General features: G+C 40.0%; 1 protein-coding gene and 1 long non-coding RNA gene across 4 annotated transcripts; one reads left to right on the top strand and one right to left on the bottom strand.

Annotated features, from left to right (window-relative positions):
* Positions 1-31898: 31898 nt before the first annotated feature.
* SLC39A8 (solute carrier family 39 member 8) lies at positions 31899-111934 on the bottom strand. Of its 3 annotated transcripts, none has more exons than XM_006930941.5 (9): positions 111687-111934; positions 110461-110939; positions 84406-84568; positions 76220-76389; positions 75006-75128; positions 74358-74525; positions 36453-36660; positions 35848-36032; positions 31899-33408 (listed from the first exon to the last, which is right to left on the bottom strand). In XM_006930941.5, exons 2-9 carry the CDS (start codon positions 110677-110679, stop codon positions 33259-33261), a joined length of 1386 nt encoding a protein of 461 aa, XP_006931003.3. In that variant the 5' UTR covers positions 110680-110939; positions 111687-111934; the 3' UTR covers positions 31899-33258. The 3 variants fall into 3 exon arrangements, with proteins under 3 accessions (XP_006931003.3, XP_023108676.2, XP_019684723.2); XM_023252908.2 differs by lacking the exon at positions 111687-111934 and adding an exon at positions 111367-111520; XM_019829164.3 differs by lacking the exon at positions 111687-111934 and adding an exon at positions 111186-111337.
* On the top strand, positions 101542-106865 carry LOC109499048. The gene is made up of 3 exons (XR_002156167.3): positions 101542-101800; positions 101901-102003; positions 106733-106865. It is a non-coding gene; the product is annotated as an uncharacterized LOC109499048 (long non-coding RNA).
* Positions 111935-131529: the final 19595 nt, after the last annotated feature.

Raw genomic sequence — 131529 nt, 5'->3', positions numbered from 1 at the left:
CAGTGGCAGAGGAAATGACACCCAAGTCTTCTATTCTCTTCCAATATATCTCTGGGCTATGTCTTAGCAGAAAAAAAAAAAAAACAAGTTGCACAAACAAGAGTTCAGGAATCTAGTTCCATTTTAATTACTTACTATTTGTATGACCTTAAACAAATTTGTCTGTGCCTCTGTGCTCTTTGTGATACTGGTGTCGTATGGCCAAGACCGCCTGTCTTATAGAATCAAATGGGTCAGTGAACACAAAACCCCTTGGAAATACGGAAAGAGCAATTCACATGTAAGTCATTATTATTGCCTTCCTCACTACGTCTCCTGTTATTTGCAAAGGCAGAAGAGGGAATCGACGCATAGATGACTTCTATTATCTTCAGAGTCATATAGCTGTCTGTGAAAGATAAGCTTTCTCTTACCCTTACCTAGATTTAGGGCTGCACAGTGGGCACAGGGCATCAGCTCTGGTTATGCAGCTCACTTATAGTCAGATGGCCTTTGGGGGCAATTTGAAGACTTCCTGGATGAACACATATCTCTTCACTGATTGGTTTTACCACCTGTTTCCATGGCAACTTTAGATCCATTTCACACTCACCCACTTTTGTTCCCATTCACTGTAACATCTCTTTAACAGCAAGAGACAGAAAGTTTAATAAAGTAGAAGCATTTTAATAAATGGAGGTGTAATTTACATAGAAGCTCTTGGCATTTTGGGAGTCTCTAGAGTTCTCTGTATGTTACAGTAGACTCAGAGTTCTTTTGTCTAAGAAGAATGGAAGAAAGCAGATACTTTTTATAAAATTCCTTATAAGAATGTTGAGACAACATAGACTCACAAATCCTCTGCCATATTTTATAAACAGAGATCATTAGCCAGCATTTAGTTCTCCTTATTCTCCCAAAAAAACAAAATGCATGTTCTGAGTGCTTTTTTGTCACACGCACATCTTCATGACTATCTCACGCTCTCCCTCCTTCCCAGCTTAGCATCACCTAATACTGGTCATGAGGGGTGGGAGTCCACAGGTGGGACAGGGTAACAGCCACACCAAGACTGGTCTGTCAGGGTTCTGAGCAAGCTCACAACAATTCTACAAGGTAGTAGTTTTTTTCCCAGTTTTTCATTTGAGGTTACTGAGGCTCAAAATATCTGATTGACAGTGTTATGAAGTATATGGTGACAGAGCCAGAATCGAAACACACACACAAGTGTGACTTGAGCACATGGACTTGATCATACTTTGGTTCTATACTCTCCCTATAGCATAATCATCACAATTTTGAACACTGATAAATGACTCTGTTTCTTTGTTTGGGTTCCTTCCAGAAGTCAGAACCTGAGACAAAGACTTGGCTGTACATAGTTGATTTAGGAATTGATCCCAGGAAACAGGAGCAAATAAGTGGAGAGAGTGAGACAGGAGATAGAAAAATTATTGTAAGTTGTCTTTTCGAGGTCACAGATGAATTCCTCAAGGATGGATTCTTGTCTCTACCAGGACCTTGGAGAAGCATATAAAATGCCTTGTGGAATTACCCAGCTGTCAATAGGAGGCTGGAGCATTTATGCACTAATCTCCCACCTCCACCCCCATTGTCTAAGAGTTGTCCCTTAGCACACGAACTCTCCTGCAATGTCTGGATGCTCTTGTGCACAACATAAGAACCCCCTAGAGTCAGAGAAGACCCTAGGATAAAGCACAGAAAGACCCATAACTGGGTTCCAGGTGGTGGTTGGCTGGGTTGAGGTGAGACTAAGCTACAGCAGACCTGCCCACCACAACTACCACTGAAATGAGAGCTGGGCCCAGAGGCTGTGGTCCAGGCACCAGGGTGTCAGCTATACCAGAAGTCCAGGATATTTCACAACTTGCTGGAATAACTATTGATTTAGCCTTGTGACTTACACACTCATATCTAACACGAACATGACCTTGGTTACAGTTATAGAGCAGCGCTATCACAATACACACAATGGATTCAGCAGTAGCTTCTCCGGAGCAGTGATCCTAGTCCACGTGTGGATCCTCTGTGTCCCTTACTCTTCTCCTGGTTTCCTCACTAGAAAGTCTGCATGCACAAGTCCCTTACACTCCGTGTGTTTCAGCTTCCTCACCTATAAAATGGACGTAATAAAATTCACCTCATAGTCTGAGGTAGGGTTAAATGAAATAATACACGTTAAGTACTTAGAAGGGTGCCTGGATATAGTAAGTCCTCAAAGGGGTGGATAGAATTTTATCAAATAATTTGCAATTATGAACATAGCCATTTCCTTCTCTCATAGCAGGAGGTGAGTGCTTAAAAGCACTCCACGTCTTCCCACTCATGATTGTAATATGCTAACCAAAAGCTTAAAACAAAATAACTACAAGTCCAGAAACCAAACACCATGATGACAGGAAATTTCACCACCCCAAACCCAACATTTTCTTGGCACTTTGTCTCAAAATAATGAAAAGTGATCTGTGGCGTTCCTCTCTCGCTCAAGCTACAGCTAAAGGAAAAGGTTTCAAAGGCTCGTATATCCCCTTGGTAAAAACCTTTTACTCTGGTGAAATAACAGCTGGTTGGAAAGGGGGGGTGGGTGGTGAAACAACCCACACAGGAGCTGAGTAGCTTCTGGTCTCCATGGTAACGGTGTGTCATACTCTGACCCCTTTCATCACCTGATTCCCTTAGGACAAAGAAAGAGCAAGGAGACAAAACCCTAGGACCAAAAAAATGCAGTCATTTGTGGAGTAGATCATGATAAGTCAGCAAACACGGCCAGGAGGTGATTCTAACCACCTACAGTTATGTGACATGTCCTCAGAATTATTTTTTCAGTAAAGGTGATAGGTTACTATTGATCAAGCAGAGCTTAGTTGAAATTACTGCTTTCCCCTTGTACACCACAGCACATATGTAAGATGGCACCCTGGGGATTGGGGACAGTTTGCAGACAAGCCACCATTCATAGCAAGATAATTGGTCTCCACAGGTATGAAATTTATGATACTTTTCTTCTTACCATGAACCTTTGCTTGATTTCTAGGAAAGACACTAGACATCTTTTGAATGATCAAAGCTGCGTATCTCAAAGCCAAGTCCAGGAGCTCCTACATCAGAATCCCTGGGGGCATTGTGCAGATTCCCAGGGCCGGTTGTCAGAAATTCTAGAAGAGCAAGTCTGGAGTGGAGCCAGGGAAGTTGTATTGAACGACCAGCCCCAGGGGGTTCCTATGCACCCTACAGTTTGAAACCACTCAGACCTGGAGAATTACTCAAAAACCTAACTTTAGCTAACTTTCCTCTACTCTGCTATCTGTGTTGGCATTCAAAAGATCATTTATAAATGTGACAAATTCCACTTTTCTACAGATGACCTACAGAGATAATCCATTTTTGAGCCAAAAAATATAGGGAAGCATTCAAAACCACTGAAGTGACAGGGAACAAAAATCTATTTTGGAAAAAGAGTTATAAATGAACAATGAAAAGTGTAACCTTTGGTTTGACTAATTTTATTTAATTCCCTATATTGGCTCACCAGTTATAATAATGTCTATCTAACCAATGTGAAGAATACCTTTTACTTTTATAAGATAGAATTCCTATGTTAAAAAACAGAAACCTAATGCTCTACAACACTAACTTAGTTCATATCTCCTGGAAAATTGTACAGGTCACATTTAGATGACCATCCAATTTTATTCATACATTCATATATTCAAATATTTATTAAGCACCTATTAAGTTCCAGGCACTGCTCTATGTGCTGGGTTCAAAGAAGTCAAAACCCCTAGCATGACAGAGTTTACATTTTAGAAGAGAGACAGGCAACAAACAATTAAGTAAAATAGCTACCAGGTCAGGTGGTTAAAAGTGCCATGGAAAAATATAAAGCAAGGCATAAGATGGTTGCAGTTTTTTCGTTTTTGTATTGTTTTGTTTTGTTTTGTTTTTAGAGACAGAAAGAGCACGAGCATGGGAGAAGGGCAGAAGGAGAGAGAGAGAATCTTAAACAGGCTCCACCTTCAGTGCTGAGCTCAACGCTAGGCTCGATCCCATGACCCTGGGATCATGACCTGAGCCGAAATCAAGAGTTGGGCACTTAACCAATTGAGCCACCCAGGTGCCCCGAGGTGGCAGAATTTTAATAACTGATATGAGAAGGCCTTTAAAAATGACATTTAAATAAAAATCTGAACATGATGAGGGAGCAAGCCTTACAAATATTGGGGAAAAGAATGTTCAAAGCAGGGGAAACACCAACTGCAAAAGCCAGAGGCAGAAACATACTTGGCCTGTCAGAGGAACATCTGAGTCTACTGTGCTAGAAGGAAGTGAATGAGGGAGAAAATAGATGAGGTGACACATAATAATTCCAGCATGGGAGGCACATAACATGACCTTTGACTTTTATTCCAAATGAGATGGGAAGAAACTATAAGAAAATTTTGCACAGAGAATTACATGAACTGACTTACATCTAAAAGGACCATTCTGGGTGTGCCTGGATGGCTCAGTCAGTTGAGCCTGCGACTTCAGCTTAGGTCATGATCTTGCAGTTCATGAGTTCGAGCCCCGCATCACACTCTCAGCTGTCAGCACGGAGCCCACTTCAGATCCTCTGTCCCCCTGTTTCTCTCTGCCTCTACCCTGCTTGCACACGCTCTCATTTTCTCTCTCAAAAATGAATGGACATTTAATAAAAAATTTTTTGAATAAAAAAAAAGGTCATTCCGGCATCTGAATTGAGACTACCAGAGACACAGGAACAGAAAAAGGGATACCAGGTAGAAGGTATTCCAGTACTTCATTGTGAAACAATGTTGGATAAGACTAGACTGGCAGTTGTGATGGTCGTGAGAAATGGTAAGATTCTAGAAAAAAATTTAAAGGCCGAGCCAAAAGAATTTATGGAAGAATCAGATGTGGGATCAAGAAAGAGAAGAGTCATGACTTTTTATCCAAGAAATTGGAAAGATGGATGTGGAAGAGTAGGAGAAGCAAGTTTGGGGACATTAATATTAAATCATCCGTTAGATACCCAGGTAGCATTGTCCAGTAGAGGCAGTTGGGTCTATGAGTCTGAAATTCAGGAGAGATATCTGGTCTGGAGACAAAAAGCTGTGAATCAGCAGTCTGGGTGCTGTTTCCTAAGAAGTGAGTGTAAATAGAAAAGAGAAGCTGGGGGGCACCTATGTGGCTCAGTGTGTTGAGCACCCAACTTCAGTTCAGGTCATCATCTTGTGGTCCATGGGTTTGGGCCCTGCAGTGGGTTCTGTGCTGACAGCTCAGAGCCTGGAGCCTGCTTCAGATTCTGTGTCTCCCTCTTTCTCTGCCCCTCCTCCTCTCACACACTATTTCCCTCTGTCTCTCAAAAATGAATAAATGTTAAAAAAAATTTTTTTAAAGAAAAGAGAAGCTCAATGTCTAAATACTGGAGTACCTCACTATTTAAAGATCAGGGTCTGAGTAGGAATCTTCAAAGAGACTGAGGAGTGGCCAGGGAGGTAATCGGAAAAGACAGAACAGTGGAGTGTCCTTAAAGCCAAGTGATGAGCACATTTCAAAGAGTGGGAATGCACAAGATGACAAATGCTTCGAAGTCAGCAGCATGAGAGTTGGAAATTGACAATTTTATTTAGCAACGTGGAGGTGAATGATGGTCTTCACAAGGGCAGCTACATGTACTGGTGGGATCAAAATCCCGATTTTATTGAATTCCAGACAGAATAGAAGAAGAATTGGAGAGAAACAATATCAAAATTTCATTTCAAAACCTTAGCTCTAAATAGGAGGTGAGAAATGGTATGAAAATGGAAGGAAATGAGAGGTCATCAGAAGTGACTTTATTTTCCTTCCTTTCTTTTCTGTTTTCCTTTTTTTTTTAATATATATGACACTTTAAAGCAAATTTACAGTCGGGGCACCTGGGTGGCTCAGTTGGTTCAATGGCCCACTCTTGGTTTCGGCTCAGGTCATGATCTTGAGGTTTGTGTGTTCAAACCCCACATTGGACTCTGCACTGACAGACTGGGGCCTGTTTGAGATTCTCTCTCTCGCTATCTGTTTCTCTCTCTCTCTCTCTCTCTCTCTGCCCCTCCCCTGCTTATGGCCTCTCTCTCTCTCTCAAAATAAATAAACTTTTTTTAAAAGTATATTTACAGTCTTAGAATATTCAGGTAGAATATTCAGGTAGAATAACCAATTTGATTACAAAGAACAGGAGGGAAGAATTGTTGAGCAGTCTGAATAGACAAGGGGAGGCATTAGAATTTTTTTTCTTTGGTAACATCCATAACATCAGAAGAGAAAGAAGATGCGTAGAGCTGTGCAGAAGTGGTCGTGGCACCTTATGGAAGTTCTCTGTTGTTTTTCTCAGGAAAACAGGAAACACGCTCATCTAGAAGAAGATAAAGGGTTTTGGAGGTTTCCGAAGAGGCACAGGCTGAGAACTGTGTGTGGTCTAGGAGCCAGGGAGGGAATGGAGTTGAGCATGGTGATGTGGCTGCCAGCAGCCCCAGGGGGCATCTTGATGTTGTAAGGTGAGACTAGTCAGCCATTGTGGCCTAAATACCCAGGGGAAGCAGGAGTTTAAGAGTCAAATCAAGAAGTCTGAATTAGCCATCATGAAAAGCTTTCCAACTCAGTTAAGAAATTTCTCCAGTTAATCTTGACAAAAGTCAGTTTGAGTATTTCTCATTCTTTCTTAGAAGTGCTGAGTCATGATTATTACCCCTGCCTGCTAGATGTGAATTTTGGAGAGTTAATTGCTGAATATACTGGTGTTTCCCTTTATAAGATAGTGAGGTATATATATTTTTTTAAATACCTCACTGTTTCCAACCCCCTCCTTTATTCTATGGTATAAAAGTCTCTATGGTATGATTTAAGCTGACATACTTTCTAAGTTTATTCCTACCATTACTATGCTAAATGCAACTCAAAGGAAAACATTCTCAATCTCGAACTTTTGAGATTGTACGGGCCAAGGGCAGGATGCTCCAAGATGGTCCACGTTGCCATGCTGATTTATTTTATTTTGTTTTATTTTATTTTTGAGACAGAGAGAGAAAATGAGACAGTGGGGACAGAGGAAGAGGGAACAGGAGAATGTTAAGCAGGCTCCGTGCCCAGGGCAGAACCCAACACAGGGTTCAGTCTCACAACCTTGAGATCATGACCTGAGCCAAAATCAAGAGTCAGACGCTTAACTGACTGAGCCCCCCAGGAACCCCCATATTGATTATTTTAAATAAAAGTTACTTAAAAGACAGCCTGTGCAGAAGGACACTCAGATCCTCCTCTGTCCTCTGGAAAGCAGGAAATAAATCCATGTGATAGGTACACTCCCTGTACCAGGAGGAAAAGAGATGTCCCAGTCACCAGAGATGGAAAATTTAGAGCCAAGAAGGATATAAGGATATATAAGGATATATAACAAACAACTCTTGTTACTTTTTACTAGTGTAATACCCCAGCCCAAATTTTGTTTACAATTCCTTACTAACTGAAGCTTCCAACGTTAAGTTTCTTTTGTGCTGTCAATTCCTCACAGATTTATTATCTTTGTCTTTGTCTCCTTTGTCTAAAAAGTATTAAAAACTGCCTGCCTTGATCAATTTATTATTCAATTTCATTATTGGGCCTCTGTATGCACTTAATAAAACTCTGAGTTTTTCCTGTTAATCTTTCTTATGTCAATTTAATTCTTAGTCCAGCTGGAAGACCTTGAAGGATAGAGGAAGAATTTTTCCTTCCACTCAAGGTCTCAGATATTTATACCAAAGAATGATACAAAATTCTTGAAGCTGAATTAATTTTAGTTCCAGACCATATGGCATATTATATATAATTTACTAATGGCAAGAGAAATAAAACTCAAATTAACCAAGAAAGGATTTTATAGCTCAGAAAGTCAGGATGTTTTATATGAATCACAGGAATTCCTACAGTCAGTTCTGCTTCTGATTTCTTCACAAATCATGAGTTTTCATTCATTGCTACTAATTAACACTCTGCTTCACATCTTGCTGCATTTCCCATTCATCCATTGGTTCTGGGCAGTGACTCAAGTAAGCTGTGAGAGAGAGGTATAGCTGGCATTCAGGGAAAAAACCTAGACTTATAGCTGCATTGTAATTTCATAGACACTACGTGTTTTCACCAGGAACGACTGATTCTTCTGCATCTTTTCCATAGTATCCATTATATGCCTGGTACCATCTTTTTGAAATTTAGGGGTGCCTGGGAGGCTCAGTCAGTTAAGCATCCAACTTCAGCTCATGTCATGATCTCACAGTTCATGAGTTTGAGCCCCACAGTGGGCTCTGTAAACATTAAAAGAAATGTAAAAAAAAGAAAGAAAGAAATTTAAAATTAGTAAGAAGGGGAGGAATGATATATCAAAGCCCACTTCATGAGACTTAGACATATATTATTTTTATTTTAAGATATCTTATAAGCATCTGAGCCCCTTGTCCCTAGTTCTTTGGCTCTACACCTAAAAGTTGAATGCTGGATCTTATGGTGAATCTATATGTAACTTGTTGAAGAACAGCAAACTGTTTTCCACAAAGGCTGCAGCATTTTACAATCCCACCAGCAATGTGTGAGTTCCAATTTCTCCACAAGATCACCAAACTTATTTTCCATTTTTAGAGATTATATTCATTCTTGTGAGTGTGAAATGGTACTTCATGGTGGTTTTGATTTGCATTGCCTTGATGACTAATGATGTTGACTACCTCTTCATGTCCTATAGTCCATTTGTATGTCTTCATTGGGTTGAATAACATTCAAGTCCTTTGTCCATTTTTTAATTGTTTTTTTAATTTTCTTAACATTTATTTATTTTCAAGAGACAGAGAGAAACAGGGTGCAAGTGGGGGAGGGGCAGATAGAGAGGGAGACACAGAATCCAAAGCAAACTCCAGGCTCTGAGCTGTCAGCACAGAGCCCCACGCGGGGCTCAAACCCACTAACTGTGAGATCATGACCTGAGCCAAAGTCAGACGCTTAACCAACTGAGCCACCCAGGCCCCCCTAATTGATTTTTTTGTTGTTGTTGAGTTGTAGGTGTTCTTTATATAGTTGCAATATTAATCCATTATCAAATATTTTGTGAATATTTTCTCCCATTCTGTGGGCTCTCTTTTCACTTTTTTTTTCAATTTTTATTTATTTATTTTGAGAGAGAGAAAGAAAGAGTGGGGGAGGGGCAGAGAGAGAGGGAGAGAGAGAATCCCAAGCAGGTTCCATGCTGTCAGCACAGAGCCTGACACAGAGCTTAATCTCATGACCATGAGATCATCCTGAACCGAAATCAAGAGTAGGATGCTTAACTGACTGACCCATCCAGGCACCCCTTTTCACTTTCTTGATAGTGTAGTTTGCATAAAAGTTTTTAATTCTGATGATGTCCAATTTATGCATTTTTTCTTTTAATGTCTATGTCTTGGGTATTATAATCAATAAACCACAGACAAATCCAAAAGAAAAGAGGGGGGAGTTAGTTTCAAAATATAAAATTGGGGTGAATATAGTTCAGCCCATAACATTATCCTTCATCTCAGATAATCCAACTACCAAACAAACAAACAATGCAAAGTTGCAGGGGTTTAAATGCTCCCATTAGCACAGCCCAAAGAAATAGATAAGTTTGTGTGTGTACAATAACTTTCTATTCCTGCAATAAACTATAATTTTTTCCCTTCCCCTACTTCATTTCTTAGATCTTGAAATTTTAGGTAGTGATTCTAAAAAGACACCTTAATAAAATCCATGTTAAAAAATATCATTACAGGGGGGCCTGGGTGGCGCAGTCGGTTAAGCGTCCGACTTCAGCCAGGTCACGATCTCGCGGTCCGTGAGTTCGAGCCCCGCGTCGGGCTCTGGGCTGATGGCTCAGAGCCTGGAGCCTGTTTCCGATTCTGTGTCTCCCTCTCTCTCTGCCCCTCCCCCGTTCATGCTCTGTCTCTCTCTGTCCTAAAAATAAAAAATAAAAAAAATTAAAAAATATATCATTACAATAAAACATAATATATTGAGTCATATGTTTTTAAAATATTTGACTTGTTGTCTATAATGAGCTTGATAAGAAAATTAATAATGTGAAAAACAATTAGAATACTGCGAGTTGAGAAGAATTTTTAGAAGATATAACAGTCAAAAAAAATTTTTTTACCAGAATTGGTAATATTAACTGGCCAAAAACAACTTTGACAAAAACCATAGCTTGCCTACCCAGCAACCATTCACTCTCCTTTGTGCCAATAGGAGCCAAACTGTGTCCATCCTTCTTCAAGAAGCCTTTGGTCACAAGGGAAGTTGAACTCTCTAGACCTTGGGGGTGAATCACGATTGGCCTAAAAGCCAAACACAGTAATTCCACTCCCCTTTATAGTGATTGGCCTCAGTGTAGGTCAATGAACCTGAAGGGAAGTGTCAAAGAGCTCTGGAGAAAGGACTACAAGAAAGGGCCACATTCCTTCAAATACTGTGATACGAGGTCATGATTCTTAGAGCTTCTGCAGCCATCTTGTCCTCCAGAACTGATTTCCTTTTCCCCCTCTGAGACTGTGCACAACATAAGAGAGCAAAGTCCCCAAAATCAGACTAATTGTTCCCCAAACAGAAATTATTTTTTAAAGAAATTTATTTTAAAGAACTATTAATTGTTAAATGAATGGGAAGTAAAAAGACATCAGAGCTATATTTATATACTAGCTCCCTGTATCCTCCACCCCACCTTCAATTACTATACTTACTATTTATTATCCTTTACTGTACAACTTGATTTTTGCCTACTCTAAAATGATTCAGAGTGAATAATGACTACTATAAGTTCAATTCAATATCTAGACTTATAATCACTTTTAATTTACCGGTGTTTCAAAATTCTTCATGTATCTCCTGCAATAGCTTTACATGGCCCTACCTGTCTATCTGTGATCTGGCATCATTTCACAATAGGCCATTTCCCCTGCATCTTGCATTCAGTAAATAAAGCTATGGTTCTTCATAACTCCTAAGAAGGATAAATTTACCCATCATCCTATTTTCAAGGAGCTGGGAACAAAAGATGTGACAAAACAGGTCAGAAAAAAAAAAATTGATCATGTTGACTGTGCTCTGTAACCCAGTAATCACACAAACCAAAGTGGCAAGATGATCACAGACCTTTGGTGACAGGACTCATTATCTTAAAGAGCAATTTAGCAGGAAAGAACAGTTCATCTTGTTCAGTGAATGGAAAATGTCGGAGTTTAATAGTTATCATTTTTATAACACCTGTGGCCTAGCATACAGAAAAAAAAAATCATGAAGTTTGAATCCAGGTGATAATTTATGCCTGATAGACACATTATTAAGTAAGCACTTAAGATGTTAATTTGAATAAGTTAACAGTCCCCTCCTGGACTAATGCTGTTCCTATTTGCTTTTGAGGGAATGTGGTGAGGAGGCGGGGAATAGTGAGGAAGTGAGAGGAAGTTTCTTGGTCACCAGGTGACAACTACTCCCACTTCTTGCACTGATTCTAAAAAGCTCTTAGAGTCAGATGGTCTCTTGGACCAAAGGAATTTACCTTTAGAGTATGGAAGATTATTCTTCATCTTGGAAAAAACAAATTTTTCTTGGCTTGGTTACAGACTTAGAAGCAGCTGGAGCACCCATTGTTTACGGTAGCTAGAGTAATGACTTCTGTCCTCCAAATCTTCATGGAAGCCCTGAGCCAATGGAACAGACAGGTAGATGGAAATGCCCAGAATCAGCAGTAAAGGAACAAGAAACAGTAAAATGTTCCACATGGCAGTTCGGTGGTTTTAGTGTAATTGCACCCAATGTTCTCATCTTCAACTTTTGTAAAAACAGCACTGATACTTTGGAGCAAGATTAGAAATAGAAATTAGCATGAAGAAAATAAGAGAGTCAGTATAGCATGTGAGACAGTAGTACAAATTCCAGGATCAGACGCCTCTGAGAACAAAACCCAGACCCGTCATTTCCAACTGTGTCAATTGGGGAAGCTACTTTACTTCTCCAAGCCTCGCATCCCCATGATATTAGAGGATATAAGCATTCCTGTTTCATACCATTGATTTAAAGATTACAAGAGATGATGCATGTGAGGCATTTCCCAGAGTGGCTGCGGTTGCTAAGCACCCAAGAAATAGTACTGATTATTGTGCTACTACTAATAATGATCTATATTCTTATCTCACAAATAAGTGCTATTAATGTTTTGGCATGGAGTCTTTCCTTTTGTTTTGCATGTATGCTTCACATATTTTCCATTCAATAATGGGATCATACTATGCATAATGTCCATAGCTTACTTTTTGAAAACAATCTTTCCATGTCAATAAAGTTCCACAATGTAATTTCTAGTGGTTGTCTAATAATCTCTTTTATAGCTCTACAATAATTTATTTCACTGATCCTCTTATTGCTGAGCATTTAAGACGCACCCAAATTTTCGCTATGATAAGCAGTACCATGATGAATAACCTTGCCCATAAATTCTTCAATATAATCCTCATTGGATTAAATCCCTAGAAGTTAAATCACCAGATCAAACAAAGTGAATGTGCACTTTTTTAGGTTTTTTGACACATTTTGACAAATTTTATCCTAGATCAGACTCCCACTGAGGAAATGTGAAATTCTCTTTTTCTGACGATCCACAACACTGGATATTGTCATTTCACCTTCAAAGAGAAAAAGCATTGCCAATATGATAGCGGTGAGAAAGTGTTTCATTGCTGTCACTGTAAAATAAAAGCACTTTAATGGCTAAATGAAATCTCCTAATTGCTATTTTCCAGTCGAAGTTTATTCTCAAGAAGGAATCGACAACCTATGGCCCACAGACTAAATCTCACTCGTTGCCTCTTTTTGTACATCCACAAGCTAAGAAATGTTTTTACAGGGGAGCCTGGGTGGCTCAGTCGGTTAAGCGTCCGACTTCGGCTCAGGTCATTATCTCACGGTCCGTGGGTTTGAGCCCCGCGTCGGGCTCTGTGCTGACAGCTCAGAGCCTGGAGCCTGTTTCAGATTCTGTGTCTCCCTCTCTCTGTGACCCTCCCCCGTTCATGCTCTGTCTCTCTCTGTCTCAAAAATAAATAAAAACGTTAAAAAAAAAAAGAAATGTTTTTACAGATGAACACTTGCAATTGATTTGCTAACTTGAACTCCAATTAAGCAAAATGTTTCAAAAATTCAATTCTTCCCATTAGCCAACCTATATTATAAAAACTTGTGCCCAATAACCATTATTATTATATTTTAAATTTTCCCAAATATTTTGTGGAAACCCATTTGCTTTCATGTTATATAATTATCTACACAATATTTTTAATGTTACACCCTGGCCCACTAAGCATAAAATCCTTACTATCTGGCTGTTTATCGAAAAAAAAAAAAAAATTGCCAACTCCCATTCTAGAGTCCCAATTACAATTATGAAAGTTCAAACGTATTTTTAAGTCTCCCACTTAATATATTAAACTGACAAATTTATCAAGGATATGATGTCAAACCTGGAGCTGTCAGCTTTCCCAGAGATAATCTTGGGAGAAAAAAATGAGGGCAAAAGAAGAAGGCAACAAGTCCCCACACTTCAATCAGTCTTATTGTCTCTTCTTTCATATCTCGCTTCCAAATAAGATTTCATGTAAATAATTAGTCCTACTGTAAAAAAAAAAAAAAAAAAAGCTTCCTAACATGGAATGGGGCTTCCCTTATGCCAGAGGCTTCTTTGTGTATCTTCTTCCAGTGACTACTCACAGTAGGCACTTCCCAAGAGACCCCAGCCAATCTGCTTTCAAATCTAACCACTCCACTTTTTAAAAGCTTGTATTTCTGGTTGATGAAAATGGCTAATGACCATTACAAATAAATCCAAACTGGTACTGGTAATTTTTTTCTCCTTTCAGGAGGAAACAAACTTGACTCACAAAAGTATTTCACACTGAAAACTCTTCAGCAACTGTTCCCACAGTAAGAGAAGCAAAATAAAATTCAAAAGGAAAAATAAGCAATGAACAGAAGATGTAGGCCTAAATTCCTTCCATTTTTCTGGACCATTTTTTTAGGTTGTGAGAGTAGACACATTGGAGAGTAAAAACACATTTACTCTCCACATTGGTTGGAGAGTAAAGCTATTCCTTCACTCTGTGGCGAATGTCATGAAATGGTTAAGAAGGAAAAAATAAACACAGGAATAGGGACCAGGTTGGTTTTCCATTAAGTGTGACTTTCTTGATGATTGTGCATTTCCAGAAGGTTTAACATAATTGCCTCTTCTCCCTTCCTGAAGCTGGTTTAGATGCATCCTGACATATTCACACACACATAGTTTTCCTATCCCTGGGTCCAGTTTGGCAGGAAAATTCTTTCAAATAAGCAAGAAGAAAAATTGTTCTTTACTGGGTATAAGAGCTCTCCCAAAAGGGTGGGGGGAGGTGAGAAGGGGGGAAGGCTATGAAGATTGATAACATGGGGAGAAGCAGGGTCAAAGAGTTACACTGGTTTCTTTACTGAAAGACTGCCAGGGCCTTTGATAAACTCAAGTGAATCTCCATGAGACGACTGTAATAGGCAGCATTTCCTAAGCCTTTCTGAGTGAAACATTCCTTTTTCTTAGGAAAAGATGTTAACATTTTGTAGATTACCCATTTTCCGTAGAACACAGGATGAATGAATTAACCAACCTTTATCCTTCCTCTGTGGTGAAAGCTAACAGAGCGCATTATTGGGGGAAGGTTTTGTGCTGTGGGTCTCAGGTACTCACATCCCCGCACACTTACATGTAATGCAGTATCATAAATCAGCAAAACCAGGCTGCCTTAGCAGGTTCCATGCAATGTGAGCCATAAGTGGACTATTAACACCAGAGGTTTATGAACTACCTGAATCAGGGAGGGGAGATGAAGTACAGACAATCTGTGCGCGTATGTTTATTTCCACTGTCATGTGGAGAGAGACACCTCATGTTCATCAGAAACTCAAATAACTCCAGGATCCAAAAAAGCTTAAGAACCAACTCTACTTGGGGTGCCTGGGTGGCTCAGTCGGTTAAGCGTCCGACTTCAGCTCAGGTCACGATCTCGCGGTCCGTGAGTTCGAGCCCCGCGTCAGGCTGTGGGCTGATGGCTCAGAGCCTGGAGCCTGCTTCTGATTCTGTGTCTCCCTCTCTCTCTGCCCCTCCCCCATTCATGCTCTGTCTCTCTCTGTCTCAAAAATAAATAAAGGTTAAAAAAATTTAAAAAAAAAGAACCAACTCTACCTTATGCAGGAAAAATAATCTTAAAAAGGTGATATTAACACTGGATTCTAGATTCTGCTTATAATTTCAGACAAATCACTATTTCTTTGGGGTTTAGTTTCCTCATCTGAATGTTCTTGGTCTTGTGTACTGTATAGAGTTAATATGATAATGAAATAATATAATAAAGAAAAACTTTGAAGAGCATCAGGTGCTATATTATTATTATTGTAACATAGAATCATATTTCCTCCCTTCAGAGGCTATATAGGAAAGGAAAAAATCTATAACATTTTGAGTGATGTGTGTCTGAAAACCACCACAAACTACAAAGTAATGGAAATCATCAAAGAACCAAAGCAAAGTTCTCTGTCAGGTAAGGTCAAGATGCCAATTAAGTCATTTGCTGAATCCATCTGAATCAACGCAGGAATTCTATTGATCTTAAGAACCTATTGCAAAACTCCAACATTTTAAGTGAAAATGGCATTTAAGGATTGCTCTTTTAAAGTTCCTGCTACCCATATAATACTTTCAAAGAAAGCAAATCTAACATGATGGTAGAACCCTAAAAATACCTTCAATTACAATTTTTTTAATAAATGATAACAGCTCTGTGGCCTTGTTACTGTGAAATAGAAACAATTCACTATACCTAAGTGTTAGAGAATAAAGCAGCCTACAAAATAATGAGTCAAGTGTCCACCACTCACCAGATATATTTCACGGATGGTCCATTTCACCCTGTGAAATAGAAATTATTATCCCTGTTTTACAGATAAGGAAACTGAGGTTCAGAGACGTATGACCAAGTTCACATAACAAATCCATAACAGAGTTAGGACTAAAAGTCTGGCTTCTTTGGTTCCAAAATCCTTTCCCCTTCAGTAAGTCTGCTATTTCTATGTTATTTTTTAAAGAAAGAAAATAATTTTAAAAATTAATAAACCAAAAACAGATGTTTTTGGTGATAGAAGGAAAAAAATCTAGTGTACAAAAGCAGCTGAAAATAAGTTCATAGTAAATTTTTAATACAAAAAATATGTCTATAGTTATCCCCAAGCCTCATTTTTATAATTATATACATAAGAGAAATTTCAAAGGGAAAATTACTTTTAACAGAAGTACTACTTAGTAAGTGGTGTGTGTAAATGATATATGGAAGAAATAGTGTAGCTTGTAATTTAAAATAGCAGAAGCAGTTAATGGCTAATATTTATTGATTGATTGACAATAGATCAGCGCTAAAAAAAATACAAGTGTTGTATTTAATAAAATGTTCTCTGCTCAATATTATCTATTTTTATACTGATCTTGAAATAGCAATAGCAAGTTCTGTATTTTAAAACCAGGTTGAAGGATGATCTAGTTTCTTTGCACCCTCTGAGTCCTTTTTAAGAAAGTTTTTATCTTCACAAGTCCCGTGTGGATCCCTCACAAATCACTCATTTCAGCTCCGATAAACAAAGTATTCAAGGAAGACACTTCCCACTGTTTACTCTTCTGCAGGAAAATACCACCTTCAAAAATACCTTTCTCTGCATATCAATCTACCACCATGTTTTCAATGAACCAGTAAATAAGATGAAAGTCCATACCAACATCCCAGGGTAAAAAATCCAAAGTTTTGTCAGGCTTGCAGGTTAAGATATCACAGTGGGATGTAGGGGGCCACGTCAACTGGTCAGTGCTGGCACTGAGATGCCCCTGGCTCTGCCTGCCTTGACTATGTTTGCATGTTACCTGCACAGGGTGTGGGCATACGTGGGCCACTGTGTTACAGGCCTGACAAAAAAAGAAATGGAGTGGGAGAGAGGACCCGGGTGGGGCAGGGTGTCCGCCATCTGATCCCTGGGGCCTGTGAAGATGTCACTTGCATGGGACTTGCCGTTGTGATTGAGTTAAGGATCTGGAGATGGGGAGAATACCTTTGATACAACCACAAAAGTCCTTATGAGGGGGGCAGGGACGAAAGAAGACTTGACAATGGACACGGATGCCCGGGAAGGTGCCAGGGTCCTGGCCTTTGACGGAGGAAGGGGCCTCCAGGCATGGACTGAGGCAGCCTTTAGAAGCTGGAAAGGAAACAGGATCTCCCTTTGAGCCTCCAGAAGGAACCCAGCCCAGGTGACACCTGGCTTCAGGCCGCCAACACCGACTGGTCTTCCCACTTCCAGGACTGTGTGATAATTTGTTTTTTTTAAGCCAAGTGGGTGGTGGTCTGTTACAGTGGCAAGGAAACGAGGACCCAAAGGAGAAGCTGAGGGGACGGAGGCGGCTAGGCACTGTGGGCAGCAGCCCTGCCCGGGTGGGGCCAGCCCACTCACCGTTGATCATCTCAGGTACCATCCAGGAGGGGTGGCCCAACACCATGTATTGCTTTTTGCGGTCTGGCTTCTTGAGGCTTCGCAGGTCTCTGGGCTATGTCTTCTCTTCGACCATGAGCCATGCCAGCCCAAAGTCAGCCACCACCACCTTCTTGTTCTGGGGTAACGATGAAGCAGGGCTACACTAAGAGAGGCTCCTGGTACCACCCGCCCACCCCACTCCTACTCTGCACCAAATGGAAGCTGGACAGCTAACAAGGAGTTCCACGTGGAAACCAGGGGCTGGATAGTTTATGTGAGTATCTTCTTCCTCAAAACCCATGTCCCATTTCCCTGTGGAGGTGTGAGTCAGCTGAGCAAGTTAAGGACCTGGGGAAGCCATGTGAAGATGAAGAAGTCATAGGAATCCATCCTGTCAGCAAAAGGCAGAGGCGCTGCTGCACGGTCGTGGTCCTGTGGCCCTTGTACCTGTGCAGAGACCGCTAACGTTGGCAGCTAACTGGGCTCTACAGGGAGGGGAGTTCCAACTGGCCGGCATTCAGAAGCAACAGCCCGTCTCAAAGACTTCTTTGATTTTCTAGGCACTTTCTTCTCTCTTTTCCTTTTGGAGGTTATGTCCAACCACGCAGCTTTCCAAAGCTTCTCTCCACCAGAGCAGTGTATGAAAATAGCTGCTTTTCTTCAGTCCTAGAGAGTCTGGCCCAAAAGCCAACTCTAAAAACTGAGGAGCTAGAGCATAGGCTTGAAATTGCTTTTTTTTCTACCTTGCAACAATTGGGCACTCCCTAAAGCATTAAGCAAAGAATGTATAACAATGAAAAACTCCAGAGGCAGGTCTGTTTGGGCTCTCCTCATTAAATGCTGCTGTCTAAATGGAGGAGCAGTGGTCATGGCTACACTTGACTCCTACTGGTGGGAAAAGAAAGATACCACCCTTCCTTCTGGGTTTTTCAGAAGCAGGGCAATCTCAGGGGGGAAAAAATGATTTATCCCTCTTTCCTCCTGGATTTTTATTTTATTTTATGGTAAGAACACTAACCATGAGTTCTACCCTCTTAACAAGATTTTAAGTGTGCAATGTAATATTGTTAACTATTGGCACAATGTTTTATCACAGATCTCTAGAACTTACTCCTCTCACTTAACTGAAACTTTGTGCCCATTGATTACCCACTGCCTAGTACCTCCTTCCCCTTGTACCTGACAACCATGGCTCTACTCTTCAATTCTATGATTCCGACTGTTTTAGATAACTCTAGATAAGATACCTTTAGATACGTGGAGACAAAATACAAGTGTTGGCAGGGATGTAGAGAAATTGGGGCCTATGTACATTGTTGGTGGGAATGCAAAATGGCGTAGCCACTATGGAAAACAGTATGGAGGTTCCTAAAAAAAAATTAAAAATGGGGCTAGTATATGATCCAGTGAGGCCATTTCTGGGTATTTATTCCAAATACTTGAAATAAGGATCTTGAAAAGATATTAGCATTCTCATGTACATAGCAGCATGATTTACAGTACCCAAATATGGAAACAACCCAAATGTCCATTGGTGAGTGAATACACAAAGAAAATGTGGTACATAGATACAGTGGAATATTATTCAGCCCTAAAAAATGAAGGAAATTCTGCAATATGTGACAACATGAATGAACCTGAAGGACAGTATATTAAGTGAAATAATCAAAAGCCACAGAAGGGCAAATATGGCATGATTCCTCCTGAGTCAGGCATATGGAGAGACATCTCGGGGAGCTTGTGGAGAAGGTGGACAGGAGGCAGTGTTGGACATCAAAATTTGGGTTGCAAAAGAGAACACCAGAGAGGGATGAATCAGTTAACTTCCTTTAATTGCTAGTAATTGAAAGCAACTCAAAAGGATTTGCACAACTAGGAAAAGTGGTATTGCACACATCAAGAAGTCCCAAGGAAGTGGAACTGCAAGGTGTAGGTTTGTTAATTCAGCTGCCAAGGATAGCACATTGGACGACATTGCACTTTCTACTTCACCTCTACAGCACTCACCTTCACTTTCATGTTATTTCCTCTCAGGGCACCTGCATTAGTTTGCCGAGGCCGCCATAACAGAGTACCACAGACAGAATAGCTTAAACAGCAGAAATGTACTTTCTGACAGTTCTTGAGCTAGAAGTCCAAGATCAAGGTGTTCATAGGTTAGCTCCTTCTCAGGGCTGTAAGGGCAAAATCTGTTCCATGCCCCTCCCCTAGATTCTGGTGGTTTGCTGATGATCTCTGGCATTCCTTGGCTCATAGAAGCGTCACCCCAATCTCTCTGCCTTCATTTTTTCATGGCATTCTTCCTGTGTGTATATCTGTATCCACACTTCCCCTTTTGGTAAGAACATCAGGCATACTAGATTAGGAGCCTACGCTACTCCAATATGTCCTCGCTGTAACTAATTATATCTGCAATTATATATATCTGCAATTTTACCCTATTTCCAAATAGGGTCACATTCTAAAGTGCTGGGGGTTAGGACTCCAACATATCTCTTTGGGGGGAAGTGGAGGCGACAGAGACACAATTCTCTCTGAGACAGTAGAAAAACAGCTGCTCCAGATATCACATCTAGATACAATGTCCCAAAGAAATAGAGCATATCTCTTCCTCACGCCTTTTAAGAAAGTTCTCAGTACACGTCCTGTCTTATCTCAGTGGTCAGAGCTGTTTCATATGCCTACCCTTACCAATCTCTGGTGAAGGGGTTGGAATTGCAGAGATGTGAAGGCAAAATGCTCCAGAGAATGCAATTACTGCCTCAGCTGATAGACAGGGAGAAAGAGCATAGCAAGATGTTACACATGTAATATGTATGGACCCGTAAATTTTCCCATCATCTAAGTTGGGAGCATTTCTCTTTTTTTGCTAATTGCATTTATTAGCTTTTTTAGACTAAATGCTCACTGGGGAAATTTAAGAAAGTATTAATAAGGACAAATTTTGAATGATTCAAATTTACAACAACTGAGATTTCTTCTTCTAAAACACTGTTATATACATGTTTATTGAAGGAAACTGAAAAAATTTAATATTTTACAAAGGACCCATTTAAAACGATTCATAATCCCACAGAGATACGCCCTGCTGATGCATTAGAAAATATATTTCTTATCTGTGTATATTATACATATATGTGTACATAAACAAAAATTGGGATTATAGAGTGTATACTGCTAAGTAGCCTGCTGTTTTCAGTTAATATTAATTTAATGTTTACATTTACTTTTTCATTAAAGTGTTAGTAGTATTCATCTTATCTGGAGCACTTCACCTCAACTGCATTTACAGTCTACAGGGTAAATGATACTAAAAAATATACATTCAGTATCAATGGATACCATCATCTTATCTGGAACACCTTACCTCCAACATATGTACACTCTGCACTGCAAATATACCAAAACATATGGGCACCTGGGTGGCTCCCTCAGTTAAGTGTTCGACTTCGGCTCAGGTCACGATCTTATGGTTGGTGAGTTCGAGCCCCACATTGGGCTCTGTGCTGACAGCTCGGAGCCTGGAGCCTGCTTTGGATTCTGTGTCTCCCTGTCTCTCAGCCCCTCCTCTGCTCATGCTCTATCTCTCTCTGTCCCTCAAAAATAAATAAACGTTAAGAAAAAAAATTTTTTAAGTATCAAAATATATACATTTGGTTCCAATGGATATCCATCAGGTAGACACAGGATAAATGATACCAGTGTCATGATACCAAAAAGTATTACTCTGGTGAAACCAAATGTATCATTTGATATCATTGATTGCAAAAGCCTTCCATCTCGGGGCGCCTGGGTGGCGCAGTCGGTTAAGCGTCCGACTTCAGCCAGGTCACGATCTCGCGGTCTGTGAGTTCGAGCCCCGCGTCAGGCTCTGGGCTGATGGCTCAGAGCCTGGAGCCTGTTTCCGATTCTGTGTCTCCCTCTCTCTCTGCCCCTCTCCCGTTCATGCTCTGTCTCTCTCTGTCCCAAAAATAAATAAACATTGAAAAAAAATTAAAAAAAAAAAAAGCCTTCCACCTCAAGTTAAGTGACAGAGTGAAATTCTGGGTTCCAGCCATGGATTGGGAGAGAAAGTCTGTTCAGAAAGGAATTAAGCATTACTCACGAAAGCTGGTCAAATAGTCAAATATTACCTCCTCTGTGAATTATTGCTTATCTGACTCTAAGTCCAGCCTAAGAATTCCCCACTGTGCTCAATTATTATTTGTCTATGTGTCTGCTTATCTGACTGCCCGTGTCTACTATCATAATACCTTGAAAAGTGTTATCATTGTGTGTGTGTGTGTGTGTGTGTGTGTGTTGTTGTTGTTGTTGTTGTTTTATGTGACTGCATCCCCATGATCCTCCTGAGAGCAGACATGAGCTCTCATCCTTGTATCCTCTGGACCAGCATCAGTAGATATCAGATATATGTTTTATTAAACAAATGAATGAGTTCATTCATTAACAGGAGAACAAACTCAGATTTTTTTTTCTTATTCCCTGCAATGATTCCCTGAGGTAGTTTACCTTTAAAAAAAAGAGGTAAAGTTTGAAGGGTTAGTTTTTAAAGTATCTTTTGGAAGAAAGTGAAATGTAATTATTCCAATATTAACCTGGATATTATGTTTAAGTATTAGAGAGGCATGTGCCTAAAAAAGCCAAGTGTCTATAAAAATCAAGCAAGAACTTGACAACCAGGTGATGGTTGCTAAGAAACTACATTTTTCTGTGAACACATGGTGTATGAAGTATGGCCTAGATTCATATCCTACATAAAACATCTTCCTTGGAGTTACCTAAAAAGTCTGATTTTGCATGGCTTGTCAAGGCATATGAGTTATTCCCTCTGTTATCCTGCTCCTGGTATTAAAAATCATAGTTCTATACATAGAATATGATTTCAACACCATTATCTGTTCTGAACCTCAGCCTGTTTAGATTACAGACTGAGGGCCCCTTAGTTCCAGAGTTTCGGTGTCATTGAGTGCTACCTTCTCCTTGAGTCACTACTGAGGAAAAGTCATCACTTTTGATGCACTAACAGAGCTAACCACAAAAATTAAAATACCCACAATGTTTCTGTGTTCCAAAGTGAAGTAAAAAATAAAGTGGATATTATCTGCACGTTTTGAAAGACCTCAGTTTACCGCTGGCGGAACATAATGGAGATTTGCTATACTCTGCCCCAAATAGGAAGTCAACCGCAAGCCTTGACAATGGAAGGTCCCAAAAGTACTTAGGGTACGCTAAATGCAAGAGCTAGAAAAGCTAGAAATTGTGCTTGATGTATAAATATTAACTGCTATATTCTTTTAAAAGTTTTTAAGAAGGTGAGAGAAACTCAAATTACCTAAAGCAAAAGAAAAAAAAAAGACATATGGAGATATTAGAATAGAGAACATTAGACTCGATAGACATTAGACTTGGATAACTCACAGAATTGAAGGAATTGCAGAAGAATGAGGATGTCAGAGGCTAGAACCACTGAGGAGGGAAAAACTCTCCTTCCACCCTAGTCCCCAGCTCTCCTTCTCTCTGGGCATCAGCCTCAGTCTGCCAAGTTTCTCTGCATGCTGGGGATGTAACCACCAGTGGCTCTGGAGTCATGTCAAGGTGAGAGCTCCGAATCTTCACCCCAGCTGTGGGAAGTCGTGTGGAAAGATTACGATTGACCCAGCCGGGGCCACTTGTCTAGCTCCTGGCACAGAGGTGGGGTAAGTGCTGTGGGTGAAAGACCCTTCAGAGCCCCTGGGGAGGGAGCAACAATAATTTCTAAGACGAAGAGTGAAGCCGTGACCAGAAGAGCTGACGGCAACGTCAATAGAAGTCTATTGCTCTAACTGTGTTGGCAGTGATTTTAATACCACTTTCGCTGGTTTTGCCACTACAAGACTTTAGGGCAACTCTACCCCTATCGTATACAATCTTATCCCTAGTATTCACTATTCTAAAATGTTGTTGGGGTGCCTGGGTGGCTCAGTCGGTTTGTTCATGCTCTGTCTCTCTCTCTGTCTCAAAAATAAATGTAAACATTAAAATTAAAATAAATAAAATAAAATAAAATAAAATAAAATAAAAATATTGTCAACTTCTTCCACCTTAAAACAGCAAGGGATCACTATGACAATGCAGCTGATTGCTCTCACGTGCATCTATAAAATGTTCACATAGTTTTCTGAGTTTCTCTTTTTGTACATTAAGACTTTTTTATTGAAAGACAAAAAACAAAGGTGAAGAAAGATGCATTGGAAGTACTTTCCAGTTTCTAAGATTTCTAAAATCAATGTTTCCCAGTTCATTGACAATCCCTTTTTAAATGACAAGAATCGCAACATTAGGGGTGTCTGGATGCCTCAGTCCGTTAAGCGTCCCGACTTTGGCTCAGGTCATGATCTCACGGTTTGTGAGTTCAAGCCCCAAGGCGGGCTCTGTGCTGACAGCTCAGAGCCTGGAGCCTACTTCGGATTTTGTGTCTCTCTCTCACTCTCTGCCCCTCCTTCACTTGCACTCTGTCTCTCTCTCCTTCAAAAATAAACATTAAAAAAAAAAAGGATTGCAACGTTAAAGCTAACAAATATAATGAATCCCATTACAGGTTTCTGCAGCGAATAGGAGGAGCCCCCCATCTGTGGTCATAGGCTGGATTCTCTGGTTTCCTCACTCAGATATGCTTCATAATAATTCACAGTACATTTTTGATGAAGGAATATAATACATCCACATGGGAAAGATTCTCATAAGGCACAAACTGCTTGTTCAGTAAGTATTTATAGAAATGTATTCATTCACTCTTCCCCACCTAGAAATCTATCTTTATTTAAAAAGAAGTGACGCTTACAGTTAAGAAACACTGTCACACAGGTAGTTGGGATTTTTTCATCTATTCAAAAGATATTCATCTGCCAGAAGTGTGGTACGTCCACTTCATACCGAATCTCTCAAAACATCCTGGATATTCTTCTCTGTTTGCATAGTCCGTCATACAAATTAGTCTCACCCAATTCCACCCTGTTAACCTAAGAACATTAATGCATGTCTTCTAATCATCTTTAGCCTGACACTGAATTTTCAGTTTGCTTCCAAATTGCACTAATTCTACTCCTATTTTACCTACTTCAGTGTCTTACTCTCTCCCCCTAATTCACAGAGTGGCCTCCTCTTGCAGGCTAAGACATTTACTACTGATCATTCATAATCACAAAGGAAACAAATGGCCCACTGAACCCAGGGTAAGGTGAAGTGGGTTCATTTATTTACAAAGAGTCCAGTTGCAAATATGCAAGTGGGACTGAGGGGAAGGGCAGCCTGCGGTGTGGATCTGGGGCTTACAGCAGCTGAGCTATTACTATCCCCAGACCAAGGGTACAGGGAGAGTGCTTGCCAGAAGCAAAGGAGAAAGATCCACAGGTTGTTCTGGCCCAGTAGCTGCTAGATGAAGCAGAAATTGAGGGTAAGCATTTACAAATTCCAATGGCAATTTGATAGAATACTTGTATGTCATCAGTATTTAAGAATAAAAATGGTTTGGATTATCTATGTCTGTATTTTAAATTTGATTTCATTTTTTTGGTAATTCTTCTGCATCCGATTTACAGAAGTACCAACTTGTGGCAAAATGGAAATAAGAAAAGCAAATTGGCCCTTCACTGTGGATAATGTAAAAAGCCCTGCTGTGGAGAAGACTATCTAGAGAGGATCTGCCCCCTCGGTTACGCACCACGGACAACTCAAGGGAACCCAGTGGGAAGAGAGTCAAGGAAACTGACAGCCTATCCTCATGCTCCTCTCTCCCTCCAATCTCCTGTTGAAGTTCCCCATGGATGAAGCCCTTTGACGGCCACACAAGTCAGTCCCCTGGGACAAAGAGCAGGATACAGAGTGTGGAGTGTGGATCTCCTTTCTGTACAGTTTCCATCCCCAACAACAAATGCACAAAGGGCCACCATACAGAGTAATGTCATTTTGGTGATACTCCCTCTGCCACTTACCAATTTATTACCCCTCAGCTCCAGATTCACCCTTCAATACAGGCGCCGCCCTAGTGGACAGAGTTCCTTACACGCCTCTCTGTACACTAAGCACCATGCTGAGCTCTCTCAGTAGAAAGCCCCGGGGGGCTACTGCAGGGGGAGGGGCCTCTTCTGCTCTTTGCAGCTGCTGCGTGGGGTCCGCATTGAATGTGGGAGGACTTCGTTCAGGCTCTGCCCCAACCATGCACCCAGATCATGTGGTCCCTCTGCAAGCTCTCAGCTCCAGCCTGACCTGGTATTAAAAACAGAAATCAATTCAGGGGCACCTGGGTGGCTCAGTCAGTTAAGCATCCAACTCTCAATTTCAGCTCGGGTCATGATCTCGAGGTTTGTGAGTTCAAGCCCTGCATTAGGGGCTGTACTGACAGTGAGGAGCCAACCATGCACCCAGATCATGTGGTCCCTCTGCAAGCTCTCAGCTCCAGCCTGACCTGGTATTAAAAACAGAAATCAATTCAGGGGCACCTGGGTGGCTCAGTCAGTTAAGCATCCAACTCTCAATTTCAGCTCGGGTCATGATCTCGAGGTTTGTGAGTTCAAGCCCTGCATTAGGGGCTGTACTGACAGTGAGGAGCCTGCTTGGGATTCTCTCTCTCTCTCTCCTCTCTCTTTTTTTTTCTGTCTCTAAGTTAATTAATTAATTAACTAAAAATAAATTAAACAGATAAATAAATAAACTAAAAAAAATAGAATCCATTTCCCAGGGTTGTTGTGAGGACTAATTTTTCCAGTGCTTATGTAATCATTATATTGACATGCTATTCTCACAGGGCGAATCAAAAACAACTTTGATTTTATTCCCCACCTGCTGGAACCTGGGGCTTGGGGTCTGGGCAGCCCTTCTACCCCTGAGTGAAACCGGGGCTGGCAAAATGACTGTTATGACACAGGACTTGGGGAGGGGGGACATCAAGTCCTACAATCATGCAGTCTCAGGTCAATTATGGAAAGAATCTAGTACAATATACGAGTCAGTACTTCTATCTTTATTCAGAGATAAGACACGTAGGAAGAAACCATTGTCTTTTACCTCTCTTACTCCCCCTGTCCGCTCACTGTGGCTTCTGGCCCCTACCAAGTTAAGTGTTTGGATGGAGAAGAGAAAAAGAGGCATAGAAAGTTCTTATTTGGTGGGTACAAAACGTGTGGCTTCGTGCCTTCGGGACTGACAGGTACTTAAGGTTAACCCTTTCTCTTGTTGGTGCTTTTAGGATTCTTCTTCAAAGACATGTTCTAGTTCTCCAGCTGTCCCACCAAAGTCTCGGTTTTCTGGAAGCCCACCCAGTACTAACCTTCTCTGTTCTCTGGATGGTACCCCTCTTACTCATGGCCTTAAATTGTTCCAGATCAAAAGGATCTCTTACCTACCACGTGGTTCACACTAGGTCAAGGGAATATTCATGTGTCTTTTGTCCAAAACCCTGTAGGACTGAAGGTCTAGCTGAATGCAGCAGCAACTCTCCTCACATGGCCTCCAAAGCCACTTGCCAGCAAACTCTCAGCCTCTCTGTTTCCTGGGGGGGTGTCACACGCCAGTCCCCCAGGTTCATCCTGACTGCAGCTAGCTCATGCCCAGCATTCTGCGGGGCCCACTGGTGCAGCTTGCCACAAAATACAGAAAGACACAGGTTTTCTACACGTCCTCAGCGTTTTGAGGGAAGGAGCCATTTCTGACTTGAATTCTTCCTACAGGAGACTTTCCCCTGTAATTCATAACTTTACATCTTTATTTTTCTTTTTCATGACCCTGCTCAACATCCCTTTGGTGACCACAAACATGGTCATAAATTACCTGCCTGTTGCCTTACTGGAGTTTTACCAGATTGTTCTTTACAGTTGGGGGATAATGTGCACAGTCACTGCAGTAGGAATTAAGCCATCATATGAAGTTTAACACTTGCAAGCCCTACCATTAACACTGTTCTTTGGTAATCTTGCTGTGCACATCCAAGCTAAATGACCTTGAGATTTGAGGTCTCCAGTGGCCCATCTAATTATCTACAAAATCAAGTAACAGATAACATTTTTGTTCCAAATTTGCTTATGTTAAATAGCTGTGAGGACCTGGGTGGAGGAGAGAATACATAAATGATTTTTTTTATTTTATTTTTGCCCAAATCTGCTAATAGTATTTAGTTTCATAGTTTCGATATAAGCCTGGTAATCAGGCTTAATCAGTCTGGTAATCAAGGGTTTTAAATATCAAGGTCCATATTAAAAGAGTTTTGTTTCAGTTTCCTTAGAATTTAGACCATCCTGTACAAGACCTAGGATGTCTTCAAGGTAAATAAATAGTACTCACAATAGGCTGAGACAGAGGAACTATAAAGGGAAGTACAAATGTGTATGAGCAATACTGTTTGTAAAGTAAGACCCATCAGGGGCACCTGGGTGGCTCAGCCAGTTGAGCGTCCAACTTTGGCTTAGGTCATGATCTCATGGTTCGTGAGTTCGAGCCCCACGTTGGGCTCTGTGCTGACAGCTCAGAGCCTGGAGCCTTCTTCGGATTCTGTCTCTCTCTCTCTCTGTCTGCCCCTCCCCTGCTCATCCTCTGTTTCTCTCTGTCTCAAAATAAATAAAAATATTTTTTAAAACTTTTTAATAAAAAAAAGGTAAGACGCATCAGGTGGGCCAGAAAATGGTCAGGGTGACAGGGAATTAATCTGAAAGGAGTCATGAGAATCCCTAAAAGAACGATTTCCCCAAACTGGTTGTGTCAGAACCATCTAGAATATTAAGTTCTCCAAGACACAAACCTGTCTATACCTGAGATGGTCTCTAGTCTACCCAACATCCCTCTTTGCTTCTTCTTGGTAACAGAACCCTGATCTTATTGGTTATAGTGTATCCAGCTAAAAGCAATGTTTCCCAGCTTCTCCTGTAAGCTAATGTGGCCAGTGACTAATTCTGACCAGTGAATGTGAGTAGAAATTGTTGTATGTTCTGCGAAAGCTCGTTTATGGGGAATGAAGAGCTAGGTGTGAATTTTTTGGTTTTCTACCTATTCTTCCTCCTGCTATGTGGACTTTAGAATTTAAGACTGGATTTCTCTAGCAAATATCTTAGAACATGAAGTCATCTTGAAGTCAGAAGCCACAGATGACAGACTGGATTCCCAATGACCAGGGAACTGCCACGTTAGCCCCACACTGCTTCTTCTGCATTCTATAGAAAGGAAAGTAAACCTGACATGTGTAAGACGCCTATTATTATTTACGGTTCTGGCATTTTTGTGGCCTTACCAGATCCCAACAGATGATTTTCATTTTCACTCAACTCTATCTCAACAATGCCACCTGGTTGCCAGCCACAGCGGCATGGCATTTGGAAACATTAAAATATAGAGGGAAATGCCCCTCTTAAGATTTAATGAATGGGGGGCGCCTGGGTGGCTCGGTCGGTTAAGCGTCCGACTTCGGCTCAGGTCATGATCTCACAGTTCGTGAGTTCGAGCCCCACATCGGGCTCTGGGTTGATGGCTCAGAGCCTGGAGCCTGCTTCCAATTCTGTGTCTCCCTCCTTTCTCTGCCCCTCCCCTGTTCATGCTCTGTCTCTCTCTGTCTCAAAAATAAACGTTAAAAAATTTTTTTAATAAAAAAAAAGAATTAATGGATGGTATTCGGGGTTTTTAGTTCATCCTGCTGCTGTAGCTCACCTGAAATTTTACTAGTAAAGTCGCCGATTATGAGATATACAGAAGTGGGGAGCCTCCCATATAGGAAGCGAAATGGCCATGAGAGAATGCCTTGTGTGTGTTCAGCACAGAGAGGCAGCTAAGGGAAATGCAATTTAGCACAGTTATTGCAACACACACACAGCTGGGGAAGGCAGAGCGTCAGTGAGAAAGCAGCTATAGCAACATCAGTGTTAGGGACCTGATTTATTGCAGGGTTAAGAACCTTTTGCCCTGTAATGAACCTTAAATAAACACGGAGTCTGGAAATCACGGTAGCCCACTGAAGAAGACCAAGGGGAGACCCAAAGGAAGGCGATGCCAACCAGAGCATGGAGAGCAGACTGGCGATTCTTCCCCTGGCACAGGCCATCAGTAATTAGCTCTGTTAATACACCTACGCTAATTGCCTGGTAAACCCATCGTGTTGTCTTGGTTCTTGTCAATTAATTCATTTTTTAAAAATTTGAGCTCCAGTCGCAGAAACTTTTAGGCGTGGCGGGGTTTACTAAGCATCTCCAGATCATTATAAAATGCCTGTCGGGGACTGTTACATAACTGGACTCTCGTGTTGGCTATGCTAAGCAGCTGCCCGTAGAAATGAGCGTGGCAGCATTCGACTCACAAACTGAAGAAAAACAAATTATCTTGACTTGGGGTAAAGCAGTGTTGCATCCACACATTTGCACATAATAACACTGAAGGGAAAGAAAATAATATTCTCCTAGAAGGAATAATATTCTCAAAAAAAGTAATTCTGGGAGCTTTGGGTGAATTAGTATTGATAGAAGCTGTTTTCTACCAGGTAAAGTAACAGTCTCTGGAGAGCACTTAAAGCAAATTGAAACCGTTTGTACTCCTCCAGTCTCCTGTACCAGAACGGCACGTCTGTGCCCTCTGCCACATGACTGCAGCACCTCCTGCCACGGGGGCCCAACCTAGATGACCCCCAGTCTGAAGTTGAGCCGTCCAGCAGAGCCCGGGCTGGACCAGCTGAACGTCACCGGCAGACCTGTGAGCATGAGAATAACCTGTGGTGAGACTCGGGTTCTTCGGGTGGGTTGTTTCTCCACATCGGCATGCTAATAGGGGTCTACCGTGTCCCCCAAATATTTATATGTTGAAATCCTAACCCCTAAAGATGAGGGCAGTAGGAGGCAGGGGCTCTGAGAGGTGCTTAGGTCATCAGGGTGGAGCACCTCATGAATGAGATTAGTACTCTAAACAAAAGGCTCCAGAGAGTTCCTTTACCCTTCCACCACGTGAGGACACCAAACCTGAGGGTGCCTTGGACCTGGACTTCCAGGGGCCAGGACGGTGAGAAATACATTTCTGCTGTTTATAACCGCCCCCCCCCCCCCAGTCTGGGAGCCTGGAAGTACTAAGACAGGGTCTGATTCGGTACTCAAAAAATGCCAGCTATTGGTAGGCATTTTTAAAAGTTCAGTTACGCAAAAGTCAAAGTACATAACCCCAGATATAATGCGTTGAAATCATCTTTGGTGTGCCACAGTAGCATCTTTAAGGTTTAAAAATTATAGAATATTCAAGGAGTATAATGAATGCCTCAGTATAAGATATGTTAACTGATTTTTTGAATTGTTACCTGGGATTTAAATTTACTCACGGCTTTCTATATATCCTACCTTCTACATGCAACCATAACCTCAAGTAAGCAGCAATTTTCTTTTTGCTTTTTGGGCCTTCCTGCCCTATTGCCTCTGTTCTCCTCACAGTTGAGGAAAACGGCCGAAAGATCAACACACAGAAAGTGTAATATAAAGCACCGCGATAACCCACATGCAACAAATGAGAGTTTGTTAAACTATCTTGTTTTAATATCATGTTGTCAATAGCTTCTTAAACCAGACATACAGTCTGTGCTTTAAAAAGGTAACGAGAAAAAAAAAAAAAAAGGGGGCGCCTGGGTGGCGCAGTCGGTTAAGCGTCCGACTTCAGCCAGGTCACGATCTCGCGGTCTGGGAGTTCGAGCCCCGCGTCGGGCTCTGGGCTGATGGCTCAGAGCCTGGAGCCTGCTTCCGATTCTGTGTCTCCCTCTCTCTCTGCCCCTCCCCCGTTCATGCTCTGTCTCTCTCTGTCTCAAAAGTAAATGTTAAAAAAAATTATTAAAAAAAAATAAAAAATAAAACAAAAAAATAAAAAGGTAACGATTGGGGCACCTGGGTGGCTCAGTCGGTTAAGCGGCCGACTTCAGCTCAGGTCACGATCTCGCGGTCTGTGAGTTCGAGCCCCACGTCGGGCTCTGGGTTGATGGCTCAGAGCCTGGAGCCTGCTTCCGATTCTGTGTCTCCCTCTCTCTCTGCCCCTCCCCCATTCATGCTCTGTCTCTCTCTGTCTCAAAAATAAATAAATGTTAAAAAAAAATTTAAAAAGGTAACGATTATTCTTAAGACTGAATGTAAACAGATTAAATGATAAAAACAGATTCTATGTTTACTGATTAATCTTTCCATATTTATTTGCTGAATATCTTTGCAATAAACACATCACCAATTTCCTATTTCTCTCTCTCCCCCGTAACACCAGGTACAGGGAAGTCACTCAAAAAAAAGATATATATTAAAATGAATAACAAACGACACAATGCATGGCTTCAAAGGTGTTTACTATTTGGTCAAACATGTTTTTAATTGTCAGTTATAAAGAGAAATCTACATTAACATACATGTTAAATATTCATCTACTCTGCATTATTGCTAGGTGACACCATCGCATGGTCTGTGGGAAAATGTTAATTCCTGAGATCATTGTTGGCTTTTATCAATCACTTTCCTCACTGTCAGTCATCTTTCCTGAAGTGACTTGGGAGTGTGAATTGGGGTTAGGATGTTCAACTGCAGACCAACTTTCTCCATCTGCTAAATGAGCAAGCAGGCCGTCTCACCTCCAAAAGGCACAAAAATAACCACGGTGTGGGGAATTTGTTTTCAAGGTATGCCATAGAGGAAAAATGTGGACTGAGCACAGAAGAGGAATGTTATGATTGCTCTCAATCGCCCAGAAGGAATGTGGTTTTCTAGTTAATCAGTCCTTGACATACAGCAGTCCAGCTATTATTTTGCACCTATTTAAAATACACTCTGCTAAGCAGTTATGTTGAATTTTAAAAGAAAACTGCTTAAACTTACATCCAGTTTCTTTCTATAAACCAACATAGTCTTTCCCTTCACGATGCAAATACATGATACGCTGTAGCTGAGTGGTCCCCGGCCCCACGCTTTCTGCCCTGGGTTGCGGTGCAATTACACCTGAGCCATAAAAAAAGCAATTCTGCATTTGTGTGGGAGCAGGGAGAGCTTCCACTTGGAGATGAGGTGTCCGATAAAGTCTGAACTTAGTAGGGCTAACAAAACTTTACTGATTGCATAACTCATATTATTTTAGGATAATTTTTGAAAACGAGCCTACAAGTCCCTAACTGAGATATAAAACAGAAAAAAAAAAGCTATGAGCAATCTTTCTTTCCTGGGTTCATTAAGGCCTTGGAATCATTTAGATCTGTGTTGCATGCATTTTGCTTCTCTTCCACATTTTAATGTACTTGCCTGTGAAAGCACTAGGACAAATTAACTGAAAGAAAACCACTCTGAAACCGCTTGAGCTTTTGAGCCTGCCACAGAGGTTTAAAGGCTTATACAACCTAGCCTGTGTTTCTCTCTCTGGATCTTCATGTCTAAATGATTGTCAAATGCATAAAACATGAAGAAGTGGGTACTGACCAAAGATCTCGTGTGCCTGCCTTTTCAGACTGGAACCGAAAACCCTTTGAAGCATCTTTAACAACAAATAATGGCCTATTTCACAGATCTGAAAACAATAATCAGTTTTCCTGACCTACAGTTGAAAACAAAATTATCTTTTAACTAAATAGGATCAGCTTCAAAATCCCTTTGGAGATGTTTTTATTTATTAAATGCCTTCCTTGACAACAGCATCTTTCATTTCCTATTACTCCAATTCAATTTCTCCTGCATACAAAGTAATGAGAAGAATGGCTGTGAATCCAGTTAACATTCCAGCATTCTGAATCATGAAGTAAGTAAAATCGGTTTTTCTTCCAGTTACCTTTTCTCTCAGCATGTCGTTCATCTCTGGAAACTAAGAGAAAGATACATTGTTAGATAACTGTCGCCATCTGGTGGTAAAACATAAAACAGCCGCCTAGAGGTTTCTGCGGGGTTGGGGCAGTGATGACTTAATTCAGATGTTTAAATGTTTTATTTAGCATAGCGTATAGATATAGCATAGCATTGATAGCATAAAAGGGATATCTAGCCTTACCAGACATCAACAAGAATAAAAGTATAGAAGTAGTGCTCCCCACCTGAGTTAATCAGTGGGACAGGATTTACCTCATTTTATGCCTTGTGTTTCTCTTTGTCTGTCCGCCTGTCTGTCTCTCTCCCGCCTTACTCTCTATGCTCCATTCACACCATTCTTTCAGGATCTCAAATGCATCCAAACTTTTTCTGTCCTCAAACTCATCACACCCACCCAAACCGCTATCTGACCTCTTCCCCCTCTAATTTCTCAATAAGCTCCATCCTTCAGGTTCCAGCTTCAAATCATACTTTCCAGCAAGGCTTCCCTTAGCCCCTCCTAACTTACACTAGAGTCCCCTAACTTCATCTCTCGCCACATGTACTGCTTTTCTCCTTAGCTCACGGATTTTTTTTATTTGTAATTATTTAGTCATGTGTATGATTTTATTCATTGAATTTCTGGTTTCCTCTCTTTAAAGACAGAATGCCCCGCAGATGCAGGGAGTGTGCCTCTTCTTGCTCACTCCAGTGTCCCCAGCACCTTGCAAATTCCAGGCCAGGCACAGAAATATCAATCAATAGTGCCCAATTAAATAAATCTTTAGGAATCGCTATACATTTAATTCTGTTCTCTTTAATTTGTGTCTTTCTGCTTGCTCTACCCCTCACAAAATCATAACGTTTTCAAATAAATTATGTACTCTTCTAGGATTGAAGGCTATAACAATCTCATTACAGTGAGTGCAATTAAAACTCCAGCTTCTGTTCTTAAAATCTACCTTTTCTCAGCAGATAAACTCTACTGAAAAGGCTCCAATAGATCTGTAAATGCCAGCTTTTCAAAATGTATTCCAAAATTATATATATATATATATATATACACACATACATACACACACGCACACACACACGCGCACACACGCGCGCGCACACACACACACCATGATGCATTGTACCAAAGCATCCAAGAGGCCTCCAGAACCCAATCAATCCATGTGCCTGATTTAAGAAGGTTGTTTTACCAGGATAAAATGAGTGAAAGCTGTGAAATTATTCTGAAAAAAGCAAACTGTTGTAGGACATACAATGTCACATATGAGTATCCTTTCCTTGAGTGGAACAATTCTGATATTCTGCTCTTCTAACAAAGAACAGAAAAGTGATGGCCTGGCACAAATACAGTATGAGACACGAATTGTGTGAAGAACAATATAATGCAGTGATGGTTCTGAGGGATGACGTTCTTGCTCTGATCAGGGCCTGCACAGAACAGTGAGCAGAGCGAGACGGTTATCATGTGGAGCTGAGAATGCAGATGAAGGAAACTAAATTATTAAATTATGTGTGTGATACATATTCAGTTCCAAACGCAAAGGAAATGCTCCTTGAATTGCATATATGTAGCACATTCTCATTTTCCAGAAAGCTGTCCATGATACATTTGAAAATGCACAGGGCACAGGATCATTGATATTCTCTTTTACACACACACACACACACACACACACACATAAATAAAGACACAGACACAGCATAAACACAGATACAAATATATACCAACCCATGTAAATATTGTCCAATTTCAATTTACCAGTTTTAGTTTAATCCAAAAGACTCTCACTGTTTAAAACTCTGAAATAACAAAATGCTATTTATTCTAACAAGTTATTCCCTTCCAAATGTGATATCCTGGGGTGCCTGTGTGGCTCAGTCGGTTAAGCATCTAACTTCAGCTCAAGTCATGATCTCACGGTTCATGGGTTTGAGCCTCTCATTGGGCCCTGTGCTGACAGCTCAGAGCCTGGAGCCTGCTTTGGACTCTGTGTCTCCCTCTCTTTCAGTGCCTCTCCCCTGCTTTCTCTCTCTCTCTCTCTCTCTCTCTCTCTCTCTCTCTCAAAAATAAACATTAAAAAAATTTTTTTAAACAAAAAATGTGACATCCTCACAAAAGAGGGGGAGAAGGTCCAATGGGGACATACTATAATAGAGTACAAGGCTTACCTACCACAAGGCAAAAAACCGGGGACAATACCTCTACTTCGGCAAAAGTAAATCATTTCATCTTTTATCAATTAGATCATAGATCAAACGATCAATGAGAATCACTTTCAAGTTACTATTAGTACAAGAAGAATGATCTGTTGAACCAGGAATGTTTTAAATGACAGAATTTCCACACTGTGGAAAGTAGAAGGTCACCCTTAGTCAACTCACAACCCAGATGCTTATTTCTAAATTTTAAATTAAAACAAGATAAAAAATTTTAATTTCTTACCATATCCGCCAGAGAAATATAGAGGAACATGCCTCCAGCAAGAGCAAATATAATATTTGGAGCAAAATTGTTGCCCACCAAAATGCCAAAAGCCAACCCAACATAGCAGGAGCATGCAGAAAGGAAATTGAATAACAAGGCTTGCCGAGTGCTCATTCCTGCACTGAGTAGGATCACAAAGTCCCCTAGAAAAAGAAGAAAATACCAAATAGTTTTTGCTATTTTTGGATGACAGAAGATAAGCATCAATATCCAACAAGGGCTCCTTCATTTAGATGCATCAGTGGGATTTTTAAGTGTGTCACCTAAAATGTCTCACTCCAGGGGCGCCTGGGTTGCTTAGTCGGTAAAACGTCCAACTTCAGCTCAGGTCATGATCATGGGTTCGAGCCCTGCCTCGGGCTCTGTGCTGACAGCTCAGAGCCTGGAGCCTGCTTCGGATTCTGTGTCTCCCTCTCTCTCTGCCCCTCCCCAACTCATGCGCGTGCACTCTCTCTCTCTCAAAAATAAATAAATGCTAAAAATTTTTTTAAATAAAATAAAATGTCTCACTCCACTGAAATCGAGAAGTAACCAACTTTTACAGTATGATCAGAGCCCCTTACCTAACTCATGAGGAAATTCTTCACACAGAATTGCTATAGAGGTACTGAGTCCCTGAAGAAGAGACAAGGTACAGGAAGCCCCAATCGCCAGGCCGTCGATGAAATTGTGGAGGGCGTCACTGAGGGTTACCATCCAGGCAATTGTCCCTATTTTTGACAGTTTGGGTCCCTTCAAACAGGTACATGAACTCGACTCTGTTTTTCCATCCTGTAAAATAACAGAAAATCAACCAACAAATTAAGCTACATTTCTTGAAAGTCTGAGAGTTACACAGAAAGGAGTAGGAGATGTGTTATGTATTGAGAAAGACAAATGGTTCCAACAGAAAGTCTTTCATGGTGGCTAAGAACTCCTAATCATTTATAACAACAAAAACTTACCGTAGGGAGAAAGGAAATGAAGACACTGACAGGCCTTGAATGAGCTACCCAAAAGACATTTTACTTTGGTTTCCCCTTAAAAAATCCTTTTGATTTGTACAAACAGTTCTTACTATTGCCTTCCTAAAATGCAACAGATACTAACTGAAGAATTTGATTCATTTGCATACTTTAAAATAAAGGAAGTTTTTCACAGACCAAATGCAAAGTCTTTTTCCATGCTACAATGTAAATGTGAAACCCACATTTAAAGCACAATGACATCAAAGAACATTTATGGTAATCCGTCCTACATTATCTGAGCAGGTTATCTGGGCCTCAGTTTCTTCAACTGTGAAATGAAGATAACATACTACATGATTCATTTACTTTTCAATGACTTAGTAAGTTTCTGCTGTGTTCCAGGTAGTGTATGTTGGGTGATTAAACTGTAATAATGCATTCCCTACTATCTCTAAATTTCAACGATTCTTTTAGCATCTCAGGAAATGTGATTGGAACAGTGCCTTTGCACTAACACCTCTGTCCGTTTTGAAACAAGAATAAAAACAGAAAAGCCTACAACAAAACCTTTGAAGGAATTTAGATTTCCATAAAATTTACAAAGTTGCATAAAACCAGATGCCAAACACCAACTCGAGCCACTTTCCAGAAACGGTAGAAAAAGAAACTAAAATGCAAATTTACTTTTAAGTAGGGATGCAATTTGCAATTAACTGGAGAGCGTTTTATTCCTAATTCTCCTCCCCTCAACTCTACCTCAACAGCTAATCAACACATTTATTGAGCGGTGTCCTGGATGCTATGGGAAGGGCACACAAGTGGAAAATGCAACTTCTATCTTCAAGAAGCGCATTTGTATTAGAGAAACGTGATGTAAAGTATATGATTGACTTTGTAAAAAACATTCATTATACGGCCGGCTGAGAGGAGCTGCCTTCAGAGCCATCATCTGCAAGGTTTTAGATTTGTTTCGATGCCACTTCATTGCTCAAAACACTTTGGGGACTGGCTCTTTCAGAGCTGACTTTAGATCTTGCAATTTACATCCTTTCACCGTGTCGTTAGTGGCAAATTTTCATCTTTGGGGAATGTTTTTGTTTGTACACACAGCCAAAAGTCATTTGGAGCCACTATGTTCTTAAATGAACACGCAAAGGGCAAGGGCGGGGGGGGGGGGGGGGGGGGGCGGGGGTTGTTACTGGTAGCAGCAGTGGTTGTAGAAGTAGCCTGAGCCGTGATCGTAGTAGGAATAGACACAGTAAAGGCATAAAGTATTTATCATGTGCCAGGCCCTGCTCTAAGCACTTGAGATATTTAATTCCTTTGGAACAGCTCTGTGAATTAAGGACTACTATTATCATCATTTTAGAGTTGAAGAAACTAAAAATACAGAAATGTTGCTGAACTTATCCAAGGATGCAAGGGAAATACGTGGACTATTTTAGTAACTGTTTTACTACTTCAAATTTGTGGGAGGGTGGGGAGGGGACCACTTCTTGTCCAAAATAGGTTCTGAAGGCAATTCACAAGAAGAATACCCCCTTCTCTCAAAAAACTCATTTTTCTATTATTTTTTAATGTTTATTTATTTTTGAGAGAGGCAGGCAGAGCGCAAGCACGGGAGGGGCAGAGAGAGAAGGAGACACAGCCTGAAGCAGGGTCCAGGCTCTGAGCAGTCAGCACAGAGCCCAATGCAGGGCTCGAACCCATGGACCTGAGATCATGACCTGAGCCGAAGTCGGACACTTAACCGACGGAGCCACCTCCCAAAAAACTCTTCTAAACACTTGAAGCAATGTTGGAATAAGTGTTCAGTCTCCCTTTGTTTTAAAGGTAAATCTCAGCGGCATAAAAAGAATTCCATCTGGTCTTCAAATGTGGTCTTTTTACTTTACAATGTTAAAAGATAAACTGAGCTCATTTAAAACTCAAAGAATTTGAGCAAAAATTGATTCAAATTGGGCATTGTCAAACCAGGTGTGGTTAGGAGTGCTCCATGGACAAGAGCGCAAGGCAGAGACTGTTACAGAGACAAGGCAGAAGCAATGTAAGAAAAGTACTGATTGGCTATAACTTAAAGACCCATTGGCTTTTTGTGACCAATTGTCTTTAGGTTTTGATTTCATAAACTTGAGACATCTACAGGCTTAGATTTTGGTTTGATTACATAGGCTGCCAAGGCATTAGAGCCACCTCAGTCTAATGGCCTCCTTGTTTACTTACTTTAATAGTCAATATATCTTAAATGGACAACATACTAAACAATCTCAATTTAGTATAGGTCATATGGGTGACTTGGGTAAGAAATGCCCCAGAACAGGAAGCAATAATTGCCAAAGAAACAGAAGCGGTCATGAGAAAAGCCATTGAGGAAGAGACCTTGGTTTTACAAAAACTTAGTGCCAAGAGACACTTAATAAGACCACTTGTTTTCATCTTCCAACTTGGTTTACCTAATCAAATATTTATATTTCTTTATTTACTTGTGAGGATTTAAGGAAAAGAATAAAAGACCAAATTTTGACTACCTGATATTATGTACAAAGTCTGTATACAAACTCCTTTAATTCTGAAAAAGAAATTAAATTAATATATCAGGCATGATTCTCTTACCTCTAAGTACAGATATTACTGTGTTTATTATGCTTCCTTCTAGCTCTATAAACTTAGGTTTCAAATGACACTGTTGGGTAGGCTAACAGTCATACATTTTTAATAATTTTGGAACAAACATAAGTAGGCATACATTCACAAAGAGCTTATTTTTAATTCACCAAGTACTAAGTTACTGAGCAGAGGAAACACTAAATTCAAGTTCTTCTGGTTAAGTTACTGAGTATTCTTCTCTCTCTTTTATTTTTGTTTACTGTTTTCATTGTTTGCTTGCTTGCTTGCTTGCTTCCTTGTGTGACTTAAACAATAAATCTGAGGCTATTTCTAAGTTCACCCATGATGAGGCAACTCAATCTAGTGGAAAGATCTTAGGTCTAAAGCCCAGGAGAACCAAGTCCTAGCTTGGCTTTGACAAGAATTACTGTGGAATCATCAGTAAGGTTCTTAACATCTCTCATCTTAGTTATTAATGGAAATAAAAGTCAAAGCAAAGTGCACACTAATCGGAACTGAGGGAGAAAGAATATCACGGACCAAAGTTATAAAAGCAGAGGAGAGACTACAATCCCAACATAAGTATATTGGGGAAGAAACAAAAAGGGAAAAAAAGTAATAAAAAATCAAAATGAAAAAATCAAGTAGACTTATTGCAGAACCCTTTACATTTAAGCAAAGAGAAGGGCCATCAAAAAGAGGAGGAGGGCACAAGGGGGAGAAAAAGAAGAAGACGCAGAGGTGTGGCATGAGGAGGGAAGAGGAGGAAGACAAATAGAAGGAAGAGGAAGATATGAAGGATGGAGAAAAAGAATAAAAAGGAGGAAGTAGAGAAGAACAAGGGGGAAGGAGGAGAAAAATGAGGAAAGAAAAAAGGACTTAGTTATCCTTCAGTAGGATATGAATCATATTAATACATCTTATGTGTGCAGTGAAGTATTATGCAGAGTAGTGGGGATGATGAATGTCTAGTCCACATGTAAAAATGTCCAAAACACAGTGTTGAGGTAAATATATATTTCTCAGCATGGCCAATCTTTTATTAAAATAAATAAAAATTTAAATAAATATAATATTTTTGTTAAATATTTTGTCAAAATTAATTAAATAAATAAGTAAAATACATCTTATTGTAATTCCATGATGGTCTAAGTGCAAACATATTTGGAAGGATATTTACAAAATTGGTAATCACAGTTATCCTTGGGAGACAGCACCATTATGGATAATCCTTGAGGGTTCTTTTTCTTGTTATTTCTTATGGGTGTCCTGGATCTTTTTTGCACTTATTGTATATCATTTTAATACTTGGAAAACAAAACATTCAAGCCACAGGATGAGAACTAGCAAGAGGGAAAAGTGAACTTGTCATTATTCAGGAATTATCATCAGCAAACAAGGTAAAGCTGGAAAAACAGGCTGCCTGCCAGATTTTATCTGCATTGAAAAAAAGCATGTGCTATCCCACTAAAATGAAACTTTTTTGTTGGATTAATGGCTGCAAAGTCCAGCATGAGCACAGTCAGACCTCATTCTTCATTGGGAGAGTCAAGATGAACCATGATTAATAAAAACGTTCTTACAGTTTATTGTCTATATGTTTCATTGATAAGAAGGTAAAAGTAAACAACTAACCGGTAAAAGTTAAATTCCAAATTCTAAATCCCATGCTGAAAGAATTTTTCAGAGGAAGCACTCTGATAAAAATAAAACCAAACCAAGAGAAAAGGAACAACCTACTAAAAAGCATAATGAAGATGGCAAAAGGAAGTATAAATGACAACAAACAACAGATGAAACTTATATGCAAAGAAATATATAAACTCTGTGCCCGTGAAACAAAAGTTAATGTAATATAAATAAAAATGATACAATATCATTTTAAGAAGCTGTAAAGAAGGGGGAGGTTTGATATTTAAGGAAAGGAGCACTGAATACAAGCTAGCTTAAAGATTAAAAGATCTGTGTCTTGGCATCAAATGGGTATGGCTACTTCATAGCTTTGTGTCCTGTAGAAAGTTACTTGGGTCTTAGTTAATGCAATAAGACAAGAAAAGGAAATAAAAGGCATACACATACTGGGAAGAAATAAATAAAACTCTCTTGTTGGCAAATGACATGACTGTTTACATGGAAAATCCAAAAGAATAGACGAAAAAGGTCCAAGAACTAATAAGCAATTATAGGAAGGTTGTACAACAAGACTAATGTACAAAAGCCACTTATTTCCTACATACCAGCAATGAGTAAGTGGAGTTTGAATTTAAAATCACAAAACCATTTACTGGCACCACCCCCAAAATGAAATAGGCATAAGTCTAACAAAATATGTACACAGTCTATATGAAGAAAAGCACAAAACTATGATAAAAGATATCAAAGAAAAACTAAATGGAGAGATATTCTATGTTTGTGGGTTGGAAGATTCATTATTGTCAAGATGTCAGTTCTTCCCAATGTGACCTAAAGATTCAATGCCACCCCAGTCAAAATCCAAGCAAGTTATTTTGTGGGTATTTTGTGATTCTAAAGTTATACGGAAAGGCCAAAGACCTAGAATAGCCAATACAACTTTGAAGGAATGGAACAAAGTTGGAGGAATCACATTACATGACTTCAAGACTTACTAATATAGCTACAGTAATCAAAACAGTGCGATAATGGTGAAAGAACAGACAAATAGATCAAGAAAATAGAAGTATTAAGCTGTGAAAAGACATGAGGAATCTTAAATGCATATTACTAAGTGACAGAAGCCAATCTGAAAAAGCTACTTGTTGTATGATTACAACAATATGACAGTGTGGAAAAGGCAAAACTATGTAGACAGTAAAAAGATCAGTGGTTGCCAGGGCAGTGAAAATACTCTACATGATACCACATTGATGGATACGTCATCACACATTTGTCCAAACTCACAGAATGTACAACACCAAGAGTGAACTGCATACTATGGACTTTGGATGATCATGATGTGTCAGTGTAGGTCCATAAGTTGTAATAAATGTACTGACCTGGTGGGGGATGTTGATAATATGGGAGGCTATGCATGTGTGGAGGCAGAGGGTACATGAAAAATCTCTATACTTTCTTCTCAATTTTGCTATGAACCTAAAACAGTTTACAAAGCACCCATATGTTAATGTCTTTGTTTTTTTGACCTTTACAACATCCTCATGAGGGAAACAGAACAGACACTGGTACTCTTAAAGATAATGAAAATGACAATCAAGAATACAAATGACTTAGTCAAAGCAACACAACACAGGAGCTGTTGGGATTAGGCTACTTAATTATTTACTGAGCACCTATTTTATAGCAGGCAAGAACTGTGCTGAGAACTGTGCTAAGAACTGTGGACAGAAATACAAATCAGAGAATCTCTGTCTTGTTGCAATTCATAATCCAGAAAGGAACAACCAAGATTCAAACTCCAGACCTGTAATAAACAGCTCTTATCTGCCCTTCCAGAATAACTCTCTACCCTCTCACTCTGCTCTGTCCTGAATGAGCCATCTCTACAGGCTCTTCGTCCTCTGGTTTTCATTTGGGATTGACCATTGGGTAGCTCTAGAGAGAGTTCAGTGGGAGAAAGGAGGGAGAACTTAGGGTATTTATTTTTCTGATGCCCATTTGTTTGGTCATCTAAGGCTGTCCATGATCCTCAAATGAAGGCCACAACTCTCTTTGCAGATTTTAGTAACCGCTCTCTGAACTGGGTGTTATCTGGGCCAGTAAGTCATAACATCAGCTGTTCACATCAGCATTCCATTATTAAATTGTATATATAAGAACAGCCCCACACCAGTTGTGAAGATACAAACAAATTGCAATGACAGGTGACTTAGAACTCCGTGGTATCTGAACCTTATGCTTCATTTCTTTTCCTTCAACAACAATAGGCTTCATGGGGAGTTCCCTAAAGCCAGTTAACTATGGAGAGATCTGTAAGTGCTGCAGCACTAGCCAGCTATACAATTTTACTCACAATAAACTTAAAATACAGTGATAAAGGAGAATTCTTCACATGGGCAGAACTTTTGAGTGTAGTGTTAAACTTCACATAGGAGAAATGACTGAGATATAGATCTACACTAACTAGTGAGTGGGGGCTAAAAAGTTGGCTAGGTGGCCAGAAACTTCCAAAAACCAAAATTGGAAATTGGTAGACAGGAGATCTGGACAGAAACATACAGATGGACCTCTTGTAAAAGGCGCAGAGTGTGAAGATAATTCTATTCCGTTAAATCTCATAAGGGGCTATCATAAGGGTAGTCTCGATAACAAAGTGAATAAGAAGATCTGACTGTAGGGGCTCCTGGGTGGCTCAGTCGTTTAAGCACCTGACTCTTGGTTTCGGTTTAGGTTACGATCTCATGGTTCATGAGGTTGAGCCCCACATTGGGCTTAGCCCTGACAGTGTGGAGCCTGCTTGGGATTCTTTCTCTCTCCCTCTCTCTCTACCCCTCTCCTCCCCACACTCTCTCTTTCTCTCTCAAAATAAATCAATAAACTCTAAAAAAAAAAAATAATCTAACTGTAAACTTCACTTGGTATCTTTCATCAGCCATCTCAATGTTTGTTTAATGGGCCCATAAACAAAAGGGTCAGAATAGTGGGGATGGAGACTATTCACAGCTCAGCATTCTCTTCCTCTAGCCAAAGTGATTTGGCTTGCCAACACTGAAGAATGTCCAACCTGTCAAAAACCAGGATTAATGCTGAACCCCTCAAAAAAGGCATCATTGTCCAATGGGGCAGGAAAGCCCAGCTGGCTATACACAGAGGCAGGATGATTGCATCGATGATTCCTCATCATACAGGGGTACTCTTTGGACTCACAAATATAGGCATATACAATATGCCTTCCTTGCTTTCAGTGTTTCTGCTAGCACCATCATTCATGGACTTATGGTACACCTGATAAATAGCCAAGATAACCTTCATAAATGGTCTCCAAACCATTTTGTAGCAAAAGAAATGAGACAATGGGCTCAATCCTTAGAATTCACAAGTCATATCACTTGTCTCTTCATCAAAAAAACCAACTGGATAGAAATATGGAATGACCTGCTGAGGGCTCAGCTAGAATGTAAGCTAAGAGAAAAACCCTGAGAGATTGGAGTTCTGCCTGTAGGCTGTAGATACGTGGCTGACACTAGCAGCCGAATATATGGGGCTATCACTGCTATAGAGGATGCACAGATCCAGAAACCTTAAGGTGGCCCACTGCATGTTTACACCTAATAACCCACCTGAAGAATTCTTGCTTCCTGTTCCCAACACCTTAGACTTGGTGAGTTTGAAGGTCCTCATGTCCAAGGGAATAATTCTTCCACCAGGTAACATGGTCATCATTTTCTGATTCATTGGAAGTAGAGATTAACTCCAGGAAATTTAAAGTTCTTTGTATCCCTAAACCAATAGGTAGATGAGGAAGTCACTATGTTGCCTAAGATGATGACACATCGTGATCAGGAAAACCTGAGTTTCTGCTACAAAATAAAGATAAGAATAATGTTTGGAACTCAGGAAATTCAGTGGGGCACTTCTTAATACTCCTTTTCCAGTGATCCTGGTCGAGGAAGAACAGCAACAACCCAGTAAGGACAAGACCACCCAGGACTCAGATCTTGCAGGAATGAAGATCTGGGTCACTTCAGTTGGAAAAGGACCTCATCAGTCAAGGTGATGCCAGACAGTGAGGTAAATACAGAAGGTTTAGTGGAAGGAGGCAGCTATAATTACCAACCTAGGCCTTATAACCATCTACAGAAGTCAGAATCAGCTGTAACTTAAATTCATATTCCTTAATTGCATCTCTCCCCCCATCTCCCTCCCCTGGTATTTTATATGAAGAATACTGGCGGTGGCCAACATTTTAGTTCTAGATTGCATATTGAATTGTTATCACAGAAGGATGATACAGCACACAGTAGTTGATGGGGATTTATGCAGTCTCTGTGCTGGGTACATGCATTTTTCACCCAGATGAAGGGCAAGAGTGGAGGCTGAGAGAAAAAAAAGGGGTGGAGTATACCAGATATCTTTCAATTCCCACTCCAGACCCACTTTCTACCCTTCTTTTTCCAGTTCTTTGTTCTATGAGACCAGTACCAACTGCATCAAAGGGCTCCCATGTGCCTGGCTTCTAGCTGGTTCCAAACAGAGAGCTCTAACATAAAATGGGAGGGAAAGAGGGGAGGGAGACCAAGGTACTTATTCCATGGGCTCCTTCCTTGAGGGGTAACTTAAGCTGGTTACGTACCTCAGTAAAGATCACTGTTCCACACACAGTGTTTTTCTGTACAAGACTACCTCTTAGGTTCTACCAACTTCTTCCTTCCCTTTTCCCTTTCATTATTCATAGTTGGTAAGATTACTCATAGCTCCATGATTCCAAGTCCCACTTTTACTGCACTGTCCTTTGTGGTTCACATATACCTTGCTCAGAGTTTTCTAAAGTGTCCCTTTCGTACTTATTATTTATCCTTATTTGAATGTGCCACCTCTTTCTGGAAAGAACATGACTGATATAAAAAGTCTAATGCTCTTTCTACACTGACTGCTCACAGACTCTACATAAACCATGAAATATATTTTAATGGGAAAATTTACAAAAAGGATTAAATAGATATAAATATATCATAAAGAGTTAGTGCCATACAAATATCACACTTTAGTGGGCTTTACTTTAAGACTGTATTTTCTAGTAGTCTTAATGTATTTTATAGTTGGTGGTTCCTTTGTCCTTCCTCCATCCCAGAAAAGTCAGTCTCAGATCACTATAACCAAAATGAAACTTCATATCGGAAAGAAGAAATCAATTTTATCTTTAATGTGTTTCACAAAATATAATTCAAATGTGCTCAGTCTTTAGTCATTTGGTTTTAGGAAAATCTCATAACTATTTCCAAAACTCTCCTTGCTAATGAAAATAGCCATTAACAGGAAAATAACAATTTCCAGAAACCTTGAAAATTGTTTCCCTTCCCTCCATCCCTTCAGGGGAATGTGAGTAAATTTGTTTTGGTCTTTAGGAGTTGAAATAATTGCCTTTCATGTTCAGTTTGGGACCATATCATTTTACTGTCTTAGACAAAAATAACTTAGGAGAAATCTGACAGGTTTTCAAGAAATATGCTACTATTTTGCCAATGGAATTGAAAGTATACACTAATTAAGTATTTGCAGTTATCCTAATGGACTATTTACACCACTCTAAAAGGCTGCCTACTGCTACTACAGATAGAGATAGCATTAATGCTCTGGTACGTTCGGGAAGCAGGATATCATTCTTATAAAAAGCCTGCATAATGTGTGCCTGGGCCAGCACAACCCTCACTGTTACTGAACTGTTACTGAGAAGTCTTAAAGGGAGTCAGGAGGCACCAGGAAACTGGTTAAGTTTTAATGTAAGCTGGAGAATGTTGCTAGGCTCTTGAAAAGTAGTGTTCCCAAAATACATGAATATCTACATTGCTCAACATCAAAACTTCCAGAATAGTTCAGACAAGGACAGAGGGTTAGGATGGGGTGTGGTAGAGGAACCGGCCCCATGTGGCAACTGCCTGTTGGGTAACTACCATTTGACATGAGTTATGTCAAAAGAACTGAAATGTTGGGGCGCCTGGGTGGCTCAGTCGGTTGAGCGACCGACTTCACCTCAGGTCATGATCTCACAGTTTGTGGGTTTGAGCCCTGCGTCAGGCTCTGTGCTGACAGCTCAGAGCCTGGAGCCTGTTTCGGATTCTGTGTCTCCCTCTCTCTCTGGCCCTCCCCCACTCATGCTCTGTCTCTCTCTGTCTCAGAAATAAATAAACATTAAAAAAAATAAAGAACTGAAATGTAGAAGATCCCACCCAATGTACTACAAATTACTGATTAACCAACCTTCGACAGCTGAAGGAGTGCTCTCTGATTGGCAGAGGAGATTTAGAAATGCAAGCCCCTTAGAGCAAGAAGCTTGGGAAACATGAGAAGAGGCAAGGAGAGATGACAGAAGGGACAAGAGCAAGGACTAACTGCAGTCACTGTGATCAAGCAGGTAACTAGGACACTAGGGGAGGTGTAAGAAATAAACAATCTGCTGGGATAGATCAAAATGAGCAACAGAGAGTTAGAAATAAAAACCCTGAGACACCAGGGTGGCTCAGTCAGTTGAGCGTCCAACTTCGGCTCAGGTCATCAGCTCGTGGGTTCGAGCCCCACGTCGGGCTCTGTGCTAACAGCTCAGAGCCTGGAGCCTGCTTCGGATTCTGTGTCTCCCTCTCTTTGCCCCTAACCCACTCTCATTCTGTCTCTGTCTCTCTCAAAAATAAACATTAAAAAAAAATTTAAGAAACAAAAAGCTGTTCTCCGTGAGGGGGCAGCCAGCAGGCTGGTCTATATTTCAGTATAGACATCAGAGCCCATTTCTACTTCATATTTGGAAAGTGAGGAGTAGAAATGTACAGGAGATAAGGACAGCAGGACCTCGTTCCTCTTAACGATGTCACTATGACCCTCTGAAGATTTGTTCCCCAGTTTAGGAAGTTTTATAGTGGAGAATTGAGCATGGAAGGCACAGGACATAATCATTAGCACAGAACAGTAAGAATGATAACATCAACAGTATAAGTTATTTAATCTTCCCCACAGCCCTATGTGGTTCCTATTCCCATTTTACAGGTGAGAAAACTAAGGTATAAAGAGGTTAAATAACTATGCTCAGTCCTACCTCTAGAGAGGAGCAGAGACAGGATTTAAATGCCTATGCCAAACAAGCACACCATGATCTCTAGGAGACGTGGAATTTTGTTCTCTTTCTTGTTCGCCCCTATTCATCCAACATTTAGTACTGCAGGCACTCTGAATGTTTGTCGTCTGAAGAAATGAAGGCATAATAATAGTAAAGTACATTTTCTCTCATGACAGGCTCACAAATCACTGTCACATGAAGCATCTATTCCAATCTCTCCAAAGAGCAAACATACGGGCACTTACGTACAACGTGAGAAGGGTGTGCCTAGAAGAATGTTCGTTAATCAATTCCAAATTGGTTCATCTATATTAAAAAACTCTAAAAGTGCAGAAGTGTTTTTGTTGTCCTTTGTTGTTTGTTTTTGTTTTTTTTTCCTTGCCATTTCTTTGTGAATGAAAGTTGTGGAGCCAGACCAAAAGCTCCTGGAAGACAAGGATTTGTTTTCATTTCAGCCCAGAGTTTAACATTAGTAGGTGCTTAATAAATGTTTTCTTTAAAAAAAAAAAAAAGATGGGGAAATGGGCCTTGTTTTTGCTAAAGCGAGTAGAGAAGTGGAATGTGGAAATTACATTGTAATGGACAGATCTCAGAGTGCTCCCACCCCCATCCCAGTGACCATTAAAGGGCAGAAGACTTATCAGCAGCCACCCTGCATCTAACTTTAGGAGACAACACACTTTCAGAAGATTGCTGGAGAAAGGGGCATAAGAATAAGAATAGTGGCAACAAATGCAACTAACACTTGTTGAGTGCTTACTGCTTTCAAGGCACTCTCCTGAATGCCATGGGATGAGTACTTCTAACACCCTAATCACAGGCGAAGTAACAAGGATACTAGAGATCAGGCCCTGACCAAAAAAACCACACAGCTAAAAATGGAAAAGCCAGGACTTGAACCCACAGGATTTGCCTCCTAGGCCCATGCAATAAAAGCCAGAGACTGCTCAAAAGAACTGAGTTTTTCAAACAAGAAACTCTGAGTTCAGTAGTTTCTTATTACAGGAATGGATTAGTTTATTGCTGCCACCAGCCTCTATCCTGTCAGGTACCGTGATTCAAGAATCTCTGGTTTTGGGGCGCCTGGGTGGCTCAGTCGGTTAAGCGGCCGACTTCGGCTCAGGTCATGATCTCGCAGCCCGTGAGTTCGAGCCCCGCGTCGGGCTCTGTGCTGACAGCTCGGAGCCTGGAGCCTGTTTCAGATTCTGTGTCTCCCTCTCTCTGACCCTCCCCTGTTCATGCTCTGTCTCTTCCTGTCTCAAAAATAAATAAAACGTTAAAAAAAAATTTAAAAAAAAAAAAAAAAAAAAGAATCTCTGGTTTTGAGTAAAATACACCAAGCTGATGTTCTGAGGTTTGCCAACACCTGACACACACCGAAAATACTTCCAGTCATAGAGGGGAAAAGACACCATCCTTGGACTTTCAAATCCATATAATCTGTTGTTTACAGACCACATTATGGATGGAAAAATACAGTTGCTTTCTTGACTGCCCCTTCCTGAGTTTGTTACATTTAACAAAATGTAATTTTAGGACCAGAAGCTCATTTGAGGTTATGGATGTATTTAAATATTAGAACACAGTAACACTTTGTAGAAAGATTTACATCTCGATTTTTCTCCAATATCATTTTATACCAGCATCTGCTGTGCCCCAGCTACTCTGACCTTCTTTCTATTCCTAAAACCCACCAAACTCTTTCCCACCCTGCAGACCTAGGACTGGCGGTTTCCTCAGCCATGACCTTCTTCTCCCTCATCTTTGCATGGATAGTTGCTTCTTATCATTCAAATTTTAGCTTAAATATGTCCCTCACTACACAAACTAAAGTAGCCACTCAGACATCATCACATCACCAACTTTTAATTTCCTCAATATCATATGCAACCCTAGGACACTGAGCTGTGAGTCCCATTGGAACAAAAAGAGTGCCAGAAAGCAGGAACATATTCTAATTTGCCACAACGTATTTCCAAAAACATAGAACAGAGCCTGGCACTGGGCAGGTGATCACAGGATACATGACAAGTGAGTGAATGACAGAATGAATAAATGAATGTCAGCCTTTTGTCTTTTAATGTAGCTTCACTGATTTGACTTATAGACTAGAACGTCAATCAGAACATGAAATGTTATCACAAAAGAAGTCCCAATTTAAGATTGCCATTATTGTTTTAATATACAAGTTACATGACTCTGAAATTTTTATCAAAGTCACCAAAACTACAAAGAATCCAAAGAAGATGTGGACTGTTTCTTCCCAGTAATGGATTTTTGCCATTTTACTTCCCCAAAGTAAAACAATCTCTGGGTCTCTGGGGCACCTGAATGGCTCAGTTGGTTAAGCATCTGACTCTTGGTTCTGGCTCAGGTCATGACCTCATGGTTCGGGAGATTGAGCCTGGCATTAGGCTCCACATGGACAACATGGAGCCTACTGGGGATTCTCTCTTTCTCTCTCTCTCTCTCTCTCTCTCTCTCTCTCTCTCTCTCTCTCTCTCAAAATAAATAAATAAACATTTTTAAAGAAAAAAAAAGGTAAAACAATCTCTAGATTTAGGTCTTTGTTTTGCAGCCTAGAAAACTATTAGTGAAAACTCACTTCAGTTTTTCTGATATGTACCTTATTGCCTACTAATTAAAGCAGATGAACTAGAAAGTATCAGACCAGAGACCTGCAAGGTTTACTGAACCTGCAAAGGTAATCTTTATTGGTGCTTTCTCAGTTATGCAACTTTTTTTGACTATAATCTACTTTCACTAAGTTGCTCTAAAGGTTAAAAAAAGTCATTTTCTTTTTTTTATAATTTATTTATTTTTTAATTGACATCCAAGTGGGTTAGCATACAGTGTAACAATGATTTCAGGGGTAGATTCGTTAATGCCCATAAATTACCCATTTAGCCCATCCTCCCTCCCACAACCCCTCCAGCAACCCTCTGTTTGTTCTCCATATTTAAGAGACTCATGTTTTGTCCCCCTCCCAATAAGGTTTTTTTCAGTAAGCAATTCAATATTCCTAAGTAGAAGATTCAATGAAATAAAGTTTGTTCTTTTTTTACTGTTAATACTCTGATGCCTGATAACAAAAATAAAAAGCAATAATTTCCCAACCATTTTAAAAATAACTGGGCTCACACATTGGGCTCTCTCTTTTCTACTGATAAGAACTCAAAATTTATAATACATCTGAATAGATTGGTCCACTGACTAATATGACAAGCAAAGGTAAAAACAGGAGAAAGTCACTACTTTACGAAAATAAATGAGTTATTAACTTAATTGGAATGAGAGCCTCAGAAAAGGTCTGAAATTCCCTACCTAAAAAGCAGGCATATTGTAAAATCAAATTTCACCACCCAATCAATGCTCTGACTCTAATTTGTTGGTACATTTCTTACAGAGGGCCTGGGTGGCTCAGTCGGTTAAGCATCCAACTCAGTTTTGGCTCAGGTCACGATCTCACGGCTTTTGTGGGCCAGCACATAAGGCTCCAGCATGGAGGCTGCTTGGGATCCTCTCTCTCCCTCTCTAGCTGCCCTTCTCCCACTCATGCTGTCTCTGTCTCTCTCAAAATAAATAAACTTAAAAAAAAATTTTTTTTAAAGTGAGCATCTAATTTGGTCTTCAGACACCCTCAATTATTTTTTTTTTTATTGACTAAGATTATCAGTGAAGTATTAATAGTTTTGAAAGTGGTATTTTTGATCTGGACACGTGCCTGAGACATAAAAATGAATATATATAAATAGACAGATAAATATCTACAGATGAGTGTGTGTGTGTGTGTGTGTGTGTGTGTGTGTGTGTGTGTATGACAATCTGCTAATACTCTACTATATAGTATAGTACTACCAAACTCAAAAAACATCTTGGCAAGTCCACACGTCATTTGCAAGATGCTTTCACTTTGTGATCTTTCTAATTTAGGATCTTTATTTTAAAATATATGGAGTAAATATAACCCGGAATAACCGAATATAGAATAAATTCTATCTCCCCAAGCACTTCTCCCTGGGACATAAATTCCATTTATTACAATAAAACAACTCAAGCTTTGACATATTTTCCATCATGCAATCTACTGAGTAAAAATTACTTACCAGGTCTTGATCCATTATTCCCAAACTGCAAGATGGAGCATGTAAAGAATACAGCACTTTATAAGTATTTTCAAATGATAGCAGAAGTCAAAGAAAAGACAGAGGCCTATTTTGGCCAGTCCAGTATTTATGACATTGAACATCCTTTATAATGCAATCTTTAAAAATTCTGAAAAAAACTGATGTTAAAGACACACCAGGAATAGAACGTGTATTTAAATTCTTCCATTGCTTATGCTGGTTTGCAACTGGGCTTTCTTTACAATAGAATTAAGCAACTTTCTGATGTCCAGAATAATTTACTTGAACCTCTTAAATTTCTTCCTCCTTCATCAAAAGAAAAATGTGTTGACATCCATTCTCCTTTTTTTTTTTACCAATCAGCATGCATGACAGAGCAACACAGAAATTTTTCATTATACTAATAGGGGGAAAATTAACTTGACATCAAGCTTAATTGAGTAAAACCTCACTAATTCTTCTAAATAGGGATAAGTCCTGCTTGATTAGTGAAAGCAATTTAGTACAGAACATGTTTAGATAAATACACTTTTATTGCTTTCTACAACTCACACCAGCAAATGGCTCCCACAGCAAGCGTGGTGGGGGGGTGGGTAGAGGTCCTGAAGAAAACCTGCCACATTGTAGGGATAAAACTAATGTAGCGTCTTAATTACCTAATCACAACTCAGTTATTATTTCTTTAGGTCACTTAAAAACCTTAGGAGCACCTTGCCTTATAAGAATTATTCAAAACAATTCTTACAGACACTACCAAGATACTCTACAGCCCAGCATGTAGCCCAGCATATAAACAAAATATAACAAGTCATAATTCATCAGCTACGACAGATTGGTAGAGTCAAAATTAAGGAGGTTTCACTGTGCAGGCAATCCTCAACTCACTACAAGTTGTATTTCAGAAATTCACTTGTAAATTCATTGTTAGAAATTGGAACTGATTATAGCAATGTTCCCCCAGCCCTTAGGAAGTTAGTGTCATGTGTACCGAAAGGAATATGCAATTGGGAATCAGGACCCCAGAAGGGGATTTCATCATAGCTTCGCCATTTATCATCTGGGTGAACTTGAGTGAGTGACTTAAGAGTCTTAAGTTACTCATCTGTAAATAAATTTAATACCTATTTCACAGGCCTGTTGTAAGAATCCAACATAATAAGAGCTGTAAAGTACCTACTATTCAGTGCTACCTACTTTTACCCCTAGGCATTTCTTTTCTTCTTTCAAGTATCCCTCTACATCAGAGGGATTATCTAGGAGGTTCTAGAAGCACTTCAATGGGTCATGAACCCCTTTATATTGTACATAATAATTGGTGGGCATGTATATTCTTCTGTTGCAAAAGTTAATGTGCTTCATCAAAAAGCTTCCTGAGGGGAATGATTAAGAATACTCTATAGGCACATTTCCCTAAATTTTTCAAAATTTTAAATGGCCAAATGTTTAAAAATAATAATTGGAAGTATCCTCTGCATCTCGGTTACCATTTCACCAAACCTTATTTACCTAGCAGCCTCCCACCCACCCTTTGAGTTGGGTACAAGCATCGGGGCGCCTGGGTGGCTCAGTCAATTAAGCATCTGACCCTTGATTTCAGCTCAGGTCATGATCCCATGGTTCATGAGATTGACCCCTGCGTCAGGCTCTACACTGACCAGCACGGAGCCTGCTTGTGATTCTCTCTCCCTCTCTCTCTCTGCCCCTCCCTCGTGCATGCTCTCTCTCTCATTTTGTCTCTCAAAATAAAATAAACTCTAAAAAAAAAGATGGGTACAAGCATCACCTTCTCAGGAGAGTACCCATGCCGACTTCACTTGGATTGCCACCCACCTTAATGTGTGCCACATCTTTCTTGGCAACTGTGCGTACCTCTACTACAGTACTCATCACACTACAGTACAATTTTTTTAATGTTTATTTATTTTTGAGAGACAGCATGAGCTGGGGAGGAACAGAGAGCGAGGGAGACATAGAACATGAAGCAGGCTCCAGGCTCTGAGCTGTCAGCACACAGCCCGATGCGGGGCTTGAACTCATGAGCCGTGAGATCATGACCTGAGCCGCTTAACCAACTGAGCCACCCAGGCGCCCCTACAATTTTTTTTTACATGTCTATAAGTACCTTTAAGGAGTACCAAGTACATGATAGATGCTTGCTTGTCAAGTAGGCAAGAATTTTTTTCTCACATTTTTGTGATTTCGATTTCTCACATTTTTGTGATGTTTGGATTTCATTAAAAGTATTCATTTTATGGGCAGAAAACATGAATAGACACTTCTCTAAAGAAGACATCCAGATGGCCAACAGGCACATGAAAAGATGCTCAACGTCGCTCCTCATCAGGGAAATACAAATCAAAACCACACTCAGATATCCCCTCACACCAGTCAGAGTGGCCAAAATGAACAAATCAGGAGACTATAGGTGCTGGAGAGGATGTGGAGAAACGGAACCCTCTTGCACTGTTGGTGGGAATGCAAATTGGTGCAGCCACTCTGGAAAGCAGTGTGGAGGTTCCTCAGAAAATTAAAAATAGACCTACCCTATGACCCAGCAATAGCACTGCTAGGAATTTACCCAAGGGATACAGGAGTACTGATGCATAAGGGCACTTGTACCCCAATGTTTATAGCAGCACTTTCAACAATAGCCAAATTTTGGAAAGAGCCTAAATGTCCATCAACTGACGAATGGATAAAGAAATTGTGGTTTATATACACAATGGAGTACTACGTGGCAATGAGAAAGAACGAAATATGGCCCCTTGTAGCAACGTGGATAGAACTGGAGAGTGTGATGCTAAGTGAAATAAGCCGTACACAGAAAGACAGATACCATATGTGTTCACTCTTATGTGGATCCTTAGAAACTTAACAGAAACCCATGGGGGAGGGGAAGGAAAAAAAAAAAAAAGAGGTTAGAGTGGGAGAGAGCCAAAGCATAAGAGACTGTTAAAAACTGAGAACAAACTGAGGGTTGATGGGGGGTGGGAGGGAGGGAAGGGTAGGTGATGGGCATTGAAGAGGGCATCTTTTGGGATGAGCACTGGGTGTTGTATGGAAACCAATTCGACAATAAATTTCATATATTGAAAAAAAAAGTATTCATTTTAGCTGATGAGAAGCATGCAAATCGGGAAGTAACTTAGCTGTGTTAAAAGCACTCTGCATATGACTGCTCTAAGTTCAAATTAATCCTGACCTCTCTGAAACTCAGTTTCCTCATCTGTGAAATGGACATAATCCCGCCTACCAATCAAGGTTGTGCATGAATAGTGTTTGTTAAGTACTGATTATATTCCCTGCACGTGCTGGGTACCACCGTCGTCACACGCCAACTACCACCATCACCATCACTGCTGTCAATTATTCAGGAGTGACAAGTAATAGAAATCTGACATGTACTTGACACTATGTTTTAGAGACTAGAGAAAAGAAACTGTGCAGAAACAGCTTTCCAGGAAGGAGAATGCAAAATCATGTTTCTGGAACTTCAGCATAGGAGCAAGCTACTTTCATATGTGATGGCCTGGTTCCTTGCACTTTCCATCCTCTAAAGATAGCAGGCATGCCATTCTCTCTGTCTGCAATAGTCTGGAACTCTACCCAGATGGACTATTGCTCTCTCTGTCTCACATCTGTGCAGAGTGGTGCCCACGTCTGTGGGCCCTGGGCTATAAAGTTCAACATGTTCAACCCTGAAAGTAAAGACACAAGCTCAGGGCTGAGAATTCTGCCTTTCTGCCCAGCAATCTGTTATGATCTCTAGTCACCTCCCCCATATCAACAGAGTCCAATCCAAACCCTTTCCATTGTTCCCCAACCCCACGCTCGTTCACTGCTACTTCCCCTTTGCCTGAGATGGAAGCCATCTGACACATACTCCTTCTCCTCTAACCACAGACACGTTCTCCACCTTCCACTCCATCTTGGAATAGAATTCTAACAGAATATAAATCGCTCCAACATTGAATTCCATCTTAGAACTCTCCTTTCATAATTAACAGCTCCATCTGTTTACGAAGTCCCTCTTTGTTTCTTTTCTAGGAATTTGCTCCAACAGACATTCTTACCGTGACTTCCATTCTATTCTGCATCTTCAAGCTTTACCTGTCCACTCTAATTTCCTCCTTGTATGAAATCTCCCTTGGATTTCCCAAATCTTGTTTTTCGCTTCACTGAAATAGCTCATTCTCCTAGCCTTTTTCTCTACTTATCAAGTCTAGCTTTTCCTCTTCTTACAGCCCATTGCAGGATAATACCTCCAAGAGTAGCTATATCTGGCTTCAGAAGCATTGAAAATGTATGTATTATTTACCAAAGCCTTTTCCAAAACACTGAGGAAAGAGTTATCTAGCACACACTTTTAATATCTCTCTGTCTTTTCTCCTCACAGTTTCAGTCATCAGGCCAGATCCTCCCAATCTCCTCTTTCTTAAAAACTCTTCCAAAATTTTCTCTCCCACCCCACACCAGTTTTCCATCTTCAAATAAACTCATTATTGTGCAAGCTGATCTATTATTTTCATTCATTACCCTGTGCTTGGGCAATGTAAACAAAGACACATCATATCAAGTAGAATCTACTATATACCGGGGACCCACAGGGTTTCCTCTATTCACAGTTGGAAACATAGCACCACCCCATCCACCCCCCCCACCAGACCCTGGCCATTTTCTTCCACTTTTTCTCTTTAATGTTCCTGTAGATAGCATTGCCTCATGTACAGGACTCTGTCCACCAAAGTGCACCTAACAGACCACCAAAGTGGTCCACCTAATGAACCTTGACATTAGGATATTTTTTTTGAAAAGTAAGCAAATCAACATTACAATTCAATTCAACTGCCATCAGATCCTTTATTCAAACTTGCTATGTGGTTTTGTTCTCTGCAAACTGCCATGAAAGCTCTGTTCTCCTCCATTATTCTAGAAACCTTCATTAACACAACTCTTAGCTATAAATTGGTCCCCGCGTTGAAATATGTCATCCACTTTTAAACCTTTAAAATGTTTTCCACCATATCTTCACAAGAGATAATATGCATAAAATGCTCTCCTCTTTTCAGTTGACATGTGCTTATAAACCTGACATGTGATGCCACAACTGTCTACCAAATCCCCTGTCAAGAGAGGCTCGATTCTGCCATTGAAAGAGTGGACTTTGTGGCTTTGAGTCCATACACAATCCTGTCCACTGTTATCCTCACTTAACCCACCATTGCTTCTCAGGAATATGGTGATGTTTGGTAGCATGGTAGTAGTAGTAATACGATTTAATATTTACTGCATACCTATGCTTATTTATTACTTCTAAAATATTTCATTTAATCCTAGTAATAATCATGACTGGTAGACATTTTTTCAATTTACAGAGGAAGTAAGTTTTAGAAAAGTAAAGGAACCTGATTAGTTGTCAGAATCCAAATTTAAACTCAAATCCATCTGACTCAAGTTCTTTGATGAAGCAGTTTTTAAAGTTACTAATCAATTACCTCTAATGAACAACACTGTAGTCTAGAAATGACACAATCTTTGTGAGAAAAAATAACTTATTTATTCATTTAGTCTTTCACCCTGATTGAACAGTCCTCAATTCTAAAAGCAAAAAAAAAATTCACTATTATAGATAATCCATATTTGGTTATAGTATAGAAAAAGAAAAAAAATCCAATAAAATCTAACACTGAGAACAACATTTAGTAAATTATGAATATGAAGGAACTTTCTTAATCTAATTGAAAATATCTATTAAAAAAATAAACTAAAGCAAGCAACCTACTGAATTTAAAAGTATTCCCATCAAACTCAAAAACAAGACATAAGGGGCGCCTGGGTGGCTCAGTTGGTTAAGCATCCAACTTCGGCTCAGGTCATGATCTCGCGGTCCATGAGTTCAAGCCCTGCGTCGGGCTCTGTGCTGACCGCTCAGAGCCTGGAGCCTGTTTCAGATTCTGTGTCTCCCTCTCTCTCTGACCCTCCCCCGTTCATGTCTGTCTCTCTCTGTCTCAAAAGTAAATAAACGTTAAAAAGAAAAAAAAATTATTAAAAAAAAGACATCATTGTCAAAAAATTAAAAAGAAAAAAGACATAATACTAACCATCACAATTTCTACTCAACATTATCTCATGAATCCTTACCAATGTAATGAGGCAAGAAAAATAAGAGTTCTTTGGACAAATAGAAAAGAAGGAAAAAATGTGCTTATTTGCTCTTCAATGTTTACATACAAAATCAAAAAAAAGTAAGCAAATAAAACTCAAAAAATAGTAAGAGAATTCAGCAATGCTACAGGATACAGTTACTTTTCAAAATCTATCACTTCTGCATACAAGCAATAGCCAATTAGAAAGTATAGTAGAGGAACACCTGGCTGGATCAGTCGGTAGAACATGAGACTCTTGATTTTGGAGTTGTTAAGTTTGAGCCCCACGTTGGGTGTGGAAATTACTTAAAAATAAAAATATCTAGGGGCTGCTGGGTGGCTCAGTCAGTTAATTGTCCAACTCCTGATTTCAGGTCATGATCTCATGGTTCATGGAATTGAGCCCCACTTCAGGCTCTGCACGGGCAGCACAGAGCCTGCTTGGGATTCTCTCTCTCCTTCTCTTTCTGACCCTCCCCCACTTGTGCTCTCTGTCTCGCTCTCTCAAAATAAATAAACATTAAAAAATAACAATAAAATAAAAATCTTTAAAAAATAAAAAGAAAATATAGTAGGAAAAAGATACCACTTAGAATACCTGCAAAGCTACAAAATAATTAGGAATAAATATATCTGAAAATCACAAAACAAGAAAAATCTGAAATATTATAAAGATGTCAGCTGTCCCTCAATTGATCTCTCAGTTCAATGCAATGTCAATAAAAATCCAAAAAAACCATATTGATATGGAAGAACAAAGATAATTTTCAACGAAAAAAAACAGGGTGCAGAGTCTTATTTTAGAAAATTCAATGCTTACTAAAAACTATAACAATTAAGGTAATGTGGTATTAGGCCAGGAACTTTTTTAATATACAGATAAACAAAAAAGAATAGAAAACCCACATACAGACATGTTGATAAATAGAAACATCATATATAGCAGAGACAAAAATGATCTATTCAATAAAAGAAGCTAAGATAAATGCCTATCTATACAGAAAAAAAAGTAAATTTTTTTCTTATATCATATACAAAAATAAATTCCACATGACAAATTAAACTTAAAACTTTTAGTAAATAGTATGGAAAGGGACACCTGGGTGGCTCAGTTGGTTAAGCATCTATCTCTGGATTTCTGTTCAGATCATGATCTCACAGTTCCTGAGATCCAGCCCCATGTCAAATTCTGTGCAAACAGCATGGATCTTATTTAGGATTTTCTCTCTCTCTCTCTCTCTCTTTCTCTTTCTCTCTCTCTCTTTTCCTCTCTCTCTCTCTCTCTTTCTCCCTCTGCCTCTCCCTTGCATGCTCTCTCACAGTCTCTCTCTCAAAATAAATAAATAAACTTTTTTTAAAGTATGGAAACATATCTTCTTTACTTTGACAAAGGGAAAGTTTCTCAAACAAAACTCAATGTAGAAGCCTGAAGAAAGTATTAATGTATTGGCATTAAAATTAAAACTTTCTAAAAACAAAATATAAACTAAGTGAAAAAAGAAATCACAGACTTCAAGAATATATTTGTAGCCCATTTACTCAAAGAAGATTAGGATCTGGAATATATGTAAAACTCCTACAAATGACAAAGACTCTCTGATCAAGCTTTGGTCAGGCTCCTCTGAGCCCTCTTCTCAACGAGGCCTCAATCTTAGGCTTTTGTGTGTGTTCTTGCAGGGTCCAGTTGTAGCAGGAATCCTGTCAAATCAGTTTTATAAGGACTCCCCTACCCGTGATGTCTCTTCTTAACAATTTCCTATCCACTGACCCTTTCACTCTGCTTATTGGTTACAAATCCTCAGCTGCCTTTGCTGTATTCCAGGTTGGGTCCAATCCCTGTCCTCTGCAGAGTCGACCCTAGTCTGGACTAAAGTTCTCTTCACCATTTTAACAAGCATCAGAATAATTTTTTCTTTAATATAAATCAATAAAAAAACTCAACTAAAAGTACGGGAAATAGATGAACAGGAAACACAAAAGTAAGCTTATGATCAATAAACAGATAAAGAGACACTCGACTTCACCAGTAATCAGAAATATACAAAGGCAAATCATAAAATCACAAAAAGACATCGTTTTAAACTCATTAAAATTGGCAATAAATTTTTTTACTTAGTTAATTTTTAGAGGGGGGCTGCATGAGTAGGGAAGAAGAGCAGAGTGAGACAAAGAGAGAGGTAGAAAGGGAAAATCTCAAACAGGCTCCACAATCAGCACAGAGCCCATTGTGGGGCTCAATCCCAGGACCCTGGGATCATGACCTGAGCTGAAATCAAGAGTCAGATGCTCAACCTACTGAGCCACCCAGGTGCTCCAGCAATAAATTTTTTTAAGTATTGCTAAAGAAAATGTGAACTCTCTTCTGCTGTTGACAAGAATGTAAAAAGCATAATAGTTTGGCGAGCAATTTATTGCTATTCAGTAAAATTATCTGTGAGCATACCCTATGACCCATTTCTTCTGAGTTTAGCTATATACCCCAATCTTTCTCACAGAGGTTCTGCAAGACAATCAAGTCTTAATGCCTTAAGGTATCCATCATGTCTAATAAATTATTTTCTCTTCTGTGTATGTAGAATGATACTCTGTACCATCCTCAAAAGATGAGAGAAAACAGTCATTTTTAAATCATTTTCTTGTCTCACAAAGTTGCAGTTGAAGAAAGCTCTAGGTCAATGATTCTGAATCAGAATGTCATCCAAGGGCATTTAGAAGTGTGAAGGTAATGGGGACGATTTTTCCATTGTCATTAAGGACTGGAGTGCTATGTCTGACAAATAGCACCCCGAGAGCCTTAAATGTTTAATATCCTTCAATGCACAGGGTGCTTTAACACAAAGAATTGTTCTACACGAAATGCCACTAGCATGCACCTCAGCCCTAGACAAACTCTACACCCAGGCACAATGAGACATGGATAAGAATGCACATTGCAGCATTGTTGTTATAGCAAAAAGCTAAAAGAGAAAAACGCAACGTGAGAGGAAATGGATCAACAAGGAGCGGTAACATCACGCAGTTAAAATGAATGAAGTGGAAATAGAAGTACTAAAATCTGGGCAAAAAAAAGGAAGTTGCACAATGAAATGTCCAAAATACTCTTTTTCTCAGTTTTAAAAATGAGAAATACATTACTTGTGGATATATAGATACATAATAAAAATATAAGAGCATGAATAGATATGGTAAGGTTAAATTCATGATGATACTGATACAATTCATGTATGCATATGATAGAATTCTATAAAGCAGTGAAAATGAATGAACCACTATTCAAGCAACAATATAAATGAGCTTCACAAAAATGCTATTGAGCAAAAGAAGCCAGATACAAAAGATTACATACTCTATGAAAAACTCCTATATGACATTAGAGCTCATAGGAGCAGTTTCCTTCGGATGGAAAGGTATAACCACAAGAGAAAGAAAAAAAAGGGTTCTGAATTGCCAGTGATATCCTGTTTCATGGTATAGGTAGTGGTTCCAGGAACAAATTTACTTTGTAAAACTTCACAGAGGGGCGCCTGGGTGGCTCAGTCGGTTGAGCTTCCGACTTCGGCTCAGGTCATGATCTCACAGTTTGTGGGTTCGAGCCCTACGTCGGGCTCTGTGCTGACAGCTCAGAGCCTGGAGCCTGCTTCAGATTCTGTGTCTCCCTCTCTCTCTGCCCCTCCCCTGTTCATGTTCTGTCTCTCTCTGTCTCAAAAATAAATAAACATTAAAAACAATTTTTTTAACTTCATAGAACTGTACAATGATGACCTATCTACTTTTCTGTATGTTTTGTCTCAATAAAAATGTTTATTTAGAGAAAATTTAATCATCTTTCCTCCTTTCTGCTGTCCCACCCCCACCCAGCTCTCTTCCAAGCATCTCTTCCTAACTGCCTAATTTGGGTCAATCACACAATAATTTTTTCTATAACCCAGGCTCATATGCTCATTTTTGGTCTTTCAAGCCTAGAAGACCCAATTCTTGCCAAGACTGACCAATACTACTGGAACTTTTATCATATTTGTCTTTCCCTCTTTCCCACCAACATCAAACAGAATTGTTTTTTATCTTACTCTGCATTTTATAAATCAAGTTCAAAACCAAAACATTTTTGGCATCTTATCCTGATAACTCATAAAAAGCTTCTGTCTACTCTGAGTAGGATCCTTTGAGGATATTTTAAAAGATTCTTTGGATAGGAATAATAGGATAGGAATTAGTCAACATATCTATGTCAATTTCTAGGGAGACTGAAAAGATTTTTCGTGGGAAGTCTTGTCTTTGAATATCTTTTCTCTTTTCTTTTTTACTCTCAGATATTTATTCATTCAACAGAAATTAAATAGGATGTGTATGTACCTATATACAGAGGGGAAAGAATGCCCTAAAAGTCTACAAATTATACACAAGAGTCAAAGTTCATAACACTTTGTGTTTGCATGGACCTGATAGTATATATCAATTGATTAAAATTTTAAACTCCACAGAAATAGTAACCATATAATGTTTATCAGGAGATTAGCTAATATCTTCCCCTTTCATTTGGATATCGTAGCGGTCCCTGACTGAAACCCTTAAGCAACTGTGTGTCCTTAAGCAAATAGACAGAATAGTACAGATTTGACTACCTTGAAAAGCACTTTCATATACATTAACTATTGGATTCTCCCACCTGTCTAGTAGTTTGTAGTACCAAAGTTCTTTCATTAAGATATAATGCGTCAGTGGTAACACCAGCCTCCCTGCGTGAAGTCAGGGATGTCCTAGTTGCCCAAATGATTGGTTAATTTAAGGAGTCATAGCAGATAACCCTAAGTCCCTCCTTAGGGATTTCCCTTAGGGACATCTTTAGGAATGTCTTTTCAACTGAACTGAATGTGTCAGAGTGTGACAGAAATGCACTTAGAAGTGCATAGCTGAACAACTCTGATAGAGAATCTGGGCCACAAAAACTGATAATATCATTCAAATGGAAAATTAAATTAGACTTTAAAGTTTTGTTTCATTAAGTAAGAGTAAATGTTTCAAATTCTTTTAGTCTAACAGAAAGTCAATGTCAGACTCGCAAGCATTTACATTCGGAAGGTTGTCTTTATTACCAGATAGCCTTCAAGTTTTAAAAATCAAACTTTAGTTTTTAGGAAAAGTACTCAAATTGTAAAAAAGGTAAATAAAGGAGATAAGAAACCGTGAAATTTTGTATTTTATCCTCTCAATGTGTTACTCTCTGTTTCAGTGCATTTCCCAGTGGAAAAATACAAAGAGACTCAAAAGCCTTTGTGGCTTAGTACAAAAAGCCCTCTTGTAAAGGATGTTGTGTAAATAATGAAGCATATAGATTTAGAAGTTATTCCTGGAGGAATGAAGATTCAGTTGATAGGATTTGATGAGATCGCTATGATTAAAAACTAAAGAAAGATAAAAACTGGCAAATGGAAGAAGAGAAATATGTATTTATCATATGCATACAATGTATCAGACACACCATTACATAAGTAACCCGCAACAAATTATTTAATTTTCCAAAAAAAAAAAAAAATCATTAGCTTAAGGATTTTTGCTCATCATTTAACAGAAGAGCAAACAAAGGCTCTGAGACATTAATTGATTTTCCCCAAATCATACAACTAACATTTTACTGCTGAGACGTGAACATAGGCCCTGTGTAACGCCACAACCCTTGCTTCCTCCTCCACATCCAGTCGCCCTGCAAGGGAAAGGAGATTCAGAGACAACACCAGGGAAGTAGTAGCTAACGTGACAGGTGAAGGTTATTATTACAGCATCACAGAAGCCACCTAAGAAGCCATTCCAAGAGGGAAGGAATGGCTTTCGGTGAAGAACCTGCCTTTATATTCCTAGCATCCAGCCAATAAGAAGTACTCAAGTATGTGCTAAACTACAGGTATGTCTCAAAAAGAATGAGAATGCATGTTAAGAATGTGGTGTGTGGGGTCCCCCGAGTGGCTTAGTCGGTTAAGCATTTAACTCTGGATTTCGGCTCAGGTCATGATCTCACAGTTCATGAGTTCGAGCCCCGCATCAAGCTCTGCGCTGACAGAGTGGAGCCTGCTTGGAATTCTCTCTCTCTCTCTCCCTCTCTCTGCACCACCCCTCTCACTCTCTCTCTCCCTAAAAATAAACATTTATAAAAATAATTTAGTGTGACACTTAGAAAAATCACTTGTATCACCCAATAAGAAATTTCAGAGAACAGGTAGTAATTTTTTTTAAATCAGACATGATTAAATATTTGAGGAAATGATTAAAAAGAGGAAAGCACACATAAAGACTAGTTAGCAAGTGAAAATAATGGGCAGGGTAGCACAGGGTAAGGGTTAACAGATGGGCCTATGATCAGGGTCTCTGGGTTTAATCCTAACCTAATACCTGTGTGACTTAGGTTAAGTTACTTAACGTCTCTGTACATCAGTTCCCACATTGTTAACATGGAGATAATAACTGTATGGACCTCATAGGGTTGTTTCTATAAGGAATAAATGAATTAATATACATAAAGTACTTAAGAAAGTATCTGACACAGAGTCTTCGGTATTAGTTTTTCAAGAGGCTGGACAGTGTGGGAAGAGGGAGGGTTGAAAACTCTTAGGGAGTAGCAGAGTCAGGAAGAAAGAATAAGGTAAAAAGACCTGAACCCATGTTTGTAGACATGGGGAGAAGTAGAGATTCAGGAAAGATAAATGGAAACAGGAAAAAGCCATGGGAAAGATGATCACATTTGGAGGAACTTGCTTTAAAAAGAGAAAGGAGGGATGTCTGGGTGGGTGGCCTGGTCGGTTAAGCGTCCACATCGGACTCTTGATTTCGGCTCAGGTCATGATCTCATGGTTCGTGAGACTGAGCCCCATGTCAGGCTCTGCGCTGACAGCCCAGAGCCTGCTTGGAATTCTCTCTCTCCCTCCCTCTCTCTCTCAAAATAAACTTAAAAAAAAAAAAAAAAACTTAAAGAAAAAAAAAAAAAAGACAGAGAGAGAAAGGATACAAGTCCTGACACAAATATGAAGGTGGAAAGCAGATAAGGAGACAGATTAGTTTTCAGGACATAAGAGATGACATGAGACAGCCAAGTTCACAGATTCCAAATAACGATCTCCATCTCACTAAAGAAGCAAAGGTAGGAGGGGGTATTTTGCAGAGTAATGAGAAGATTTTAGAACAGATATTCTTAAAAATTTGAAAAGGTTCACTAGAAATGAATAAAAATGTAGTTAGTATTAGAAAAGTGGGCTAAATTCAGAGAGGAATCAGGTATCAAGTTTTGTGACTTTCTAGCACAAAGACTAGAGCCAAATAAAATGGCCTGCAGGGCAAGGAAGTGTTGAGATCCAGTGAGCGCAAATTTTCCTGATGTTGGATCCCTACCCAGAACTCCTCTTCACTACTGTCCAGGGACATCATCTGCTTTTCCATAAATACCAGTCAATCAAGAAATATGAATATAACTTCTTACATAATCTTATTACTTACACAGTTTTCAGTTTTAACTAGTGCCTGATATAACCACATATAGGGAAGAAACTATTTTCTGTTTTCCAAATATTGTGATTTTATTTTTTTTAATATGAAATTTATTGTCAAATTGGTTTCCATACAACACCCAGTGCTCATCCCAACAGGTGCCCTCCTCAATACCCATCACCCACCCTCCCCTCCCTCCCACCCCCATCAACCTTCAGTTTGTTCTCAGTTTTTAAGAGCCTCTTATGGTTTGGCTCCCTCTCTCTCTAACTTTTTTTTTTAATTCCTTCCCCTCCCTCGTGGTCTTCTGTTAAGTTTCTGAGGATCCACATAAGAGTGAAAACATATGGTACCTATATTTCTCTGTATGACTTCAAATATTGTGATTTTAAACAATCAGTAGGCTTTGAGTGAAATACAGCAGAATGGATATATATATATATATATATATGTGTATATATATATATATATATATATATATATATATATATATATATCTGTAGTCCCTCCTGAAACTCCTTAAAATAAAGAAATAAAAGGGTCATAATGTCACAGGACAGAAAGCATGGCAGATGATATGACAACATTGAGATATTTATTTTGGAAGATGAAAAGTGGAGGATCATTCTAACTGACTTCATACAAGAAAAAAGTCAACAAGAAACAAGGTGATGTGGGGCCAAGAATCTCAGAGAACTTTAGGGAATGGAGGCACCAAGTACTTCTCAAGGTGATGGAAGAAGAGTGGAACTAAAAATAAGAGAATTCAGGGGCACCTGGGTGGCTCAGTTGGTTAAGCGCCCAGCTCTGAATTTCAGCTCAGGTCATGATCTCACGGTTCATGGGATAGAGCCCTGAGCCACGCTCTGTGCTGACAGCATAGAACCTGCTTGGGATTCTCTCTCTCTCTTTCTGTCTCTCAAATAAATAAACATTAAAAGGGAAAAGAAGAGAATTCACTGTAAGTTTATTAAGGGAGCAATCAGAACGCCAGATCTTTGCTCCCAAGACCATGCATCAAGGCAACCACCCCAAATGATGACTAGAGACTCAGACTTTGAGAAAATTGAACCAGAGAGACCTTTCCTTTAAGGACCCAAAGAAAACTGAAAGCTGAAATGAAGTGTGGTGCTGAAGACAGGGGTATGAAGTCAGATAGGCCCAGTGCCCAGTCCCCTTCTGTTCCCACACAACTCCCAACATGGACAGCCAGGAATGCACACCTGCCTTCCCACCTCTGGGCAGGAATGGGGAAAAACCAAGAACCCAAGAGAAAAGACCTATATAAGCCCCACACATATAGACAGGGCTTCTCATCAGTTTTTTTTTTTTTTCTATCTCATACTTTAAAAAAAAGAACATAGGGGTGCTGGCTGGCTCAGTCAGTAGAGCACACAACTCTTGATCTTGGGGTTGTGAGTTCGAGCCCCACGTGTAGTGTGGAGTTTACTTTTTTTTTTAATGTTTATTTATTTTTGAGACAGAGAGAGACAGAGCATGAATGGGGGAGTGGCAGAGAGAGAGAGGGGGTCACAGAATCAGAAGCAGGCTCCAGGCTCTGAGCTGTCAGCCCAGAGCCTGACGCAGGGCTCGAACTCACGAACCGTGAGATCATGACCTGAGCTGAAGTCGGACGCTCAACCGACTGAGCCACCCAGGCACCCCTGGAGTTTACTTTTAAAAAGAAGAATGCTTTCCACATTCTGGTATATTTCAGTTAGGTTATGAAAGGGCAGAAAGTTTATTCTATCCTATTGATGTATACTCAGTACTTAGAATAGTGCCAAGCACATATTAGGCACTCAGTAAATACTTGATGAATGAATTAGGTGTATTTAACATCTACTGGACTCACATGAAGACCCAAGCACCTCAAAAATGTAATCTCTCAATTTGGAGATTATCGCTTCATGTCAGTTATTGACAAAGTAAGTGCCTCTATCATCACCACACTTTGCAGCTAAATTCTACTTCATTGCACCTCAGTTTTTTAAAGTATTTATTTATTTATTTATTTACTTATTTACAGAAAGAGAATGACAGAGACAGCGCAAGTGGGGAGGAACAGAGAGAGGGAGAGAGAATCCCAAGCAGGCTCTGCACTACCAGCACAGAGCCCAATGTGGGGCTCACACTCACGAATCATGACCTGAGCTGAAATCAAGAGTCAGATGCTTAACCGACTGAGCCACCCAGGCACCCCTTTTGCACCTCAATTTTAAACATAAAATTCACCATAGTTAACTTCTAAAAATGGCTGATAATAATTGTTCTTTTATTAGGGGAAAAAAAGGTGACTAATCCCTTTGTCTTTATTGGCATCAATTCCCCAATAAAAGCACAAAAGGTTTCCTTTAGAAAAAAGACTGATTACAGACTACAGGAGAAATAAGTCACATGGTCCCTCTAGCGGCCCAGAAAAAGCTAACACTCTCCAGAGTACCTGACATTACTAGGAAGTCAACACCTAGCAAATACAGTCCTTGTAAAGCTATAGATTCCCAGGGAAAAGACTCATCTGGCTGTACAGATACTTACATGATTTCACAGGGTTATATAATAGAAAGAGAAAAGAAAAAAGCAACAAGTGTCACTGGGAGAGCTGTGAAACATCACCTAGTGGCAATAACTGAATAAGGCACACACACATACACCTGTGCATTACATGGATTATGGTGCCTAACATTTACAGGATCTGAAGCAAGGGTACTAAGGAAGTCTTACTAATTTGTCTAAATATTTAAAAGTTACTGGGGAGCCGGGGTGGCTCAGTCGGCTAAGCGTCCAACTTCAGCCCAGGTCATGATCTCACGGTTCCTGGGGTCGAGCCCCGCGTCGGACTCTGTGCTGACAGCTCAGAGACTGGAGCCCATTTCAGATTCTGTGTCTCCCTCTCTCTCTCTCTGCCCCTCCCCCACTCACACTCTGCCTCTCTCTGCCTCTCAAAAATGAATAAATGTTAAAAAATTTTAAAGATAAAGTTATAATCAAGCTAATAAACTGTATCCTCTTACTGTAATAAATATACTTTCATGCCAATACATTTTTTTAAACGTGTAAAGCTCTAGTTTTATATGACTGAACACAGACAAAATACCAAAGGCAACTAAATTGCATAGCTGAGTATTCTATGATGGACCAGAATTGTTGGGATGGATATTTATAAAGACGTCCCTAAGACATGCATTTTAATTATTCTGTAACAATGCTTTTGTTCTTCCTATATTCTAGCAAAATCTAGAATCACACTATTATCTAGATTGTCATATAATTTACTTTCTATTGATAGAATGTCAAATTAGACTACCTTTCTTAACTCACTCTTAGTTTCTTATTATTTTCAATTTGGAAAAAAAAACTTCATTGAAGCAATAGCAACAAGAATCATCAACAAAATTCTTAAGGCAATGAATACTTGGACTCAGAAATGAACCATGAATTTTCCATGTCCTGTTATTCCAATGGGGTCGTATAGGTTAAATCCTTTTTATCATATAAAAATTAGAGGGGCAGCTGGGTGGCTCAGTTGGTTAAGCATCCAACTCTTGATATCAGCTTGGGTCCTGATCTCACCATCGTAGGATCCGGCCCCGCATCAGGCTCTGTGCTGAGAGCCTGCTTGGATTTTCTCTCTCATCTCTGCCCCTTCCCCACTTCCTCTCTCTCAAAAATAAATAAACATTTTAAAAAGTTAGAAAATGTTTTAAAAAATGTTTTTAACGTTTGTTTATTTTTAAGAGAGAGACAGAAACAAAGGGTGAGCGGGGGAAGGGCAGAGAGAGAGGGAGACACAGGATCCAAAGCAGGCTTCAGGCTCTGAGGTGTCAGCACAGAGCTTGACGTGGGGCTCAAACCCATAAACCGTGACATCGTGACCTGAGCTGAAGTCGACTGCTTAACTGATTGAGCCACCCAGGTGCCCCAAATTAGAAAATATTTTAATTTTATTATTAAAATCACTATCATATATATTACTCTTATCTCTTAAAGCAATATCTTAGCTCTTTGAGTATTTCTAAAATTCTACTGCTTTCAATTTTGTGTGTGTGTGTTTTATTTATTTTATTTTGTTAATGTTTTTATTTTAGAAGGAGAGAGAGAGAGAGCACAAGCCAGGGAGGGGCAGAGAGAGAAGGAGACACAGAATCCAAAGCAGGTTCCAGGCTCTGAACTGTCAGCACAGGGCTCGACACAGGGCTCAAATTCGTGAACCACGAGACCATGACTTGAGTCAAAGTCAGACACTTAACCGACTGAGCCACCCAGGCACCTGTTGTGTGTGTGTTTTAAAAGCAATTTTATTTTATTTTTATTTATTTAAATCCAAGTTACTTAACATATAGTGTAGTATTGGTTTCAAGAACAGAATTTAGTGATTCATCACTTACATATGGCACCCAGTGGTCATCACAAGTGCCCTCCTGAATGCCCATCACCCATCTAGCCCATCTCCCCACTCACCTCCCCTCCAGCAACCCTCAGTTTGTTCTCTATGTAAGAGTCTCTTATGATTCACCTACTTCTCTGTCTCTATCTTATTTTTCCTTCTCTTTCCCTATGTTCATCTGTTCTGTTTCTTAAATTCCACATATGAATGAAATCATAAGATATTTGTCTTTCTCTGACTGACCTATTTCACTAGCATAATACACTCTAGTTCTATCCATGTTGTTGCAAATGGCAAGATTGCATTCTTTTTGATCATCAAGTAATATTCCGTTTACATACACACATACACACACACACACACACACACACACACACACACACCACTTCTTCTTTATCCATTCATCAGTTGATGGGCATTTAGGGTCTTTCTATAATTTGGCTATTGTTGATAGTGCTGCCAAAGACTGGAGTGCATGTGCCCCTTCAAATCACCATTTTTGTATCCTTTGGATAAATACCGAGTAGTGCAATTGCTGGTTCTATTTTTAATTTTTTGAAGAACCTCCAGACTGTTTTCCAGAGTGGCTGCACCAGTTTGCATTCCCACCAACAATGTAAAAGTATTGCCCTTTCTCCACATCTTTGCCAGCATCTGTTGTTTCCTGACTTGTTAGTTTTAGCCATTCTGACAGGTGTGAGGTGGTATCTCACTGTGGTTTTGATTTATATTTCCCTGATGCTAAGTGATGCTGAATATCTTTTCATGTGTCTGTAAGCCATCTCTATGACTTCTTTGGAAAAGTGTCTGTTCATGTGTTCTGCCCATTTCTTCACTGGATTATTTGTTTTTTGAGTGTTGAGGTTGATAAGTTCTCCATAGATTTTGGATAGTAACACTTTATCCAACATGTCATTTGCAAATACCTTCTCCCATTCTGTCAGTTGCCTTTTACTCTTGTTGATTGTTTCCTTCCCTGTGCAGAAGATTTTAATCTTAATAAAGTCCCAATAGCTCATTTTTGCTTTTCTTCCCTTTCCTCTAGAGACATGTCTAGTAAGAAAGTGCTGTGGCTGAGGTCAAAGCGGTTGCTGCTGGTTTTCCCCTCTAGGATTTTTTTAATGCAATATAAAAAGAAAACTGAAAATAATGAGGCTCCTAGGTGGCTCAAGCGGTTAAGCGACTGACTCTTGATTTCGGCTCAGGTCAGGATCTCATGGTTCATGGAATTGAGCTGTCAGTGCAGAGTATGCCTGGGATTCTCTCTCTCCTCCCCCACCTCTCTCTGCCTCTACCCATGCTGGCACTCTCTCTCTCAAAATAAATAAATACATTTTTAAAAAAGAAAATTGAAAATAATAGACATTACTCAGTACTTAAGTCTATCTTCATTTAAGACTATACCTTCAACCAGATGGCCAGAAAATAGTCCCCATAAGAAATTAGTGTCAGGACTATTTGCATGGCTCATCTCAAAGCCTGGTGCATGGCTGTCATCCTGGAACACATCTTCTCTGACTGGAGTTGGACTTCTAATTCCTGGAAGTATATTTCCAGAATCCTAGCTTCATTACACCCTCTCACTAGATTGGTAGTTTACCTTGGTTTACAATTCCACAGTTGTTTCTATTCAGAATACCAAAGGAATAGTGCCACTGGTCTCCAGAATTGGTATCAGAAGTCCAATACCATTTCAATTCCAGTTCCCTTGTATATAACCCATTTGACCACTCTCAAAGATTTTAGAACAGTTTTTTCTCAGATATTTGCATAGCTGGTTCTTCTTTCTCATTATCCAATTCTCTGCTGATCTGTGGAGGGACCTCTGTTGATCAAAGAAGCCCCCACGTGTCACCCCACATCACCATACTATATTTTCACCAAAGTATTGCTACATGAAATTTTCTTGTTCTACTCTTTTCTATATTGTCTACTAAATAAACAATGGCTTCACAAGAATTCATTTGCTTCTGAAACCCCAGGGCCCAGGACAGTGAGCAGGTACTCAATAAATGTTTATTGAGTAAATGATTGAAATCCTGTGTACTAGCACTACCAGAAATAGAGTAAGAATAACTTTTCAACTGGTATTTCTAAATTATGTGAAACAGGATCATGTGTAGGATCCCATTTTTGTCAGGGTGCTAATATTTATACAAACATGTCTTCTGGCCATAGTAAATCATAAATCAGGATCCCAAAAACTTTAAAACTAAAATCAAACTTTCGAGCAGTTCAATTTATTTGCCCTCAGAAAGCAACAGCCTAGGGTCAAATTATCTTCTTCCTCTAAGAAAATTAATATTTATCAAGTCAAGAGTTAATGTCATCATCTTGATTCTAGTAGAGAATTTGCGACCTGAGGAAGGCAATCCAGCAAGAGTGCAGGCTTCCACATCAGATGGCCTCAATCCTGATCCAGGCTTTGCCACGCAGGAGCTGTGTGTCCTTGGGGTGGTTATTTAACCTTTCTAAGCTACAATCCCTGAATTATGACAGTTTCTATCTCCTAGACTATGATGAGGGTCCAAGGAGGCCATTCACTTAAAATTCTAGGCAGAGTCCCTGAGCATTAATAAATGTTAGCTATAATTATTGTGAGAAATTATCTACTTGAACATTTCATATTCTTTGCAAAATCTTGGCTGAAAACATCATTCATTACATTGCATGAAATAATTTCCTCTCTTAGTTTAGTGCTAACACAAAACTGCCTCTTCAAACACACTTGAGATTTTCCTTAATCAGGTGGGGCAAAGTATATGATGGATCATGTTTTCTTTCCAGAAGGAAACTCAGGTCCTTTGCCATAATAACCTCTTCCAGATATCTTTTTTCTACTTGTTTTTTTCCTAGCAGACTTTCCTTGATTCAATGTTTCTTTTCTACATTATGTTTAACTTTGTAGCTTCTGGATCTACTATTTACTAGCTGAGTGACCCTGCAGAAGTTATTCAACATCTAAAGTCCCATTTTCTTCATCTGTCAAATGAGAATGATTATGAACACAAATGACACTGTTACCCGAGCACCCCTTTTTCCTCAACACTCCTCTACTCCATCCATACGCCCTGGCAGTCATACAAGGGGCCCAACTCTATTAGTCTAGAAGTGGACATCTAATGCAAGCCGGACCAAGGAGACACTTGCCAGGAATTTTGTATTTAGAGCTGAAAGAGTCAGGTTAAATTTCCTTCTAGTGGCTGAAATTATAAGACATAAATCTCAGGAGTTGCTGGTGGCTGTGTTTCCCACCTATGGAAGGAGTCACCGCACAGTGAAAGAATGGCTCTAAGATACAGGAAGGAGGAGAGGGCAAAGGAGTTCTAACAGTCCTAATGGTTCCTAGGTTCTCACTCTTCTGATAGCCTGGCTGTTCCATTAGACAGCCCACTGTCTTTCCAATAAACTCTCCTTTCTGCACGCATAATTTGTGTTTGATTCCCATCATTTGAAACTGAAACAGTTCGAATACATAGAAAATAAACCCTACTTTGAATAATTGCCATAAAAAGTAAATGAGACAAAACAATTAAGTGCCTAGCATGTTACCTGGCACATAATACTCACTCAAGAAATGATTCCTATTAACGTTATTTAGAAGATGGAGATACAAATCCTAAATCAATTAATTAATGAACATGACTTTAATAGCTTACAAATTTTGTTTCTTGCAGTTTCAAAATTACTCAAAGGGATTCTTTGGTTTTGGATCTTGAAAGAATTGCAAAATAAGAGAAATGCTCTGATTAAGTTTGCTACATAGCACTAAATCCAAGTTACTCATACATACAGTTAAATGATCTTAGGGAATAGTGAAGTCTCAGATCCAGTAACCCACAATTTCTTGCTTAACTCACTTGTTTAGAGTACATATAGGGAGGAAAATTGGAAAAAGAATACAGACTCACATTCCACTTACTTCCACATATACAAGAATAAGTGAGACGCACTTCAGTGTCTAAATATTGACTTGGCTGCATTCACAGAAGTGTTCACATTGTATAAATGATGCAATATAGTAAAGTGAAAATGCCATACCTGGAGAGATACCACACTGACATTATCAAAATGGATGTGTCCGTTAGGTTCTGTGACAGCTGGATTTGCATAACATGTGACACCATTGATTGCAGGTAACGTTTTAGGTTGATGAGTTTTCTCACGAGAAGGACCAAAATCATCATTTGAAAAGTGGGTATGATCATTCTACATGAAACAATTTTTAAAGGAAGAAGAGGTTATAAGAAGGAAACATGGTACCTCACACATCCAAGAAAGCAGGGAGTCTAGTGCTTTTTACTTGTAAGAGAAAATCTGTATGACTATTCAATATGTAATCTTTTTAGATTTATAAATGTATCTTCATTTATTAGATTTTGTTTTTTCTGTTTGTTCATGTTAGGGTACATATGCCTCCTTATTTTGATGAACATGAACAAATACAAATTGTGCACATTTTTTGACATTTAATTGTTGGTACTCATTCCAAATTCCACCGTATGAATCAAGTGTTCCTCTTACCCTTATTAATATATGGACTCTTTTCTTTCTCCTCACATTCACCAGCTTAAAAACTGAGTAGTTCATAGAATTATAAGGATAAAATTCCTGCCTTTATATGCCTATACAGCTATTAAGTAGATGTAGGGGGTCAAACATCATATATTTTAAATAAAGTCCATTTACCTGACCATACGCCTTTAATAACATCTTAAGCACTCTTTCAAAAAAGAAAAGTACGTAAAAGCCACCAAACACAGCAACCGCCTTCTCAACATAGTTGTCACTTTTGGGATTGAATCCAAAAGCCTAAGAGAGAAAAAAGTTCAGGTAAAACTAAGTACTTTAACTTGATTTTTAGAAAATGATACCAAAATTTTTCAGTATACAATTTTTACCAAAGTTCTAAGTCCATCTTCAGATGAGGTAATATTGGGAAATACCCACAAAAATTACAAAACAAAAACTCTGAAATTTAAGTAACCAAACTGTAAGAAATCACACAGTGGTCTTATAACCAAAATTCTGTTAATTAAAGACCCAGAATATCTTCTAGTTTCTTGGCTATGTCCTTCAGAAACATTTGCCTTGAGAGAGGAATTTTTAGTAGTAAAGAAGAAGCACTGATTCTCATCTTTATAGATAATATTAGATCTGGGTAATAAAAAAAATGAGACATTGACAATCCATTTTCTCTTAAAAGTAATGTATTTGTCCATCATATCCAGACTCAAATTTTTAAAGCAAACATGGCAAAGCCACTTGGATTACTGTTTTCCCAAGAGAGACCTTTTTAAACCTAGAGGGTCCTGGTAGGTCCTAAAGAGATAAAAAACTCAAGGGCTGAGCCCAAGAAAGATTTTCACACACACACACACACACACACACACACACACACACACGAGAATGAAATAATCCACTGTCTAAAGGACACAGGGCAAGAGCTGGAGTTTCAAACTATAAAGAATCGAGGTGTTCCTAAGAGACGAGAAACACAAACTTAAGTAAAAGCTATAGTAAATATATAAGGACATTTTGTGGTATATCTTCAGTAAGTTTGACATTGCATGCTCTTTAGAAAAATCAATAAATAATAAAAGTATGTGGAAAAATTAAAGCTGCCAAATGCAAGACAAAAAAAGTTTTAAGGCCCTCAGAGGTGTCCCAATGCTGTCTGGGCACGTCCTGGTGGCTAGCCTCCTAGAATATTAATTTTATCTCCAACTCTGACATCTCCTGTAGCTTGAGACAAGCTTTTTCTTCTGCTGTGATTCAGCTTTGTCTCATCCAACACTATCAACCAGACCATAAAATGCTGTGAGAATTATGGAGCCTTAAAATGTACAAAGTGCTGAAACATTTAAAAGAAACAATTATTCACAAAGAGCCAACATCCTTACCTCTGGAATAAGCTGGAAAATGGCATTTGAAAATAGAGTCCCAATAGCCAGACCCACAAAAAATGTCAAAATCTTAGGGAAGTAAGATTTCTTTATCAATGGGGTCAAAACCAATCCGAGGAGAGATGCCAGATTAATGATGGTCACTGACAGGAATCCATATCCCCAAACTGTAGATGAGAGGAAAAGAGTAGCAATTAATCAAAGCAAAGGGGTCAAAAATGAGGTCTTACTGTACATTAAGTTTGAAACCACTTGTTTCTTCAAAAGCTCGAATCAGATATCTTCTGTAAAACAAGATCTTCTCAATGAAAATTATACAGAAAGCTGTCAACATTACTATAGAATAATAAATATTCATAGTTACAGTGCTTAAGCCTTCATCAGCCCTTAAGCACCCTTCTGGGCTCAAAGAACGTTATAGCTTGGGGGGGGGGGGATCTGGACAAGGACAACATCTAGAATAATGACAAACCGTGTGAGGCCCACAGGCTCCAAGTCACCTACTTTCATCTGTAGCTTGAAGCCTGGTTTAAAATTTACCCTTTCAGAGCACCTGGGTGGCTCAGTCAGTTAAGCATCTGACTTCAGCTCAGGTCATGATCTCACAGTTCCTGAGTTCAAGCCCTGCTTTAGATGAGCACGAGCCCCGCATTGGGTGAGCACCCCATAGGTGAGCCCTGCCTCTCTCTCTCTCTCTCTCTCTCCCTCCCCCTCTCCCTTTCCCTCTCCCTCTCCTTTTCTCTCTCTGCCCCTCATGGGATTCTCCCTCCCTCCCTCTCTCTCTCTCTGCCCCTCACTCACTTGCACCCTCTCTTTCTCAATAAATAAATAAATAAAACTATTGAATCTTTAAAATAAAATAAAAGAAAAGAAAAGAAAATGGAGTCTTTCAGAGGAATATAGAGGCAGTGTGACTTTCAGGGAAAAGGTTCAAGGTGATAGGTGGAGGGTAGGGGTGGAAATGGGTGGGTACATGTAGCTTCAAAGTGACCATAGTTGCTGACACTGAGCTTGTCATAATCACTTGTCTGCAGGTGCCTGTGGAGAGCACCTCCTTGGAAAGACAGCACCTGGGCCCTCCAGCTGGGGCCTCCGGGACCCGGACTCAGCCAAGTGCAGTGAGCACTCAGGAGGGCAGCACATGGGAGCCAGAGAGAAGCTGCATTGCACAACTGGCCCTGCCAACCTCAGAGTAAGGTGAAAATATCTTATAAAGTAAAGACTCTGGTGACAGAAGGAGATGACGCGTCTTTGACCTCTATCTCTAAGGCCTGGTACCCAATAGGTGCTTAATAAATGTTGCCTACGATGAAATGAACGAATGTGATCAGCTAATGGCATATGTGACCTCAATTTCCTCCAGATTATCCTAGAGGGGTTGGTTTCAGGACACACTCAGAGTGCAGGTGAAGAGTGCTGTGTGACCCCAGGACAGTCACAGATGGCAGTGCAGGCTGACATACAAATGGGCCCCTGGAACTGTGCGACACGTGGCTTTGCCTATGCCTCACACGCTGTGCACAAAGGACAACATGAAAGGTTAGAAAGCTGCCTCTGCATTGCCACTTCTATAAAATGCGGAGAAAGCATTTTTAAATGTTAGACCTCTTTTCTCACCGACACCCTCAGTAGAGTACCATAGTAACACCTAATGCTTATGAGTGTTCACCATTGCCAGGTACTAAGCCAAGAAACTGACATGTATTAATTAATTTAATCCTCACAAAACCCTGTGAGGTAAGTACTCCTATTACCTCCTTCAAACAGTTGAGGAAACCAAACCATATGGAGTTCAGATGAGCTGCCTGAGTCATGCAGATGGCAAGCCGAATTTTGAGCCCAGGGAGTCTGGCCCCAGGACCAACATGTTTTAGCAATATGCTTCCTTACTCCTGTGAAGGTATTCTAATTTTTAACAGACCAAGGAACTGAACAAAGCTGTAAAAATTTTACATTGTGCTTCCTAAATACAAGATTGCTCACCATTATTCTGGTTCAAGTGATTCTACCTACAAACAATCTTCGCAAATGTTTATGGAGCCTACGATATAGACCAAACCATGGTTCCTGCCAACGAGAAACATGGATCTTCTGCTTGTGGAACTGGGAAATGGTGTAGGCACAGACACACACAAAGCAATACAAGTTAGTTTGTACGGCATACCAAATGAAATGAACAGAAAATAAATGTTACTGTTACCACAAGACTCATCACAGCACTGACCATGACTTTATCTTCTCCAGATGCTTTCCTATCGGTTCCAGACCCCTGACCAGGCCCTGCAAAGTCATCTCATCGGAACTACAAAGGCCCACCTCATTCCCATTTACTACCTTATCACCTAACACAAGCTACCTACTCTCCTTAGACTTTCCACGTGGAGAAAGCTCTCCGTCCCATATCTCCCGCCGTGGTATATTGATGTGTGGTTCCCCTTAATACAAATAGCCTTCTACCCTTCACAAGCCTGTATGCATGCATTCATTCAACAAACATTTATAATCTCATTGGGTAAACAGGAAAGACACATGCTGAAACTAAAATAAAAATGCACAGTTTTTGAGTACCAAACTAAGGCAAAAACCACATACACATACTAAACACATCACCTTCCCCTGAGAAATCTGTGATTTCCATAGATAGCACAAATGTTAGGATCAATTTCAATTTCTCACCCCAAGCAGTCCATTTCATACATGATTGACGACCAAACTCTATCAATTTTTCTTGAGGCCTCTCTCACTCCAACTTCTCCATCCTCATTGCCAGTGCCTTGAGTTGAGGCCCTCAGCCTCTCTTACTTCCTCTTCTGATGCATTATGAGTCTTCTGTCTGGTCTTCCTCCCCTACTTGACATGGCCTCCAGACTTACATCGTAAAACACAACTGGTCATCTCGTGCCCCTATTCAAAACTGCTGTTCATAAACTGACTCCCCCACAACTTCTCCAGTGTTATTTACATGCTTCTCAACATGGCCTTTATGCTAACACAATGCTTTCCAAGTAAGGAATTACCTTTACTTGTGGTTGTTTACCTGAAAACATCCTTCTATCTTTCATTGCCTAAGAAACTCACACAAGTTTCTCTAAGCCAACTGCAAAACCTCTTCTATGAAACTTTCCTAGCTCCTCCAGGCAGCTATCCCGATGGCTCTTTGATTAAAGATAATTGGGCCATATACCATATCGTGTGTGCTAAAGTAGTTTTATCACTTTTATATTTGTCTACACGATACAAATTAAGACATTTTCAAGGAGATGAGCTATGTTTTTTCATCCTTAGTGCCTAAAGTATTGCCCAGAAAATAGCACACATTCTTTAATGAATGAACTAGTGAATGTCATGTTTCATGACATACAAATTTCATGACATTCATTCACATACAGCCCAGAACTTTTGCCAAAAAAAAAAAAAATGCCTATTTAATCTTTCCAACCTTAGTTACTATTGTATATATTTATCAGAATTACTTGGGGAAGTTGGGGGGTATGAATCATCATCTTCTAAGCATACTACATAACTTCCTCTTCTTGTATTGTCAGGACATTATTGAAGAAAAAAAATCCATTCATCCACTCAACTGGGGCACCAAAGAATAAATTACTATAAGAAAGTTACTTGGCCCTCTCCACATGTACAAAGGACTCCCTCTAATGATCTGATTCAAAGAGGATCCTTTCTCTCTCTTCTTAGTGAACCCTGAAAGATTTTGATAAATTTCCAAGGAAAATTAGTAACAATAGCTAACATTTATTGAAAGACCACTATTTGTTAAGATTCTTCTAAAAATTGCATCTACTCTAACTCATTTAATTCTCCTATTTCATAGAATTTTTACAAAAATAAAATAAGCCAGTTAATGTTGTCCCTAGTATATATAGTAAGCCTCCAGTACATGTCCTTATAATTTAAAAAATGATAAATTAGTTAGTAGACCACCATATAAATTTCAGTTCATTTAGCTCATTGTTATATAAAGAACTAGGAGTGAGGAGCCCTGTGCTCTCATCCTTCCTCAGATATCCTACCTGGAGGAAGCCATTCAACATCTCTGGAGCTTAACTTATGTTACCGATTCTACTACAGAATTGGACAATGTGATCTCCAGGGATGTGCGAGTAAAATTCTATTGTTCTTACTTATTATTTGCGTTAAATAGCATCTTGTGACCTTATCAAAAAAATGCACCAATTTTGGATCATTTTAAATTATTGTTAAAACAATTAATCTATCTCCTCAAGAATTTGATTTACTATCAGTTCATGGTATTCATCAATAAGAGCTTAGAAAAGCACCTGAAAGGCAATTTCAAAATCACAAAATATGAGGTCTCTGATAAATGAGAATATTTTATCTTCCCACTGAAACATCAGTGTAAACATATGTATAAAATTCTTATATCACGACTCCTTTGGATTAGTTTTATTTTGGGTTTTTCATTTTTTGAATGAGCTCAGAATTGACTCTACATTAGGTAAACAGTTACATCAAGAATCAAGTGCATTTCATTACTTAAAAGAATAGGCTTACACAAGAAGCACGGAATGGAGTGAACCTATGAACAAATTTATACGAGGAATGAATACAGACTTCCTTCTCTGTGCCAGGCACTGTTCTAGGCACTTGCATATATTAACTCATTTGATACCCCCAACAATTCTAGAAGGAAGGTAGTATAATTATTTCCATTTTATAGATGAGATGTCTGAGGCACAGAGATATTAAATAAATTGCTCAACACAGAAGCACACATAGTTGCACTAAAATAAAACAAGACAGTGCACCAAATAAAGGCAATATACTGTCAAATTAAACTCTACCAGTTACCCTAATTCTCCAGAAATTTTTCTCTATCTTCTCCCACCCCATCCCACCCACTCCAGCCCCATTTCAATTCCTAAGATTATGTACACCCTAAGAGCCAGTTTTGTCTTTCTTGGGCCTCTGTCCAAATATTTGGTGCCTGCCTAATCTTGTAACTTAGAACTATTGATTTTCCATTTTATGACTTTGTAGTGTTGACCCTGGAATCCCCTCACTTCCTGCTTCCCAATTCCCTGTTCCTACCTCCTGGTTCCTAAGATAGAGGAAACCTGGGAATTAGGGCTAAAAACACTTTTGAATGCAGTCACTAACATGCAGAGTAGAGGACTTGCTTTTTCTGAAGTTTCATCTCCTATACCCAGATTTATGTACATGGTGGATATATTTTATTTAACAGACATATATATAGTGCCTAAGCAAATGCTATATTATATTCTACGTGCTTTACAAATATTATTTAATCTTTATAGCAACACTATAAGAAAGGTACTGTTTTAGATAAGAAAACTGAGGCAGAAAGGCATAGTCATGTGCCCAAAACAGCTGGAAAGTTACAGAGCTGGGATTTGAGTCCAGGTGGACTGGCTTCAGAATCTATGTTTTTATGATGTTACGGTATTATTAAAAGTTAATATACAAAGCACTCCTGAATTTGCTTTTGAACACAAAATGCAAATTATATTAGACAAACTTGTAAAAATACAAACATATTCCTATTTAGTATATAATCTAGGAAAAATATTTGCTTAAACAATTCGCTGTGAAATTATTGTTATTCACAAAATTGCTAATTATATTCACAAAGTATATTTGGGGCCTTTACATGAATGTAAATACAGAATATAGAAGAGAACATGGATCATGAAGCTGAGACAGCTGGGTTTGAAAAAGGCTCTATCACGTGCAAGTTGTGTACTCTTGAGCAAATGACTTTATACTCTACACACATACGTTTCCTTGGCCGTAAAATGGGAGCAGTAGTTCCCACGTCGTATACTTGAATGAAGATTAAATGAGTTAACATAGGTCAAGTGTTTGGAACAGCACTCACCCACATAGTAAATACTGCGTAACAGTCGACTATTATCATTATTTTTGCCATTGTTACCACTCTTGTTACTAAGATAGAGAGAGATCAAAGTACATACATATTCACAAAGGAATAAATCAGTGGCATCAGCACTTCCTTTGTTGAGGTGTCCCTTTTCTTCTCTATCTTCTCTCTCTTTATATTCTTTTATACTCAAGTTAGATGTGCTCACTCAGACCAGTGGCTTCAAATGCCACCTCTAAGATGACAAATTTCTAGCCTTGACCTGGTGTCTGAACACCAAATGTGTGCATGTCACTGACTACTGTACAACTTTCCTTGATGGTCTACATCAGTGTCTCACACTGATCATGTGAAAAATTATACCCAATCCTCACCACTTGCTTCCTCCATAAGAAACTGCTGCTCCCAGTTTTCTCTATCCTAGGAAATGGCACAAACATCTCTCCAGCTTCTGTGGTTCAAATCTTGACTCATCTTTCCCAACCCCCACATCTAATCCAGAAGCAAATCCATTTTAGCACAGTTTCCAAAATCCATCGTGGATCTGATCACTGCTCCCTTCTTCCTCTCCCATCTCAGCCCAAGTCCCCATCATCCTTAGCACCAACCCTGGGAAACTGCCTCCTGACTAATTCCCTTGCATCCACTCATACCACATTACAATTTATTCTTCAAACCGCAGGTAGAATAATCTTGTACAAATCCAAACAAAATCATGTCACTCCCCCATTTATAACCCTACAGTGTCTTCATACCACATTCAGAGCAAAACCCAGTCAATTTACTGCATTCTACACGGCCCAAGGCATCATTTCCTTCCAGTCTCCCTCTTGCTTCCTATGCTCCAGACACACAGGCTTTCTTGCAGTTCCTTACACACGCCAAGCTCATTGTCAAGCTTATGGTGACTGTTCCCTTGACCAAGAATGTTCTTTTTCCAGAGAACATCTTGCTGTGGTCCTCTCCTTACCTTCAGTCAGGACCCTGCTCAAATGTAATCTCATCAGAAAGGCCTTCTCTGATGTATTGAAAATCACACTCACTCACTATCTCCTTCTATCCCTTACCTACTTAATTTCTTCATGGCATTTATCACTCTGAAATTACATTACTTATTTGCTTGTTTGTATAAATGTTTATTATTTCTCTTCTCCATTATACTGTAAGCCCTGAAAGGGCAGGAAATTTTTCTTCTTTGCTACTGAATCCTCAATGCCCAGAACAGCATTTGGCACGTCATTCAAAAAACATTTATTGGGGCACCTGGGTGGCTCAGTCAGTTAAGTGTCCGACTTCAGCTCAGGCCATGATCTCATGGTTTGTGGGTTTTGGCCCCATGTCGGGCTCTGTGCTGACAGCTCGGAGCCTGGAGCCTGCTTTGGATTCTGTGTCTCCCTCTCTCTCTCTGCCCCTACCCCACTCGCGCCCTCTGTCTCTCAAAAATAAATAAACATTAAAAAAAATTAAAATAAAAACATTTATTGAATGAACAATGTAAAAAAAAAGAGAATTAAAATATCCATGGGGGTCAGGCTAATGATTTGAGGGTACCAAGAAATTGCACATAGCTGGAAAACAGACCCATGGAAGAAATAATTTTATTTGGAAAAGAATTCTTCTACATGGTTAAGTAGGTGAACTATATGGTAAGCATGCACTTGTTTTCTCGGATTTTAGAATTTCTTTGCAGCAGGTTGTTCCTTTGAAATGCAGTACGTATGGCAATACTATTACAGGCACTTAAAGAAGAGTCACTGGCATTTTCTTTTGTTAATGAAAATTAAAACAGTCATAACTCGTAACCTTAGTATTTAATCTAAATGGGATATTCCTTTATCCCTTTACTGAAAATTACAGATAAATTGATAAGCTTTTAAATAATAAGATAAGCACAAGGTAAGGGAAATCACCTTATCAGTTATGAGCCAAATAGTTAACATACAATCCAACAAGTACAGTATAAGGCATCTATTGTTTAAAATCAAGAATTGAGTTTTACACAGTTTTTAAGTGGTACCAAGTATAACTCTGACTCCACAAATGTTTTATAAAGTTTTTAATTGGTACCAAATATAACTTTGACTCCACAAATAGAAGAGCACAACTTATGAAGCTTAAATGAGTTCTAATTATTCTTATTCTAAACACTTTCAGAATATAAGCATTTTACCAACAGCTTCTAGGTAGATTAAATAAAAGCAATAAAGCAGAGAAAGAAGCATGTTGATTTAATTTCAAACTAGCCTATAGGCTTCTCAAACAAACAGGAGAAGAAGAAAAAAAAAAAAAACTTCCAACATACCTTCCGAAATATTTGGTTTTGTTTTGTGTTTGGGCCGATCCTCACAAGGATGAAAGTTCAGTTGTTGTAAGACTGCTGGACAGATGACAGAGAAGTTGGAGCTGCTTATCTGGGTAGTATTTGAAAAGCCATGAAGGGAAAAGATCTCTTCAGCTGATAGACACTGAAACAGGAGAAACAGAGTAAACATATGTGTTAGCATAGTAAAAGCATGCAAGCAAAGATACTCTAAGGAGACCCAGGATATTTTATCTAGATACACAGCCCAAACTTTACACAGAAGCCCTATAATTTTAAAACAGCCCACAACTCTTTAAACCTAGAAACAAGAAAAAGATAGCAAAACAAGGGGGGAAAAAAACTCTTCTTGTCTACCTATAGCAGCCAAAAAGGTAAGAACTAGTTTGGGGATTTCCAAGGACTTTAAAAATATTAAAAGTGGACCAACAGGTTTCAAATGAAAAGCTTTAAAACTATTCTATATTCTCAATCTCCCCTCTCTGTTTTTCTTTAGATAGGATGGATATTTTGGGTAGGCGATTGGGGTAGCTCTCTGCAACGTTTCTTGTAGTCAAACACCTGCCTCCTTTACAGTTTCTTAGTTAAGAAACTCATCCATGCTCCTAGACAGCAATATAATCCCAATACACAAAAGTTGTTTTAAAGCATATCTTTAGTACATATGGTAGTTTGCTAAAATATGTATTGTTCTCACTGATAGCGGGTAGCTGTTCTATACTATATAAAGTTTTAAAAATAGTGCTAGGCTGCATAGAAATTCATTAACTATCAATGAGGAATAAAATCTGCATTAGGAAAAAAATTCTTTATGAAAATAACTTTTTAAAGGTATCATTTTACTTACTCTTTACTCTTAGGCATATTTTAACTGTAAACTATAGTCCACATACTTGCATTACCAGGAATATAAAAGAAAGTAAATGTGTTACTATTGTTAATAATTGTTGTAAGAATTATAGAGTGTGAAAAATATCCATTCACTCAAACAGAAGAGTCTATCTTTAATAAGTACAATTGAGAAAAGTTCTTTACATGCTTCAGCCAATATTCAAACTAAGACCTTAGCTTTGTACTATAGTCTAGACTCTGTTCTCCCAAAATTCACATATTGAAGCCCTAACTCTTAATATAATATTTAAAGTTGGGGCTTTTGAGCCCCACGTTGGGCTCTGTGCTGACAGCTCAAGGCCTGGAGCCTGCTTTGGATTCTCTCTCTCTCTCTCTCTCTCTCTCTCTCTCTCTGCCCCTTCCCTGCTCACAATGTGTCTCTCTCTGTCTCTCAAAAATAAATAAACTTGAAAGAAAGAAAGAAAGAAAGAAGAAAAGAAAAAAGAAAGAAAGAAAGAAAGAAAGAAAGAAAGAGAAAAGAAAAGAAAAAAGAAAGGAAAAAAGAAAGAAAGAAAGACAGAAAGAAAGAAAGACAGAAAGAAAGAAAGAAAGAAAGACAGACAGAAAGAAAGAAAGAAAGAAAGAAAGAAAGAAAGAAAAAAAAGAAAGAAAAAAGAAAGAAAGAGAAAGAAAGAAAAAGAAAGAAAGAAAGAAAGAAAGAAAGAAAGAAAGAAAGAAAGAAAGAAAGAAAGAAAGAAAGAAAGAAAGAAAGAAAAGAAAGAAAAAGAAAGAAAGAAAGAAAGAAAGAAAGAAAGAAAGAAAGAAAGAAAGAAAGTTGGGGCCTTTGGGAGATAATTAAGGTTAGATGAGGTCATGAGCCTGGTGTCTTAGTCCAGCTAGATTAGTGGTCTTAAAGAAACCAGAGACCTTGCTTGCCCTCTCTCCACCATGTGAGTAGACAGCCAGAAGGCAGCCATTTGCAATCCAAAGACAGAGCCCTTACCAGACAGAGGCCCTTCTGACACCTCAGTTTTGGACTTGCAGTCTCCAGAACTGTAAGAAAACTAACCTCTTTTTTTCTTTAATTTTTTTAATGTTTATTTGTTTTTGAGAGAAAGAAAGACACACAGAGTGCAAGTGGGGGAGGGTCAGAGAGAGAAAGAGACACAGAATCCGAAGCAGGCTCCAGGCTCTGAGCTGTCAGCACAGAACCCGATGTGGGGCTCGAACCCACGAACAGTGGGATCATGACCTGAGCCAAAGTCGGACACTTAACCAACTGAGCCACCCAGCGCCCCAGAAAACTAACTTCTATTGTTCAAGCTATCCAGTTTATGGTAGTCTGTTATGGCAGCCCAAACTGATCAACAATCTATGAATGGTATTTGACAACTCAAAAGTTGATGTGAATTGTTTGACCATGAAGCCCTTTCCTTCACAATAGAAATAATGCCACTAAAAATGTAAGATGTGAGTATGAGGATATTACTACTAAGTATTAAGAAATCATGAAAAAACATCAAATATACCAAGATGTATGCAGCTATCAAAACTAAAACTGCAATTGCCTTAAAGAAAATGCACATTTGGACTTCTGTTTTGTTTTTTTACTGCCTAAGTACGTGCCTAAGTCTGTTCCTTGTTCAACCCATGACAATGGGTTTGGCTTCATGACAATGATAGCTGTGTGCCATCCCTAGAACAGGGGGTACCAACGCAACGTTCTGTTAGCAGTCTTCCCTTAGGCAGAGATGAGGGGGGTAATAAACTAATGCAGGGAGAAAATAGCTCTATAGGAGGAAGGAAAGTGGGAATACTTTGTTCGTTACCATGAAACCACCCAGGAGCAAAATTCCTAGCCTCAAAAATTAGATTTCATGTGGTTAAACTGCATGATTCCAGGACTAAATGTGGGTAATAGCATAAACCGAAGACAGCACTGTTTCCCCACAAGAAGTCTTCACCTACTTGGACTTCAAGTTCCTCTAAGTATGAAATAGGATGAAAAGGGAAGCCGCCCATAGATAATTTCCAAAGTCTTCTCAGAATTAGCATCCTAGACTTCCTAAAACTTGATGACTGTTAGGCAGTTCTTTTCAGGCTCAAATTGTGACTCATTAGTGGGTCAGAAAATCCACTTACAAGGTCACAGTCAGCATTTTGTAAGCAGGCAAAAACTGTAATAGAAACCATGGAGTGTATCACTCATAACAAGATATTATTTAGTGACACTTTTGCTTCAGTTACACATTATACAAACCATGTATATGTACACTGGATCACAATGTCACATTCACTTTTTTACAGTAAATGACAGTTAACAGTTTGAAAATCACTACCCTCAAAAATGCGTTAATTGCCCACCGTGCATCATTAAAGACACTCTCCTACATACAGTTAGAAAAAAATAGCGCAGCCGAAGGACTACAATAGTGTAAGACAGCTTAAAGTCTTGCTGGTCTGTGCAGTGTCTGTGTAGAAATTTGGGGGGGCAGGTGGTCATGGATAATCACACTTTGACAGTAGCAACTACTCAATCCCCGAAAGAACGAGGAGGTGGAGAGATAACAAAACTCTAGGCCTTGCCTAACCAAGAAACACTCTTCACTATAGACAACACACTGATAGTTACCAGAGGGGTGAGGGTGGGGGGTGGTGGGTGAAATGGGTGATGGGGATTAAGGAGTGGACCTGTTGTGATGAGTACTGAGTGTTGCATGGAAGGGTTGAATCACTAAATTGTAAACCTGAAACTAACATCACACTGTATGTTAACTAACGGAAATTTAAAGAAAAACTTAAATAAAAAAAAAAAAAAAACACAACTCTAGGCCTTGCCTTATAATGAGAACGAGGACAGAGTACTAGCAGAACCCTAGCAGTGTGGCAAAACTGAATTAATGGCAGGCCTGATTTATTTAAAATAGCTATCTACCGGCAAGTAGGATGCAAATAACTTTACACAACCGCCTATTTGGCTTTACAATCTAGATTTCCATAATGCTTTGATTTAACAAAGTTGAACCTGAAACAAAGAAAGCAGTTGTCTAAGAAAGGGCGGTGTTTCCCAGAGCAGGGATAAACAGGATGAGAGCCCAATGCCAGAGCAGTGAGGTGACAACAGAACTGGTTGAACCGTTAAGGAAGGTCAAACATCCTCTCAAACACACCCCTTCACCTCCAAAACAAACAATGAATAAATTATGAAAGCAGCGGGAGGCACCAGGGCTCTTCATAGAACAATCCAGGATGATGAGCCTGAATCGTACGCATCTTGATAAAACTTCCTGAGCTTTTTTGCCATCTTGCTTTACATTTATGCACTGAGCTTTCCTCCTTGGCATCTATTTGTTTTTACAACACCGCTATTGTCAAGGGGAGCACCGGAAGCTCGCCGGCCCTTTGAGCTTTGTGCTATCAGAGGCAAACTCCAACCACCTGCCACCCTAACGTTCAGTGGGTTGACTTGTTTTCTCAAAGCATTTTCTCCAATTTTTTTTTTTAACTCCTTTGGTCTCTTGGCCACATGAAGGCGATCTCAAACGGGTCTTATTCAGATGAAGCACCCAAGTAAGGAAGATGTAGAGGTAAAGGGGTTTAGATGCATATCATAAACGAGATCTCAAATTATATCCAGAATCATTTAACCAAATAGTTCCATGCATTTCTTCTTCTATTTCCCCTACTCCTTCTTCCTCACCAATTCTGGCTAGACAGAAATTTTTGGGTTTGGTTTCTTTTTGTTGGTGTGTTTTTTTGTGGGTTTTTTTTTTTTTGGCGGGGGGGGGGTTGTTCGTTTCTTTGTTTTGTTTTGTTTTGTTTTTGCATCTTTTGCAGGACACATCTTTGTGGAAATGCTGATGCAGGGAGGGACAGGGACAGGGTTGAATGATTAGGGCACTTCCTCCCCAACATTTTGTACAGTTAAAACTTGCTAATAATAAATGCCAACGAGTTAGGCAAGATTTGAAATCACACAGCATAGATAATGACACAGGCCCTGTACTTGGCTAAACTTTGGTCAGGCTCCTCTAATCCTTTGAGGCCTCTGCCTTGCATCCATTCTCACAGGGTCTGCATTGTCCCATTTTAGCAAGAATCCTGCTAAAATCCTTGGGATCTGATCACTCCTGCCTGCCTTCAGTAAGGATCCTATTAAGTAGGATCCTCCTCCTCCCCAAATCCCTAGGATCCTCCTCCTCCCCAAATCCCTAATGTTTCCTCTTAGTAATTTTCCATTCCTTGACCCCACCTTGCTCCTTGGTTATAAATCACCACTTGTCCATGATGTATTTGGAAATGAGCCCAGTTCTACACTGAGGTCCCTTCTCCCTTATTGCAACAGTTCTTGAATACAATCTGTTTTTATAGCTTCAACTACTGTTGTACTATATTACAAGTATAACAACCATGTAATTGTACTACATGTTGCATAAATTATTTTCTTCATTTAACAAAATTTCTAGAATCATAGAAGTCTGGGTATAATACCGATGGGAGAAGAGGAAGGTGGGGGAAGTTGAAGTTTGACAACCAAGAAAGAAATAACACAAAGGTAAGTCCTAACACCCTCCATTAAGAAATCTAATAATTGTGGCAGAAATAAATCACACACCAATGTTTATAAAACCTGAGAAAAAGTGATAAATTCATGAGACACAGTGATAAAGAGCTAGGATGTTCCCGTAAGGGAGAAATGATAGGCAGAGGAAACAGTCAAAAACAACTCTGAGGTTAGGCCTTTGAGAAAGTAGACAGCGGCTGTTGCCACAGATGTGACTGGGGGACGTAGGAAAAGAAATACATTTGGGAGGGTGGTGGCCAGTTTGGTTTGAGACATTTTAAGTTATAAGGCCTGTGAAATACCAGATGGAAATGATGAGTGAGCTTTTTCCAAGAAAGGTAGAGGCCAGAGATAAGGACGTGACTGTCTTCCGTGAGGAGATAAGAGCATGGGGGGGGGGGGGGGGGGGGGGGGCGAGCGACAGAGTTCAGAAAGAAGAGAAAAGCTTTGGAGTTTAGGAACACATATATAATTTGTGCAAAAGCAGAAGGAGAAACCAGAGAACAAGAAAGAGCGAGAAAAGCCCAAAACATAAGAAGTCCTCTAGGCCAGTAAAATGTAGTGAATGCCTGTTGTTTTTGCCTGCTTGAGATCCCCATCATCCAGTAATAGACCATCTTCCTGCCACGGGAGCCTCCTTCTATGTGATGTAGTTGGGGCTGATCAGAGAACATGTGACCCAGACCAGTCCACTGTCTCCTAGAGCTATTGAAAAAAATCTTTTTTGACTAGGATTGCTATGAGCCTGGGGTTCCCTTAGGCCACGTTTCCAGCATGTGAAAGAAGGTGAACTAATGCGTAGAGATGACAGGTTTCCAACACAGTTGCTAATCCCCTGGTTAGAGCTGTGCCTAAAGCTGGTTCTGCCCCTTGACTCTTCAGTGACCTGAGACAATGAATTCCCTTTGTGACTTAAGCTAATTAAAATTAAGGTTTTTTTTCACTTACAAATGAAAAACTACTGATTGATCTATAAAGTAATCATCCTAAAAGACATTTTTAAAGCTAGGAAATGAAGGGGCGCCTGGGTGGCTCAATCGGTTAAGCGTCCGACTTCGGTTAAGCGTCCGACTTCGGCTCAGGTCATGATCTCGCGGTCCGTGAGTTCAAGCCCCGTGTCGGGCTCTGTGCTGACAGCTCGGAGCCTGGAGCCTGTTTCAGATTCTGTGTCTCCCTCTCTCTCTCTGACCCTCCCCCGTTCATGCTCTGTCTCTCTCTCTGTCTCAAAAATAAAATAAACGTTAAAAAAAAAGAAAAAAAAAGGAAAAAAATAAAAATTAAATTAAAAAAAGCTAGGAAATGAAGCTATGTCCAGAACCTATGGGAAAACAAAACGATAAGCTTTTCCACTCCTTAAACCTTCTCCATTCTTCCTTTTCTCAACACATAGGCAGCTCTCTCTACTTGGCTGTCTCGTCAAATGGCACAGATTAAACAATAAAGAACAATAGGAACATCTGATCCTGTGCCCACTATGCCAAGGCTTTCACACCACACTGAAAGTGAAATATCATTCTATTCAAAAGTCACCCCAAAGATTATTTCAGATTCTGCTTTTCCATGAACTGTGCTTCTGTGGAAGCTGAACGGTTCACGAACCCAATCAGGACACTGCGCTAGTTGTGCCATGTTTTCTCTTATGAAGGTAAACGTAGGAAGAGGCAGCACTTTGTGATTCATTTAGACTCAATGACAGTCAAAGTTAGAATGAAACATCTAGTCCAGTTAGTTTTTTAGGATGTCAAGTAACTGAGCCACACAAACTTTAAATTTCATTACCAAGCCCCAAGGGAGCCCGAGGTAGAACTGGGATTAGAATCCAAGTCTGAGGAGCCTGTGTGGCTCAGTCAGTTGAACGTCCAACTATTGATTTTGGCTCAGGTCTTGACCCAGAGTTGTGGGATCGAGCCCCTGCATCAGGCTCTGCATTGAACATAAAGCCTGCTTGGGATTCTCTCTCTCCCTCTCACCCTCTGCCCCTCTTCCCAACTCACATGCATGCACACTCACTCTCTCTCCCTCTCTAAAATAAAATTAAAAAAAAAAAAAAAAAAGAATCCAAGTCTGAAAAAGAACCCTGTCTACCTCTTTTTCTTTTAGTGACTTCTCTACCCTGCCCTGCACTGCCACACCTGTTGTTTTACAGCAGGAACTACGGCTACCTTCTGGAATTTGCCGTGTATGTAGCTGAGATGAAAACCAAACAACTCCTCCTTCCCTTTACCCCAAGTGAATGACTCATCTCCCATTCTTTGAAGAGATGTGACAGGTAAGAGTCTGAATAAGAATCCATCCAAAATCTTCATCACTTCTACTCTCATCAAAGCCAATCGTACTTTTCCCTCACTGCCACTGGTGAATATTCATTCACCAAATACAGGTCGGTAACATTTTCTCTGGGCCAGGTGTTCTGATGGATGCTGAGAAAAAGACATGGTTCCATCTTCAATAAGCTCATCATTCAGTAGATAAAACATATATATACAAATGATACAGCTATAGTACAACGTGGGAAGGGGAATAGTAAAGATATATGCAAGGTATTATGAGGAAAGAGGTCTGGGAAGGCTTCTTGGAAGACTAGATACATGTGCTGAGTCTGAAATGCTAAGTCAGTGCGTTTGTTGGCTGGAGAGATAAGGTATGAGCCACAAAAACTTCCGTCGGCAGAAATCAGTAACACAAGTAAGTATGTGATTAGTTGGCAAATGAATTTTATAAGCAATAGTTATTATAGGAGTACTGAGAAGCACATAAAAGATATATGCTCAATCTATACCATTTCCTTTAATTCCCAGATCAATTACTAAAGTAGGCTATAGGAGAAATCTGGGATAAAGAAATGATACCTTAGAAAAGTAAGCTGTCCAAGATGAAACAACTCATAAATGTTAAAGACAGAATTCAAACCAATGTCTTCTTGCATTTTCTGACTTCTAAGCCAATACTCTTGCTGCAATAACCCTATGTTTTTTTGGCTGAACACTGAGAATGAGAAGAACACAAATAATGAAAGAGAGAACCATTTAGACCCTGGCAAGGAGTATATTTGTTGCCCCTAAAGTGACATGAGTCATAGAGTTAAATTACTCTTAGATCATATTTAGCGTTCTACCCAAGGAGAAACCTCGCGAACAATCAAACATCAACCAGGTTTTCTCACCACGGTGAGAATTAAGGAGGAAATGCAAGATGGCTGTGATTCTTTGCCCCTCAAATAGCCCTTCTACCGGTCACCCAAACAAGAATGTTGGGCACACTCACACAGCAGACAGCCCAGAACCTGGTACAATACCCTCAGCCACACATCCATGGTTGCTATATTGCCATGAGCTACTCTTGTAACAGGATCATCAAATCTGGAATACCTGGATGTGTGCCATTTTGAATGCTTTGCATCCGTGTTACTATTTTCAATTCCATGTTTTTGCAGCTCAAGCAGAGGAGTCACCAGGTTGGTTCATCCACCTCAGCTACCATCACATAACCATACGACTGTGAGACCAGCACGACTGGCCATAGATTGTTAGGAATGTATTGAGAGGAGGAAAAGGTGAAGATCCAAAATAATTATTTAATGGGAACAAAACCTCTGGAATCCTTGAGATCACATTTACCACGGTATTTACGAATGCTAATACTAACAATTTTGCTATTATATATATATATATATATATATATATATATATATATATATATATAAACATTGTGCGCCTGGCACACAGTAGGGCTCAGTAAATAACTTGTGGAATGAATGGATGAGTAAATGGATACACGAACCCCTCACTTGTCTTCACAGTATTTTTAAAAAGACAACTGCAAAACATTTTAAGTTCACAGTAGTAACCTAAAGAAAATTATGAAAAAACAAACAAGCCCAGACAGTGCGGTATACATTAGAGTGGTTCCAAGTGGCGACTAGCCAAAGCTCCCAAAAGAACAACTTAAATACTGAAATGTTGAAAAGGTGGTTTGAGTTTAACAACTGGGAGGCCCTTTCTGACCATGAAACAAGTGGACAGTACCTGTTCATCCTTTCAGGGGTAACTGCACAATGTCATGGAACCAGGGATTTCGATGCTCCACCCTGGCAGCAGGCATGTTCAAAGTCAGAGTGACTGAAAACACCACTTCCAGAGTTGCTGCTGATGCAATAATGGAACTACCAAGCCTTAGTCACAAGGAGCGTTGAGTACCTCTTCCAAACCCCCTTGGTATTGCTCAATATACATATGGCACTGAGTCACACTAAGCAACATTCTCTTGAACTTTTTCCCTCTTCATTTCCTCTTCAACGTCTTCTCAATACAATTTTACCAAGATAAAAGGGATTTTTTTCTAAGGTGTGCGCAAAGAACATTCTAGACACGTGATCTCTAGGTTCAAGAGGTGGCTAATTGAGCGATCCCAGCTCTGTTTTCCCGATTCATTTTTCCATCGTTCCCTCAACTCTTCTCACACCTCTTACTGAAGCCACTGGAGTGCTGATGCATTTCCACGCAGAATACACACATACACACACACACAAACACATGTGCGCACACGCGTTCACATTCACTCTCAAAACTGCTCCTAAAGAAGAGACATAAAGGGCCTTAGGTATATTATTTAAAGAAAATAGCTTGCTTTGTGATACATTGTTCGGGGAAATAATATTATCGTGAAACAGTATGTATCAAATGACATCATTCTATAAATAAGGTTCAATCCAATCTGGAAATGTATGCTTCAAAATATTAACAGTGTTTCTCTCTCGGTGATGAACTTATGGGTGATTTTTATTTTTTCCTCTCTGCTTCTCTATATTTGCCAAGTGTTAGACAATGTATGTGTATTCCTGTTCCAATTAGAAAAATAAAGTTAAATCATGGGGAGTTTCTTCAATCTCTTTTTCTAGGTTCCTCCAAACACAATTAAGACAAGCTGGAATTTTTTTTATTTTACTAGAGAAAAAGAAACTTTAAAAGCTACGATACACTTTTTAAAAGAGGTTTAAAGACTTCTGATTTTACCATCGCTGTTGACACATGTCTCAGACCTGTCCCATCCACATTCAGTTTCTCAAGGCGTCCTTGCCCCTGAAAGCTGGCATGGTATCAGAGCACAGACACTCAGTGTGGATTCTTGACCTTCTGACCCTGACCTGCCTCCAGCTAGCAGGAACCCCCCTACTTTCCATCACCTGTGAGGACAGCCTTCTCCCATTTGCTGCCAGGATCAAAAGGTCTTTGGGTCTTGCTGCTCACCAAGGGCCTTCCACTCGGCCCCTTCAGAGATAAGGTGTAGAAGATATGACTGCTCTCCAGTCAGGACTGGGGCAAATGTCACAAGGGTGAGCTCATCCTTCAAAGTCATCTCACCTCTGCATACAAGGAATGACTTAATCCACCCAGCCCCAATATTATGAAAAATCCTTTAGGACAGTAAGTCTCAAGACGTCATCCAGGCACCCCTACAGATTACCAAAACCCTTTCAGAGAATGTGTAAGGTAAAGCTTATTTTTATAATAATATCAAGACTGCATTTGCATTTTTTTTATGAGTGAACAATGGCTATTCCAGAAGCTATGTGACATATGTCATAACAAATTGAATACAGGAGCATATATCAGAATATACCTGTCTTCTAAGCCACATGTTAAAGAGATTTACAAAAATGTATGGGGCGCCTGGGTGGCGCAGTTGGTTAAGCGTCCGACTTCAGCCAGGTCACGATCTCACGGTCCGTGAGTTCGAGCCCCGCGTCGGGCTCTGGGCTGATGGCTCAGAGCCTGGAGCCTGTTTCTGATTCTGTGTCTCCCTCTCTCTCTGCCCCTCCCCCGTTCATGCTCTGTCTCTCTCTGTCCCAAAAATAAATAAAAAACGTTGAAAAAAATTTTTAAAAAAATGTAAAACAATGCCATTCTTCTCACTAATTTTTTGTCATGAAAAATACAATTATGTTTTCATTAAAAACTGCTAATATAGTCTGGGCTTATTAATGTTATTTTTAATATATTAAATATTTAAAATTCTTCTCAACATTAATTTCTATAATGGTATATATCAATAGATATAAACCACATATACTGAAGGTCTTTGGTGTTCTCAATAATTTTTAAGAGTACAAACTTGAGTCTGGCACATAAGACTGACACATAGGCCTCCAGAGACCACTTAATTGACAAGCTGGGAGCTTCTAATTGATCTTACCTAATATACCTCTCACCCTATTTATCCTACATCCCCATAAGATTGCTTCTATTGAAACACTGCCACTGTCACTCTTCTACTCAAACAGCTCCCCACACAAAAATAAAAAACTTTCCTTCTGCCAAGCATCTAAAGTCCTAACACGGAAGAACTTCAATTACCTGTCTCCAATCTTCCTACTGCCTTTACCATCCTCCAAAAGCATACTGGAACTCTCTATTCTGATTTATTTTATTTTATTTTTATTATTTTTTAATGTTTTTATTTATTTCTTGAGAAAGAGAAAGAGAGAGAGAGAGAGAGAGCACATGAGCAGAGGAGGGGCAGACAGAGAGGGAGACAGAGGATCCCAAGGGGCTCCGAGCTGTCAGCAGAGAGTCTGATGCAGGGCTTGAACCCACAAACCGTGAGATCATGACCTGAGCCGGAGGCAGACACTTAACTGACTGAGCCACTCAGGTGCCCCAAACTCTTTATTCTAAATAAAAGGTTTTTGGGGCGCCTGGGTGGCTCAGTCGGTTGAGCGTCCGACTTTGGCTCAGGTCACGATCTCACGGTCCGTGAGTTCGAGCCCCACGTCGGGCTCTGGGCTGATTGATGGCTCAGAGCCTGGAGCCTGCTTCCGATTCTGTGTCTCCCTCTCTCTCTGACCCTCCCCCGTTCATGCTCTGTCTCTGTCTCAAAAATAAATAAACGTTAAAAAAAAAAAAAAAGTTTTAACAAGTCTTGTATTGGGACTTTGCATGCCCCATGATCCTTACCTAGAATTCTGATACATATCCCTTCAAAGTATCCACCTCCTATCTGTCCTGACCTTTGGCCCCCACCTCCGCTGATTAATACTGCATGCTCACCAGACTCTTAACGCCCGTGGTATTTTTTGGTTAGCACTTACAGTGTGCTTCTTTGTATTATCATCTGTTCATGAAAATGGATATCTCTTTAGTAAGATCACATGAAGATCTCGAAAGGATAGATGTAGTCCTTTTATATCTTCTTCAACACCTAATAAGGCTTTGGACCATCTAAGACACTCAATTCATAACAATCACATATTTGACAGATTAAAGAAAGGGAGGATGGATTTAAAAAATTGGAAACTACTCGCACATAGTATCTGAGTATAATTCTGAGAAATACAACTCAATAACCTGAAAGTCATTTACCAGTTATTCACCTCTGAAGAGCCAAATTTTCCAATCATAAGTTTCTCTTCTCTGCTATGCCATGAAACTTTTCCGGAATCAGTTCGGTGTGGCCCTGATACTACAAATAAGCTATACTAACACCAACTTTTCCAACTTGCCCTAAGAACTATAACTATAAGCCATGGAGAAAATCCAAGTCTAAATGAGAAAAAAAAAATTTTTTTTACAAAATTCAGAAATTAGAAGAAATAAAAGCTTTATTATTTCCTTCTCTGATGCTATACAGGTTACACTTTAACATGCTATTTCTTTTATACTATTTTAAAAATTTGTCTGCACCAAATAAAGGAATTGCTAGTTTGCCTCGAATCAAATGAGACATTTAGGTTGATTTAAGAAGTTATTTTAGGGGCACCTGGGTGGCTCAGTTGGTTGGGCATCAGACTTCAGCTCAGGTCATGATCTCACGGTCTGTGAGTTCGAGCCCCGCGTCGGGCTCTGTGCTGACAGCTCAAAGCCTGGAGCCTGCAGCATATTCTGTGTCCCTCTCTTGCTCTGCTCCTCCCCCACTCATAGACTCTCTCTCTCTCTCTCTCTCTCTCTCTCTCTCTCTCTCTCTTTGACTCAAGAATAAATAAAACATAAATTTTTTTTTAAAAAAGTTATTTTAGTATGTTAGTATAAAATTTGGTGTTAAAATGTTGGAGCTATTCATTCATCCAACAAATATTTTCTGAATACCTACTAAATGCCGGATACTATGCTAGTTATAGAAAGAGAGAAAGTGATTGAAATGAACCCGATTCCTAAACTCCGAGGTCTTACAGACTATTGCAGGGCTTAGATATAAATATAAATAACTATAGTATGGCCTGGTAAGTGTTAGGGTGTGGAGAAAGGATAATTAACCCACCCAAAAGTATTGGGATTGTCAGAGGCTTCCAAGAGAAAGCAATTATCTAAGTTGAGATGTGAAGGAAAAAGGAGAAATAAGGTTGGAGAAATACAGGGGTAGGAATATATACTGCAGGGTCTTGAATATCAGGCGAATTAGATTTTATTCTAACAGTAATGAGAAGCCATTTAAGGAGGGTGCAAAGATCAAATTTGCATATTAGAGATGAAATCTGGCGGGACTGTGGAGCATAGGAAGGGACACAGGACAGGACTGGATGCAGTGGCAGCAAGAGAAACAGGGCAGACATGTATTGAGCACTTGCAGCATGCCGGGCACATGACAGAATGGCAAGATACAATAACTCATTTAATCTCCACAACAATCCCATAAAATAGGTAAAATTATCCCTATCAGACTAAAGAGAACCCTGGAGTTTAGAAAGATTGAGTCAGAACCATGTTGACCTTACTGTGACAGGACTTATGTGCATTTGCAATAAGGGGGGAGGGGTTTCAGGAATAACATCCAGTTTTTCAACTTAGTCAACCAACCAAGCAGATCAGCAGATGCTGATCACTGAGACTGGCAGAATGGAATTACCAGGAGGCTGTGATGGAGAAAGGGTAGAGTTGATGAGCTCCATCTGGATTAGGTTTAGACCTGCTGAGCTGGGGACGGGAGAGGACTGCACATCAATCGGCAACAGGATGTGCCAGGCTAAACCTCAAGAGAGAAATCTGGACCCAGCCAACCCCCTTAGGGAGCATCTACGAACAGGTGAAAACTTCAGTCGGAGGACAGATGGACATTATGTGGAGGGAGTGTGTAAAATCAAAAGGAAGAGGACTTGAGGTAGAACCCTGAGGAACATCAATACTTAAAAGACGAGCAAAGAACACTGAAATTGAAAAGAAGCAGAAAGAGAGGTAAGAAAATCAAAGCACACATAGTCACAGGCAAGGAAAGGGTGTGTTTCACCTGGGAAGCGCCCATTGTATTTAGCAGTAAGAAGGTTCTGGGTGATGTCCTGCAGAGTAATTTCATGAAAGCATTAGGGACAGAGCCCACAGTGTGCTGTGGAGTGACTGGAAGGTGAGAAAACGGAATGGCAATTCAAATATTTCCACTGGCCCATTATATACAGAAAGCAGTGCATAAACACCGTGAGATATTCAGGGAATTCACAGCACAGGGGCCCCAGTAACATAGCATCTGCCCAAAACCGGCACAGTGGAGAAGAAACAGGCATTCAGACTTGGAATGTCTGTTCTCCAAGACAAATCTGGATAGTTGGTGACTTTTGCCAAATGACTTATTTGTGTCTCAGTTTCTGGGCAAACTGGTATGTCTTAATTCTCCCCCAATACTGTTTTGAGTGTCTAATGCCAATAATCAGAAAATAACATTGCAAGTTTGAAAAATAGCTGTGAAGGAATTAACATCAGGTTTTAGAGCTAGCCCTGACTGTTGCAGAGACAACTTCAGCGGGGAAAAATAATAATAATAAATTTTTTTTGTTTTCTGAACAAGAGTAATATCAGCAGAGAACACCTTCCTGCTTCAAACGATTGTACAGTTCCCAGTGACTTCAAGAAGCTCGCATCAATTCTACCTTGACATCCAGGCACAAAGATGAAAGTAGGGGACACTTGACATTTCGGAAAATCAAGCAGCTCGTCCGTGGGATGATATTCTTCAGCACGAGGAACAAAATGGAAAGAGCATAGGTTTTGAAGTCCAGTGCCTCTGGAAAAGAATCCTCACTCTGCCACTTCTGAGCTCTGACTCTGAGTGACGTATTTATCCTAGCTAAGACTGGCTTTCCTCATGGGAATACCTAGAACTCTTATCCTGTGAGATTAGGAGGGTTAATGGGATGACGTATAAGGAAGTACTGAGCACAGTGCCTGGCACATGATAAGTACTCCATAAATGTTAACCTCATTCCTATTAGAACACAACCTACTTCCTCTCCTAGAGTGAAGGTCCTACCCAGAATATTTCTTTAACTGGCATTCATCCCACGATTAAGAATAGAGCCGGGGCGCCTGGGTGGCTCAGTCGGTTGGGCGTCCTACTTCAGCTCAGGTCATGATATCGCAGTTTGTGACTTCAAGCCCCGCGTCGGGCTCTGTGCTGACAGCTCAGAGTCTGGAGCCTGTTTCAGATTCTGTGTCTCCTCCTCTCTCTGCCCCTCCCATGCTTGTGCTCTGTCTCTGTCTCTCAATAACAAAGAAACGTTAAAAAAAAAATTTTTTTTTAAATAGAGTCAATGTGTAGCTTTTCTTATTAAGGTGTGTAGGTGAAGTAAGCAAAGACTATCCCTAAATTCTGAGATCTCTGCTCCTAAAGAAAATGGTAGAGCATCATGATTTGATATATAAATTCAATTGCCTGGTATCATCAATAGCATGCATTCCTTAACAAAAGAGGCTGTGTGTTTTCTAGCACACGTGTTCAACATTCGCACGAAGCAGGATCTGTGACCCAACTCAGAATCAGCCTACTGATTTTATCATTCCCTTTCATACGAAGTTTGAGCTAACTCTCGTGCCAAACTTATCCCAGGGAGACCAAAGTAGCCCCTGTTCTCTTACCTGCTTTCCAACTAACAAGGCCAGCTAGACGTGAAGGACCCTGGATTCTGTCCGCTTATAAAACCCATACAGAGATCCTGAAGTAAATCTACACTTAAAACCGCAATTAGATCAATTTCTAGAAATACACCATGCACTCCCAACCATTCACATTTCAGTATGATGTAAATGCTGGATAAAAACAATACAACACAGCCTCAGCAGAACTCTGGAGGAGAAGAAATATTCATAACTTCAACGCACATTGAAACACTCAATATTATTTCTTTAGCCTATACACCAAAGGCTTACATTTTTTGGAATTTATCCCTAGTGTTTGATAAAAGGGAAGCAGAAGCAAACAGTCAAAGACTTTCTCAAGGTAAGAGCTGTCATGGAAAACTAACACTGAAACCAAAGTCAATGGACTGACATATTTCCTACTGAGCTTTTAGGACTGGCATATTTCTCATTGAACTTTTCATTTCATTAATCCTTACTGTCTTTTTATAGCAGTGCTTTCCTCTGTAAGTTGACCGACACTAGGGTGCTCAGGCCTCCAGCGAAAGACAATTTTGTTAAGAACAGTTATCACTATATCAAGTAACACAGTATTATAAAGTATGCATTGAGCATATGTTCGAGCCAGGCATGATGCTAAATGTTCTACATGTATTTCTTTATTGTTATTCATTATTTGGAGTAACATAGGTAATGGGAAAAAAATTTTACTTGAGTTACTACATATAATGCGCTGAAGATAGAAGTGCCTAAAATATAGTAATTGCTCAGTAAATGTTATTATTGTTTTTATATTTTAGTTCAAACAACCATCCTATGAGTACAGTTCTTTTTTTTTTTTTTTTTTCAGTTCACAGATGTAAAAACTAAGGATTAAGGAGGTTAAGGACTTTCCTGTGATTCCCCAGGTAATAAGTGACAAATTGGAATTTCAGCCCAGGTCTGTTTGATTCCAGAGGCCAAATTGTTAACCATTATGCTGTATTCTCTACTATAGTTAGAGATCTAAGAAGCTCACCAAATAAATCGATGACAACTCTGGATTATTTTTGAGCTAGGTTCGTAGAACTAAAGCCTTAGAGGCCTTATCAAGGCACACCTGTTTTTTGTTCTCTAGTCATTCAGTTAGTCATAAAAAAAAGTCAAGGTATTAAATACTTGGACTTGCAAGGCATAATACTACTTTTCAGGTTAACACCTTTGATCTAGATTCACAGATTTTTGTTTTTGTTCTCCTTAAACTCCAGGCCAAGAAAAACAACAGAGGATCTTTGGAAGGAGACAGAAACCAACTGAAACAAGGCTCCATTCTGGAGATTTTCTATGCTCCCAAATCCCTCCATCACAAAGGTAATTCAATGATAGTTTCATTTCTTTATAAATCTCAAGACTCGGCAAACTCATTTGCCCCTGAAATAGACAACGGGGAATAGTTTGAGAATAAATTAATTAGCTTCAATTACAAGCAGGAACCTACTGTTATCTAGAGTTGGGAAGGGGAAAACTTTCTGAAAACTATAGTTTCTTCAGTGGTCTACAGTTTAGTAACATTCTTTTTTTAAATAAATTGCACTGTATGTGACCCCAATATTAACTGTTTGCCCTTAGCAATATGGATAGTCCCTTGAGGAAATGCCACTCTGAATATAAGTGACTTGCAAACTCTTATTACCAACCTCAATAAGCTGCCTTTATATAGGGCTGCTTCTCTTTTCCCTGAGGAATATCAATCCCTCTCAACCTCAGGCCTTATTTTCCATTCCTATTTATATTCTTATTTTTCTCCCCTAATCTCTACTACTACAACCAAAAGAAACTGATCACATAGAGGACTCAAATGTACATGAAATTTAGTGTACATTAAATTTAAAACCCTTAAGTTTAGAAAACTTAAAACAGTCATAGTTGAAAAACAATGCTTTTTTTTTATGTTTATTTATTTTTGAGAGAGAGAGAGAGAGAGAGAGTACACGAGCGAGGGAGGGACAGAGACAGAGGGAGACACAGAATCTGAAGCAGGCTCCAGGCTCTGAGCTGTCAGCACAGAGCCAGATGGAGGGTTCGAACCCAGGAACCGTGAGATCATGACCTGAGCTGAAGTCAGATGCTTAACTGACTGAGCCACCCAGGCGCCCCAGCAATGGGTCTTTATGACAGGGAAATGAAGTCCCTGCACCTCAGCATATCCCAAGATAGGTATGATCAGGAAGCAGGATATGGCATGAATCCTGGGAAGCATAAAAACTGCAAATCTCCCCACCCAGCTACTCTACCGTGAGCAAGGAATAAAGATCTATCCCCAGTAAGGAAAAAAGTTTACCTCTGCCCTCTCCTGCTAACTGCAGCATTGACCTGCCTACAGCCAGAGTTAATCATTCTGCTCACCTACTCTTCCCTCATTGCTTCAACTCCTTCCTAGCACCTTGGCACAAACCACTTTCTGCAGCGCTGTGCAGCCAGCAAGGCAGTTGCTTCACAGGCACCTAAAGGAGGATCTACCCTCTCAACTGCCAGAAGAGAGAGTAAATTCATTGCCAGAATCCTTCTAGAGTAAAAGTGAAAACAGCACTGAAAGTTTTAACAGGAGGCATAGGTGTTTCTCTCCTACTCGGAGTCTATCCCTACAGGAAAACACAAGTTGATTAATATGCCTTTCAGAGGGAAGACTTAAAACTCAGAATTAGGAAAACTATTGCTGCCAAAATATTTTCTCTGAGAAAAGTTCATCATATAAGAAAGAATCAAGGACAATTTCATTCTATAAAAGAATTCATGTTGCCCACAGGAAAGTGCATTCTGTGGTTAATAGTATGAGACACATTTGATACAAGCAGATGTTCAATCAACAAATATTTTAGAAACTGAACCAGATATGCAAACTTATCCAAAAGGAGAATTTACTGATTTTTAACTCCTCCGTGAAACGTTTCCCAAAATGATCCTTCACCCTTTTTTTTTTAATTTTTGTTATTGTTTATTTATTATTTGAGAGACAGACAGTGCATGAGCAGGGGAGGGGCAGATAAGGAGGGAGACACAGAATCTGAAGCAGGCTCCAGGCTCTGAGCTGTCAGCACAGAGCCCGATGCAGGGCTTGAATTCACGAACGGTGAGATCATGACCTGAGCCGAAGTTGGTCACTCAACCAACTGAGCCACCCAGGCACCCCCTTCACCCTTTGAAACTAGTAGCACATGCTGGGGCGCCTGGGTGGCTCAGTCACCTAAGCACCCAGCTCTTGATTTCAGTTTAAGTCATGATCTCACATAGTGGGATTGAGCCCTGCATCAGGCTTCACACGGGGCATGGGGCCTGCTTAAGATTCCCTCTCACCTCTCTCTCTGCCCCTCCCCCACCCATTCTCACTCTCTCTCTCTCTCTCTCTCTCTCAAAAATTAAAAATAAGAAAAATAAACTAGTAGCACATGCTATCACCAGTCTTCATATGACAGTTAACCACAGACAGCCTAGTGATATCTCTCACCATATTTGCCTTAGCAATTACTTAACTACACAGTTTGCCTTGTATACCTTTCACATCTTATTTATTTAGTTTATAAGCTCTCTGAGGAAAAGGACTCATTATCACCACTGTAGTTTCTATACTCTTGGCACAGTTCCCTTCAAGTGACTAAGCAATGGATAAGCTGATAAGTGATCAATGATGAGTAACTTCTACTCACAATTCAAAATCTGAGGTAATAGTGGCCCAGGGTAGAGAGAGTATGATTTCCAAGACCATAATTCAAAAAATCCACTATCCCATAGTGTTGAGGATTGCCTGAGGTTCTACCACTTTCCATGTGACACCAGGTGAGTTACTTAATCTTTCTGTACCACGTTTTTCTCATGTGGAAAATGAAGATAATAATGGTGCCATTATCGTAGGGTTGGGAGTATGAAATGTGATAATACAAATAAACTGGCTAAGAGTTATGGCACATAGTACAAGACAAATAAATTCCTAGACACAATTATTTATGTTTTGTACAAAAGGGTTCGTGTGACTCTTAGAGTAGTTAAATATGGAAAGAATGAAGGGCATTTTCCTGGACAGATTCCAATCATACCTGGCAAAGAAGCAAACTAAATTCTTGACATCACAGTCAAATGAATTACGAGTGTCCTTCGTTTTCCCAAAACCTCTAGGAAACAATGATTTAACTGTACTCTGTCAACTTAAATGAGAGTGATGTAATAGATCAGAATAGGTACATTGTCTTAAAGGAAAAGCAACCAGAGACCTAAATGCAACCTCGCCCTCTGTCCCGCCCTTCATTTCTCACCTGAACGAGCAGGCTGGAAGGCATTCCTAGAAGACTTACCCCAGCCATTTCTCAGAACGCAAAAGCCAAAAGAACAGATGCTCTTTCTCTCCTCCATTCATGTCAGCGGTTCCCACAACCTCCCTCATCTAACCTACCATGACCCCCACCCCAGGAAAAAGTACAATAGAACAAACTATGCATACAATACATATGTCATGAACACACACACACACACACACACACACACACACACCACACACCACTAGCCAGGCCATCCACTGAAATAAAAGGCCTACAGTTACCTCACTGCTTCTCCCTCTGGCATCATCGGGCCAGAAACTAATGAAGGAAAAGATTTAACAATAGTTAAATGACACAACAGGCAAAAGACTGAAGTAGAAGATATTTATTTGGGGGCACTTTTATTGCCTGCTTTTCTGCAAGACGTAGGGTCTTTATGCTACCTCCCGACTGTCTCCAGGCCCACACAGTCATTACATCTCTTGCAAACCACCACAGACTCCTCCTTCATTCTGTCTTGGCCCGACCCAACACATTCCACACTCTCATGCGGAAGAATCTTCTGAAAACACAAGGCTGACCCTGTTACACTTTTGTTTGCAATTCTTTAATTACACATGTCATGCTGCGGTGCATTGTGGTTATGTATGCATATCTCATACCTCCCTCAATAAACTGTAACGTCATGGGAAAGCCCAAACTATTTTACCTATATTAAACAATCTTCACTCATTCACTCAAAAAATAAGTAATACGTATGTGTTACGTACGAAGCACTACACTAGCCCCTAGAGATGAGTCAGGTCCTTCCCTTCAATTTGTTTACAATCATGTGTGTATTGTAACTCATGATGTTATTTACATATTATAATATAATTGCAACATAGAATATATTATGATTGCATAGGCACCGATTAACATGGGATCATAGAAAGGTTCCTAGTAAATGCTTGAGCAGATCAAGAAAGGCTTCTCAGAAGCAGTAACGCCTACACCGATACCTGAAGCATCAGCAGATATATAGGGAGAGCGAGAAACTAAGGGAGATCCATTAAGATGAGAATAGCGGCAAAGGACAAGCCTTGAGAAATACACAGGAACCAGATCATAAAAGGGGTTAAGCCACATTAAAGTGTTTGAAGTTTATCTTGAAGGAATTTAATTGTTTTAGTAAGATGAGTGATATGATCAGATTTCTACTTTAAAAATGACCACCCTAATTATAGTAGTCATTCAAGACCTCTGTTAAACACATGAAGAGTTAAATGTAATTAGCATAAAAAAAACTATTTCAGGAATTCAAAAAAGAGAGAAATCAGTGAATCAGTGCTGGCTGTGATGCCCCAGAGAGGTTTTATGGAGGAGTTCAGCTAGGCTTTTAAGAACATATGATTTTGATAGGGTAATTCAAGGAAAAGAAGGACTTCCTAGTTGGAAACAGGAAGGGTACAGGGAAGATAATTAGCTAGGAAGTGGCTGTGCAAAAGTTTCAGGTGAATTCACAGAAGAGTGACTAGTTTAGTTAAGTGAGTGCCACGTCTGGAGAGGTAGGATGACATCTTAGGGTCAACCTAGGGGCACAGGGCCTTGAATGCCAGGCTCAGGATTTAAACTTCACCAGCAAAGAGAAGGCTCATGGCTGAGTTTTGAAAGGAGAGATGCATACTCCAAGTGTTGCATTAGGAACAGTGTCCAATTAGTGTTGAATTGGAAGAGGTTTAAAAACAAAGTTCAGGGGGGCATCTGGGTGGTTCAGTGGGTTAAGCATCTGACTCTTGATTTCATCTCAGGTCATGATCTCGAAGTTTGCAGAATCTAACCACTGCTAGGAATGAAGCCTGCTTGGGATTCTCTCCCCCTCACTCTCTGTCCCCCCCCCCCCCCGCTTGCATGCTGGAGCTCGCCCTCTCTCTCAAAATAAATAAATAAACATCTAAAATAAAAAACAAGGGGCTTCTGGATGGCTCAGTCTGTTAAGCGTCTGATTTCCACTCTGGTTATGATCTAGCAGTCCGTGAGTTCGAGCCCCGCATGGGGCTCTGTGCTAACAGCTCGGAGCCTGCAACCTGCTTCAGATTCTGTGTCTCCCTCTCTCTCTGCCCCCTCCCTGCTCGTACTCTGTCTCTCTCTCTTCCTCAAAAATAAATAAAACATTAAAAAATATTTTTTTTAAATACAAAAATAAACAAGGTTCAGGCAACTAGGTGTAGGAATGTGAAAGGAAAAATAAAAGTGGGAGTTTTCTGTGAGAAAAAAACAAAAAGTTAAGAGAGAGAAGTAAAACATAAGGTTGAGTGATGGACGAAACAAGTTCACCTCACATGCCAAAGTCCCACACCCACTCCCTCGTTTCCAACACTCCTACCATCCCTCCCTGGGTGACTGATTTATCTGAAAAGAGTCATTTCCTGAAGCTTAGTGTTATCATTTGGAGGATGAGAGTCTTCCTTTTTATCATGCTGTTTAGGTAGTATCTACAGCTAAGAACTGGGAGGTGAGGTTTTTTTGAAGAGAAAATTAAAAGAAAAGAACACCTGGAGAATGAGAGTGAACACTGGAACAAAGAAAAGGTCCCACTAAGGCCATTCTTAAATCCCCTAAATCAAATCACCCAGGATATTCATTCAGTTGGGGTGCCCCTGCTTTTTTGGGGGGGATAGTTTTGTGTATTTTTTTTTGAGAGAGAAAGTGAGAGAGAGTGGAGGAAGGGTAGAAGGGAGAGGAAGAGAGAGAGAAAGAGAAGAGAGAGAAAATCCCAAGCAGGCTCCACACCCCGCATGGGGCCAGATATGGGGCTGGATCTCACCAACTGTGAGATCATGACCTGAGCCGAAATCAAGAGTCGGACACTTAACCGACTAAGCCACCCAGGCGCCCCTTGGGGTGCCCTTGTTTATTGTAGGAACTCCCCGAGATAGATCAGATTTACACCCAGTCATGGCGCCCCAGAGACTCATTCATGTCCCAGGTCCCTCCCCTCGCTGTCTGGGTTGCCTATTCCACCTGCTCTTTATACCCCCAGTAACCATAAGCAACAGAAGGAGAAACTCAATTGTTCCATTGTCTCCAGTTTAAACTCAGATCACTTTGGTCTCCCGAAGCAACAACTTAATTTAATAGTACTTAAGGATGTGGGAAAAAATATTAGAAAACCTTCCAAAATTGTCTAACCAACCTCCAGCATACAGTAGTCTATGACTTGAGAAAAGCCTACCTAAGAAACATCACAGCCCCCATCCAAAGAGCAATGCCATTTGTAAATAAATCTCTTAGAAGACTGAATAAATCCCTGGCTCATCAAAACAAATTCTATTTTCTCAGCCTTTTTCAAAGTCAGAAAGTCAAGCTTCTCACAACAGGTTCATGTATTATTTATTCTACTTCATTATAGGTGAGGAAACTGAAGATACATTCTTTAAGACAGAGACATTAATGGCTCTAACTTTTGTTCCAGACTGGATGGTGTCCTGCTAGAATGGATATGAATGCCAGCAGATTAACAGATTCTCAGGAATGGCATTTCATCTGTCACCATTTAACGGATGACTATTGTTTTCTTTAGGACTTTTTAGAACATCAAGTTGATGTGTGTTAGGCTTGATTACATGATAAACCTTCCTCAGCTTCCCTTTGTTTCCAAAGTAATTACGGGCTTCTTCATGTCTTTTTTTGATGCCCACGAAGGCCATAATGAAGGTAGTCAAATATGCAAACATGGAAACAAGAAACAAGGTGCCAATATACATATAATTTACTTATTGAGGCATCCGACTTACTCATAAACTGGGATCATACTGCTAATAAAGTTAACTGATTTTCCTAAATAATCTAGGCATATTTTCCAGTGTCTTTGCCAACAGATGGCTCAGGGGTCTTTTGTCACTTTATAATTCATCTACACCTCCAGACACTACAAGATAAGGAGATAATTTAAATCAAAACAATGTGTGGGCCACAGATATGCAGCTGCAAGTGAAATCCTGAAGCTTCTTTCTAAGCATATGACCCACCACTCCTACTCCTACCTAGAAATACTTTAGTCAGCTGTTTCCCCTAATTGAAAAGAAGAGACCGCAACTAGACAAAAAGTACTGAGGAAGGTGTTTGCTTTATTTTCTGAAATATCTATATACTATGGAGGCATTTCAGTTTTCCAACATGTAAGTTCTCAGACACTAGACCAAATGTAATGTCATGCCAGAAATGGAACCATATATAGTTTACTAAAGAACATAGGTAAACGGACCACAAAACGCTTCATGGTCAAAGGCAGGCCGCCCTCTGATACCCCATGGCACCAGAAAGTTCTACTTCTTGAATATTGTGTGTTTTAATTGAGGTAAGATATATCTAATAAAAAAGAATGCAAACCTACCTATAGTGGTATTAGCAAGGATTTTACTTGATTAAAGTTTCCCTATCTGACATCCAAGATTAGATACATTGGAAAATGCTAAATTCCCAAGAGTGGAGAATACATAGTATGCAGTATTTCCTAAACATCTCAGAACACAAAAACTTTTTGTAACACAAACTAACACTGCCCATAAGTGACAAACACTATGCAAAATACTGCACACTGCTATTCGTCCTCAGTTGTTAGTGGAACAAGAGCAGAAAGGGAAAAAAATCAAGGCACTGAGTTAACTCAATTTTTAGAAGTGGGGAGGAGTTTGGGGAGGATGCTAAAAGCACCTTTTGCCTACCTCACGGTTTTAAGAAATAATCATAGAATATTTATCATGGAAGCGACTAGGAATCTACAACAGCATCCTTTTTTGAAATTTACTAATAGGTATGATCTTAAAATTCTCCAAGGTAGCTCATAGCTGTCCTTAAATCGAAGACATTACCAAATGCCCAGCTAATACTGTATATGTACTAAGAAATGTATATATTTTTTATTTCGAACGAATATTAGAATCAAACGCTTGACCTGACAAACGACTGAAAACTAAGACTCAATCCAGTTCCGGCACCAACTGGGTATACGATCTCGGTCAAGCCCTCATTGGTTTCCCTATCTCTGTACAACAGACCCTTCAGCTCTGGAGGCCTCATGAAACCTACATAGGAAAGACAACTACAAAGTATCTCGTCAGCAGTTCTTAGCTGTTAGATGAGGGTGCACCAAGCAACTGTTAATGAGGGTGCCAGGTGAGCCACTATCTTTGCTGGGAAGACTTAAGTACGCCGTTCCAATCTAAAAAGCATCTCATAAAGGTGCCTCCCGCCCTCGACTACTTCATAAACTTTTCTATAAAATGTTATGACCACAAGCGTCTGACCTCGCAGCTCATCAGGCGTAAAACTGCAATTTCTGGCTCCCTCAACAACACCAGCCCTTTAACCCTGGTTCGAGAAGCCCAGTGGGGTGAAAATTAAGTGCCGCCAATCAGATACCGCCCCGCGCTTGAAAAATGCCCCGAAAGTCTTCCTCCCTTGCTCTTCCCAAATAAATAGCGTTCCTACACAAATGGAAGTCCATGGGTGTCCGCGGACACTGGAAGGGCCGTACCTGATTGAAGTGCAGCTGCCCCGGCTCCGCGACACCTTCCGCGGGGGCGGCTCCCAGCTGCTCCAGCAGGCGCGCGAGCTGCGCCGCCGACAGGCTGCGATTCGCGCCGAACAGGCTCAGTACATCCTCGCTGAAGGCGAGCCCGGGCCCCGCCGCCGTCCCTCCGATGCCCGCGGCCGCCAGCAGCAGGAGCCCAGCCACCGCCCGGCCCGGGGCCATCCTGGCCGGGGCTGCCTTTCGAGGGCCTGAAACGGGCTGAAGCGCACGGGGACGCGCTGGGCGCACCTGCGCGGGTGCCCAAGAGCCCGCGCGCGGTTCAGTTGTCGGCGCGGGTCCGAGTCAGCCGTGACGCGGGCGCCCCTGGTCCTCCGCCGCCTTGGGAAGAGCCGCAGCCCGCGACCTGCGGGGCATTGAAGTGGCGGTGCAGCCGGGGGGCGGGGAGCGATAGGCACAGCGGGCCCCCGGGCCTCCTGGAGAGCCTAAGATAAAGAGGACAAAGGGGGACAGAGATAAAGGCCAGCGGGCCAACGCCGGCCAGCCCCGGGAGCACTGCGTGGCCCGAGCCCTCGAAGGCCCGGCCGGGCGTGGGGCCAACTGCCCCGGAGCCGGGTTTGCAAATGTCCCAGGATTTGCATAGTGTGGTGACACGCTCCTCCCGGATATAAAGCCCCAAACCAAGCAATTGCTTAGGAAGAACTAAAACCACTCGCACGGTAGAACCCCACCTCCTCTTCCTGTCTTGATGCTAAATTCCCGTAGAGGAAACTTGGAAGGGGTGAGACGGGCAGTCCCCAAGGAGCTGCAGGAAACAGCCCCTTCGAAGTCCTGGGCTTTGCGTCTAAACGGGACCCTCCCTCTCCCAGATCTCTTCTCTGGGCTTGGCAAACTAGCCTGCTAACCTCTCACCTCGCCTGTCTGTTTCTGTATCTGCGTCTCTGTGTGTGTCCACGTGAGTCTCAGTCTCTTTCTTTCTCTCTTTCTCTCTCAACACTGTCTCAGGCTAGTCTGCTCTGAAACTCCGAGATCGGCCCTGCGCCCTTTACAGACAGATAAGAGGCGGGCCCTGTCCCCTCCTCTCTAGCACGTGGTGACACACACACACCCTCCCCTAGCCTGAACTCCCGCGATCGTCCACGCCGGGGCGCAGGGCCGCTGGCCTTTCCTCTTCGTGTGCACTGCGCATTCCTCGTCCGACCCGGCTCCCCACCCGCACCCTGGGGGGTTACCTGAATGCCACGTCCCTGTCGGCGTCCCCAGCCTCCTTTCTGGTCTCGGTGATCTGTTACCTTGATGAAACCGACTTCCTGGAATACAGTCAAGAGCCCCATGCATTGTCTAAGAGGTTAGCAGGAATTGCTTTTTTGTCTCACTTCGTAAACTCCGGAGGAAAAAAGGAAACCAAATCTCCAGCGTGGTGGCAGGCTAACTGAGCTTGCACTGCCCAAGCCGGCCCTTCCTGACGCCGCACAGGATATCCGCAGATCAGAATGAATGTTTGTTTGTTCAAATGAGGGTTCAAGAAGAGCTGACTTAGGTGTGAGGTCAACAAGTTTGTGTAAAGTGAAGGCGGTGTTTGGGGACAAAGGTTGTGTCTGGTGGATATAACTGTCCAGAAATAAAGTAAACCTTGATTCCCTGCTACATGGCTAAATACAATAGGAAGAATTCATAGTGTTCTTGCCTTTCACCGGGGGAGTGCACAGCCTCCTAAATCAGATCTTAGGAGACCCTAAGGGCAGAAAAAGGCAAGGAGATGAGGAATGGGACAAAATCTCCTCTCCCATGAGAAACTTAGATGTGAATGAGAAAAACAGAGACACAGAGAGAAAATTCCAGAAGGATGAGGATTTGGGTGGACATAACTGAAGAGCTATCATATGGAAAATGTTTAACTGTATTCTAACTACAGAGAGCAGAAGGCAGCAGTAACGGGGCAAAATTACCAGGAGGACGGTTTCTGTGAAATATAAAGCACAAATGCTTGGGGGGTAGTGATTGCTCCACAATTGAAGGTGTTTCGAACGCACAGGTAAATGGTAGACAGATTCCTGCCTCAGAGGAATATCAGCAAAATGATCTTGATGCTGTGTCCCTTTCCATTATAAAAATCTAACATTTGTTAGTAATAATTTGTGAAATTACAGAAGGGCAAATATTTCACCCAAGGGCCAGAAGTAAATTCATGTCATAGTTAAACTCTTAAATTACACAGATGATGGGATTCTTCAAGATTTTTATTGGATTCTTAAAAAAAAAAAAAAAGTTTATTTATTCAGAGAGAGAGTGGGGAGGGGCAGAGAGAGAGAAAGAGAGAATCTCAAGGAGGGTCCTCACTCTCAGCATGAAGCCTTATGTGGGGCTCAAACTCACAAGCCCACGACCTAAGCCACAATCAAGGGTCAGAGGCTTAACTGACTGAGCCACTCAGGTGCTCAATTTTTATTGGGTTCTTAAGTGTAGTTTGCTGCCTATTTTTCCCTTTGGCCTCAATGACTCAAGGTGATTCTTAGAAATTAATGAATGCTCTAGATCATTTATCCATACCCAAGTTGTTCATTCCCAGCTTGAACTGCAACATTGATAAGATGTTGGATTTTCCATAAATATAAATGGGCTTTAAGTAACATAAAATTTAGGGGTGCCTGAATGGCTCAGTTGGTTAAGCGTCCAACCCTTGATTTCAACTCAGGTCAAGATCCCAAGGTCGTGGGATCAAACCCCAGGTGGGCTCTATGCTAAGCATGAGGCCTGCTTAAGATTCTCTCTCCTTTTCCTTCAGCCCCTCCCCTACTTACACATGCACATTCTCTCTCTCTCTCTCTCTCTCTCTCTCTCTCTCTCTCTCTCTCTCTTTTTCTCTCTCTCTAAAATAATAATAATACAAATTTTGTATTATGGATTTTTTAAATAAAATTTTTGTATTAGTCATTTATGTCTCTGTACTTATATTTTACCTACCCATCAACCACAAAAGACAATAAATTAAAAAAATAATAATCAACTTGTGTGGCAACTTTACCAAATACAGCTAACATAATTTAGGCATGCAACTAAGACAGGACATTCAGAAAATTACGAGTTACTAACTACCAAATTGGTAAGGCTAATTTCTAGATTTCCCACTCTAATGAAACATAATCACCAAAGTACTACTCAGATAATGTTTTAGGGACCAAAATATGACATTGTATCAGCTATATCATTACTGAAAAAAGGACTTCCAGTTTAAAATATAAAATGGAATGCTATAAACTATAATTTCTTTCAGAAATTTGCCTTAAAGTTTAAATAATTTTAAATGATAATGTTTAGGGGAGAATGCCGGGAACACCAGCCAGGATCTTGAACGATGCTTTCTCTTCCAGACAATGTCACCTGAGAAACTTGGTGATAGGTTCAATTCCCTCATCTATGAAACAAGAAAGTTAGGACAGAAGAACAAGTATCCATTCCAGCCTTATTTATAAATGTCTAATTTAGGAGTCATCTATCAGAACGAAACATGAAACACCTATAAGAGAAATACAAGTTCAACTCTCCAGTGGAAACAATATTTAAAGTCAAGTCTTACTTTTTCTAATAGCTTCAAATTTTTCTCAGTCCACGTCTTTTGTTACTTTTGCAAATAAGGAGCAAATGGGCATCTTTTAAACTTTCTCATGCATTCATTTCCCCGTGGAAGGACAAATAAGCAAATTGAAGCGATAGCACAACCCTTTCCCCTCTTCCCCTTCCCTTCTCTTCTGCTCCCTCCAGTCTTAAAGCCATGAGGTGGAGCATAGCATTGGTAAATAGTATCTGTGTGGAGGGCAGTCACAGTGGCCCAGAGAGGGGTGTTGGAACCTGAACAAGAGAAGAAGGATATCCAAGAAGGAGGGAAACTTAGTGTGAGCAGTTGGAGCCCACGCAGGCTGACACACGCATCCAGATGGTGAAGGGAACGTGGAAAATCAGAAGATGCATCCCTAATGGGGCAAGAATATGTGCATGCACCCCAGCACAGAATGTCAGCACCCAGGTATGATGAGGGGAGCATTCGTCCCAGTACAGTTTGTCAGAGCCCAGTCTAGAAGACTGAGTGCATCCACGGTGGCTTAGTGTGGTGTCTCAGAGCCAGAGCAAAGACAGGAGGGAATACACGGGTTGAGGGACAGAGAGGCAGCTGAGTGTGGAGAGTCAGAGTCTGGATGGGTGATAAAGTCATCTGTGCTTGATGCTGAGGAGAGAAACCCTGCTGAACAGTAGCATTAGGTACCAGACTCTGTGGTGAGCAGAGAGCTGCCTCACGTGGCACGTGTGATAATGATTTTTTTTTTTTATTCTCCCAGTTAGCTAACATACAGTGTAGTCTTGGCTTCAAGACTAGATTGATAGTGTCATTTAAAATAAGAAATATGTTCTTGGTCTTCATTCTCGTTTCTGGCACACAGCTCCTAAAACCTTGGAATTTCCTAAGTTATGAGAGTGACAAAGGTGTCTCTTGTTACGTTACTGAGGTGACTTTTGGACCCCCACCAGAGGATGGGGGCTGTTTGCCAGGAGTATCAACCATGTGATTAGAAGACTACAACTTTCCATCCCATTCCCCTGACCCCTAGGGTCAGGGACATTGACTCAACCGCCAAAAACCAATGATTTAATCAACCATACCCATGTAATGAAGTTTCCATAAAAACCCAAAAGGACAGGGGCATGTGGGGGTCTTAGTCGGTTGAGCATACAACTTTGACTCAGGTTCTGATCTCACAGTTCATGAGTTTGAGCCCCGCATTGAGCTCACTGCTGTCAGCATGGAGCCCACTTCAGATTCTCTGTCTCCCTCTCTCTCTGCCCTTCCCTTCTCGTTCTCCCACTCTCAAAAATAAAAAATAAACATAAAACAACAGCAACAACCAAAAGGACTAAGTTTAGAGAGCTTCTGGGTTGGTGAATTCATGGAGATTGATGGAAAGTAGAGACAGACTGCCCCTGGAGAAGGTGTGGAGGCTCCAGTCCTTTTTCTCATAACTTGTCCTATGCATCTCTTCCATCTGGCTATCCCTGATCCTTTTACAATAAACTGGGGATCTAGTAAGTAAAGTGATTCTCGGAGACCTGTGAGTCATTGGACCCTCAAATCTAGTCAGTAGGTCAGTGCACAGGTATCAACCTGGACTTTGTAACTGCCGGAGGCAGGGGGTAATCTTATAGGACTGAGCCCTTAAACTATGGGATCTGGTGTTATCTCCAGATAGATAATGTCAAAACTGAGTTGAATTGTAGGACGCCCAGCTGGTGGCTGAGATTTGCTCAGATATGGGTGGAAATCCCTCTCATACTGAATTTTGGGTGCAGAATCATAGGGTGTTGAACCCAAGCAGGAGAAGGAGAGAACTGGGGAGAAGAAAATAGTAGCAGAAATAAAAAATTAGCTAGACATAAAAAGATTCATTGAACAAGTGAATATATTAAAGAAAGTAGCAGCCAGTTTCCTCACTGTCAAGAAAAGGGTTTGCAAATTTGGAAAGGGAGAAAACCCATGCTGTTGGGTTGGAATTGGAAAAGTCATTGCAAATTCATGGTTTTCAGTATAAACAGATAAAAAATAGATATAATTGTAAATAATCCCCAGCTCTGTCCACTGCCAGGTCCTGGGAACAGTGATGCCCCAATAGCAATCGATGAGCCTACCTGTGGCACTGAGCTAAGCATGTAAAACCTATTCTCAGGGGGTGGCTGGCTGGCTCAGTCAGCAGAGCATGGCACTCTTGACCTCAGGGTTGTGAGTTCAAGCCCCGTGTTGGGTGTAGGGGATACTTAAGTAAAAATGAAACTTTAAAAAATAAAAAATTAAATAAAAACTATTCTCCTCTAATAGGAACGGGGGCTCCTTAGAGAAAGGGTTGATTATAGGACCAGGCAAGTGAAGAACAAGACACCCCTGGAATCTCTTGTTGTGCCTGAAAACAAGGAATTGGTCAAAGAATATAGAAAATACATGTTAAAGTTTTCCAAGGTAATAGGACGTTAGACCAGCAACTTACACTCAAATGGTTCAGTGGGGAAAGGTCCTTGCTTGCATCTTTTCTATAAGTTTGTAATTGCTTCAAAGTTTAAAAGATAAAACACAGGATTAAGAAGTAAAGAAGAAAGTTCCCACAACAAATTACGTAGAAACTCAATCTAAGTTTTGCTAAATCCTGACTTCATAATATTCAGTGAAATTAATTTCCTCGATTCATACGTATTTTTAACATCTGTATCCATGCTGTCTGGGAATACAAGAGTAAAAGGATGCATTTTATCTTCCTTTTAAGAAGATACTGAAGGTTGTACTTCAGTTTAGACAGAAATGAGATGATTGCTATAACGGAGATCTTAAAGGTTGCGGTAGAGAGATAAAAGCACCTATATCTGCAGGAGATGCTGAGCAAATAATTGACAGAGCAAGTAACCCTTGAGCTTGAAGGATAAGTAGACATTTGACAGAAAGACAAGAGCAGAAGAAGCACATTTCGAGATGAAGAAATGCAAAATGAAAAGCCCTGGAAGACCTAAAAGAGCAAGGAGAACCACAAGGCAGTCTTTGGAACCGGTGAACCTGGAGCAAAGAAGCAGGATCTAACAGAATCCAGAAACTCTCCAAGTTCCACTGGGTCAAAGGCATCTTTATCTACCGATGCCCCAAAAGATTCTTTATGGTCACTGTGGTATAAAAAAAAAGAAAAAAAGCAAAAAAAAAAAAAGCCTCAGTGATTTTAAACTTCCTTTTTCCTGTAAGTATCAAATAATATCCATTCCTTAGTATTACAAACATGCCACACTTAAAATTCTCAAATTAGAGCAAGGTAATGACTGTCCATATCATGCATGTCTATATGTCTATTCAGCTGTCAGTACTACAGACAATGTAGGTAGGAATCAAATTTCTTCATGTCCTCTGTGAACTAAATTCCTAATCTACGAAATGGGGATTAAAATAATGTCTGCTCAATCTGTGTCACTGAATAACTGTGAACATCGGATGTGATAAGGTGTGTGAAAACTCTTTATAAACTGTAAAGCAGAATGTCAGTATTATTATAAGCTGACATGGTAGGGTAATGTGACCTGTGTAATCAGCCAAGTGAAGTGCCATTGAGAAACGGACAAGAACAACCAAGAATACTCTGGAACAAAGACTACTTTATACCCAACAAAATTCTTGAGGCTCTTTTCTTCCCCCGAGGAAATTAAAGCACTAATCAGAAATAGAAAGAACCATGGATACCATCGAGTCTAACCTGGTCGTTTTTTAAGGAAAAGAAAGCTCAGGAGAGTCAAGTGAAATGGCGAAGTAACACATTTAGACCAGAGCATAGGTCCAAATCTGCCTCTTTGCATTTTGCCAGTCAGTGTTGTAATAATACTCAGTGTGACTTCAATTCGATTAAATTAAACAAAATTATATTAGCCTTTGTTTTTCTTCACTCTTCTTCCTTTTCTTTAGTTATTTTCTAAAGGGCCCATAGCTCCAAGTCTTTTGCTCCCTTTCAGCCCAGCTCACCCAGCATGACGTCACCATGGTTTTCTGTGCTTTGTAATTCCATACAATTTTTAGTATATTCTTAAAATATTTGGAAATTTTATATGTACTAACATGGAAAGGTGTTGAATAAATTAATGAAAACAGTAAGAACAGAATGTGTTGTAAAACAATATAAACAGCAGTGTGTGTGTGTGTGTGTGTGTGTGTGTGTGTGCACTTAAATTAACAAAGGTCTGGGGGAACATGCACCAAGCTATTTACAATGTTTTCCTCCTAAGGAGCAGGTTTAGAGAACAAGGGGATTCAAAGGGAAGAATAAGATCTTTCTCAAAAGAGAAGATTAAAGAAAACATACCTTTTTCTTCATATACTTTTACGGTGTTTGAATTTTTTACAAGGTACGTCTTTTATAATTAAAGGGATAGGGGCCCCTGGGTGGCTCAGTCGGTTAAGTGTCTGACTTCAGGTCATGATCTCACAGTCCGTGAGTTCGAGCCCTGCATAAGGCTCTGTGCTGACAGCTCAGATCCTGGAACCCGCTTCCGATTCTGTGTCTCCCCCTCTCTCTGCCCCTCCCTTGCTCATGCTCTCTCTCTGTCTCAAAAATAAATAAAAATATTTTTTAAAAACTTTATAATTAAAGGAATAAAAATGGTCAAACTGTAGATGGTGGTAGAATCCTGGGTGGCCTCTAAAATGGGGAGTTAGAATCAGTCAATGCATCTCTATGCGCCCAATGGGGACAGTCCTGAGCAGCAGATGCAGAGATCCCAGGCTGTGTGGCTGGCATGCTTCTTATCACAGAAAGCTAACAAAAATAGGATAGATTTATAAAAATAGCTCCAAAAGGCATCCAACCCTTCATTCTGTGAATCCAGAATAGTACCAGATCTTGGAGGGGGAATGGAGTGAGCTGACCAGCTGGCATGAATAAGTCTCCATGGGAGAGATACTACCCACATCTGTACTCTTCTAACTCTTGAGGGTCAGAGTCCCAAAGCTTCACTGAACTGCTGGGAAGTATAATCATGTAAGAACAATTAAGAATTTTGTTTTCGAGTTAAACTTAGTACAAATCTTAGCCTTAGGCAGAATTACAGAATGAAAACTATAGCAGGGAACCATTTTCTCCTCTGGGCTCTCAACCCCGTAATACCTGAGACCCACACCCTCTTCCTTTGCCTTCCCTTACTTCAAGTCTTCTAGTCCCAGTATCTCCCATTCCCATTAAAATATAAAAGATTAGGAATTAAAAAGTGGTACTTGACTATTTGCTTTTGTGTGTGTGTGTGTGTGTGTGTGTGTGTGTGTGCGTGCACGCATGCGACAGTGGTATCACTGGCTTATCTAGTTCACAAAACATTTTTAACTTAAGAATTTAAATGAGTCTACTGGAAGTAAGAAAGCAAACAGCAAGTGTTGTCTCCTCAGTGTCTGTACTATTCCAAGTTTAAATCTACTTAAGGGTCCTTTCGACCAGCTTCACTTCTAGTCTTTTTCCAGAAACTCATTCACACCACATTTTTGCTGGACAAGAAGTACTCTCACTGTTACTGAGCGTTCATCTATGACTCCTGGTAAAGCAATGAAACCCTGTTTGAGAGAGCTGCATGATCTTGTAAGGAATGCACAGACTCCTCCAACCGAAGGTCTCCTGGCAGCCACGCACTGAGGAAGGAGAAATGAAATAAGCTTCAGAAGACTTGAGTTATTCTAACTGAAACATGAACCGTTTTGTCATCTTTGTAGTTGCATCTGCTTAGCTCTTCCAGGCTGTTAACGAGAGTTTATTGAGACAATACAAATTAAAACATTTTATAAGCTACAAAGCCAAGGAAGACTAAGATTTCAAATTAGCCAAACTAGATTGAGACGTCATTTTCAGCAAGGCTTACAGCATCGTGACACAATTTATCTCTCTGACACACACAACAATATCAAACAGACTAGGTGGATCATCTTCTCCAGATAGAAAAGTACTTCTGTTCAGGCGCCTGGGTGGCTCAGTTGGTTGAGCGTCCGACTTCGGCTCAGGTCATGATCTCACAGTTTGTGAGTTTGAGCCCCGAGTCAGGCTCTGTGCTGACAGCTCAGAGCCCACTTTGAATCCTGTCCCCTCTCTTTGCCCCTCCTCTGCTCGCTCGCTCTCTCTCTCTCAAAAATAAATAAACATTAAAAACAAAAAAGAAAAGAAAAGTACTTCTCTATGGGGCCAGAGCATGGTCCAGAGAGCTCACTCTAGAAAACACAGCTTTCTTTTATTTTTTTTAACTTGGAGGGAGTTTGTCATTTTATCAAAGAAACTTTAATGTTTTCTAGTTCTATTTCTTGTTTTGATACTTTGTTTGGTACTTTTCAGAAGGAGGAAAATTATTCTTGGCACACAAATGAAAACCCAAGCTTTGATACCTGTGGCTTTACACTTAAATACGATCCATTCTTATGTGAAAGTCTTAATGTAGATAAATGTACTTGGAATAAAGTATGATTTACACAAATATAAAATAAAAGCAGGATAGATATTACAAGGAAAGCTAATGGTTAGAATACGCAGGAAACTTGCCATCTAAAAATAACATACCCTGGGGCGCATGGGTGGCTCAGCCAGTTGGGCACCTGACTTCAGCTCAGGTCATGATCTCATAGTTCGTAAGTTCGAGTCCCAAGCCTAGAGCCTCCTTCTTATTCTGTCTCCCTCTGTCCCTCCCCCGCTCATGCTTTGTCTCTGTCTCTCAAACATAAGTAAACTTTAAAAAATAATTCTTAATAAGATAAAAATAACATATCCTAATAGCCTAAGAACTGTAGAGAAGTGTTCAACTTATATTTGTGATAAAAGAAATATTCTCTAGGCATAAACTCTGAAGCGACTGAGAGAATTATGGATTTACTAATGTCCAAGGTTTTTTATGTTGCAGGCACAGTCTCTAGAAATGCCTTGTCTCAGGGTGCCTGGGTGGCTCAGTCGGTTCAGTGGCCGACTTCGGCTCAAGTCATGATCTCATGACTTGTGAGTTTGTGAGTTCAAGCCCCACGTCCGACTCTGTGCTGACAGCTCAGAGCCTGGAGCCTGCTTTGGATTCTGTGTCTCCTCCTCTCTCTGGCCCTCCCATGCTCATGCTCTGTCTCTGTCTGTCTCTCAATAATAAATATGTTTTAAAAAATGTTAGAAATGTCTTGTCTGAAGGAAAGCATAGACAACCAATGGACAACTGATGACCCTTGGGTGTCTTCTAGGATCTCCACAGCTTATTTCTTTTTTTTTTATTTTTTTAATGTTTTTTTAACTTTTTTTTACTGTTTATTTATTTTTGAGAGAGACAGACAGCAAGAGACAGAGCATGAGCAGGGAAGGGGCAGAGAAAGAAGGAGACACAGAATCCGAAGCAGGCTCCAGGCTCTGAGCTGTCAGCACAGAACCTGATGTGGGTTAAACCCACAAACCGTGAGCTCATGACCTGAACTGAAGCCAGACAGCTTAACCAACTGAGCCACTCGGGTGCCCCAATGCTTATTTATTTTTGAGACAGCACATGTGTGTGTATATGCACACAGAGTAGGGGAGGGACAGAGAGAGAGGGAGACAAAGCAGGCTCCCCGATTTGGGGCTCAAACTCAGGAACTGTGAAATCATGACCTGAGCCAAAGTCCAACGCTCAACCAACTGAGCCACCACCACAGGTACCACAGCCGCCCACCACAGCTTATTTCTTAATTCAAGTTATTCAGACCATGTTTGCTCTTTTTCAAGACAGAAAAATATAGTTTCCACTGAAGTTTGGTAATTCAACTAGTTATAAGAAAAACTCACGTTAAAAGAAGCCTAAATATTTACCCACACAAAAGCACCATGAATCTTTAAGCTTATTACAAGAGAAATACATACATAGGTGCTTTATTCCAAAGTCCCATAACTATTGCCTAGGTTTCTTTCATCTAAAAGAAGAAAGAATTGCTATAATGGTGTTAATTCTCAGAAAATATAGAGTTCAGATTGATTCTTTTGTCATCTTTAATTATCTATCATTTGTGAATTTGGGGGGAGGAAAGAAGGACAATAGAGGAGATGTTCCATAATCGCGTAAGTTTGATAAAATGAGTTTCATATACTGAATTAAGTTCTTATTTCCTTTGACACCTCCCAATTAGTTTTACTATTAAAAATGGAATCTAACCTCCAATCTGTGATTTCTGAACTGTTTTATCTTCAAAGTAACTTAAGCGTTTATTATATATTTGAGTTCTCACCCAACTATTGTGATTGTTATTTAATTACAGTTTTCAGGGGCGCCTGGGTGGCGCAGTCGGTTAAGCGTCCGACTTCAGCCAGGTCACGATCTCGCGGTCCGTGAGTTCGAGCCCCGCGTCGGGCTCTGGGCCGATGGCTCAGAGCCTGGAGCCTGCTTCCGATTCTGTGTCTCCCTCTCTCTCTGCCCCTCCCCCGTTCGTGCTCTGTCTCTCTCTGTCCCAAAAATAAATTAAAAAATAAATAAATAAATAATTACAGTTTTCAATATTTTAAATGTCATAGGAAAATGTTGCTGACATTGTCTTAATGTTTTTGAAAACATTAAGAGCTTGAATCCATTTTTGTAAAAGTTAATAAATGCACAGAGAAGAGACTTGAATGCGTAAATTTATCAACACTGATCATCTCTAGATGGTGGGAATATGAAACTTTTTCTTTATGATTTTTTACATTTTCTGAATCTTCTGAAAGCATTATTTCACAATTAAATGTTTAATACTAATGGCAACAACAAAATAAAAAATTAGACAATTAAGTAGAATGAGGATATGCACAGCTTTTCGTTGAAAAGCCAATGGTAAGGTGGGGTGAAATTTTGCCGTTGTGGATTTCATGTCTGTGGGGTTTTCTTTAATTTGAGGAAAGAACTCTTCTTTCTCCTTATTTATAGGGTTAATTAAAGACTCACATTAAGAATGAGAACGGAGTCAGCAGATCCAATACTTAGGGGGGGGGGGAATCCCCCAAGGCCATAATTTTTATGCTCCATAAAACTTTCCAACCACAACTGTTCTCTCCTACATGCAAAGGAAAAGGTAGACTAAGACCTTGAAATCTAAATGATTAAGATAGAATAAATGGCCCCCAAAATTCTAAGCAGCTACCACTTAGCAAGTTTTTATCTGAAATATTACATAGGAATAATAATTACTTTAGAGAGTTTTTATCTAAATATTATTAAGTATTTAAAGACTAAAACATCTAAATAAAACTAATAATTTAAAATAAAATAATCTAAAGCATTTCTTCTAAGATATCTAATGTGGAGTAAGCGACTTCTCCAAGTTGTTTCTTCCTCCTTACTAATAAAAAGGATTTTACCAATGTTCAAGTTTTTAATCTTGGTAATGCAAAATTATTTCTATTAGGCCTCTGCCCACTTTATTCTTCATCATTTTGTGATTCTAGGATTTGAATTTTCAAAAAGACTCAGAAAAATCTTGGAACAAACGTGGAGCCAAAATAAATTTTCATGCAGAGAGTTCAGACAGAAGTTGAAGCTGATAAAACCTAGTGTCTTTTCTGATCTTTTATTTTAAAAGAAGGTTGTGATACTCCATTTTGGCCAACTCTGGAGAATAAGACTAGCAAAATGGCTTGGATTAGAAAAGGAAGAGGTATGTTTAGCATTGTTATCTGTATACACTGCCCCTGAGATCTGCTGTAGATATAGAACCAAAGAATGGGGTGGGTACCATCACAGACCAGATCCTAACAAAACCATTTCTAAAGTAGGTTCAGAGATGCCTGGGTTTTAAGATAATTAGAGAACATTGATATCACTGTCATTTTTCACTCCTATATGTCCCTGCTGACACTATAGCACTCAATATTTATGACTACAGCTCCAATGCCACAAAAAAAAAATAATATCCAGGGCACTGGGTGGCTTGGTTGAGCATCCAACTCTTGAATTCGGCTTAGGTCATGATTCCAGGGTCATGGGATGAAGCTCCACGTCGGGCTCTGCACTGAGTGCAAAGTCTGCTTGAGATTCTCTCTCTCCCTCTACCCTTCTCCCTGACTCACACATTCTCTGTCTCTAAAATAAAAATACACTGAAGAGGGCACCTTTTGGGATGAGCACTGGGTGTTGTATGGAAACCAATTTGACAATAAATTTCATATATAAAATAAATAAAATAAATAAAATAAAATAAAATAAAATACAAATACAAATAAAATAATAGTAATAATATCCATATGTTGCTGTCTCAAATCCATAGTTACCATGAAGACATAATCACTCCGACACAATTTGGTCTATGAGGCAGATCTGATGGAAGCCTACAATGAAGATAATGGGATTTTCACTGCATCATCCAGATTAATGTGTAGTTGGCCAAACGTCATCATTTTCTTACAGATGTTATTTTGGTCATATAACCTTTGCTTGAATTATTATCTGGCACTTCAATTCTAGTGTGCCAACATTTGGAAAATTAATTCACTGCCTTCACCAGAGCTCTTCACATATAGTTCATATTCTTAAATATTAGGAGTCAATTTAAAGCAAAGGTAGCCTAAATAAGAAAAAGTAAATTGGTTTTTCATTGTTGACTCATTTAAAACAAAGACCAACATTCAAAATCATAAGCAGTATATATTTCAAATTTGCCATCCTCTTTTGATATAAATATTGGTGAGGACGGTAAAGAGCACTACAGGCTAACGAATTCACCTACATTTTAGAAACAAAAACAAAAAGAGACAATGCCTCATCCCTGGGCTTCTGGCCAAGAAGCAGGGTCAAAGTACCAAGAGGCTACAGTGTGTGATCAGCCTGTTCAGTCGGTTAAGTCGGTTATGACGAATCTAAGTGTGCTTGTTCACAGTGCTTTGCTACTTGCGAATTTTTCATAACTGTTAAAACAGGTTTTCCTTTGTTTCATTTTGGGTTTTTTTCTTTTTGTTTTTTTGGAGTTTTTTGTTTTTCATTTCTTTTCTTGGGCTGAATGCTGCTAACAGCTAATTATCCAAACTACCTGACAAGAAAAAAAAAATAATATGGAGTTCCCTAAACATTTTAAAAGACAAAAGAGGCACTTTGTCCTTCGGTTGGTTTGGGACTTGATTCTGTCATTTATCGCACATGATTGGGTATTGATAAACAGGGATTTTAATAAAGTGGTTTTCTTTGGTAAATATTCACTAACTGATCTTAAACGTATATCCCAAATGTTTCTCTTAAAAAAATTTTAAACTCTAGGGGTGCCTGGGTGGCTCAGTCAGTTAAGGTACGACTTGGGCTCAGGTCATGATCTCACGGTTCATGAGTTCGAGCCCCATGTCAGGCTCTGTGCTGACAGCTCAGAACATGGAGACTGCTTCAGATTCTGTGTCTCCCTCTCTCTCTGTGTCCCTACACCGCTTGTGCGCTCTCTCTCTCTCTCTCTCTCTCTCTCTCTGTCAAAAATAAATAAATAAACATTTAAAAAAATTTTTAACTTTATTCTTCTCAGCTTTGCACCAAATATATTACAATCTTCCAAGAACCTATTGACATGACAATGTGCTATCCGTTAACCTCTGGACTACTGTGTGAACATATGTAAAACTTAACCCAAACCTTTGTGGTAGATCGAAAAAGAGGATCTTTAGCCAGGAGATGCCTTGTCAAATATTGTGAGAATTAGAGTAGGTAATATATCTTGAGTATCTAGCATAAAGGCATATATAGGTGTGTGCGTGTATGTGTGTGCGTGTGTGTGTGTGCGTGTCTCAAGCACTGTGCTGTTATTTCATATGTGCCACAAATTCCCTTAAATAATATTAATTGTGATTATGGCATTGACCTGAATTTCAAATCGGAAACATTTATTTCTTTTTCATGGAGAAAATATAAACCCCCAGAAGAGAAAATTCTTTTCCCACATCAAATCTATAGCCACACTTATATGAATTCTTTTTTTTTTAACTTTATTTTAAGAGAAGAGAGAGAGAGAGAAGGAGAGAAAGCACGAGCAAGGGAGGGGCAGAGAAAGAGGGAGAGAGAAACCCAAGCAGACTCTGTACTGTCAGCACATAGCCCCACACCAGGCTCGATCCCACAAACTGTGAGATCGAACCGTGAGATCATGACGTGAGCCTAAATCAAGAGCTGGTGGCTTAACTGACTGAGCCACCCTGGTGCCCCTGAATTCTTAAACTCTGTTTTCTCTCCTGGTGAAGCAAATGAATTTTCCAAGCGTTTTTCCAAGACCAGCCCTCCACTGGTACAATGGATCACGTCCTCTCTTGCTTACTCAAGATCTTTGACCCCACGTTGTATCTTCTCTGCTACCATATCATCAGTTTTTCCCTCCATATTAGATCATTCCTGAGAAAACAAGATCTCTTATCTCTTAAAAGTTCCTTTCACTCCTTGTATCTCTTAAGCTATCACTTTATTTGTTATGGGTTTAATTGTTTTCCTCAAAAGACAGATTGAAGTCCTAACCCTCAGTACAAAACATGACCTTGTTTGGAAATAAGGTCACTGCAGATGGAATTAGTTAAAAGGAGGTGGTACTGAAGTAGGGTGGGTCCTGATCCAATATGACTGGTGTCCTTGTAGGAAAATGGGCACGTGAAAACAGAGAGAGAGAGACACTGGGAGAACACCACGTGATGATGAAGGCAGAGATTGGAGTTATGCAGCTGCAAGCCGAGGAATGCCAAAGATTGCTGGTAAACCACCGCAGCCAGGAAGAAACAAAGACAGATTCCCCTAGAGGTTTCAAAGGGAGTACGACCACACCAACAACCTGATTTCAGACTTCTAACTTCCAGAAGTGTGTGAGACAATAAATTTCTGTTGTGCTAAGCCACCCAATTTGTGGCACTTTGTTACAGCAGCCCCAGAAAACTAATAGTTCATTTCCACTCTGTATTAGATTATTCCCATGAGCAGAACACATGATCTTTTATCACTTAAAAATTCCCTTGACCTTATGGGGTGCCTGGGTGGCTCAGCTGGTTAAGTGTCTGACTTCAGCTCAGGTCATGATCTCACAGCTCGTGGGTTTAAACCCCACGTGGGGCTCTGTGCCGACATCTCAGAGCCTGGAGCCTGCTTTGGATTCTGTGTTTCCCTCTCTCTCTGCCCCTCCCCTGCTCAAACTCTGTCTCTCTCTGTCTCTCAAAAATGAATAAACATTTAAATAAATAGATAAATAAATAAATAAAAATTCCCTTGGCCCTAAATTTTCCTTAAGCTATTGCCCTATGCCTGTGCTTCTTTTTTATAGCAAATGTCTTACGAGAGTCACTTCTAAGTGCTGTCATTGCCTACTCCACTCTCGTTCTGTAGTGCACTCATTCTGGTCAAGACCCTCACCCTTCTCTCCACTCCCCAGACACCATTTCTGCCAAGATAACTTACTATACTTTGTTTTTCTTCAAGACAAATAATATAATACGTTCATTTCTTAATTTAGTTATTGTCTGTCTGTCTCGCTAGAATAAAAATTCCAAAAGCAAATGGATGTATTTTTTCACTGGCATGCTCCAGGTCCTGGCGCTCAGTAGGTCCCTAGTGAAATTTTGCTGAATGATGCGATGCATTTACTTTTAGAGTATCGATTACATGTGATACAAAAAGCTTCCATTGGGATTTCAGTACTCTTTATTTACCAACGCTACAAATTTCTCAAGGAATTTGTTGCGGTTCTTTTAGGAATTTTAAGACTACTAATAAAAAGTGTTTTTAATATTTTAATAACTGGCACACATTTTATCCCATATTATATATTCAGTACTTTAAAACTGACACTTGAAATATTAATAAATGAAATGATGATATAAAGTGAAAGTTTAAAAAAAAAAAACACGTTTTTATGCTTTGCAAGCACTCATTATCACTAACATTTCACCCTAAGGTAAACTGTGATGTCTTTATTTTATATTATACCTTCCAAAGCTATTAGCAGATATTAATCTTCATATTTATCCTATGTATCGGGGAAAGGCAGTTTTTAACTTTTATCTTACAGATATGGAAACTAAGTGACTTATGAGCCAATGGCCTTCTTGTGTCATCTAAGCGGGTAAATGATAAAATGCAAACTGGGATAAAAGCTTTTCACTATCAAATCAGTTTAATTTCCACTAAAATCCCCCATCATCAACCCTACCTTCTAATTTCATTGACATTTAAGACTATTATCTTAATTATACTAAATGAGAAAAATAACTTCCTCCTGGATATTATGGCAATTTATAGATAAAGAATATGAAATCAGAGATATCATTATGCAAACAAATACAATAAATGAAGCTTTCTTGCTCAGTTCCGCATTCTGAGGAATGGCAGAAATGTAGCACGGTGAACTGAGTAAGAAGAACTAAGGAGCCCTGACAAACGTATTCATAAAGTGCATCATCCACAAAGTGAACAGGATTATAATCACATTGGTCTGTGATGTGATAGTTCCCAATAATCAACCATCTGTATCCCCATAAACTTGTCTTCCCATTTCCTCTTTGCACTCTGTATCAGTAATGGCAAGATAAGGCAGCATATCGAAGATACTGAATTTTCACAAACACAGAGATCAGGGATATATTGTGACACTTCCTCTTGAGGCCTGTGTAGAAGAATGTATGCATTTATAGTTTTGGGAAATGGGGGGTAATATAACAATAGTATTGTAATCATGTGTATATACAATAACAATACTTTTATGAATACTGTGCTTCCACTAAACTCATCTTTTTAAAAATTGCATTAACTCAGGGGTGCCTGGGTGGCTCAGTCAGTTAAGCATCGACTTCAGCTCAGGTCATGATCTCGCAGTTTGTGAGTTCGAGCCCCGCGTCGGGCTCTGTGCTGACAGCTCAGAGCCTGGAGCCTGCTTCGGATTCTGTGTCTCCGTCTCTCTCTACCCCTCCCCCACTTGTGCTCTGTCTATCAAAAATAAATAAAATATTAAAAAAAATTTTTTTAATTACGTTAACTCACTAATTTCACAAAGAAAATTAATTTCAGAAACTTCAGGGAAAAGTAATATTTATCAGAAAACATTTGCATTCTATTTTATGAAATCTTTCTTCAACCCTTGCTTTAACTCAACTATCTTCTCTCCCCCAACACCCTGCCTCTTAACCATCCTTCCTTACTTTCCAACTAGTTCTCCCATCACTTCCTCCTTCCATCCTAGACAAATGGAAGGGGTATCTCTACACTTATCTGAAGCCAGTCCCATATCTGAACAAACCCTCTTCTCTCCCTGCACCTGAGGCCCTGCTCACCAATTGTCTCCTCTCTCTCCCTACCTTCAGCCCTTTCCTGGCCCTTGGTTTCTTGCCAGTAGCACTCAAACTCACTGACCTACTCTATGCTCTGTTGGAGCCTATATACTCTTTCACTCTTCTCCCAAACAAACTTTGTACCTTCTTTTCAATTAACAACACACAAGCTCAACCATCTCATGGTATCCCTCCTTTGTTAGGTCTCTTAGCAGCATTTGGCATCAGCTGACTACTCTCTCCTTGAAACAACCCTGCCTTGTCTTCCATGAAGCCATAGTCACCTCGTTTTTCTTCTACTTTTCTTTTTTTTCTTTTTTTAATGTTTATTTATTTTTGAGAGAGAGAGACAGAGCACAAGCGGGGAAGGGGCAGAGAGAGAGAGGGAGACACAGAATCCAAAGCAGGCTCCGGGCTCCGAGCTGTCAGCACAGAGCCCAATGCGGGGCTTGAACTCACAAACTGTGAGATCATGACCTGAGCCGAAGTCGGCCGCTTAACCGACTGAGCCACCCAGGCGCCCCCCGCTCTACTTTTCTATACTCCTTATCAGTCTGTTTTGTTCATGTTAAATATGAGTCCTGCTAGGTCTGTGTTACTCCTGTTAAATGTTGGTGTCCCACCAAACCCTGTTCTAGGCCCTCTTTTCTTGAACAAGCTTGTCTATTCCCTTTGTGTCAATTACTATCTGTTAGGGCTGACTTGTGTCCCCTCAAAATTCATATGTTGAAGTCCTAATGCCCAGTACCTCAAAATGTGACTACAATTGAAGATATGGCCTTTAAAGAGGTAAGTGAATTAAAATGAGATCATAAGAGTGGCCCTCATCCCATATGATTGATGTCCTCATAAGAAGAGGAGATTCAGGCATAGGTAGACACAGACAAAAGATGATATGAAGACACAGGAGAAGATGACCGAGGACAGAGTCCTTCGTGAGAAATCATTCCTGTAGACACATCGGTCTTGGACTCCCAACCACCAGAACTGTGAGAAAGTACATTTGGCTACTCAGTCTGTGGAATTTGTTTGGCAACCCCAGCAAATTCGTACATGACCTCTGATTAGGCTGTGGCTTTTAAACTCATGATTGTGGTACCATCTCTAATCACCAGGTTGTATCCCACTCCTGCTAGATCTCACCACATGTGTGTCTCAAAAATATTTCAAGAACTCACGGCTGGGGCATCTGGTTGCCTGAGCCAGAAAAGTGGTCACTGTGGTGGACCCTGTCTGTGCCCCATGTCAAACCCCTTCGCCCACCTCAAATTCCAGTTTTACCTCAAGTGGTTCTCTCAGCTTTTCTGCTTCAGAGTTTTCTCCAAAAGATTAAGAACTTGCTTAGCAGTTCTCAAGATCAGAAGAGTTATCCCTGGAAGCAACTACAAACCAAAGAGAGGAGAGTCAAGAAATAAAGGCTGGCTCCAGTGGTCCAGAGGGACACTTCTGAGGAGCTTTCAACATGATTTCTCAGAGGATTCCCCACAAGATTGTATTCCAGATTTTGTAGCAATAAACAGCTCACTAATGCACACTTTTTTTTGGTTTTCCTCCTTCCTAGAGTTGGCTTTTCTCCTTTTCTGAATCACTCTCTATTCTCCCACTCTTACCTCCTGGGATCACTTCTTAAATAAATCTCATGAACCCCAGTCCTTGACTCAGACTTGCTTTGAAGGGAAACCCACATGAAGACAGTCAACGCCATTCTCTTAGTTTTCTCCTTTATCCATGTTATCTGGCTATTGATTATTAAATTCAGGTGATTCTATCATGCCTTTCAAATTAGTTTACTCTCTCCAAGCCCATTGCCTTTATCCTGGATTCAGGCCACCACCAACTCTTAATTGGAAAATGCTACAATCTTCTTACAAATCTCTTTGCCTTGTGATTTGCCCCTCACCAAATTGTTCTGGACAGGGAAGTCAGTGTGTGCTTTCTAGACTATCTAATCCTACTTTTCACTCATAAAAACCTTCAAATATCCCCAGTTGTCTCTAGCATGGTGTTCTTAATATGATTTGCAAGGTCTTTTAGTTTTCCTCCATAGTTTCATCTTTCATTTCTCATTTGGTAGACTAGATCTATTAAGCTGTTTTTAGGTCTCTGACTAGCCATGCAATCTCTTGCCTCAGGGTCCTTGCACATGCTGCTTCCTCCTTTTGAAATACTTTTTTCCACCCTTCATCCACCATGACCATTCAACTTTACCATTCCTAATTTAATTGGCACTTACTCTTAAAAACCTCTGATGTTGACTTTTTTATTAGGTGCCTCTTCTGTGTGCTCTCAAGACATGTTATGCTAT

This window comes from Felis catus, chromosome B1 (assembly GCF_018350175.1).
Source record: "Felis catus isolate Fca126 chromosome B1, F.catus_Fca126_mat1.0, whole genome shotgun sequence".
NCBI lineage: Eukaryota > Metazoa > Chordata > Mammalia > Carnivora > Felidae > Felis > Felis catus.
Note: the sequence above shows the minus strand (reverse complement) of the source record. Positions and strands in the feature narration are given on the sequence as shown.

What these genes read in the sequence shown, in the direction of transcription:
- SLC39A8 (XM_006930941.5), bottom strand. Translation starts at nt 110,679, where the DNA reads ATGGCCCCGGGCCGGGCGGTGGCTGGGCTCCTGCTGCTGGCGGCCGCG. An exon ending in TTTTCCAGCTTATTCCAGAG is followed by an intron (nt 75,129 to 76,219) that starts GTAAGGATGTTG and finishes TTTCTCTCTTAG; the next exon opens with GCTTTTGGATTCAATCCCAA. An exon ending in TATTAAAGGCGTATGGTCAG is followed by an intron (nt 74,526 to 75,005) that starts GTAAATGGACTT and finishes TGTTTCATGTAG; the next exon opens with AATGATCATACCCACTTTTC.